The sequence below is a fragment of the Poromitra crassiceps genome (genome assembly GCF_964638095.1).
Source record: "Poromitra crassiceps genome assembly, chromosome: 3".
Classification (NCBI taxonomy): Eukaryota; Metazoa; Chordata; class Actinopteri; order Beryciformes; family Melamphaidae; genus Poromitra; species Poromitra crassiceps.
This window is the reverse complement of record NC_139625.1, coordinates 32,609,497-32,753,675: the sequence shown is the minus strand read 5'-3', so window position 1 is coordinate 32,753,675 and position 144,179 is coordinate 32,609,497. Positions and strand designations below refer to the sequence as shown.

At 43.4% G+C, this 144,179-nt stretch overlaps 4 protein-coding genes across 4 annotated transcripts; 2 read left to right on the top strand and 2 right to left on the bottom strand.

The window, feature by feature from the left end:
* The first annotated feature begins 36,443 nt into the window (after window positions 1-36,443).
* On the top strand, window positions 36,444-47,756 carry ky (kyphoscoliosis peptidase). The gene is made up of 8 exons (XM_083633734.1): window positions 36,444-36,494; window positions 38,466-39,111; window positions 41,766-41,880; window positions 42,377-42,494; window positions 43,175-43,366; window positions 44,015-44,205; window positions 45,313-45,739; window positions 46,084-47,756. The coding sequence occupies exons 2-8, from the start codon at window positions 38,515-38,517 to the stop codon at window positions 46,982-46,984; spliced, it is 2,541 nt and encodes an 846-aa protein (XP_083489860.1). The 5' UTR covers window positions 36,444-36,494; window positions 38,466-38,514; the 3' UTR covers window positions 46,985-47,756.
* Window positions 47,757-56,954: 9,198 nt separating this feature from the next.
* dnaaf9 (dynein axonemal assembly factor 9) lies at window positions 56,955-100,031 on the bottom strand. Its single transcript, XM_083633783.1, has 37 exons — window positions 99,892-100,031; window positions 98,423-98,502; window positions 94,354-94,479; window positions 94,115-94,239; window positions 91,329-91,425; window positions 89,340-89,446; window positions 88,455-88,532; window positions 88,010-88,111; window positions 87,272-87,327; window positions 87,013-87,148; window positions 86,621-86,702; window positions 84,845-84,881; window positions 84,664-84,748; window positions 84,466-84,542; window positions 84,188-84,232; window positions 83,888-83,933; window positions 83,680-83,798; window positions 83,353-83,416; window positions 82,736-82,783; window positions 82,526-82,619; window positions 82,131-82,234; window positions 80,083-80,226; window positions 79,615-79,700; window positions 78,144-78,245; window positions 76,504-76,621; window positions 76,211-76,299; window positions 75,864-75,998; window positions 69,350-69,475; window positions 65,118-65,155; window positions 63,328-63,463; window positions 62,393-62,479; window positions 61,298-61,404; window positions 60,390-60,464; window positions 58,546-58,721; window positions 57,911-57,976; window positions 57,601-57,694; window positions 56,955-57,088 (listed from the first exon to the last, which is right to left on the bottom strand). Exons 1-37 carry the CDS (start codon window positions 99,945-99,947, stop codon window positions 56,979-56,981), a joined length of 3,453 nt encoding a protein of 1,150 aa, XP_083489909.1. The 5' UTR covers window positions 99,948-100,031; the 3' UTR covers window positions 56,955-56,978.
* A 3,596-nt stretch (window positions 100,032-103,627) lies between these two features.
* Window positions 103,628-115,441, top strand: LOC310773659 (GTPase IMAP family member 8-like). Its single transcript, XM_083633584.1, has 5 exons — window positions 103,628-103,659; window positions 109,542-110,173; window positions 110,871-111,090; window positions 112,144-112,445; window positions 113,766-115,441. Exons 1-5 carry the CDS (start codon window positions 103,650-103,652, stop codon window positions 114,162-114,164), a joined length of 1,563 nt encoding a protein of 520 aa, XP_083489710.1. The 5' UTR covers window positions 103,628-103,649; the 3' UTR covers window positions 114,165-115,441.
* Window positions 115,442-117,234: 1,793 nt separating this feature from the next.
* Window positions 117,235-122,692, bottom strand: cfd (complement factor D (adipsin)). The gene is made up of 5 exons (XM_083634110.1): window positions 122,640-122,692; window positions 121,966-122,122; window positions 120,160-120,298; window positions 119,481-119,771; window positions 117,235-117,638 (listed from the first exon to the last, which is right to left on the bottom strand). The coding sequence occupies exons 2-5, from the start codon at window positions 122,109-122,111 to the stop codon at window positions 117,489-117,491; spliced, it is 726 nt and encodes a 241-aa protein (XP_083490236.1). The 5' UTR covers window positions 122,112-122,122; window positions 122,640-122,692; the 3' UTR covers window positions 117,235-117,488.
* Window positions 122,693-144,179: the final 21,487 nt, after the last annotated feature.

Below are 144,179 nucleotides of genomic sequence, written 5' to 3'. Positions count from 1 at the left end.
GTGCACTGCGCATGCCAACAGAGCAGGTGAGGCCATGCAGCAGCCGAGCTGCAGGCGAGACCGCGCAGCGGGCGAGCCTAGGGTTTCGGGGGCCGATACCCTAGTATATTTTTAAATGCTCTCCCTGGCAGAGACACTGTAACGGAAGCAGATCACACTCCCTGACAAAGGTACATGGCCAAAGAGTTGTTTTGTAATGTTAAAGGGAACTGTGGCACATCAACAAAGGCATCTTTCATCTAAAAGAGGGCCTTAGACTTTTTCGTTGTTTTGGATTCTACTGATAACCCCACCAGTAAAGAGCACCTTTCTATCATTGATTTTTGACCTCTGTGTATCCCAGAAGCACTCTGCATTCTTCTTCTTTTTCTACTGGAGGTAGACCTGTGTTTTGTTTTTTATCTAGAGGCTGGTGCCAGCAGTCCTGCTCTCTGACCCTGCATTGTCCTTGAGTTGGCTAGCCCGCTGCAGCGATGCCCACCGCACCGCTGCAGCGATGCCCACCGCACCGCTGCAGCCCACCTCAGGAAGCCTCCTCACCAGGTCCATTCTATAAACCATCTGCCCTAACAGCTTCCTGTCACCTTCTTTTTAGCTGCATCTAACTAGCTAGTTAGTTTAAGTTACACTGTCAGTTGGTCGCAGGCCAGGGCTTCAGATTTTTGCCAGCCTAACATGACTAGTAAGGGCACGTTCACACCATACGCCGAAGCAATGCTCAACCTAAGCTCAGCCTACGCTGAACCCACAAGTTTCATTTCGGCATCTTTGTTAACAGGCGAAGCCATTCACACCAGCCACGCGCATGCCTTGCTCAACCCACGCTCAAGCGATCGTTCAGGATTCAGTCCTATTTTCCAAGCGTGAAGCGTGAAGTTGCCAGGCATGAAGTCAATGGAAGTTGTGGGCGGGGTCAAGGTTGAGGAAAAGAGAGTGTTTCTTGTGTGACCGGTTAAGCGTGAGCACAGCTTCAGTGTGTTTTAAGCGCGGCTTTAGCATATGGTGTGAACGTGGGCTAAGACTTCAGGGTTGCAGACAAATATAACATTTACCAGAAACATTTTAAATTGTCTAGAATTCCTTTCAATGTACAATAATTAACAATACAAACCATTTTATGCAGTTGAGTCAACGGAAAAGGCCGTTTGGCTGTCAGAGATCTGGTGCAAGAGTCTTTCTGCCTTCATGCGCTTCTTGCTTCTGTACTTCTGAGATTCACAGGCGTAAATTCATCTTGTGTATTCAAGTACTTCTTAATCAGAAATAACAAAAACAGAACCTAAAACAAAACTGTATTAATTGTGACTATTTTAGAAACCAAGTGGTACAGAGTTAGTTTGTGCAACGCCAGTAAAATAAAGAAGTCATATAGGCATCAGTTTTGTCACTTATATTTTATCTTATCGTTTATTGGCTAAAAGTTGTATATGTGCAACCTGCAAGTTTGGGAATGTCACATTCTTGGCATCTTGGATATGATTTAAATGTACTTCATTGGGTCGTTAAAGCGTAATATAGCTGTAAGTTATTACAATATTTCTTTTTTTTTATATATTTTATTTAACAAATTTACCACGAGAGGGAGGGGGTTGTGGCCACATTTACCACTGGTACAGGGTTGTGGCACGAGGCGAAGCCGAGTGCTATAAACCCTGTACCAGTGGTAAATGTGGCCACAAACCCCGACCTCGAGTGGTAAATTTGTTTTCTACAACAGCTACCAAATAATATAAAAAATACACAATTGTAACATCCAATTCATTATTTACAATCATTACTGGTTTCAGAATACATTTATCCTTCCGCCACAGAATATAGTTCCATACACAAGATCAATGATTGCACTAAACATTTAGTTGCCTTTGAGCCAAAAAACAACTAACCTATTCCTTAACGGGATTCACAGTTATTGATACATTGCCCGTAAAAGTACAGTTATTTAAACAGTTATCTAAAGCAGCCCGTTTTGGTGGTGGTGTGTTGATATCTGGTGACGGCAGAGGGCGTTTGTTTGTTTGACAGTCCCAGGTTCGGGGTCCGGGCGCTAGTCCGACCTCCCGCTAGTCCGACCTCACTCGTGACAACTCAAGCTCAGCCAGTTCTCTCTCCCCAATTTCAACATGTCGTTCTTTGTTCACTTCACCTTCATCTTCATCTAACCACTGCTCAAAACTCAATCCACCCAGTAAATCAAACGTTACTACGAAATCGGACATTTCCTTGTGTTAGAGATCGGCCATTTCCTTGTTAGAGATTTGCAGACTGACAGGCTAACAGTGGGCGGAGTCAGCACAGGGAGCGGAGTCAGCATCAGGGAGCGGAGTGATACTGCGGTTGGAGCCGAACTGTAGATTGTTGGCCTATTTACTACTGTTGCTAGCCAATCAGAATCCAGTATTCACTCATGCTGTTGTAGAATTTCAGTTTTTCACAACATATGAACAAGACAAACAGGCTCAGACACAGAACGGAGAAAACAAAAACAAACAAACAACAAAAAAATAAAAATAAATACACATTTTCAACATTCAGTACTACCAGTCGTGTAAGGTGCTTATATTTTTACGAGAGGTACATTATTGTGCTCATCCGTCTCCCGCAACCTCAACAAGGTAGGCTAGAAACGGGCCCCAAATGGCAAAGAATTTCTTTAGTGAGTCGGTCCTCAGGAACCTAATCCTCTCCATCCGTATAACAGAGGTCATTTCCGTCAGCCACAATTGAAAAGAAGGCGAAGTAGAAGACTTCCATTCTTTCAACATTAGTCTTTTGGCAACAATTGTCCCTTGCGTCAGAGATTGCTGCACAGTTGTGGGGAAGTCCAGAGAGAGTTCCGAGCAGCCGGAGATGGCAAGTTCTGCTTCGGGCTGAAGGGTTATTTTATAAGCCTTCGAGTACCAGTCAAATATCTTAGCCCAGAATCCGGACAGTGAAGCGCAGAACCAAAAAGCATGTGACAATGTGCCCTCCGACCCCTGACACCTATCACATAGCGGTGAGACAGAGGGATATATCTTATGTAGCCTATGCTTGGAGTAATGGAGACGGTGAGTGACTTTAAACTGGATCAGCTGATGTCTGCTATTAACTGAGCAGAGTTGTACAACCGACAGGCTCCTTTCCCATATAATGTCAGATAATTCAGTACCAAGTTCTTCCTGCCATGCCTCTCTGATCCTCTCAGTAGAGGCCATGGTACAGTCATCAAATAGACACACAAATCTAGAGATGAGGTGCCTGGAGTGAGGAGGGCTCAGCAAAACATCAAAAAGAGCATGTTCATTTGGGAGCGCTTCAAAGGCCTGAATGCTGGATCGAACATTGTTTCTGATTTGTTTGAGTTGCCCGTGCCGGGCAACTCAAACTTCCTTTTCAGTAAATCAAAGGATGCAAAATGATCATCTATATATAGGTCTTTGATGGAAGCCAGACCCCTCTCACTCCAGGCATGGTAGTTTCTATCTGACCAAGGAGGCAAAAAAGAGTGATTCAAACAAATTGGAGTGTGGATCGAAACATCTGGTAGACTCAAAACTTTCCTAACTTGGTTTAGAATTCTGAGGGAGTTTCTCACAACAAAACCCAAATCCTTAAGAGTCCCCGGCCTCTCTAGCTTAGAAAATAAGATGGCTGGCAGAGAAGAGTTGACAATATATATCAGAATGTTGATAACAGATGTGACCGCTGCAACAACACTCCTGCAGACTTGTCTCATATGTTTTATTTCTGTCCCAAACTAAGTAATTTTTGGACCTCAGTTTTTAGAACCATGTCAGATATTTTAGGAAAGGATTTGCAACCCTGTACTTTCATCTCACTATTTGGAGCTCCAGAAGACCACACTACTCTAACCGTTAAACAAGCTGATATTGTGGCCTATGCATCATTATTAGCTCGTCGCAGAATACTGTTAGACTGGAAGTCCCCTAAGCCACCATCATCCACTATTTGGCTTAGAGACCTTGTCTTTTTTCTTAAGCTGGAAAAAATTAAATTCACTCTCAGGGGCTCCGTAGACCGTTTCTATAAGAAATGGCAAGGCATGATAGACTACTTTATTGGCCTTCAAACACTCCCCCCGGAATGAGAAAATTATTTGTATTACTTGTATAACTGTATTCTTTTTCTTTTTCTTTTTTTTTATCCTTTGCTATGGTGTGTGTGCATACATTTTGCTGTTGTGAATTATTGATGTGCTTTACTTTGCTGTTCGGAATCAGAATTGAATATACACTCGCTGAACCAGTATGGTTTTTCAAGGTAGGGGTGGGAGGGAATGGGGGGGGAGGAGGGAAGGGGCATCTGCTGTCAAAAAAAAAAGAAAATCTGAAGGAGATAATTAATGTTGATTGTTCATGTTTGCCATGTCTGTCCTTCAATAAAAATCATTGAAAAAAAAAAAAGGAGAAGAGTTGACAATAGAGCTGGCCTCCATTTTCAGCCACAGGGGGGCCCCGAGAGCTAAATTGTCAGGGGTCCCTTGCCGCCAAAACATTAGAGCTCTAACATTGGCAGCCCAGTAGTAGTGCCTAAACACTGGTAAGGCCAACCCGCCTTCAGACTTGGGTTTCTGCAAGTGAATTTTCAAAATTCTATGATTTTTATAATTCCAGATATAGGACAGAATGATTGAGTCCAGTTCTTTGAAAAAAGCTGATGTAAGGAAGATGGGGAGGTTTTGACACAGATAGAGGATCCTGGGAAGTGAAACCATCTTAACTGAGTTTGTACGGCCAATCATAGACAAGGGCAAGATTTTCCAGTTTTCTATACATTGTTTAAGTCTTAAAACAAAATCACCAAAATTCAACTTACCGTAATTTCCGCACTATAAGGCGCACCTGAGTATAAGCCGCAGCAGCAAAATTGCCTGTTTGTTACATATATAAGCCGCACCGGACTATAAGCCGCGGGTGTTTTGATGTTTAATTACCATATGTAAGGGTTCGTGCACAGAGGGGATTGTCGGGAAAGAGATGGCTGTTTGGGGAAGCTCCCATTTATTAACATTTCAACAAAACAAGCATATCCCGCTGGGGATCTTTTCTTTTGGCATTGTGAGACGCTTAAAAATCACCATCGGCGGGAGCTTTACTCCAGATGCTGTGCAGCCAAGAACACAAGTGAAATTCGTTCTCTCGTGACCTGTGGTTCTCAACGTGATGGACGATTCACCTTTCTTGTTAACAGTCCTAGTGAGAGGCAGGTCGAACGTCAAAGGCACTTCATCCATATTTATGATCTGCTCCGGTCCGATGGAATATTCCTTGATCTTTCTTTGTGTGAATTCGCCGAAGTTTGTAATTTTCTCCTGGTAGTCGGGAGGGAGTTGCTGACACACAGTCGTCCGCGCCCTGACGGACAGTCCCTTTCGTCTCATAAATCTGAAACACCAGGATGGTCCACCTCTAAAATGTTCAATTTTCATTTCGGTGGCGACTGTTTTGGCCTTCAGTCGGATCTGAACGGTGGACACACCTCGGCCGTCTGCTCTCTGTGTCAACACCCTGATGCCAAGGTTACGTGCTGCTGCTCGATTTCCTTCTTTCCTTCTTCTTCTCGCCGCCATCGTCGTAACACAGCCAGTTCTCCATCTTTTGAAGCATGATGTTAGATTACAACGAGCTAGTTGTGTGGCTTAGCCTTCCAAAATGTTGCCGTTAGTTTTTTAGAATGTAATACATAGAATTGGGAATGTTACATTCAATTTCATTCAGACTGTCTTTCAGGCTCAATCGCTGCCATTTTCCCCCCGGAGCGAGGGAGGAGGGAGGGTGTTTTACTGTAGTGGCTGAGAGAGCGTAGTGGCACAGTGCTCCAATCAGGTCGCGAGGCACATTTTTTGCAACATCATCCAATCAGGGTCTCGCTCTCGTAATGTCTGTCTTGCTCTCGTTCTGCCTCATACCAACATCCATAGATTTTGGAGGTCCCCGAGCGGCCGTTAGCTGATAAAATCCATAGATAAGCCGCACCGTTATATAAGCCGCAGGGCCAAAAAACGGGGAAAAAGCCGCGGCTTATAGTCCGAAATTTACGGTAAATATTAATTTAGGATTTCAAGACATCAGAGAGAGACATAAAGTCACTCTTTGTCCAGTTAACTCATTGAGTGCCAGCCACTTTTGGAAAACGGATGCTCCCAGTGCCAGCCCTTTCAGAGCGTTTTCAGTGATTTCTCGAGGCCCACAGAATATTGTGTGATATTACTATGTAAATACCGAACACGCACAAAGAACGATGAGACTCTATTGTATCATCAGCAAAAAAAAGTTTATTGATATCATTTTCCGTTCTTTAGTTATCAGCCGGAGAAGATAGGTTGATTTCACCAAAAACAGACGTTTCAGACTAGAAGCTGAGATAATGAGCCTTTTGTGAAATGAAGCATTTCAAGCAAATCACTGACTCTGGAGCTAATATTTTCTGACCTGAAACATCTGAACAGTAATTTCCTTCAATAAAACAGCACCCCCATCCCCCTCAACTGCAAACTCCTCCTCCTGGGAGTGTCTCTGGTGGCTCTGCTCGCTCTGCTGCGTGTGTCAGGCGACGAATCTCTGCATGGAACTGGGATAAACTCATCCCCACTAACACACAGCTTGCATGCCAGAGCTGGGAGAAACTCACCCCCACACCAACACACAGCCTGCATGCCGGCGGAGCTAGGAGAAACTCATCCCCACACTAACACACAGCCTAACACGCACCCAGCGTCTATTTTCGGAGCGCTCCGTTTTTGTGCGCCGGCCCCCAGCGCGACACCGAAAAGCCAAACCGGACTGCTGAGAATGGTTTGGCCCTTCGGCGTCGGGTGCTGCTTTTCTGGCGGCTAATCGTGTGGAGAAACTATGCAGCAGAGACAGAGGGGCTCAGTTGTGGGAGCGGATTGACTGCTGTTCGCAGCTAACGTTAGCTCCAGCCAGAGCAATCTATACGGCTCTGGCTCCAGCATCGGTTTCCGTTTCATCACGGGGCTTCTTCTGCTGTTTTTCCTCACCTTTCTCTAATCTGGAGAGCACTGTCGCCACCTAATGGGTCCGTAAAATAGCTTCTACACATTCGACATCCCCCATACTTTCACAGGAGATGCATCAGGCTTTGATCCACGTCCCCCCGTCAAAAAACGCAATTGACGACAATCGTCGTCGTTGGCACTCTACGTTACTATTTGAATTGATGACGATTGTCGTCATTGGCACTCAATGAGTCAATTGTGTACCCGGACAGCTTACCGTAGGAGGTGATTAGCTCTAGGAGAGGGGGGATCGATTTCTCCGAGTCATTTAGGTATAATATTACATCGTCAGCATACAAACTAATGCGCGTCTCGATAGTTATTACAATATTTCTGACAACATTTTAAGGCAGTATCAGCTGCACGTTGTGCAAGACAAGTGGGGAAGAAAGCTTGGGGATAATGAAGTAAATATTGGGGTTTTAGACACACAGTGCCATCATTTGGCTTCAGAACACTTGGATTATCCTACGCAAGGCAAGCTGTTTGCAGTCTTTACACAGAGCATTTACAGCAGCATAAAGCTGGAAACAAAAAGAAATGACAGAAAATAAAAATAAAGACTAAAGTCTACTAGACTAAAGCCAGACAAATGCAGGTGCAAATTCTATGGTAACCATTATGCACCATGTAAACATGACCCATCAGCTGTCCACCAGTTACTTTGGAATCGAGGAGAAAGCAGAAGAAAAGCCCCACATCACCCAGTAAGCCTTTTTGTTCTGTGTAAAGTAAACCGGGGAAATGCTGCCGTGTACAAATGCCATAGTAAACATGGTAACCATCTCTGCCCACAAGTTTTATAGGCCATGCAATTGCAATATAATTTAATTTGGCTATTGATTGATTGATTGATTGATTGATTGAATGATTGAATGAATGATTGATTGATCGATCATATTTTCCTCACTCCTTTCCGCACTTTTTTGTTTGTTTGTTGTTCAGGTAAAGTTTTTGTTAGGATTTACCAACACAAATTCTCACTCCCAACTCATAAAATACTGATGTTTGGTGTCACTCTTTAACACACGGGGTACCCCTTTTTCTTAATTTTTCTACACCACCGGACACGCCACCTCTTTTTTTTTAAAGAAAATTCAGTGCCACCTTCCTCATAATTTTTCAACACCACGAGACCGTAGCCAACAACCTGTTACGTGTTAGGGTTATGGTTAAGCAGAGAGTTCCCCAAACTTTTGAGTAGCCAGTCAGATTGAAAAAGTAGCCGGCTCATGTTCGCGGCGTTTGTTCCAGTGGTCCTTTTCCCAATTAATAAACAAACCTCAAATATGTATCCATGAGTGTGACAATTGAAATAATACAAATAAACATTCTTATAAAGGCCCAATGCTCAATTTAATTATAAATAAAACAATATCCATATTGCAAAACACAAACATGCAATGTATATTTTTAAGAACAAAGAAAATACTAATAACTATGTTTCCCAGAGGATTTGGAGAGATTGTGGTGGGTAGACCTTGCTTGGACCCTCTTGGGGGGTTCGGGGGGCCATGCTCCCTGTAAGATTTTTTTTTACATTTTAAACTAAAATGCATGAATCTGGTTCTCTTTGAGAACCAATTTAAGAGGCTAGATCAGGGGTGGGCAATTCATTTTCATGGGGGGCCACATGAGAAGCCCAGATTGTTGCTGGGGGCCAAACAAATATTGTCATGCCGTAATCCAGGAACTTCGATGATAGAGAGGACCACAAAAAAATGTCCTCGCTACCAGAGGGCCAGATTTAGCTGAGGGTTGGGGGCCGAACGGCGCAGGCGCAAAAACTTTTTGGGCATTTGAAGTCAGGTTTAGAGGAATAACTCATTTTAAATTAACAGTTGTGATGTCATTATTCAGTCTTAAACACCAATATTTGATCCTTTTCTCACTCACTCCTATGTCACCACTTGCTCTCCCTGCAGGGATGGAAATTACCTTTTTTGACCACCTGCCAATATGGCTGCTAGAAGTTACCAGCCAATTAGAATTTCCACTAGCCAAAATGTTTTTCTAGAAATAAACCAGAATATGAGTGGGTTAATTTAAGCATAAGTATCAGTAAGTGGCCCGGGATTCTCAAAGCTTGTGTTGAGGGTCACACAAGAACAAAAATGCACTCTTGAAGCTAAATAAATCCAAAACCAGCAAGTTAATTATTTACAGTTTTACTTCATTGTATAACAGTCATTTCTTACACATGAGATTACTTTTAGCCTTTTAGTCATAAAGATTATTGAAAGACATCCCATATTCCAGACTGAAATGTTATAACAGAAGTGGAGTATTGGCCAGAATGACATGAACATTTGGACACTTATTCAGCGGGTATCTTGTATGTTGCGTTCAGGTGCACTGTCATTTTTTTTTTTTTTTTTTTACAGTGTATAAAGTAACCGGTAGGCCAGAGGCCAGGCAGTAGGCGGAGAAATAGCCGGCTGCCGGGGCTTGGGGAACTCCCTGGTTAAGCAACTAAAACAAATTGGTTAAGGTTAGAGAAATGAATTGGGTTAGGCTTAAATAGCAAAAATGTTAAATGTGACTTACGGTTGATGGGACGCGAACCAGTGTCCAAGGCAAAGGCTTATGCCCATCCACGACTGCCACCCCTACCACAAGGCCCTTACTGGCCACTGTTTTTTTCCATTGCCACAATCCTGAGGGCATCAATTTGAGACGTTGTGGGAGTTCTACAGAAGTCTATTGGACTACCCTGCATGTCGAAAAATGATGGAAAAGGGGTACCCAGTGCATGAAAAAGTCACGACGAGGGGTGCTGAGTGAACGGCAGTATTTGATTACTTGGGAGTGAGAGCGGGTTGGATTTACAGCATAACAGAACCAGTGGGAAGTGTGTGGGGCCAGGCCCAGAAGGAGGCCAATTAATGAATGTCAGTGTGCCCTAGTGGTTTGACAGAGTATTCAATCCCCACAACACAAACCAGTATCCATCAACAGACATGTGCCCCGTCAGAGTGCCAGACAGAGAAACCCTCCCTCTGGATAATAGCAGCGGATAATTGCCTGAAATTTTAAAATGACAAATACAGTGCAACAAACCGGATGGGGAGTGTTTCACCCTTAATAATAATAAAGGGGAGGTTGACTGAGAACACAACTACCTGCTTTACACTGTTACTCATTCACATGCAAGAGGTGCCCCGTATAACTATGGTCTTCTAAATAGGGATGGACGATATGGATTTTTCCTCCAACCGATACCAATATGATACGATAACCGATAATTTCACATTTTTGTATTTTAAAAAGAAAGGAAATTCATAATAACCTGTAGTTTATGCACAGCTGAGGGTGAGAAAGGTTAAGATGTAGTTAGGCCCGTTAGGACTCTTTCCGGCTAGGCTATGCTAGCTATGCTACCCTACAAGAGTCCCGTGACCTTACATAGACTTGCCTGCGACTCTCGCTCCCAAGCTGTCTAAATCAGTGATACGCACATATTTACAAGTGTCACAGAAACATTTCAAAGCCACATACTTGAGAAGAAGCATTCATAGCTTCTCGACGGCGGGGTTAGAAAGCTCGACGCTCCTCAAAAATGCCTCTTTTCATCCGAAGTCTGTGCTGGTGATATTATTTTTTACCGAGCATTCGACTAGAGAGGCGCTGTTGAGCGCTGTGATGGCTGGGAGCTCTAACCCGGAAAAAATAATATCACCAGCACAGAATCAAATAAAGATTACTTACTTAAGTCGAGCTGAACCCAAGAATGACTTTTATTTTATTTTAGTTCAAATACCTGGGTATGCAGTGCACCTATTTAATAATGTATGCAAAAAAAATCACAACAATCTAATTTCTTTAGTTTTTCACACTTTTTCACATAAAAAGTTCGTTTTTCAAGATTTCATTGATAACAGTAATTTACAGTTTGCTGACGTCACCTAATACTATCAAATTTCTACCCCAATTCAACCAATCATTTCAAGACATGCAGCTGTCAATCAAATCTTCATTTCAGGATCATTTTCTCTTCCAAATGAAGGGGAAAATGGCGCCTAGTGCCTGTCAGTTTCTAGCCCATAAACGAACTACTACTAACTTGAGCAATTATGCAAACAAAATCAAACGGTAATGCCTAAGAATGCAAAGAAATGTAACTGGCTCGTTAAAACACGCATTCCAGGAATATTATTTACATTTATAACGATAATGGCGCGCGCCTCCGAGCCTGACAGCCTCCCTGGCTGTCAGGGGTCGTCTCTCGGAGATTCCAGGCGGGCGAGCAGCACCTATGGATCGGATTGTCCGCTCGCTCCGCACGAAGCAGCTGGCTCCCTGGTACTCCGCGGATCCCACTCGCGTAGCATGACAACAGGCTGAATCCCACTCGATTTGGGGGTGGAACACGCCAGGATTGGCCAATGCCAAAGCCAGTCCTCAGAATTGTCAAATCAAATCATCGACACGTATATGGTCCGCCTCTCAATTCGTTTTCAGTGTCCGACGCTCACGCTGGTGCATTCCGTTCCAGTTCACTTCGACTTTAAAGTGCCTTGCTCAAGAGCACCATCCCCTATTCACTATCCCTGCCTATATTTACAAGTCGTTTCTCATAATGGCCAAAAATGTGAGAAAGATCAGATTGTTGGTCCTCAAGAGGAAACTAGGTCAGCAGCAAAGAATAGAGGAGTAGGATGGAGAATAAAGAGTAGAAATATAAAACTATAGGGAAGATAGTGTATCTTTGATGTGAATGCAAGGTTTCTCCAGTATGGCTAAAGTTGAATTTTCTTATGGACATATTTACAATAGCCTACACAGCCTACAGCCTACAGATTTACAGATGTGAGGAATAATAGCTGAGTCCTGTGCAAAAAAACATACTTTTTAAAAGAAGAGATGTACAGACAACTACTGCATTGCTTTACAAACCATAGCTAAAAGAATTCAGCACTGAGGAAATGTATGAGGCAAAAACGTCAACATTTCTGTGTGAAGAATCTTGGGCAGCATCACATGCATATTCAAAGCACAAAGTGTGTGTGCTCCAGTATGAGAGAGACACATACACACTGCCATCTGCTGGAAACTACAGAAGCTCAGAACAGCTACGCTGGGAAATTACAGGAAGAAAGCATCTATATAACTCTCCTCTTTCTGTTATATGCTATCAATTTTTTTCCAATATTTTATTTGTCAATGCTTTTCAGAACACAAGAACAAAATTGAACAGTCTCAGACAGGAAAAAGAGAAAAGAAAAAAATTATATACATATACCCTACATTACAACGTGTTACCAGCCGCGTGAGGTGGTTATGTGCTTGCCAGAGATGTTTTACATAGGATCTCATGCAAGGGGTCCACGAGAAACCAGCCGGGCGAGTCACCTGTCGCCCATAGCCTTATGCTATCAATTTTAAAGTGACAGGTCATAATTACCAAGCCAAAAGTGTGATCGTCAACAGCAATATTTACTTGTGTTTCTGTATTGTCAAAAGTGAACTATTGCAGGCTACAGCTTCAGAAAACTTGGACAGATCTCAGTGAGGTTTGTTTGATCTTTGATTGGTGAGCTTCAGAATGTGCCAAGAGTAGAAGCCACATCATAGGGAATCTGGCAGCTGTGCCCACTGACACTGACCTCCAGTTTCCCCTGCATGTTTCCCCCCTCAGCACACTATTCTCACACACACACACACACACACACACACACACACACACACACACACACACACACACACACACACACACACACACACACACACACACACACACACACACACACACACACACACACACACAGCTTCACAGGAAATGTTTGTTGTCTTTACATTTCGACATGCCCTTATGGGGAAGCGATGCTGACACAGAAACTTTTAACTTTCAATGAGCAACAGGTCAGCGACATGGATCATCCTGGCTCCTCCCTGCCATTACTGTAAATCACTCCAGACCGAAAAGACAACTGGAAAACACTTCCTGGTGTTTGTTTTAACCTACTCAGAATACCAAATGGGTGGGGTTTATTGCATCAGGTAAATTCGGTAATGTCAGGTTTTCAGTCACAGTGAAACTAGTGCACTAAAAAGTGGTAAAGCCCATCCTTATAGTACTTCCCAGAAGATTAAAGCCAATACTAAGAATCAGTGACAAATACTACAGTATTTGAGTTAGGTCTGCATCAAACCAAATACTCAAATGTTGCACGAGTGGGTCCATAACAAAGACATGACATGAATAAATATGGTCATAATTACAATAAAACTGCATGTGGCAGCAACCTAATCTGATGTATTATTAAAGAGGTCATTTCCAAAACACGATGCATCTCTTAATTACCTGAAGATCAACTTACAATATCTCTCAAATATGAAATATAGAGTATCCAGCCTGAACAAATGTTTCATTTTGTCAGCCAAGGACTACAGTCATCACATTTGGGCTAACTTTGTGCTATCAATATGTCTGAAAGAGTGGGTCTCACTATTTTTTCCTCATATTGGAAAAGCCCCTCATACAGCAGCAGCTCTGTCACGCTGCCACAAGCTTTAAAATCATGTTCACCCCACGCTACAATGAAATGCAAGGCAGTAAGGCACCTTGCTTTATTGTGCTCCAAGCAGGAAGACAGCAAAGACACGCTTAGTGGACAAACAGAGGGTGGGACTTCCTCTCCTCTCGCCTGGCTCCTGCCTTGCATTGTCTGTTTTTACATGCTGGCCAAGTTCAGCTATCCAAGGAGAATAACAACATGCGGCTGTCATGAATCCACACACACATGCACGCACGCACACGCACGTGCGCACACACACACACACACGCACACACGCACGCGCACGCGCACAGACACACACACACACACACACGCACGCACACAGACACACACACACACACACACACACACACACACACACACACAAATGGCCCAACTTTATTCAGTAAAACGCCACTGAATGACCAAATTGATATAACTTTTAACCATTTCGAGCAACACTGTTTCCATACGGACCACCAGCGTTGGCTAGTTGTTTATAACGTGACTATGTTTATAACGTGACTATAACGTACTCCGGTTTCCGGTTTATAATTCAGGTCTGAATACAGCCAAAGAGTATAGTGGGACAAGAGGAGACGCTCTTCTGCCTCTTTCCTTGTATTTAAAGTCGAGCTGATATGGAATTCCCATGGTATATGATTCCTTATGGTGATGTATTCCGACTGAAACGGGTTAGGGAGAGAGGTGGGACAGCGGAGTTTGATTTGACCATTGTAAAGTGGGTGTGTCTGGGATTAGGGACTGGAGTTGACGTTGGCCAATCTTGGCGCTTGAATCCTGCTTAGGACGTGTTCTGCCCCCAACGGCGTGTGGGATCCATAATAACGCAGAGTTGACTGAAGAGCGATCTGTGCCTCGGGAGCAGCGCGAGACAGCAGTCCGCACTCCGCACCACAAAATAATGTTTTTTTTTTTACCGGACAAATCTGAAAGCTACCAATCATGTTTCAATAACAGTCCATGTACAAACAAAATATTATGTAAATACAGCCTCGTGGAGTGCAGACTCGCTGGCTGGCTCACTGCACGAGCTCCAGAGCAGAGGACCGGGCAGCTGGCTACCTCCGGGCGGATACTCGTTTCCAAGCCAAGGCAGAGTGCTGGAGTGCATGTCCTTTGCATTCTACATTAAATTAAGACATTACCGTTCGTTTTATTTTGGATATTACATACTTATTGGCCAAGTATATTAACATTTATGGGCTAGAAAAGTCTGCCCATGTAGGCATTGCAGCCATGTTGCCTGTTCAAAATGTTCTCCTAGCCATGAAGATTGATTGACAGCTGTCATGTCATGATATTGGTTGAAATGCGGTAGAAATGTAGGTAGTACTACCTGATGTCAGCACACTGTAGATATTGTTATGATGAATGAACTCAGCATGGTTGACTTTTGATGTGGAAAAGATGTGAAAAACCAAAGAAATTAGATTTGTGTGTTTCTTTTTGGCATACATTGTTAAATAGGAGCACTGTATAACCAGGGATGTGATCTAAAATAGGGGGGGGGGGACATTTCATTCAAATGTCTTCTACTACTACCAAAGAACTTACATTGATAAGAACCGAAGGCTAATAGGTTGTTTCATTGCAACATCAGTACACAGAAAATCCATCATTTTGGCCTGAAGAAGACTACCTCTGATTGGCTGTCATGGTTCTTCTTTGCCGTTGTCCCACTGGCGCAAGGAGGCTTTTTTTTCCCAGGCCAAAATGGTGGCAGTGCTTAAATAAAAAAGCACCAGAACTTTGTGTTTTGCCCTCAATACTCTTTGCTACTAAGTTACAACAGTTTTTTCTGCATGTGGGGATTCTGCTGTCTCTACTCTGTACCATGTGTGTCAGTATGTGCTGTGCTAAGCTGACAATTACAGGCAATGTACACCAAATGCGTTAGGGCTGCGTTGCAGATCCGGCAAAACTGCCGGATTGACTCTCGCCCATGTTATTTGATGGGCGGTACGGAAAAATGACGCACCTGTTCTATTTTTGTGGGATCCCGCATATGTCTGACAGATTACATGAGTGTGGGTCTGTTCGTTCGCAGCCGTACCAGAGCTGTACCGCATCTGTTCCGGAGGCGGTGTACATTAGCCCTAAGTCTCTGCACTAGGATTGCACGGTATACCGGTATTAGTATCGTACCGCGATTCCCTGCCGTTAAAAAGGATACTATACCACGTTAATTTAGTACCGATACTTAAAAAAATGTCATGGGTTGCGTCAGTGTGCGACCGTGGTGTTTGTTAGCGGAGGAGAGAGACACAGCGGCATTAAAGTTGAGAGCCTGTGTCCCAGTTCACTTGAAGGCAATGGTTGCCTTGAACTGGTGAAAAAAAGCTCTCTCTGACTCTGTCTGCTTCATGTGTGGGCATACCGACTTTCCCCCCTTCCCTCTCTGCTCGCTCTATGGCCACTCCTTCAGTCCTCACTGCAGCACCCCGAGACACAGGACAGACACAGCGAAAATGGCAGCGGCTTCTTCTAGTCTTGCAAGCTGCCCAACGCTTGTAGAAAAAGCAGATGCACGAAGCGAAATATGGAAATATTTTGCTTACGTTGCCGACAGCGAAGGCAAGCCCGTGGACACATCGAAACCAGTGTGTAAAAGGTGCTTCAACGCGACCCAAGCGAAAGGCTCAAACACATCGAACCTGGCTAAACATCTTGCCGACAGGCACCCCGACCTGTTCAAAGAGTTTAAAGACCGACAGGTTAGCGAACGTGAACGATAAACATACATGCCCGTCAGAAACCAGAGGAGACTGCAAGGTCAATCGTAGACAGACCACGTTTGGCCAGAATGTCCTGTCAATAAAAGGCAGCCAAATATGGAACAGTCTCCCCGTCTCCATAAGGGACAGCCCCACCCTTGCCACTTTCAAAGGCAGTCTCAAAAAATGGCTGAAAACAAACCAGTCATGTACTCACAGGTAGTATGTTTTTCTTCTTTTTCTCTTTGTGTATTATGTAATTTTATTTTTATAAGAGTAATTGCTGCCATGTATTTTAGAGTGTATTGCTGCTACTTATGTTTTACGTATTTTTTTTAGAGTGTACTGCTGCTACCACCTATGTTTTATGTATGTTTTATTATGTTTTACATTTTATGTTTATTGTGTTTTATGTTTTTTGGGGACAACGGATGGAAATTAGCCTTGTGCTAAATCCGGCAATTTTTACACTTTTACTATGTTCCAGGTTTTAGTATCTGTTCTATGGTTTCTGTGTTCATTAATTTTGCACTGTCCCGTCCAAATAAACAAATAAATAAATAAGTCAAACGAGTATTGTGTGACAAGCGAACTTGTTTCACTGAAAAAGTTTGCTTGTCACAATAGCCTACTCGTTTACAGTGAAACACGAGGCAATTAAGGCAATGTGCTCGAGCACAGATCTCTGCCAAGGAGCAAGTCATGACATGTAATGTTTAGGGGAGGGGACATCAGATGACTGCATACCATGTCAAATATTTAATAACACTATGGCCCTCAATGCCAGTGTTATTAAAGCTTTTACATGGTAAGCAGTCATCTGATGTCACCTATCCTAATATTTACAATAATCCCAATTATTAATGATATACGAATTAATTGTAAAAAACACCTAGCCTACATGTATGGGGGGGGGGGGGATACACCACATAATAAGCCTACATTTCAATAGCCTACATTTGTGTGTGAAAATAATATATATTACTAGATTAACCATAAATCTGGCACTTCATGTTAATGAAGCTTAAACCCAGGATTATTAACCCACATAGGCTACACTACAGCACAGGCACACTGATTGATTGATTGATTGATTGATTGATTGATTGACTTTATTTGGTGAATGTCAATAATGATACAGGGAATACAGACAATCACCGAGGATAAAAACACAATAAAGCCACTGGCTTATTTCCATTGCGGTCCTCTAACAAACAACACGAAGGACAAAAAACAACATACGAATGGGTATCACCTTCTATACTCAAATTAAGATTTTTTACATTATTACTAGATTGGATAGGAATAATGGCACACTTGAATATTATACAATACATAAACATTTGTTGTTAAATGTAAGGAATTAACATACACAGAGAAACAAGAAAAACGAGGGGGGGGGGGGAGTGGGTTTGCGGGGATGGGGGTTTGCAGTGGGAAGTGGAGGGAGTAGCTCGTCCACAGCAACACTAGAGGCTATGCTATCATTCATAGCAGATCCACTACAGTTGATGTGCACTAAAGTAGACTGAACACAAATGACTCAATACACCTTGGCCTAGTTCTGCACTTTACTTGAGTAAATTAGATATAAAAATGACAATGATATCAAACTGAAAATGTTTTGTCCCCTCTATTCCACTACTTTTCCTGATGTTTTAGTTTTTTGCCGTGGTATCGTTTCAGTATCGGTATCGAGATACTTAGGCAGCTATCGGTATCAAACTCATAATTTTGGTATCGTGACATGACATCCCTACTCTGCACCAATGTATACTATTGTCACCACGACAATGAATGAATGAATGAATGAATGAATGAATAAATGAATGAATGAATAAATGAATGAATGAACGAACAAACAAACAAATAGCTCAATCATTCATGCAATGAGCAAATGAATGAATGAATCAGTATGCCCTGTGTGCAGACTGCAGAGTGGGATGTAGGCTACAGTCTAATGTCAACGCTCCACAGTGTGTTTCTCTTTCTCTTGGCACTTGACATGAGACACTGGTGTCGTTCTGTGTGTAAATGCTTTTAATGTTATCTGCACCAATCTGGCCCAGACAAGCTCCTGGGCTGTGTATTTATTGTACTTGTCTAGATTGTGCTGGGGGCGGGGCCTAAGTGACTGTTCATAGTAGCCATGTGTCTGGGCTGATTGATTAATGGCTTCACCGCTAGCTATTTGATTCCACTGCAGTCCCCCCAGACAGCACTTAATGAATGACACTTAACAAACAATTAACACTGCCAACCTAATTCCCACATGGCCATGAAAAGACACCACTGACAGCATTGTTTAAGAGAGACAGAGAAGGCAGAGAGGGTCACCTCCTCTATATCAGGTTACGACACTAGTACGACAAACAAAACACTATATAAAACTGCTACCTAAATGATGATCATATGAGGACTGCGATGTCCTAAGACTGTCCCTGGTATTCAAACAACAAGCCTAAGAAGAGGGCATTTAGCGCTGGAAATCGGGAGGAGGTGAGGACTATTCAGATGGACCTGAAAGTGAAGATCAGGGAGGCTAAGGAGAGGTACAGGAGGAAGCTGGAGCAGAAACTCTAGCAAAACAACATGAGGGAGGTCTGGAGTGTTATGAAGATCATCACTGTTTTCAAGATGACTGGTGGCAGAGGAGCTGAGGGCTGCGTGGACATAATGCATACAACATCTTCTAAATTGTCACTTTTTCGTAAAGGCTCAAGGCAGCTGATAACTTAATACCCAATTGTGAGTAGAGAAGGGAATACAGGTTTTTCCTGGCTCAGAATGAGGCAGAGGTGGTATCCCGACCGATATGGGATTTTTGAGACGATACCGATTTTAGTGGGGAACAATTCACCTCTTACCGATAGGCGGCCGATACACTATAGTAATTTTTTAAGCTGTTTTCTATGTGGTTTTGTACGTGGATATATAACTATGCAAGGGTACTCAGAAGGCTGCCTTTGTTTTTTGGCATGTTTTTAGCGGGGGGTTCCTATCTGGCGGAAACCCCAGTGGAGCACAGGGAGGACATGCAAACTCCACACAGAAAGGCCCTTTTTGATGACCCCACCTGGGCCGTAGGCACTAGGGGAAACACAAAATACTTGATTTTTTTTAAAGCTTTAGATATGACAATGGTAACATTATAGTGGTTACAAAATATTAGCTATCAGCAGCTAGTCTAATGTGAGTGAGAGAGAGAGGCGCCGGGAGAGGGCGACCCGCTGAGAGCTCCGTTAACTTCATAGACAAATAGGCTTTTCTTTTAGTGTAATCGCGTTTTGTTTTTAATTTCGTTGCTTCGATTCGCTTTGTAAATACCTATTGTATATAACAGTGTTTTTTTATATAGTGTATATAGTAGCGTCTTTGCACTTTTTGCAAGAAAGAACACAGAGGACTAAACTGCGGGACCATTGTTTTCGCTTCAGCCCCGCTCCCTACAATGGAGGAGAACAAAGACGCGGACATCAGCGACAGGCACAAATACAACAGAGACGCGCTAATCCAGATCAGGAATGCACGGAATTACCCCAACCAAAACTGGCAAGCTCCCGACCTCACTGAATTTCCTGAACTTATAAAACATCAACGGAAAAGAGGAAGAAGAGGAGGAATACTCGCCCGCCTAAGAAGACGCGCTAACAAGCCACCATTACCCAGCGTCCTCCTAGCCAATGTACAATCTCTAGAGAATAAAATGTGCGAGCTGAGAGCGCGAGCACAATTCCAAAAAGACATAGCGCGATGTAACGTTCTGTGTCTGACTGAAACCTGGCTCACACCTGAGACAACGGACCATGCCATCACCATACATACCAGGTTTCAGCGTCCACAGAGAAGACAGAGACGCAGAACGATCCGGTAAGAAAAAAGGCGGAGGCGTTTGTCTAATGATAAATGAAAACTGGTGTGTAAACATCACTAACATTGGGAAATACTGCTCAGCAGACCTGGAGTATGTAATGTTGCAATGCGTGCCGCATTACAGCCCGAGGGAGTTTACATCAGTCACCGTCATTGGTGTGTACATACCTCCCCAGGCAAATGTCACTATCGCACTGAAGGAGTTGCAACGTGCGATTAGCGCACAAGAGACAAAACAACCAGAAATGGCGCTGGTAGTGACTGGGGACTTTAACAGGGCAAACCTGAGAGGGAGAATGCCCACGCTTCACCAGCACATCCACTTCCACACCCAAGGCAAAAACACACTGGATCAATGTTACACAAATATCCGCCATGGTTACAAGGCCATACCCCGCCCCCCCTTCGGCAAATTGGACCACGCCTCCATCCTACTCATACCCAGGTACCAACAAAAACTCAAAAAACAGCCCCCAGCATTCCGAACCGCCCACTGCTGGTCAGACCAATCAGACGACACCCTGAGGGATTGCTTTGACCAAGTAGTATGGGAGGAGTTCAAGGCTGCAGGAGACCTGGGCGAATATGCAGAGACGGTGTCATGCTTCATAAGGAAGTGCACCGAGGATATAGTCCCAACAAAGAGAATCAAAATAATGCCAAATCAGAAGCCCTGGGTCAACAGTGATGTCCGGGCTGCCCTTCACGCCCGGACCACCGCCTTCAGTTCTGGTACACCAGAACAATACAAGCAGGCACAATATGCCCTCCGAACCGCAATAAAAAAAGCACGGAGAGATTATGGAAAGCAGCTGGAGTCAAAATTGGACACTAACAACCCCAGACACCTGTGGAGTGGACTCCATGCTGCCACAGACTTCAAAGGGGTGAAACGACAGAACCCCAGCACGTCACCCACCCTGCCGGACGAACTCAACGCATTCTACGCTAGGTTCGACCCCTCTGCCAGAGCGCCCACCCCACCAACCCACCCCCCCCACCAACCCACCACCCCTCCCCCTCACCCCACAACCCCTCATCCTCTCCCCTCCCTCTCTCCCTCTCTCCCCCCCACCCCTCCTCCCCTCACCCCCCACTGCCCCACAACCTACCCTCCACTCCTATCTAACCCAGGGCCCTCAGTGTCCCCCCACTGACCATCAGCATAGGAGCGCCACAGGGGTGCGTCTCCAGCCCCTTCTGGTATGACCTCTACACCCACGACTGCGTGGCGACTCAAACTTCGAACACCATCGTGAAGTTTGCAGACGACACAGCGGTCGTGGGGCGGATCTCCAGGAGCGACGAGACAGCCTACAGAAAGGAGGTGGAGGCCCTGGAACAATGGTGCCAGGACAACCACCTCTCTCTGAACGTCTCCAAGACAAAGGAGGTCATTGTAGACTACAGAAGGGGGGGGGGGGCGCACACCCCCCAATCACCATCAACGGCACAGTGGTGGAAAGGGTGGACAGCTTCAAGTACCTGGGAGTCAATATCCACCAGGACCTGACATGGGCCAACGACACCGCCACTGTTGTCAAAAAGGCCCAACAGCGACTACACGGACTCAGGCGCCTGAAGAAATTCGGGCTAAGGCCAAAGATCCTCAGGGACTTCTACAGAGGCACCATTGAAAGCCTGCTGACTGGCTGCTTCACCACCTGGTACGGGAACTGCATCACCATGGACCGCAGGGCGCTAAGAAGGGTGAGGCGCGCGGCCCAGCACGTAACAGGATGTGAGCTGCCAGAACTGCAAGATCTGTACAACCAGCGGTGCCTCAGGAGGTCCCTGAAGATCATCAAAGACACAAACCACCCCCACAACAGTCTGTTCTCCCTGCTACCCTCAGGGAGGAGATACAGGGTCCCAAGAGCACACACAAATCGCTTGAGGGACAGTTTCTTCTCACAGGCCATGAGACTCCTTAACATATACAAATAGTGTAGTAGCCGTACTGTACCGCACTGTAGATGCTACCATTATGTATGACTAATGTTCAATAGTATGTTTAATTAGGTATACGCTATTTGCACCTAACAGAATGTTATTATGTTTAATTATGTTTAAAGTATGTTCATGCCATTTGCACTATGGGCAGTGAATACGCCACTGTCTGTGGCGTCTTACTGCTCTATTGCTCGTTGCCTCTTGTTTTTTATTTATATATCTTTTATTTTTTGCACTATGTTGTAACGGAGCCTACAGCACAAGAATTTCACACATGATACTTGTACTACGGAGTGACAATAAAAATCTTGAATCTCTTGAATCTTGAATCTTGAATCTAGAATATCAGTATTAGCAATAGCATCAGCCCTGAAAACCCCCCATGGGTCAAATCCTGCTATGTAGCCTAATGTGTACAGTAGATTCTGGTACTAACATTGCCAGGGTTAAGGATCATTTTACATGTAGAGCATGGCACATAACACTGTCAGAGTTAGGAGTTTCAATCCCACTGAGGCAATTCATATATACTTAACATGTACCGCTACAATGCACTTGCAAGTCTGTGAGTTGCTCAGGATAAAACTGTGTCTGGCAAATCAAAAAATTGCTTTTAATCCTGGTTAAGACAGAGGGTTACACAATACACACTGCAATGTGGAAACAACCTCCAAAAAGTGCATGTTTGGGGAATTTCAAGGTCAAGAGAATACGGAAATTTTAACAAGACGCTGAACATTGCAAGGATTCAGGACAATAAAGCTTAGGCTCCCTTTAACGAAGGCCAATTAAAGTGACAAGATAAGGCAAAAGAAGGTTAGCGGGGCTAATACTGTGTCTGGCTGTGAACTGTTCCCATTACAAGCACCTTGATTTCATTATATGATGGAGGAATTGAGTAGCAAAATGTGAGCGCAAAAAAAACCTTCTCTAAACTATTCTTCTCTCTTTAGTTTTACTTTTCTTATTTCTTTCCCAATTCTTCTCTTTTACATGCTCATTGATGGTTAGCAGAATATTTTGAAGGCACTGTAGTTGTGAGCATTGCACTTGTTTATAATGTGGGTGATCTGGGAATGGAAGCTTATCCCATTGTTTCACACATTGTGTCATCTAAATAAGTAAAATACTCCTCCAAACAAAAGCCAGCTGACCTATTCAAGTAACCACCTTTCACTGTTTGCTGGATTCCAAGCTGCTTGTTTGTGGCAGATTTGTTTAGCTGACACTGTTTACTTTGCTTGTGTGTTCAGGATTGCTCCATCCATGTTTGATTAATTCTGCCTTGTCTCCTAACTCATAATAGTTCAATGCAATGTTTTAGGAGACATTAGATAGCAGGCCAGAGGATGCCAGAATAGGCCTTTTCCATTCTGAAATAAAACTGGGGAGAATAGCGTGATCCAACGCACTACATCCTGCCTATGAAACTCCTCGCTGTCAGGTGAAAAGAAGTGGCTGGCGACTGCACATGTATTGGAGGAAGCATGTGCTATTCTACAACTCTCCCCAGAATGGCAGAGGGGGTGGAGCAACAACTGGGACAGCAGGGGAATTGGCCAAGTACCATAGAGAGCCGCAGGAATGAGTCCGGAAAACATCGATGCTAACACTTCCAGGTTCTTCACTGTTTCTGCCTATGGGATTTTTGAATGGGTTTTTGGCGCGATGCTTCAAATGAGGTCTGTGGTTAACACAAGCTTATTCAGAGGCGAACCAGTGTTCAGCAGGATAATCTTCACACACGAGGACCACTTTTATGAGTTTTGAAGCTTTTACGTGCCGTTGAAAGGGCGGCTAGCTAGCAAACGGCTAAATGAGACTACACTGTTGAGTTGACAGGGATATTATACGTCAATAACGTCATCACTTCAAAGGGGACGAACACGGAAATTCTCTTTCCCTCACCTGGGGAAAAAAAAGACTGAGCTTGAACATCAAGGTGTGACTAATTTTGCTCTACTAGCTACTTAAACATTTCCATGGGCTGTTTCTCAGGGATGAAGTCTTGTTAATTTGCCCTCCTCTCATGCAGCTTAGGTACCCAATTTTATTAGGGAGTCTACCTCGTGTCTCCCCGCTAGGGATGGGCATTTCTAGCAAAAACACTATTCGAAATTCGCTGGCCAAATTCGAATTTAATTCGAAATTCGAAAATAAAAATAAAAATGTAAAAAAAATTAAAAATGTTTTTTTTTTTTTTTTGTGTGAGTGAAATGTTGCATTGTCTCCCCTGATTCTAAGTCTACGGCTTTATTAATTAATATAAAAAGCTTCTGCTGTGGATTTTTAGCTCAAACAAGCATTGCACCACTGAAGTAAAGAACATGTTACATGACATTGACATTTTCGAAAATAAAAAACAGTTTTGACAATCATGAGTGGTTCATTAAATATTTAGTAGGCTCAGGTCTGAGTGCCAAAGGGGTGCCAAAGTCACCCCCTCTCCCTCTTCATGGGATTTCATCCGCCATTCATTTTTCCATAAACCTTGCTTAAAATGCTTATAAAAATTGTTTTACTTGCTCAAACCAAGCGATTTGACTATACTTAGAATCAGGGGAGACAATGCAACATTTCACTCAAATTTTTTTTTTTTTTTTTTTTTTTTTTCGAATTTCGAATTTCGAATTTCAATAATAAAAGTCGACCTTGATAATAACAACGATTATTCGAAAATTCGAAATTCGATGCCCATCCCTACTCCCCGCGCCCCCATCTCTCCCTCTCTCTCTCACGCACACGCGCACAGTCGCGCACATACACACACACACACACACACACACACACACACACACACACACGCACACACCAGAGCTGCCAAGTGTCACCCTTTGAGAGTGAGAGTCACGCAATTTAACCTCTTCACACGCGCACACACCACACTTGCTATTTCACACGCTCATAAAGGTTTTTCCCTCTCACTTCTATTATAATATTTCCATAACTTACTGCTTGCTGTAGTTAGAGTCCGTCACAGGGTGAGCCCGTCCTATTCTGCCTCTGATCGGCTGACCCAGATATTCTTACCCTAAGTTTAACCAATCATCAGTCCCTCCCCTGCCTAAATCTAACCAACCCAACGAAAGGCACCCACGAGTACCAACCAATCAGAGGCAGAGTAGGGCGGGTCATGGCGTTACTATCCCAGGAAGAACAACAACAACAGTTTGGCGAACAGTTTGAAAAGAGAACTCAGTTTTCTGTGTCAGCTGAATAATGCCGTGACACTCTTGCAACGGAAGCGGGAGGTCAAACGGTAGGTAACCACCTCATTTTTGATCATCCAAAATACGTTATTTTTATAGAATAAAATGCGTTATAGTCACTCAGTCGGAGCAGGAGGAACGTTAGACAGGCTGCTGGCAGGTTGCTGTGGTGGGTTTAACAAAAACAAAAAAACGTGACTATAATAGCAGTGTTAGTTAAAATCATCATGTATTTGCATGTGTGAGCTAATTGATACTTACTATGAGCTAAGGGGATTTACAGTAACATGTAGCTATCCTTTGAGACTGTGGGTCATTCATTCCTTAACTGCACACTTCGATTTTTGTCTGTTTGAAACAAATTGAATGATGTCAGGGAAGAAGAAGCAGAGAGATCTGCTGTCATTCTGGGCAGTGAAGGGTCAACCACCCCCCCCCCCCCCACCCCCCCGCCAAACTTGCCAGGTCAGAGGAAACAGTGGAGGCTGTGGATCTGACTTTTCTTCTTACAATAGTTTTTATTTCTACTTGTGCTGGTCAATTATGAACACTATATAAAATAGCAGGAAACTGGTTTTTAAAGGGGGACTAACCCCCCAGATATGTATCAGAACAGTGATTTGAAAATACCTATGGAAAAAACCAAGAAATGACATATGCTCTTGTCTATACTAAACTCTTTGGCTGTGTTCAAGTCAAGATTTTTTTTCGGAAATCGACGCCATTACAGTTTGCCTACCGCCTCAAAAATAATTTTTTTGAGAGGGGCAATATCTTTATAAATATCAACAACTAGCCAACGCTGGTGGCATGTATGGAAAGAGTGTTGCTCAAAATTGTTGATAGTTATATCAATTTGGTAATTCAGTGGCGAACTAGAAATTTAATTATTTTTCTGCATGTATCTCTATGGCAGGTGTCAAACTACGTTACGAGAGCAAAGTGACATGGGCTCGTTACAGCAGCACACCGCACAATAGGAGAAACCCCCCGCTCTGGGGTAACACAATGCGAGATTTCTCCACGTCATTCCCTCGTACAACTAGCGATAAACCGCGCAATGAAATCTGTTTTTAATTTGCGTTTTGGGGCTTTTCGTGATTCTTGTTAAAAGTTGTGCAAAAGTTTTCCTCTCAGCGCAGTTGCAGGCTGCGCCTCCTCCCTCCTCCCAGACCCTGGCTGCCGAAACAGCCTCGCTCCTGCATGCATGGGGCGCTCTGTAACCTCACGGAGCAACAAACAAACACAGACAGAAATAGCTGGTGTGCGATTTTTCTTTGTGCAATTGAGGGAATCCCGCATCTTTTTGCGAAGGTGCGACTGGACAGGACGCTTTTCACAGACGGGCACAGTAGCTGAGTACGGTAGTCTGCTATAGTCGGATCTCTCCTCCTCCTCCTCCGCCCATTCACAGTCTGTCTGCTGTACGCGCCCCCGCGGGTGCATGAGAGTGCAGACTCTCCCGTTTGACTGGCCGAGAGAAAGTGCTTCCAAGTCGGACTGATAATATAAACAACATAATTAGAGCTTATCCAGGTAAGATATTTATAATGTAATGACACATTCAGCGATAAACTGTCTACAATGAAGACATATGTCAAATATGACAACGCGGTGTTCAGTATTTTAAGAGCACAGGAGCTACTTGCTTGATCAAACGGTCAAACCCAATCCGCGCAGCAAAACACACACACACACAGACACACTGAGAGAGCCCAGCTGCTGCTGCGCGCGCCGCCGGAGCTTGGGGCTCGTCCATGAGGTTACAGTACGACTCTCTCCCGCCCGCTCCCGCCTGCCTGGGCTGGAGACAGTGCTTCGCACTCGGACTGATAATATAAACATCATCATTCGAGCTTATCCAGGTAAGATATTAATAAAGTAATGACACATTCAGCGGGAAACTAACTATAATTAAGACATGTGCCAACTTTGACGACGTTTGGTTCAGTATTTTAAGAGCAAACTTCAATAGGAATAGGCTTGGAGTTCTGAGGAGCCGAAAGGGTACAGGGGGGGTAGGGGAGTAATTATCTTGAAATCCCATAGTCTTTGGGGACAACCTGACGTCAGGTTGTACCAAATCTCCCATTCATTTGAGAGAAAAAAAAAAGCAGTGTTCGACCTTTAGAGGGCGCTTATGCCAGATATGCTGCTGAAAAATGATACAAATGGTCAAATGGCAACAGTTTGGTGTCAAATGTGGAAATTTTGACCAGAATTCTTCACACATCACCCCCAAAGTCATATATATTGGTTAAAAGCTGAAAAAAAGTGTTTTGGGGGTTAGTTACACTTTAACACATTGAATGCCAGCCATGTTTTCATTCCTGTAGGTAAGTTGTGCCAGGGGTGTTTTTGACGATTCTGGCTCATTTTAGCAACAGCCGAGGATTCTTTTCTGTTAAGAATTCATGAACACCAATCATCTAAAAATAACTAATAGAATGTGTGCTTTCTCTGTCTAAAAGAGTTAGTTTGCAGAGTTAGTAGTTATGTAGATATTAGCCGTTGAGTACAGCATGGTTTCAGCGTCTGGAAATTTATTCAGAGATAAATGGCTTTTTGTGAAACAGTCACTTTAACCATTCATTTTTGGCATCAGTAAGACCGTCAGACATTCTAAACAATAGTTTTGAACAGTAATTTCCTCCATAACAACAGGAAACACCCCTCTCATTCAAACTCCTCCCTCCGTGTGTCTTCTCCTCCTTCCTCCTGGCTGTACAGCGGGCGTGTCAGAAGCGCTTTTGCTGCTGCCTGCCTGTGTGCCTGCCTGCCTGCTTGCCTGCGTGCGGACGCTCCTTGTGCGAGTCAAGATGGGCCGGGGAATGCGTGGGCGATGGGCAGATGTTGATTATGGCCTTTCTGAGGTGTTTCAAAGTGTGTTTCACCTATGATCTATTTTGCAAATCGCTCTCCGCTCTCTGTGTGCTGCTGCCGGTGCGCGGCCGCTCTCAGGCAAGACAAGTGGATTACTGTAAAATCGCCACGGCATTTCCTTGAACGGCTTGGTCCCGCGGCAGTTTTTTCTTTGATTTCGGTCGTCTGGGGGAGCACTGTCAACACTTAGTGGGTCGGTAAAATAGATTATACACATTATCTTGCTCCAATAGTGATCTCGAAGATGTAAAAGTTGTTGATTGATGTCCCAGCGTCAAAAAAAAAAAAATGTTTATGTAAGACGAGTAAACTCGGCTCTGGCACTTAAGTTGCAAAAATAATTGGGTGGAGAGGAGCTGCCTGAATAAAGACAGAATAAGACTGAATAATGACATCCAACAGTCTAATCCTAATGTAGCTTGGACTCTGTATTATATTATTTTTAGCAATTGATCATATTTCTTGCATAATATTCAGAGTAAAGACAGAGAGACAGCACGAGGAGGCCGACAGTGCAGGGAGAGCAGCTGGCATGGCATGGGGGTGAAGACTGAATAATTACATCACAACAGTAATCCTAATGTTAATTTAAATTGAGATATCCCTCTAAATCTACCCTAAAAAAGGATTTTTTTTTCAAGTACACAACTTCGACAAGGTCTCACTCTAACTTTGGCTGAAACTTGGCAGCCCTACACACACACACACACATAGTGTGTGTTAAACTACAAGTGCACTTGTAGTTTAACTTTATGACTATATGCCCATGAGTTCAAACTTAAAACAATGAATTGTAGCATATCAACTACCAACTGCCCAAAATGGAATGCTGAGTAACGTTATGGAAACATGATAGCATTATCTAACAGAAGTAGCTGGTAGTAACTACAACAGTCCCTAATAATCGTTACATTTGAATTGAGAAAGACCATAAAATATCCACTCTCATAAGCCAACGGTAATAAGTTAAACGGGGCATTGGAAAACGTTACTTGGCTTACCTTCGGCAAATGGATTGGTCAGCCGTGTCAAGTCTCCATCCTCCATACTGTCCGCATCGGTCTCCGGAAAATGTCGAAATGCCACTGCTGCTGAAGGCGTTTTCTCCTTTCTCCTACAAAAACACGTCTTAACTCGTCGCGCTGTTTGGTACGGTGACTACATTAACTTTGAGTAATGTTATAGCCGTTAAGTAACGAAGTAAGTCATCGGCCATCTCCAGGTGTTGGTGACAGACAGCACGCGCCCGCAGAGTGCCTGCCTGGAACCAGGGCCCCGCCCACCACTTGATGTCAAAACCAGATGGTCCACTCCTCCAAACCAGTCACACACCTGCCACCAGCTACCTGTTGCTGTGAGATCTCTTGCTGGTGGGGTTTTCTATTCCAGTGGTTCTCAAAGTAGGGTCCCAGGGGTCGTTGAGGGAGTTTCAGGGGGTCCCCCAGCAAAAAGGGCAATAATTTTTGTCATGGGGTTCATACTTTTTCTGTAGCCTAATAAAGTGTGACGCCCACACTCTCCTCCTGTCTTTAGGAGCCTGGTGATGGGGTGGTTAGGCTGATTGGGTGCAGACCTTCAGTCCATTCAGCGCTCCTCACTGATGCACCTTTTATGTTCATTTTAATCTCGTTTGTGTTGTCTAGTTATTTTCACTTAGTTTTAGTTAATAAATTATGATTGTTTTAACTTTTACTTTGGCCTATGACTCCCTTCATAGGCTACAACCTGACTCAAGGAAGTAGCCTAAAAAATAAGGAGATTCATACACCAAAGTAAACGTTAAAACAATAATAATGTATTAACTAAAATGAAGGCAAAATAACTAGACAACACAAACTATACAAAAGAAGAGAACAAATTGTGCATTGGTGAGGAGGGAGAGAGACTGAATGGGATGAAGGTCTTACATAGCATCCAACTTTTAGCAGGTCAATTTGAGAGATCTTTTATGAAGGATTTCAAGTTCAATTTCAAGTTCAAGTCTGAAGTTCAAGTCTCACCAGTGGAACTTTGGAATCTATTTGGTTGCAGCCAGGACTCATAAATAGCCTACATGACAAACATCACACCAACAACAACAAAAACTTAAAATACATCACATCAAACTCTAACACAATGGGTCACAGCTCAACATGTAGGCTACAGGGGATCATTTCAAAGAGATACTGTACAAATGTGCAAAATATCCCACAGAAATGAAAGAGATGGTTATTAACCAAAACAAGCCTCAACAAAATTCAAGCTACCACAGGAATTTCTATGGCAAGGTAAGGTAGCCTACCATAGAGACACTGCATGAAATAGGCCACGCCCATCACGGGGCAAAGCTCTCCATTCACTTCCACACACCAGCATCATATTCCTTGAATTAAACATAGCTAAAAGCTGTTGTGTGGTGTGGGCTGTGCAGACAACAAATGTAAAAAATCACCAATTAAAGTTTTTTTGTACTCCAGAGGAAAACAAGGAAGCCATTGAGAATTTGCGAGAAGAAAAATGTGGATGTTGCTGTAAATGATGTAAGTTGGAGTGTTCATCTTCCATATATATGATCTTTGTGTGCAACACACAACCATGCACGCGACATAGGAGAATGCCAGGATTGGGGGGGAGTTTGTGTTTTCCCCCGTTTTGGGCGTGGTTTCTGAATGATGACGTGCTCCACAGTGTTTCTATGGGTTCTGAGGTGTAGTAGCCTACAGGAACACGAACACTTTTTTTGTATACTGTTAGCATTGGCAATTCTAATTCTATTCTTAGAGCCCAGCTGTGCAGATTATTCAGTTTTAAGACACATTCTAATTCTATTCTTAGAGCCCAACTGTCCAGATTATTCAGTTTTAAGAACAGGATGGAGAATTGCCGTGAGCCAGCTGTGTGGCTGGTAAGTTTGCATCTCTGATGCAGGTGTTCCCAAAGGATTTCATGTCAGAAACCTTCAGGTAGGCATGCTTTACACTCAGTGGTTTACACCACACACCCCTATCTGATAACAGTTTTGTCCTGTAAGCTTTTTGATGTCCTGTCCAGTCCTGTAGTTTGAGAAAGTGAAAGCTCTCATCATAATAGTCACTCATATATCAGTTCTTCATTTGTGCTAATTATATACTGAATGAAGTAACAGTTCAACTGATCTAGCCCTAATTTTGCTGGGGGGGAGGGGGGTCCGTGAACTGAAGTTTGAAAACTGCTGCTCTCACTGCAGGTAACCAACCTTAATTTGATGGTGAAATAGTATAAGCCAGATGTTTTCAAGTCGGTGGTGGGCGTCCCCAGGGGGGCTCCAAACAGTTTCAGGGGATGCTCAGTGAATGGAAGTGGGGGAAAAAAGTTTTTCATTAGTTATCAAAAGGATATCACAGATATGTGTGTGACTTTTAAAGAAATAGTTCAGAGATACAGTAGCCCATATGAGGAATTTTACTGTATTCCCCAATTTCCCAGAATCAGAACAAAGAAATGCCTTGAGACAGACCTTCTATGTCTGAAGTATGTATGAAGTATGCAGTCTGTCAAACAGCAATAATATCAGGCTATCTTGGCTCAATTGTTGAGCCTATGGGATCAAATAACACAATCGTGATCTCATATTGAGTGAAACTGAGCAGGTAAAGTAGTGGGGGTGGGGTGGGGGGCTTTACCAACCTTTGTCTGAGGGGATGCCCACAGCCTCAGACTTTGAAAACCCCTGGTACACGGTTTGTGAAATTTGGGATGAACCACCCATGTTGGCAATAAAAGTTGTTCCTGTCCTGCCAGTAGCATGAGACTTTTGCAGCATGTTAGACATGTAAATAATATGAACCCAAACGGTCTGAGATCAATATTTTCACATTGTAAAAAAAAACATTAACATTAGCAGCCAAAAGTCAGGAGGCAAGGCAAGTTTATTAGCACATGACAGCAACAAGACAAATCAAAGCGCTTCACAAAAAACATAAGACAAAGTGAAAAAGATCAAATTCATATGTAAAAGAACAAGCAAAATGCATTACATTGAAATAATCAAATCAAGTAAAATAGAGATTACCCCCTATAGAGGGTATGCACACCCACTGGAACACACCCCCTCAATCAGGAATGAGTGTCAAATTGAGTGTCAAATTCCTCCCTGAGCAGCAGGTGTCAGTTATCTAGGCTGATTACTGCATTCAAGCTCAGTCTTGCTGTGACTCAGTGGGCGTGACCCCACAGTGACTTCTGCCTCTGTGACATCACATGCATACCCTCTATTCACCTTATTCTTTGCCCACACATGGACGCTTCCGCATTACGTCATTGTGTAATAGTATTTCCGTTTTGACTTGCCAAAAACTCCGCAGGCAAGATGGCTGCGCACACTCCGCATCTAAACTGGCAGAATTACTCCCCCATAAAGTAACATATCTTGGCCAATACGTATGTAACATACAAAATAAAACAACCCGTAATATCTTAATTTTATGTAGAATGTAACCGTTTAGTTAAACTTGCATTCCAGGAATATTGTGCTCTAAAGATGACGTTAGTGGAGTCGAGGCTGTTGCGTCCTGAAACGCACATAGTTTGCGCGAGGCGTAACGTATGTGCGATTCGAAATAACGCATCCGAGATAGAAAACGTTATGAATAGCCACGTTATAAACAACAACCTAACGCTGGTGATCCGTATGGAAACAGTGTTACTCGAAATGGTTAAAAGTTATATCAATTTGGTCATTCAGTGGCATTTTACTGCCATATAACATAACTAACTAGCAGCTGATATTAGCCACAGTAGGCAACTAGCGCTGAACCGGAAGAACAAATACGTTTGTGTTGAACGCGGAAGAGAGAAAAAGTGGGCGTGGTGAATAAGGTGAATAGGGAAGTACAGAAATATTACTATTTTTTCAGCCTCCAGTGATTTTCTTTTCAACTTTGTCTTTATTGCTCTGCCATATTTGATATTTCACAACTGCTCTCCAGGTGTTTCACCTCTGTTTGAGTTATAGAGAGGATCCCCCCTGCTCCAGTGCTCTCTCTAACAAGCTGGAGGGATTCCTTGGCAGGCATGGGTACCAGATGGTATTACACCGTGCTTTCAGAGGATGCACCAGCGCCAGAGGTCCCACCCCCTGACACCAGCGCCAGAGGTGGCTGTCCCACCCCCGTGCCCACCCGTCCACATCAACACAGGCATATGGTGTGGTTGCGTTATCCTGTGGTATGATAGGGCCATCATATATCGAAGCACTATATAAAGCAAATAAATCTTTTAATATTAGAAATGTTCTTTCTCATATTTCCATACATTGTATTCCAGACCCAGTTTCCTTCCTATTTATGTAGTTCATATAGGAATGAGGAGCAGGGGGTAGAACAGAGTCATTTGTATAGCTTCATCCTGTTGGGCCCCGCTGCATGGAATGGCCTGCAGAAAGACCTGAAACTCAGAACCGGTTCAGCCCAATAAGAGTTTGCAGTTGTTATGCCTGTAGTGTAGGCAATGACTCTATTGAGAGTGCTGATTACATATTACTGTTTCAGGACTGTTTTAGTCTTCCTGTCTCTGTCTCCCCTCTCGTCCCGGTAATCCTCTCAGTTGTTTCTGATTACCTGTTGTTTTTAGCTGTGACCAGCAGCTCTATAAGTCATTCTGTCACTCGCTCGCTCCACAAAAGGTTCACCACCCTTTTAGCGGGCACAGTTTTCACCCTATGGAGGCTGAAATTTGGCATGGAGGTCAAGTGTGTGTGTGTGTGTGTGTGTGGTGTGAAGGCGTGTGTCTGCTGTGTGTGTGTGTGCGTGTGTGTTCATGCCAATTGGCTAAGGGGGGGCAGTGGGCGAGGGGGGAGCAAATTTCGAAATGCAGGGTGGCAGAGGCAGAGGGCTGAAATTTGGCATAGAGGTCAAGTGTGTGTGTGTGTGTGTGTGTGTGTGTGTGTGTGTGTGTGTGTGCGATTGTACGTGCACGTGCAACCCCTAGTGGCCAGATGATTTTTTATTTTATGTTGATGAGGGCCGAAACAGCCTGGCGCCAGGGTTGAACATGGTTGTGCACTCTAGGGAAGAGCAGAGCAAGGAAGTAACCATTCTACACTAAAACGGATATTAGTGTGAGGGATATATATACCACTCTCATGGCTAGGGTGTCGAGTCATAGTCTATTTTTTTTATTTGTCTTTATTGAATGTTCCAAAACTGCATGTTTAACTAAGAATAGGCTAATGATTATTTCCACTCACCACTTATTTAATGTGGTTACTTTACTTCGTGGTCAAAAGTTTGGAAGGAACAATGCATGCTGGGAGATATGCAAATGTGTTTGTCCAATGGGTCCAATAACATTGCTCTCTGTCAGAACTTGCTTGGATGTCCTGATGTTGGTTTAGTAGCAAAAGTAAACACAAGTTAATAGCAGCATTCACTATAGACTCTTTAGTGAATACTTTCCACAAAATCATGAACAATGAAGAAAACCAGAAGGAATAGGCTACAGTTCCACTTTTACCAAATAAACCAAAATTGATGTTCTGCGACAAGTTATATCATATCTACTAGCCTCTTCATTTTGCTCTCAGAGTGTACCAGATTAATGCATTTTACTTTAAAATATACAAAATTTCTTTGTCTAGGGTGAGCACAGCCCCCCCTACATACCCCTCAGTCGGAGTCCTATTACCTTCTTGGTGGTGCAACCCCTGTTTGGAAAGCCTAGAATCGCCTATGTGTGTGTGTGTGTGTTTGTGTTCATGCCAATTGGCTAAAAGGGGGGACAAATTTCAAAATGCAGGATGGCAGAGGCATAAATTTGGCATGGAGGTCAAGTGTGTGTGTGTGTGTGTGTGTGTGTGTGTGTGTGTGTGTGTGTGTGTGTGTGTGTGTGTGTGTGTGTGTGTGTGTGTGTGTGTGTGTTCATGCTAATTGGCTAAAGGGGGTGGGTGGCGGGCAACTTTGAAATGCAGGATGGCAGAGGCAGCCCACCCTACTATGCCTATTCTGCTTTTTGGGAATTCACATTATGTGGTCGCAGCTATTGCGAATTGTTATGAAATGATTCATTTTGTTTTTAGCATTGAAAGTGTTGACCAAATATCGCAAGAAGAAAATCATACACAACATTCAAGCAACATGTAAATGGGTTTCTCACAGCTCCTTGAAATCATTCAAAATGTTTTCAAATCATTTCAAAATCATTCAAATTTGTGACTTTGAGAAAAAAAATCAAGGCCTTGAAAGTTTTTGAAAATAGACATCAATAGACATGGGTCATTGAAAGTGCTTGAATTTATATAATGAGTATATTGTAGAAGAATAGAAATTGAAGTTATATTTTAACGACAACACAAGAACACAGCACAGTTGAAAAGTGTTGACACATTCAAGCCTCTCTCTCTTTAATTGTTGTCTGTGAGCTTCTGTAAAGCTTGCTAGTTCTCATTATAATAATTCTCAGTTGTAACACTAATTGACCTTGATCCATGTCTCAAACTATGCCGGGTTGGGTCTTTGATTTTGAAGGAATTGGGCCTGGAAAGTCCTGAATTTTGATGTTTAAGAAGGTGTGGGAACCCTGTGTAATAACATCCACAAATTAACAATGTCTACAGTTAGCATTAAGACAAGACAGAACACAACTGCAATGGAGTGAATTGTGTATCTGTGTGTTTGTGTCTGAAAGAGAGAGGGGTTATGTGCTTGTGTGTATGCGCATGTGTGCGTTTGATGTTGAAGTGGCGTTATCATATGCCATGCACTCCATAAACCCTTGTCCCTTTCTATGACCAGCCAACTATTCATTGAATCTGTCCCCTTCATCACACCCAACACGTGCTGCACACCACCCACCTCCTCCACCCCCCCATTACAAATGCACACATTCACAATACATGTTTCCATGCAGTCACGCACAAAACGCGCACACACACTCTAGTACACACAGATATACCACTGTAATTTGCTGATTCACATTCACAAATGCACACACAGAGATACACAAAAGCACATCGTTTGATACATCTGTAACCATGCAGGCTTGCGCGCACGCACACGCACACACACACACACACACACACACACACACACACACACACACACACACACACACACACACACACACACACACACACACACACACACACACACACACACACACGTCACACTCCTCAGTTGGGGCTTACTCTATTGGCTGGTCTTAACTGCTTTGTAGTATTTTTAGGCCTGTTATTCTGGGGCCTGGCCTGGCAAGCCACTGGGAGAGTATATAAGCCTCCCCTGCAACTGGGGACCACTGAGAAGGCACAGTGGAAACATCTCCGCTCAACACTAGCAAACACCCAACAGGCATTTTCAATCGTCACTGGGTGAGTAGAAGCCTCGGCGGCATTTACAGTAGATAAAAAGCCACCGAAGCTCACTTTTCATTTACCCACTTTTTCATTTGTGTGGAAAGAATTTAGCCACATTTTAAAGCTGATTTAAATCTATAATGCACGTATATAATGAGTAGTGTTCAAGATTGATATTTCCAGGTAAAAATAAGGTATTTTCATGGAAATAAAATACATTCTTATTCTGAAAAAAAAAATATATATATACAGTATAATAATTATATATATATATATATATATTTCATTATTTTCTTTATGTTGATCAGTGACCGTAGTTTATCATTTGATCACCTGTTTATTCACCTCAACACTGCCCTTCAATGATGTACTCTTAAGTAATAGTGTGACACCTAACTGATATTCTCTGTTGGCTCACCTCCATGGAGGTCAGAGGTCAGGGTAAGGTGTCAGTAGGGATTCAGTGTCTTGCTCAAGGACACTTCAGCAGAGGCTTGAAACGGTGTTGCTTGGTTGACGGACGGCGTCTCTAAACCCGCTGCCCCTTCAAATTGATGAGTCATTTGTCAACACATTTGTGAGTTTAGTTCAGGACACCTCTCAACACAACGCATGTTAACAGTAAATAGTAGAGTTGTGTTCCTACATATCCACATGCTAGAAAATCAAACCTTTTAAATTTCAACAAAACATTTTGTAATGTCTTAACATGTTACTTACAGTACAGCATATTTTTTGACACAAGTAACTACAAGGCTGCAAAACAACAACAACCAAAAAACGAGTATGTAATAGATCTGTAAAGAAGTGCAGTATAAGCACTGTAGCATTGTCAAAAGGTATATGCTCGTAGTCGTACTAATTTGAGGAAAACTTTGACTTTGTAGCTGCGACAGTGACTAATGACTCTACTCTTTGCATTCATTTATGTTCATGAATAGACATGATATACAGTAATTGCCAATTCATCACTGTCACAGAATGTACATTATAGACTCAGGTTTCAGTGTCTATCCGTGACGCTCAACTAGAGACTGAGAACTTTCTCCCAGCTTTCGTTGTTAAAACTGTCTGGAAACAATTAGAGAGTTAAAAAAAATGCATCGCAGAACCAACCAGTCTTTGGGGCGGCCCTTCATGCAGAAATAATGTCCTTCTAAACAGAATGAAATAATGTAGCGTTGCTCAGGACAGCCATTTTCTTCGTTTTAAAAAGCTCTCTCCATGTTACAAAGTGATGCTCTGTATCTCCAGTTTGTTTCATTACGAAGGATAATGGGGAAGAGATTGTCATTTCTGGTAACGTGACAAAGGGGTGTAGGATTGTTAGCGCCCGTTCTATCCACCTTTCAAACTACTCCTGTACAAACTCATGTGTAGAGTGGGAAGGTCACTTAATATTGAGTAAGACTGTCCCGTGACTGAACAGTCACAAGTTCAATCCCCACGACAGCCTTGTGTCCTATATGAAAGCGTTGAGCAAGACACTGCTCACACAGTGGTTCCATGTCATTGGTCCGACACCTCCATAGTCTGAAAAAAGTCCCATTGGCCAACCCCCGGGCCCGGCGGCTTTGGCCCAGCTGGACGTGGAGCTTCCGTCCCTAACCTTGACCCATATCCAGACCCTAACCCCAATCAGTGCCTAACCCCAACAACCAGGGGGCCACTGACCTTTGCCTAACCCCAACCCCACTACTCTGCTCATTGAAAAATGATGAGAAAACGGTACCCTTTCGGCCTAATGAGGTGTCGGACTAATGGGCAATCACCCACACGGTCTCAGTTTCTCAGGATAAGAGCATCGGCTAAAAATAGCTCCAAGAAAATGCTTTGCTGTCATCTGAATAATATCGGACACCATGCTTCAGCTGAATAATATCCTCCGTCTCTCTGGTTAGGACACCATGCTTCATCTGAATAATATCCCCCGTCTCTCTGGTTAGGACACCATGCTTCATCTGAATAATATCTCCCGTCTCTCAGGTTAGGACACCATGCTTCTCTCTGGTTAGGACACAATGCTTCCAGCATAATGTCAGCTGAGGTTGCAATCCAGAAGTTCTCCTTCCCCTTCTCCTGCACCACGCGCCTTTCCCAGCAGGACGAGCTGCCCCAGAAGGGATGCATTCAGGTGAAGGCACTGGAGCTTCACTGCCTTCAGGAGAAACCCCCCATCTTAAACAACCAGAGTCCCGTTACCGTTATAGGAGCCCAAGTCCAGAATGAGTCCCAGGCCCGGGACAATCCAAAGCCTCCTCTTGGGGGAGACATAGCTGTACCCGCGACCCAGGACAAGCCGATGCCCACTGAGGTCCAGAGCGCCGTGCTCTCCAGGTGCTGTGTGTTGGAGAAGCTGACGGTGGAGAGCGAGGACCAGCGCCCTGCGGCTAAGAGGCAGCTGTCCTCCGAGAGCGCGGCCAGGACTGCGGCCGTGGTGAAGAAGAGCACGGTGAGGAAGGAGGCGGAGGAGGAGAGGCACCCCAAAGCCAAACCGCAGCCGGGACAGAGGGCCGCGCCGGGGCCGGGACAGAGGGCCGTCCTGGGGCCCAGGAGGCGGAGGAAGGACCTGTTCTCCAGCTCCGAGGTTTTCAACAAAGTCGACGCTCACGCCATCCGGGCTGGGACAGAGGTGGGGACACTCACATTCCAGTGAAACATAAGATCACGACCGTTTTAACTTGACAACATAAACATTCTAAATTGCCCCTAGCTTACTTCCTGTTGCAGTGTTTGCTAATACAAGCTGACAGGAAATAAGCTACGTTTCAAATTAAGCAATATGCCCCAATAGGCCATGATGGTTTACAGTGATTTTCTAATGGCTAAGAGGTGTTTACGACACGCCGCGTTGCGGGTGCATGAACGTGCGGGAGCACAGCATGCAGTCAATAATGGCATTCAACCAGCAGGGGGGCACTCAGAGTTGAGCGGTTGAATGCCATTATTGACTGCACGCTGTGCTCCCGCAGCTGTACCGCACATGCACCTCAGAGGCAAAGCAAAGAAATTTAGCATGCTCCACCAATTTACACACTCCTACGTATATTCTATTATGTATTTCTATATATTTTACTGTCAAGGATCACTGATTTCTGTATCTGGTCTATTTTTTATTGTTGACTGAATGCTCCTCTCTGATTGGTAAAAAGCCAGGCGGGTTTTGAAACACTGGCCACTAGTGAATGGCCAATGTGCTATAGGACGAATCAGCGTGACATCACGACACCTGGATATGCCACCCAGAACCGCAGCAGTTAACTAGTATGAGTTATGCCAAACAAACGTTAATATCTCAAAAACTATACATCACATTGCTTATATTGTGACATTCTGAGTGAGAGCAGAAGTAGCTCAAGGGTCTGATGTATAATATATGTATGTTGTGTTAAAGTTGTGCGAACTGTCGCAGTTTTTAAAATGAAGTGAATTTAGTAAAAAGCACAGCCTGCTAGCGCGAGACAATCAAGGCTGGCTCCATAGGGTCCCATTATCCTCCTGAGACCCAGCAATGCATTTTTGTGCACTGTAGTGCACATCATTTTTGCTTAATTCCTCTAATACTATACATGTGACTCTATTAAGTACTGATGTCCCTTACAGAGGACAACCATAGCTTTCCAATGATATACAGTATCATGCGTGGGGGTGTGGCCATGCCAACTAGCCTTTACCTGTCTTTTGAAAATGGCTGCCATCACAACAAGCACATTTTATGGAAGAAGGAAAGGTAAGCATGATATTCATATTTAAAATGTTTTTCAATGTTATATTTTGATTTCTTTTTAGTAAGTAAACATCTAAGGAGCATTTTCAGTGAGTTTTCAGAGCTGAACTTATTTATTTTCAGGGGGAAAAACACTAATTGATTAATGTACACTGTAGTGCACGTCAGGAGTTACTGTATGTTTGTTTCACATTTATTTAGTAGTGAGTGTGAGAGGATTCTCAACAGAATACATTTAATACATTTTAGAGATTGTGTCCCGATGATGTCATCAGTGATGTCATCATTCCCCAGATGATGATGTCATCAGTGATGTTGTCAGTCTTTTCATAATTACAATTCCAAAAGAATCCAGTGGAGCTTTTCATAGCTATGTTATTTTGTTCATGTTTTATGCTCGACATAAGTCCGGTTGTGCACTACAGTGCACATGTTGTAACATTTTAATAAAGTTAAGTAAAAAAAATCTTTAAATCTTTAAATGGGTTCTTAACACCCCAACACTTAATTTATCCAAAGAAATTAAAAATTTCACTTTTTTACCCCTGGGTCTCAGGACCAACCAAATATAAGCTGTCATTTGTTTACCAACACTGACTGAGCTCTCGTATAGCCTGCTTAATTGACTGACAGCTGTTGTCAATGTGATGTCATTAGCTTTCTGCCTATATATACAGTATACACACCCTTTAGTCTGTCATGCGAGTCGTTTGCCTGATGAAGACCTTGTTGGGTTGATTTTTTTAAATAGTCAATGAATATGGTGAGCTGTATTCCAGTGTGCAGATATCTACTCTCTGCTATCTTCACATGTACTGTTATCTGGCACCTGGCCTCAAAACAGATACAACTACTCTACTGAACCACACTCCTATTCAGTGGTTCTCAAAGTGGGTTCCACCAAAAAGGTGAATAGTTTTCACTATAATTCCATTCCATAAGTAACACAATGACAGAATGTATGACTAGTTTGGTCCTGGGTTTCATACCCAGGACCCAGGAAAAAGTGAAAATCCACTATCCTATATCGCACATGCAAGATGGCAAACCTCCCTACTGTTCCATAAGTTTTCAATGGTGATAAACTAATTCTAAGGGCCGATTCTTAGGTGGTGCGGGGACATTGCTACTGGATAAAATAGAGCCAAAACCAAATAAAAGTATGGCGACAGGAGAAGCCACAACAGAGGAGGGTCGGTGTGTTCCTGAACCCTGCAAGGAAAGCATTGAGGAATGATAACATCTACTGCACTGAACCCATAACAAGCATCCAGGCAGCACTCACGACCTTCAGCCGCTTTGTTCAATACACCGGAGGATAGTGAGATGCTCGCAAACAGGATGCTGCTGTAAGAAGGAAAAAACAACAGTTTACATAATGATGTTGTACAGCAGTGCTTCTCAACCTTTTTCATAACAAGGACCCCTAAATTAGTCCACATGAGAGCCACAGACCCCCATTTGATGAGATTTTGACTTCAAATCTGGGAATATTTCTATGATTTTGTCCAGAATTCCATCACCACAGTATCTATATTGTGTGCGTGTGTGTGTTCCAGCTGAAGGAAAAGTGTGTGTTTGAGGTGAAGACCATAGCACAGAGCATCACACACGGAGCCAGAAATGAGCTGGAGAGACTTCGTGCCATCTGGGTCTGGCTGTGCGACAACATCGGTTGGTATTTTGCATTTTTACTGAACTAGAGCTTATGACATAATGTACATCCTACATCTGCAAACGTTTCGGGTTCATATCAAGCATTTTGTTTAAAAATGAGATATCCAGTTGATTATTTGGAAACACCAAATCCGACTCCACTAAAATGATTGACAGAACAAAATGAATACTAAATAAGGTTAGTTGCTTCGTGTCCTTGCTTCACAAAACTGTACACACCCCTCACCTATCAGCCTGTCATTTGTTAGTGTTATTGTTCATTTAATATACTTAGATTTTACAAGCATATAGTTCAGGTTTGGTAAGGTATATTTCTGACCCCAAATTTGCTTGTTGGAATCATTTTATTTATGTAAGAATTAAAGGCATATTAGCATAATATAGATTTCAACTTTGGTCATCTATATGTAAGAGTAGGCGTCACATTTAACCTAATTTTGAGCTCAGAGAGGTTTCCATCTTGATGGTGTGTGTGTGTGTGTGGTGTCTCCAGAGTACGATGTGAGTGGGTACCTGGGCCAGTCGGAGAAGCTATCCTCCCCAGAGGAGGTCATCGCAGCAGGGCGGGGCGTGTGCTGCGGCTACTCCAGCCTCTGTCTGGAGATGTGCAGGTAAACAACAGAGGGTCGGGGCCAATTCAGCCAAATACCTCAAATACAATTCACAAGTATTTGAGAGTGTAATTAAGGCTCTGTAACTGTAATTGGAATTCTCAATTGAAGATTGAAATTGAAAATTGCTGACTTCTAGAGGTGTTGGAAGCAGCAGTATATGATACTACACACATTGCTAATTTTGATCACTTTAACTGGTGGTAATGTGACAAACACAACACCAACAGTTGTATTTTGCACTTGCAGTTACAAGCAAATCACTATCGTTTACTTGAAAGTAATCCAGGTATGTCCCGTTGAGATTTGCAACTTTTTTTTCAAGAGAGACATCCATTGAAAGAATAAATATTTATCATACAAAACACAAGGACAAACAATATGTATTTCCTTTGAGAATGTTCATAATCAAATAATTGAACGCTATTTGTACACTCACAAACAGACAGAGATATTGCTCCATTCATCTATTTATTCTATGTTGTTTTCACTCACTGCTTTTGTGCCACATCCTGTATCCTTGATCTCAAGTTCAAGTTTGACAGTTGTATTATAAATGCTTACACTGGATTACAATTGAATTGAAGATTTACAAAAGGCCAACTTGAACCTGAGATTGAGGAGACAGGATGCAAAACAAAAGGCATTGAGTGTGTGCTGCATTGGCTCTGTTTTGGCAGAGAGGTTGGCATTGAGTGCCAGGAAGTGCCGGGCCACAGTAAGGGCATCGGCCACCGCCAGGGCCAGAGCCTGAGAGACGTCAAGTCGGACCACATGTGGAACGCCGTGCTGCTGGGAGGACAGTGGTTCCTGATGGATGCCTGCTGGGGAGCGGGCCGAGTGGACATGGACCAGAAAAGCTTTGTCAAAAGGTACTAAAGAGACAGAGACAACAGATCTCCACATGAGAGGTTCTGCTCTCGTGCTGCAACTAACGATTATTTTCATTGTCAATTATTTTCTTGATGAATCAATTAATTGTCTGGTCTATAAAATGTCAGAAAATGACAATCAGTGTTTCCCAAAGCCCAAGATGACATCCTCCAATGTCTTATTTTGTCCACAACCCAAATAGTTTACTGTCATAGAGGAGTAAAGAAACCAGAAAGTGTTCACATTTAAGATGCTGGAATCAGAGAATTCTGACTTAAAAATAACTCAAACCAATTATCAAAATAGTTGGCGATTAATGGTTATTGGCATCACACTATTAATAATGCAATGCATTTTTTTAAGGTAGAAAGGAAATAATTGCTTTTATCTCCTGATCAAAAATGCATTGCATTATGAATAGTGTGATGCCAATTAAACAAGGGTCATGATGTCATGACCCTTGTTTAATCACATCATAGTCCCCAAATTATTCCTGTAAAATCATTCCACCAAAGCACTGCAGCATACCTGTAGGAATTCTGACAAAATTCCCAGTTTTCTGTTTGGACCATCTGCTTGAATGCAACTGAAAACAGCAGTGATTGGAGTCTCTGACCAGCCGGTTGTCTCCATCTGTTGCCTCCAAGGTTCGATGATTTCTATTTCCTGACGGACCCTGAGGACTTCATCCACTCACACTTCCCTGACGAGGAGAGGTGGCAGCTCCTGGACTCCCCTGTCCCCCTGGAGGAGTTTGAGAGGCGCGTCTTCAAAACCTCCGCCTTCTTCGCCATGGGCCTCAGACTTATTCAACCTCATCACTTTTACATAGTCACAGGTGGGGGCGCTTGATTGATCGATTTTATTTAGTTGAGGGATTTTAGTACACTTCAATGATGACGTTACACAGGCGGGGGTATGAAGTTTAGTCTCGTCTTCACAGTGTGGTGTCACCTAAATACGTTCAATCTTCAAAGTCAAGGTTTTAATCAAATGGATTAAACAGCTACACAGTGGCTGCGTCATTGGAGAAATTGTGTTAAAATTGAGTCTCAAATTAGGTTTCTCTTGATTTGATTTGATCTCACACCACGGCCTTATTTTCAGATTGCCTGGGTGCATTGACCAGACAACATTAGCATATTTAATCAGCACAATGTTTACGGGCGTGTTCTGGGACTTCTGCATTCAGTTTAAGGTCATAAATAAAACAGCCTCTGAATCTACGTTGCATCATTCCCCTTCTTTCTCCAATCATTCCTTGCACTTTTTTTCCACTCTCCTTTTACTCTTTTTCAAATAAAAGAGAAATGGCATAAAACACGCACGCACGACACACACACACACACACACACACACACACACACACACACACACACACACACACACACACACACACACACACACACACACACACACACACACACACACACACACACACACACACACACACACACACACACACACACACACACACACACACACACACACACACACACACACACACACACACAAATAAATCCCGGGACAGTTCACCTCAAAATCAAAGATACATATTTTTCCTCTTACCTGTATTTATCCATCTAGATTGTTTTGGTGTGAGTTTTGGACATATCGGCCGTAGAGATCTCTGCCTTCTCTCACATACAATGGAACTGGTAGTTCGGTCCTTGTGACTATTATCTTTCAACCGGAAAAAAATAGTTCCAACATGAAACTGCTTTTTTTGGGTGCTTTGAAGTTAACGCCACAACCCTAGTGCCATCCAGTTGCATTGTATTGAAGAGAAGGCAGACATCTCTATGACCAATATCTCCTAAACATGGCACCTCACACCAAAACAATTTAGATGGATAAATAGCACTACAGGTAAGAGGAAAAATATGTATTTTGGATTCTGGGGTGAACTGTCCCTTAAGAAAACCACCTTTGATTTATTCTCCAGATGACGGAGAGGCGAATGTGTCCATGGGCTTCTCCAGGCCAGTCACTTTCGCCTATGAGATCAGCCAGCATCGGGACCTCCTGCACTGCGGAGCGTCGGAGCAGAGAGAGTCCATCAACTCCTCGTCGGGCCTCCTCACCGTCTCCCATCGCAGCATGAAGCTGCAGCTGCTGCCCCCTGCCAGCGGCACGTACGACCTCAAGGTGTTCGCCCGACCTGAACTGGCCACTGCGCCTCTGAGCTGGGTGTGCTCCTTCACCGTTGAGTGTCCCACGCCCAGGGCCACAGAGGAGATCCCCGAAAACCCCTTCCTGTCCTGGGGACTGCAGCCCACAGCAGGGTCCCTGGGGGTGGCAGGCAGCAGCCAGGGAAGCGAGGTGGCCGAGCTGGAGACGGGTGTCTTTGAGTTGACGTTGAAGACATCCAGGTAGGGATGATACGATTACCGGTTTAATGATAAACCATGATAACATTCCTAGTATTACCGTTTCAAATTTTAATTATCATTAAAACGGTGTTACCGTGATTACCGTGTTAAGTTAGCAACAGTCTCCCAGAAGCAGGGGCGCAGCCTTGATGAAAATATTTCAGTACTTAGTTTTGGGGGGTCTGAGTTTCCAATATAAACTTGGTGAAATTATGAGGATTTCAGTGAGTGTATGTTTTTGAAAAACTTCGGCACATTTTAACAATACTGTGATAAAACCATGATAATTTTGGTCAATGTAATTGTGATATGAAATTTTCATACCGTTTTATCTCTACATCCAGGCCTCTGATGGTGCTGTGTGAGCTGGTGCACCCGGGGCTGGAAGCTGCCGTGGCCAAGCGCTGCCTGGCAACTCAGATCCAGCAGAACCTCCTGACCTGCCACGTGCTCTGCCCCCTGCGCGGCTTCTACCGTCTGGCCGTGTTCGTACGAGACTACGAGAAGACGGACGTCAAGTTCCAGAACGCCGCCAACTTCCTGCTGCACTGCAAAGGGAAGGTGGTGGGTCTGGACGAGCTGTTCCCTCCTAACCTGGGCTCATCGTGCGGGCCGGGAATCCGTACATCGGACGCGGGGCTGTCCAAGTTCAGCCACACGGCGGCGCTGGTGAGCATGCAGCAGGGCAAGTGTAACATCACCTTCCACAACCAGCGGGACTTGGAGCTTCACACGGTGCTCAGCAGAGAAGGCAGCCAAACGGCGGCGACTCGCCCGCTTGCTCGCCACCTCTTCTGCACGTACACAGACAGCAAGGTGACGGTGAGCGCCAGCCTGCCCGATGCTGGGGTGTACCGGCTGGGCCTGTACGCCCGGATCGCCCCTGGAGGAGATTTCAGCCCCATGTGTGACTTTGTTCTGAGGAACAGCTGCGATCAGATGGGGCCCCCGTTCCCCTGCGCCTACTCCGCCTGGGGGAAAGGCTGCGTGCTGTTCGAGCCCCGCGTGGGCCTGCTGGAGCCCCTCTGCTGGGTGCGCTTCAGGGTGAGGGTCCCCGGGGCCCAGAGGGTGAGCGTGGTAGGCGAGACACGGACTGACCTCAAGCTGAATAAGAGCAGAGTGTGGGAGGGGGAGGTGTTCACCGGGAGTCTCCAGCAGCTCAAAGTGGCCGCTGCCTCAGGGGAGTCCGGCGACATGGCTGTTATGATGACCTTTGACATCAAGCAGTTGGAGAGAGAAGCGTGAAATGTGATGGTTGGCTCTTCTTAGACCAGATGGAGGTTGGCTCTTCTTAGACCAGATGGATAGCACTCTGAAGATACTGTAATTGATTGATAAGTGAGTCTGCCAAGCTTTTTATATGGACTAATGCAAATCGGACTGTGGTTGAAATATATTTGCAAAAAAGCATTAGTGTGAGCTTTAAACCTTCATGAAGCACAAGGAGGGTGGGGCTAACCACACCAGCACAATGCAGATAATGTCAGGTAAGTTGGCAATAGAGTGCCAAGTCACGCTCTCTTCCGGTTTCATTATGGGGCCTAATGGATTTCATTCCCCATTCATTTTTCCATACAGTAGATGTTTCGTAAAATCCTTATAGAGTTTTGCTTGGTCAAACCAGGCGATTCACCCAAGTGGAGTGGAGTATCATATAATTTATGATCTCTCCTGATTCTGAATATAGCTGAATCACTTGGTTTGACCATAATGATTTTTCAAAACGTACATGGAAAAATGGGGATCTCTTAGGTCCCATGCTGGACCCGGAAGAGCGGGAGAGACTTTGGCACTCTTATGGAGAAAGGTGTATTAAATTGACTACCATTCTCTACTGTGATTAACCCTTCAGATGTAGCAACTTATGTAGCAAGCCCCGCCCATCTGGTGCTACAAGCAGGTTGAGAATAGCTCCAGGAGTTTCATTTGTAAAAATGTCAAACATACTGTACACTATGTCAACTTTTCAAGATAGACACTGGTGCTCAGCCGTCTTGGAGTGCTATTATGATATACATTCAGGAGTGGATTTGTGCATAATTATTTGATGTTATGAAGCGCTGGCTGTATGATGCAATGATGATTGTTGAAAGGCGTGCAATAAAAGAATATACTGTGAAAACCTCATCTAAATCTGAATGTTTTTTTTATAGTCAAGATTAGATCAGAGAGCGCGATTAATGATGTCTAATCATATATTGCAATTTTAGTTTCCACAATTAATTATCATGGCATATTGGCGGGACTGAAACATTTAGAGTATCCATTATAGTTTTAAATAGTCAAGATGTCAGTGTGAGATGCCAAAAAATGGAGTAGGTGATTAATAACCATAATCACAATATCCAGCAAAATAACTGGGATTATCATTTTAGCCATAACTGTAAGGCAAGAAAAGATATAGGCCTATCTTTAAAATCTAGTTCAGTACATCTGAACAAACTGAAAACCCTACAACACTGTAAATCACAGAAAACAATGTGAATTCAAGCCAGTAAGCTCCCTATAGTTGGAAGCGTCCACATCCAGGGGGACGAGTTAAGCCAGGGTGAAAGTTGACAACACCTCCCCCCTCCAAGAAACAACAATGCAGTTGTAAGGAAAAGGTGACAGAGAACTCCCCCACAATACCACCGGTTAAAACGCGCTGCTGTACCCCTGAACCGTGTACGCCATTGTTGCAGTGACCTGGGCCCACTCCGCAGGCTTTGGCAGACGCCAGTGAGAGTGATGAGTGTTTACATGTGGCTGTCATAATAGCCTACAAATAGCCTCGGCTTGCTGCCTCAGTAAAGACACAATAGAGAGGGGTGGGGAGGATAGAAGCTGGTTAAATGGTCAAAGCGATACGGTACGAGGAGTGTGTTTTAAGTGTGCTAAAGTGTGCGTCTTGGGGGGAGGGGCGGGGATCTTGCCTTGAGTCGCTGGGGTGGGAGAAGCTGGCGGCACGCTGGTGGCAAGAGAGAAGCCAGGAAACGCTGATGTCAGAGGTTAGCCATGTGGAGGATTGTATCTGCCTGGCAACAATACAAGGACACGCACACAGGCTCTCTCGCGCTTTGTTTTCAACACACACACACACACGGAGCATGAGGAAAGGGATGTCTACAGCGGGGCTATGTAGGGCAGGAGTGGATTCCACACATTCTCTCAGCTCTATTTCAGCTGCCTTTTCGCTGCATTAATAAGTGTACAACTGCTCAAACTGCCACGACACACACACACACACACACATTTGCCCACATCCACAGACCTTTTCTGTTTAGTCTGTCTCTTCCAGTCCCCATAACAGAGAGCTCTCCACCTCGGCTGGTGCTGATACAGGCTTTGGACGCACTGAATCCGTGTCGTCTCACCAAGTCACAAATCCACTACTATGCTGAGCACACAATCTGAATTGCTGCTGACAACTGAGAGCGAAGGTTATTACATAATCAATGTTCAGCAACAGAATACTGCTTTTAACTGAGATTTGCATCAAGCGTGAAATTATGCAGCTTTAAAAGACGATATGAAAGATTTGATATGACTAGTTCATTTGCATTCGCTAGAGAAAGATTAACATTTCACCTTTTCAGATGATGTCACTAGGTTGACAGTACAGTAGAGTACAGGCTCGTTAAATGTTGTAGTATTTTGAATTCTATCAGGCTCACAGTGCTGTTGTGTTTCTGACTTGGAATGTGGTTAATTATGATTCATCAAAACATTCAAAATCCTTACTACTGTACTGTACAGTCAACCTAGTGACATCATCTAGCAGCGCCCTAGTTGGCGAAAAGGAGAAATGTTCATCTTTCTAGCAAATCTCGGTAAATTTCAGACTTGAAAGCAGTATCCTGTCTTGTCTGAGGTGAAATGCAAAGGAACCATTTATATGATCAAATGTTTCATGTCCTCTGATACAGTATGTGAAGCGCTTTGAGTATCTAGGGCGCTATATAAATCCAATCAAGTATTATCATTATGAATTAAGTGCTTGAGAAATGAACAAACAACAATTAACCGTATAAATATTTAATGGATTACGTGGTGCAATAAATACAACAATGATATTATAAAAGCATCAGTCACAGGAAAAAACAAAAGTTACAGTAGGTTTGTGCAAACGCATTTCAATTTCACTCACTTTCTGTGAACGTCACCCTCAAAACAAAACGTGGAAGTTGGTTTGGCACTTTTGAAGTTCAACATTTTATCTTCTTCTCATTACCATACAATATGTAGTTATTTTTTTACTGTCATTTTAGACGGCTTGAAGATAGGGGAGAAGAAATAAGCCCTTTGCTTTTTCCCAGATCTACTGTAATTCTGCCATCATGACATCAAACACCTCCCAACTTGAATGGTATGAATAACAACATCCCTTCTTTGTACTCGGCCGTGTGGCGACAGCAAACTTTCAAAGCAGCCTTCTGCTACAACATGTGAGTTTGATAGGGCCAAAGCGTGATCTCAGGCGTGGAAATAATAAGTATACCTGAGCAAATCCCTCTCACTGTCTGTGAGGACTGTCGGGGCGGACTCACTGATTCCCTTTTAACCTCTGCAGGACAGAATAGCTCAAACATAGTAGCAACAGTCCCCCGAGGCCTGAGAAATATTTGGTCGGTTAAAATTCCATTTCCAAGCTGCCCTTCTCCATTAGAAGCATAAAAATACCATGAAAAATATCAATTTCTTCCAAAAGTGCATACATTCCAAATTGTTGGCCCTACTGAACATTGGAGCCAATTTTCAAAACTAGAAAAGAACCACACACAAAAAAAGAAAAAAAAACTCACACTGCATTATCACATTGCAGTACAAGAGCATCACAACCCCCCCTATATAAAATCAATGAACACCAAACTTTGTTTTTGTCCTATAACTTCAGCTACAAACCACTAGCTTCCACTTAGGATGCTCAGTAATAGCCAGAGAGTTGAATAGGAGTTACACTGAGACTTATGGAGGGCTCCTTGGGCCCCCAATGTGCAATAAGTAGGGGTCACCCAACTTTAGCCACAAACTGAATCCACATTTCATATCAGTCTCCAAACCCATCATAAAGACAAGGTTGCCATTTCCAACTAGGGCTGAGCACCAAAACAAATATTCAGATTTGCTTTCATATTGATATTGATCTTAAGGGATTCAAAACTAAAAACTAACTAAAAATGCATCAAAAATTCATTAATTAAATTTGATTAAATTAAATTTGGGCTGCTAAACAGAAAACAATGTAGGCTTATATATATCATGATCATGTAATGAAATGTGGTTACATTTAAAGCCCCATTATGTAGTCTTTCTATTTGGGAAACTGCACCCCCACAGTTACAGATGCTAACCTTAATAAATGCTACTCTTCCCTGATGGTACGTTCAGATCAGCCTTATTTTACTGTTTCTGCTTGTACTCTCAACTTTGCTCACCTTTCTGCAGGGTTTATAACTGATGGGAAAAATTTGCTCCAAATTTCCCCAAATGTTGTTGTCTCGACTTTTTGTTTTTTTGTTTTACTGAGCGAAGTGGCTAATCGCGCCGCTAATCAAGCTAGCAAGTGAAACACGTTTCACTTCCTATATGTACTTCACAATAAAAGCCTCCTGTTAGTTTGTAAGGGGAAAATTTTAATTTGAAGGAGCTGTGCAGGAAATTGAGTTAAAAGTTCCCGGCAACTCCGGGACGCAGCCATCAAAAATACATAGTGCATGAACAAGCCTTCGGAGGGCGGTGTGGGACTGACAGTGACGCCATTCTCCCTATTTGAAGTCATTGTACCATCAACATGATTAAAAAGCTGTTTTAAGATTTAAGGCTATTAAGGTAATAGAAAAAAGTGACATAATGGGGCTTCAACAAAGGAAGGTACTGCTGTAGAATATCAAGTGAATGGCACCCAACCCTAATGCCCAACACATTTTTGGTTCGTTTGTTTGAATACCTGAATGGTCCTGAGCCCTCCTGCGGCCTCCTATGTGACCCAGCCTACTTCACCCTCTGGCTTAGTAAAACACATTGCTTTAGGCCCCGTTTATACGGGGGAGAGAGAGAGGACGTCTCTGCTTAAAACGGCAAACCTTTCTTGCGTTTTGGTCTTTTGATCCGCGTTCATACGACAACGTTGTAGTATGCATGCCAGGTAGGTGGCGGTGTAACTTTGCAACTCAACACTCAAACAAAACATTGCTGATCACAGTAGGCCTAATGGTGATACACTTTTGCAGATTGTTGGGAGTACTTGGTTGCATTAAAGAATAAAAACCCAGTAAAGTTTTCTTTGCAGCACTTGGCAGAGGAAATCGATGTATCTGGCCGCGAGTTTGAGGGCTCTGTAGCTTGCTGTAAGGTTAATGTATGGTAATTAATTAATATGCGTGAATGTTAATAGCAGGCACTTATCGCCCATTATGTATTTTTAGCACCTCCTTTGGCTCGTTATCAGACTCTGATGTCATCATCATCATAGTTTGTTGAATGCCAATGCAATTCACCTGTGCCATTAAGGTTCCATTATTGATAGATGAATGCCCTTTGCTTTCATTCAGGTAAATCCTCATTGTCTTTCATTGTCTTCCATGCGCGAAGTGGGGCTGTGCCGTCGAGTTTTCACAAGAATTGCATATTGCCAGTTTACACGGCGACGCAAAGAGTTGTGTTTGAAAAAGATTCCAGTCTGGAAGCCGTTTTCTGGCGGTTTGCGGTTTCAGGCCCCTATAATGCTGTTGTGATGGAAACGGAAGGCCAAAACGCAACAAAAGTTTGCCGTTTTACCCAGAAATCATTCTTATGTAAACAGGGCCTTTAGAGAACAATTCCATGGATTCCTTTCACCAACACTGTTTCAGGACGGATCCTCGCCTGACAAGCCGGCCTCCCCCTGTGACAGGGAGAGGGGTGGAGCTGAGTCTGAACGCAGCTTGAATCTCTGCTTTTCTTAGCTGTAGCCAAGGCACTGCTGGATCAGACAAACCTGACGTTTCACAACCCGTCAGATTCTCCATTTGAGTTATTTTTTTTATTTAACTGCATCTGCTTTTTGTAGCTTGTGCGAGGAGACATTTTGCATGTAGTATGTTCAATTCACAGTCTTACAAAAATACTATGCGTCGCATCGAGGTAATTCAAATTCTTACCAGATATGTAAAATAAATGTGATTATTTTCTTTGTTGTACCAGTTTGGTGAAAGGCAATTTTCTCAGAATATATATCGTATAATCTTCACATGACATCGCAACACATGCAAAATAGTGTAGATGTACTACTGTAGTAGTAATAGTAGTGTGTGTGCAACTAGTGTTAGTGGAAATTTGCTTTGAATATCACAAACATGTTACATAACCCTCTCGACTCTTTAAGGATGGCTTCATTTTGATCACAAGGCCAATTAGTGGATCAGTTTCAAAGCTGTTTGACATGCGTAACAGGTCCCAGTTATGACATGCGTAACAGATCCCACAGTTATGACATGCGTAACAGGTCCCGCAGTTATGCTACCTTCAGTCTCCTAAACTGTACTGTATATCAGCCTCACAACTATTTCACTGTCAGGCAAGATCACTCTCTGTGGTATTACGTCACTACAGAATGACAGCAACTGTGGCTCAAAACAGGAGGCCTCGAGACATCATCTCTGAAACACGATATCAAAGATCCAGCCTATAAAATAGTTATTGTCGACAAAGGATTTAAGTTATATTACCCTACCCCACTAATAAGCACCATAATCTGTTTGCATTTTGTGCTATCTGTCATTTTGTAAGTGTAGATATCACTTATATATTAGATATATTACTTACTGAGCGGGATCCAATTTTGGACCAAAACCCTTGTTATTAAGTGGACTTTAGCGTGTTATGTGAGCTACAGGGACTCAAAGCTGGAGTCCAGCAGAGCACAGAACACAAGCTGTGAGAGACTGAGAATGTAGCAGCTTATTCGTTTCCTCAGCCTTAAAGAGTTGTCTAAGGGAACTCTAAGTACAGTATATCATAAAAATATGATAATAGCTGTGGAGAGTTGTGAGAAGCTCCGCCCTCTCTTGCTGGGTATCTGGAAGATGGCGGGTAACACATGTTAGGGGCATACCTCAGTGCTATGTTAGTTGCTATTCTACACATGGTGTTGTATTCTTCTAAAAGACAGTGGCACATCCAGGATAGGATGCTATGGCTTGGTCAGGTCAATGGAGGCTCTACTGAGAGGACGGATGGGGCCAGCAGTGTCAGTGTGGGCGTTTAGAAAAGCTTTGGGATGATTTCAAACGGTCTAGATACACACAGGCCATCTGAGGACTTGTGTGGGAAGCAAACTTGCTAGCAAGGCGACCACTTTTTTTTTTTGCCTGCTGCAAAACTGCAAAATTATTGATTCTTACAATTTTACAGGCTGCTGACAGGCAAATGATGTAAAATGTGACACCCTATAACATCGTGAATGGCAAGTCAAAACACATTGGCTTCACCACTGATCTAAAAATATGTGGTTTGAATAGGAATCGATCTAACAACAGGGGGTGAGTGTGCTCCCCACTAGCAAGTATTTTGTCCCTCTGCTTAGCCCTGCCACTCAGTCTGAATGGATAGACTGCACTTCTCCATCTGTGAGGAATTACATTATGGATTTCCATTCTTCTCTTCAGGAAGGGTTGGACAAAAAAATCTAAATATCGATAAATCGATCGTGATCTTCTTGTGATACATTATCGATACACCTGCGCCATATCATGATACTATCGTGACATTTATCCTGAAATGTGTATACATTTATGTGTTTTTTTGTTTTGCAAACTTAATTTGCACAGATTGAAGGGATTTTAGTGAGGCATTATTTTGTATCCTTCCTTTCAACATTTTAACTTTTGTTGTACATTGTTTCATGACAATTCTGTGAATAATAATTAAAAAAAAATCTCTTCAGTTACACAGATAACGTGATGTATGTATCGTACATGAAATATCGTGCAATGTATCGATTATCGCAGAATCGCTGTATCGTGATACCATCGTTATCGAGGGCCAAGTATCGTGATATTATAGTATTGCATCGTGAGTTACTCTGTGATTCCCGCCCCTACTCTTCAGACACAAACGTCCTTCCTCTTAGCTGACCTGATGAAACTCTCAGTACTTATAACTACAGGCCATCAGTATACGAAGGTCAATATAATATACGGTATTATGTAGTAGCAGCAGCATTATGCACAATTCCCATGTGCATGGAAATGTTTCTTTGTCAGCATCAAATCACTGAAGGCAAAGTCAGCGCTATCTGACCCAATGATTCTAGTCTGTTACACTGCTGACCCCATGTGGAATGAAAGCCATCAAGACTCCTGGATAGCAGCAGGGTTCCTACACTTTTTCCATTTCAAAAGTCAATACTTTCACCATAGTTTTTTACTCTGAAAACTTTGGCTGTTCAGTGGAGCCCACTGATAATGGCTGAGCAATATGCCGTATCAATCTAGAGCTGAAGAGTATTCTTCACAGCAACATATTTCACAATTTGTGAAATGATAGCCACGGCCTGGAATTTATCAAATCAATTTTCGATTAATTTCCAGAATTTCTAGACATGTGTACTGTGTAGGAACCCTGTGGATAAGAGGAAGACATGCATAGAGCATCAGACCCCGGGCTTACTGTGTTTTGAACAGAATCTACTGTTGCACAGGATCACAGAGCACACAGGACATGCCTAATTGTCTGCAACATCACAACACTAATACAAAGTCTTACCATACCCTTTCCTCTAAGGCCTGGACCCACCTGGTACCGATGCCAAACGTACCCAAAAAGGACACTAAACCACATTTGGCTTTCCCTTTTGTCATTTCCCCAATCCTAACCAAAAACCAGTGGGCCACAAAATGTGTGAAGTGTTTGGGAATGTACACATTTAAATGGAGCAGTATGAACATTGTGTTGACCAACATGGTGACATGAGTGATCCACACCTGACTGCACTGAGGCTGAAGCTCATTTTGAGCTAGCAGCAGTAAACAGATGCTTGTGGGAAGCGCTGGTGGTGGCTCCTGCTATTGCTATGAGATGAGTGAAATCCCACTTGATGTGCTAAAAGTGAAAATATTTTTAACATCAGGTTTTGCGCTCTGAGCACTAAGCTCTAGCTCAAACTAAGATCGCAATGCTGTACTAGGGAGCACACGACAGCACGTTGTTTGCACAGAAAATAAGAGTCAACAGAATCCAGCGCTGTAGATAAAGATTCCTGGTGGACATGCAGACTTAGCCACTCTCAAGCTTGTTTGATTGTGTTGAGATTGCCTCACCTGCTTCACTACAGTGATTTTCCTTTTGAATGCAGACTTTCCTCAAGCAAAGTCTGCTTTATTGCACTGTCATTAGATTCACTTTAGGAGTCTTAAAATAAAGCCCTGGCATGGCCTACAGCTATGTGATGGATGGCATCATTCATCAGGTGGCGGCAGCCAACAGCCTGTCCAATGTTTACAGCTCTGTGGCCAAGCGCTGGCTCTGCCGCAGCATGGCATGCAGACAAGCTAACAGGTGGGCTATGGATTGGGTGACAACAGAGCAGAAGCGATTCTTGAGAAACACCACCAGGGAGCCCAACAGAATCACACGGCTCTGCACGCCCGTCCACAAATAGAGCTATTAATTGGCCAACTGTGATAAACAGAAAGGCACAAGCTGGGGGAGTGTGCAGTGGGAAATTCCCTTTGAGTGTGCAACTCTTACAGCTCGTGGGCTTGGTAGCTGAATGACACTGGTTTCAAGTCTTGTGTTGCATTATGTTTCAGATTGGGTGCAATAGCGGTCAGGTGAGGGACCCTCATCTCTTGACAAACACGTCACTTGTCTTACTCTGTAATGTGTGCATACCGCTACCAATCACATCAGCTTGCTACTTTGGGCTGACAGATTTGATAGTTAGCGCGCTAGATTGCTAGCTGTAGTGTCGGTGCTGCTGCAGTGGTTGGCAAGACATGCAGCAATGTCATTACGTAATTAGCTTTTGATGGGTGATGTCATGGTTCAAAAGGTCATCTGCACTCAACTTTTCCATGCTGCTCAACGAGAAAACAAGGTGACTGTGTTCTCAGAAAATGCATGGACTTCCAGCAACTGTTTTGCAGTTGCCTGAGGTGTGAACACACATGAACCATTCTGGTTGAGTATACAGTAACCCCCCCCCCCCCCATACAGTAGAGACAGTTCCTTTAGAGTTAAGACAGACAGATGGGTGGAGAGGACATACAGATGGAGACTACTGTTGATCAAACAGGTCGGGCTGTGTCTGCAGCTCCAGCTGATGGTTGAACAGCTCGATCTCTTTGTTGGCCTCTGCGATGTACTCTTTGATAAACTCATTCATGTCTATAATGATAGTAATGTAAGGCAACAACACAGAGAGTCACCACACACTACCGTGAAATAGAAAGGCAGGCATTCCTCCATAATCATTCACACTTACTTAAAATTACTTTCTCATGGTCACAAATTGACCAAATTGACTTACAAATTGACTTACTTAAAATTACTTTCTCATGGTCACAAATTGGGGTTTAGTCAATTCAATTCTTGACTTTTCCATGACTATTCAATGACAGAGTGACATTTTCATTACCTATATTTACTTGCATCTATGATCAAATGTTTCTTAGCAGAGTTAAATATACATGGTTATATTATGGCTTACAAATTTAGGAGATTGCGATTTGATGTATTACTCCTTTAAAAGTAACTGATAAAGCAGCAGCCAAGCTTGACAGAAACACTTGAGGGGGGAAACTAAAGAAAACTTTGTGCATTATGTGTCATTCCCCAGATCTTTTTCCAGGGCTAGAAGATAGATGAGGCCTCAGCCCAGGTTTCCCTGAAAAGGATACTGGGATGGAAGCTCATTCTCTCTCCGAAGATGTCAACATATTGATGACCGTTGTAGAAGTATCCTTGTGGGAGCGGGTCCAGGTGCCTGGTCACCTAAACGAAACACAACATATTTATTGCGGTCGTAAGCATCAGCCAAACAAGAGAACAAGGGAAAATGCCAAGGGAGGCTTATATTAAACATTAAAAAGGAACTTTTTGCTCTTGCTCTAGCATCTATTGAACTTCTGTAAAAACAAAATTTGATTCCACTAATGATGATACAAAATAAGCTGCAGTTATATAGTATGCAGAAAAGACAACACTCACATGTATGCTCTTGATTTCCTGTGGTGAAAGGGTATTCCTGGTCTTCTCAGCCTTCCTTGCCTCCCTCTGTAACCAGCAAACACAAACACTGCCTTTACAGTGCAATCTATTAACAAGTACCTGGCTGCTCATCATGCCGGATCTATACTGTACTGTATGAGCTTTTTGTATAGTGTTCCTAATGCATAATGTGCTAGTGCATCACTAGTCTCAACGCCAGACCCATGAGCGCTCTTACGCTGATACACTACGCTACTGCATGCTGCAGATCTCTCTCTGGGTCTGGGACGCTTCGCCCCCCAGCCGGCTGGTTATGGAAGGGAACGGTTCACTTGGCCAGTGATTGGCCAGTGGTGGATTCAGTCTTCCCCAATCAGTAACGACTTTGCGATCAGACGACACGGGAGGCGCAGTCCATCTTTCAAACCGCTCTCTCATCAGTGCTACGACCTGTCACTCATTTAATATCAACCCGCCTTAAAAAAACCAGCAGTGGCTGTGAAGTGGCACAGACTCATTAACGTATGTAGTATGCGGAGCGCAGCGATTCAACGTAATATTTGAGTCTGGGGACAGACTAGTGCATCACTGGCAAATAAATGTCGAGGAAACAGTGGGATTGGAGAAGTGTGTACCTGCTTGGCACACAGCCTGAGCCAGTCCTTCAGTCCATCCTGAGTGAGTCCCACACCATGGAAGATCATGAAGCAGGAAGTGTTGTTCTCCTGGGGGTCCTTGGTGCCCTGGACTGGGGCAATGCTTAGGTTCCCGCTCACGGCGTTGTAGCTCACCTCCATCATTGGTCCGGAGTCTGGAGATTCCATGAAAGTAGGATCTCATCACTGTGTCTCACATACAGTTCTAGTGTAACACTTTGCTGTAGCAGCCTCATACCGTATGGACAACAGCATGCTGTAGGTGGGGTGTTAATGGTTTCACATCCACACAATCCCTTTGGTCCAAAAATGGCTCACAGAACTCACGTGTGCAGTACAAAACAATATAAGACATGTCAAATGTGTCCCAACTCAATGTAAGAGATGTATAGAATGTACAACAGCTAAATAAGAGAATTAAAAACAACTCAATAGAAGGTGATGTAAACGATAAACTATCCTAAAGACAGTGACTGAGATAGACACTAAAGGAAAGCAAAGAACTAGTTTCAGTCATCATACAGTCTCCACTCTCCACACTCACTCACTCCATACTACTGTATCTTCTCAACTCTCCTCAAAGATCTGCACGCTCTCTGCACATCTTCACTCTCTCTCCTCATGCAACAACTCTCCACAAAGATCTGCACGCTCTCTGCACATCTTCACTCTCTCTCCTCATGCAACAACTCTCCACAAAGATCTGCACGCTCTCTGCACATCTTCACTCTCTCTCCTCATGCAACAACTCTCCACAAAGATCTGCACGCTCTCTGCACATCTTCACTCTCTCTCCTCATGCAACAACTCTACACAAAGATCTGCACGCTCTCTGCACATCTTCACTCTCTCTCCTCATGCAACAACTCTCCACAAAGATCTGCACGCTCTCTGCACATCTTCACTCTCTCTCCTCATGCAACAACTCTCCACAAAGATCTGCACGCTCTCTGCACATCTTCACTCTCTCTCCTCATGCAACAACTCTCCACAAAGATCTGCACGCTCTCTGCACATCTTCACTCTCTCTCCTCATGCAACAACTCTCCACAAAGATCTGCACGCTCTCTGCACATCTTCACTCTCTCTCCTCATGCAACAACTCTACACAAAGATCTGCACGCTCTCTGCACATCTTCACTCTCTCTCCTCATGCAACAACTCTACACAAAGATCTGCACACTCTCTGCACATCTTCACTCTCTCTCTCCTCATGCAACAACTCTACACAAAGATCTGCACGCTCTCTGCACATCTTCACTCTCTCTCTCCTCATGCAACAACTCTACACAAAGATCTGCACGCTCTCTGCACATCTTCACTCTCTCTCCTCATGCAACAACTCTACACAAAGATCTGCACGCTCTCTGCACATCTTCACTCTCTCTCCTCATGCAACAACTCTACACAAAGATCTGCACGCTCTCTGCACATCTTCACTCTCTCTCCTCATGCAACAACTCTACACAGGAATCTCAAATAAACATGGAGTGAGAAAACTATGTGGAGCAAACCAAACCAGTGGACTATGAGCTAAAGTCTAAACACCACCACGACACCAGAGAAACACTCGAGCAATATTCCTACCGTCAGCTGCTTCTTGCTTGCCTTGAGGGCAACCTTTGCTCTAATAATTCCCCAAAAACTGGGAAAATGCAAATGCAGGTCAAATATTTACCAAGGAAAGAAATCACATTTGTTTAGTATGGTTTAAAAACAGACAAACTGTTTTCATTCTAAAACTCCACTTTGAAAATGAGGAAAAATCAGCAATACCTGTTTTCTTATACAAGCAAAATAAAACAGAGAAACTTTATTCCTACCAGAAAACCGGACTCTTCCCCAAACATTGTAGACATTTCCTCGGAAGGGGTTTGGCCTCAAGGATGACTTGAATGCTATGGTAGAAAATAAAGGATTTTGAAATTTAGTATTAATGATCAACCAAAGTCTCTTGCACACCTGAGAAGTCTTGTGGCAGATGCGTAGGTGGAGTAGAATCACTTAGAAAAAGAATGGACACCTGCTTCACTTGCTCAAAAATGGAACACGTTTTGGTACAAGACCATATACTTTTACATTACATTACATTACGTCATTTGGCAGACGCTTTTATCCAAAGCGACTTACAATAACACATTTTTGTCAGCAATAGAGCAATCAACTATGGAGTACAGTCTATGACAACTACAACTTCTGAAGGAACAGTGGTACAAGTTTAGGTTAGTATTATTATTATTTTTTTTTTAAGAAAGAGAGAGAGAGAGAGAGAGATATACTTGAAAAAGGTCTTGTACCGAAACGTTGTATTAACATTTTCCATTTTTGAGCAAGTGAAGACAGTGTGCGGGTGTCCATTCTTTTTCTAAGAAATTTAGTATAAAGAATTGTGAAAATAATTATAAGATTTTACAATACAATTTGCCAATTTACATAACACACACACGCACACACACACACACAACACACACACAGACAGACAGACAGACACACACACACACACACACACACATTTGTGGCAAGGCGTCACAAGTGTAGTTACTACCATAGAGGCATAATGTAGTAGCATGATGCATCCTTTGGGAATACAGATCATTAGTTTGAGAGCACAGTCCTCTCCATATTTGGAGGCAAAGGCAGCTTATGTAATCATGGTGGCACCGTGCCAGCTCATATCTGGAGCTTGTGTCACGTGTCGGGGGTGTCGGGGGGCCCTTTCTTTCCGTCTCACCTTTACAGCGACTGACAAACAGAGGGCTCTGGAGGGGCCGGCTGAACGCCACGCACTGCTGGCTGAGGACAAGATACCCAGAGCCGGAGAAGAAGCGGCCCTTACACCTGAAACACATCGCGCATGCACATTACACACATGGTCAGAAACTTACACCACATCCACCCACATGATAAACTAGCATTTTGGGGTTCTATATACAGTACTAAAGGTTGACTTGGCTGGTCAAATTTTGAAAGTGGCTGACAAACCGAATCGCCAGTGATAAAAAAAAAAAAAAAAGTTCTGGTTAGAGAGCTACCAATGCGTCTGGTTGAAGGCAGCATCTCACACTCACACAGGTACATTACGCGTATGCTTAGGGCTTGAAAATTAGTAAATCAAAATAGCGGGCTCAGGGCAGATACCCAGTGTGCATTATCTGAGGTGAGGATTAAGCAGAGGTTCATATTAGGCTGACCACTGAGGCATGGTGTCGAAATCGACAGAGGATCCAGAGGGAAGGAGACCCCCTCTGTGTACATGGCAACTGCACGGCCAACAGCTTGTTACTGGGCTACTAGGAGGCAGCTGCTGAACACAAGATGTCCTGTGGGGCTTTATAGCAATCAGCAGCCGATACCCCCACCACTGCAGCCAGCACCCCCCCCCCGCCCACACACACATTCAGCCAGCCCCTCCACCATTGCAGCCAGACCCCCCCCCCCCCACACACACTGCAGCCACCCCCTCCACCACTGCAGCCAGACCCCCCCCACCACTGCAACCAAGGCTCTCCCACCACTGCAGCCAGCCCCCCCCCCCCACCACTGCAGCCAGGCCCCCCCCACAACTGCAGCCAGCCCCCCGCCCCCACCACTGCAGCCAGGCCCCCCCCCACCCCCCACCCCCCACCACTGCAGCCAGCCCCCCCACCACTGCAGCCAGGCTGAAATTAAAGCATAGCCTGGAGGGAGGCGAGGTAGGACTGACGTATGCCCGGACATAAATCAACAGCGATCTGTCGTTCAGTGGCCAAAAGGTGCAGTGTCAGAGTGAACTCTGTCAGGGGGGACACACGAGGACACGGGGTCACAGCCCATAGGAAGGTCTCACCAGCCGGGGTAGAGGAGGTAGCGTGCCCTCAGCATCTGTGGCTCATTGAAGCTGCTCTCAGACAAGATCAGCTTCACATCTTCATTCCTAACAAAATAATGAATAAACAAACAAACAAACAAAGGGGGGGGGGGGGGGGGGGGGGTTGGGACCGGATGGTTAAAACGAAGCTTTGCAATGGCCTTATTCCAGTACATTAACCTGTGCATTAGCCTATGGGAATATTGCACATGAAAATATTGTGCAAGTACTTAATGAAAACCTCCCTCACAATAATATAATGTACGGTACTTTCAATTAACATTCAAGTTTTGGAGACTTTGTTGTATATCATATTGTTGTTTCATTTTAAGAACAGAACGTATTAGGGAGAGTTTATTTACACATTACTGTGTAACAACCAATTCCATATGTTAATTAATACCCCAGCTCATACTCAAGTCTTATCCAAGAGATTTTGATATAGAGGCCATTTACACCTGGCATTAACATGTGTTTTCTGTCATCAGATTGCAATCAGATTGTGTGTGTGTTTTTTGTGTGTGGCTTTGTTATGCTTTATTGGATCAGTCCATTTATTTTTAACCAAGCGGTTGCAGATCACGTTTATATGAATTGCCTATAACCAGATTGTGTTTTATCCCTTGAAAGTACAGGTGCAAACACCCCCAAAACGCACTGAAGAAGGATTGCAATCTGATCGGCCAAACCACCTCCGGAGGTGGTCAGGGATGCATTGCGTACACATTGAACACAAGTGTAAATGCAATGTGTCCTCTCAATCTGGATACAGCAACTTTATGCGGATTGAGAGGACAACCATTTCTGAAAAAACGCATGTTAACGCCAGGTGTAAATGGCCTCATAGACTCAAAAACAGCTAAAAGCTGTTAAATGACCGTTTGGGCATTGATTACGATGCTGTGAGTGGCTACCTGGTGACAGCTCCTCTCTCGGCCAGTAGGAACGCTGCGGTGGGGTTGGCAGAGCGTACCAGCTGCTGAACATGCTGCATGAGAGGGTGCTTCTGCTCCGCTGTCAGCTCGGTAAACACCACTGTACTCACCACACCTGACATTGGGCCGGACGAGGAGGCACAGAAGGACAATATGAGACTGGCTGCCTGCCTTTCACCAAAATACAGAAACATTTCCATGTAGCCATCGCAGGGGTCCCACATGATACTGTGTGATGTCATCAATGATGTCATCAGTGATGGTGTCATCAGTTATGCCACTTGATGCATCATCAGTCACCGCCGGCCACCACTTAGAGAAGCAGTGCCATAACGAAATCCTGTGCTATAACAAACATCCTGTGCTATAACATCCTGTGCTATAACAGACATCCTGTGCTATAACAAACATCCTGTGCTATAACATCCTGTGCCATAACGAAATCCTGTGCTATAACAGACATCCTGTGCTATAACATCTTGTGCTATAACAGACATCCTGTGCTATAACATCCTGTGCTATAACATCCTGTGCTATAACAGACATCCTGTGCTATAACAGACATCCTGTGCTATAACATCCTGTGCTATAACATACATCCTGTGCTATAACAGACATCCTGTGCTATAACAGACATCCCGTGCTATAACAGACATCCCGTGCTATAACAGACATCCCGTGCTATAACAGACATCCCGTGCTATAACAGACATCCTGTGCTATAACAGACATCCTGTGCTATAACAGACATCCTGTGCTATAACAGACATCCTGTGCTATAACAGACATCCTGTGCTATAACAGACATCCTGTGCTATAACAGACATCCCGTGCTATAACAGACATCCTGTGCTATAACAGACATCCTGTGCTATAACATCCTGTGCTATAACAGACATCCTGTGCTATAACATCCTGTGCTATAACAGACATCCTGTGCTATAACAGACATCCTGTGCTATAACATCCTGTGCTATAACAGACATCCTGTGCTATAACAGACATCCTGTGCTATAACAGACATCCTGTGCTATAACAGACATCCCGTGCTATAAGAGACATCCTGTGCTATAACATCCTGTGCTATAACAGACAGACGGACGGACACACAACGTCAGTTATAGAAGCTGAGATTTTTGCCTTTCAAAACTCACTTTCCAGCCTGTACTCTGTTTTGGAAACAAGCGCTCCCCAACGGATATTTTCAAAGGGGCAGATTTGACGGTGCTACGAGCATGCAACAAATGTCGTTTTCAACAAAGCAGTCATCATAATATATGTGCATCATAATATATTAGCTCTTCACTAGATGTTTCGGATGGATGTCTGCTCTAATTAGCTAGCTAGCTTACTCGTCTCCACTGTGAAAATGGGACTATTATTTCTGCCAATTACAGATACACTGTGAGCTGTGCCGGAGACCTGTCAATGTTGTTGCAATTCCTTTGTCGCTGATTGAGGTCGATAAAAATTATTAAATTACTTGTAGTCCTTTAAAATTGTTCGGGAATACGTTTGTTACAAAACCCAGCAGAGCAATGTATGGATGTGTCGAAAGGCTTCATAGAGCTCTGACCCTTGTATAAAAATAAATATAAAATAGAAGTGTTTCCTCTGTATTCCTTCAGCATTGGTGCTCTGCCACAGCAAGAAAATGACCACCGCTGATAGAGAAAATGTGAAATTAAAATATCAAGCATCATGGCTACATAAAACCACAGGAGAGGACAGCAGGGAAACCGCGGGGTCGTACAATAAACAGGACTTACCTTGGCTACACTGCTCCACCAGCTTGGGAAAGGCAAACCTAGAGGAAAATAGAAAGCACAGATAGAGAGAACATTGATTTAAGTTCAAGTTGATGCCAGTGATGTCATCACTGCTTAGAGTTTTCGGATATGTGTGAGATCATGTGCAAAATAAATCAGCATTGTTTTTCGGTGAAGTTATCGCAAAGTTTGTTTAATTTTACAGACACTTTGCCAGGTGGCCAATCATCATGTTGAGGTTTTCCTCTACTCCAAAAACACATCTGGCTGGTCAACTTGTGCAAGTGGCTGGTAAACTCTGGAGCCTGCAGCCAGTGACTGGTAAACTCTGGAGCCTGCAGCCAGTGACTGGTAAACTCTGGAGCCTGCAGCCAGTGACTGGTAAACCCTGGAGCCTGCAGCCAGTGGCTCAAAAAGAGACTTTCCTGCCCTCAAAATAAGCCTTGTGTACATGAGTGTCACAGATTCCGCACCCTTGACCCTTCTTTCAATAAATTTAGTTTAACAGCCCTCTTAATTTCATCTTCCATAACATCAACACCAACAATAACTCTGTTTGTACATCAGTCTGTCCTGCTTTTAAACCAACATCGATAATTCAGAGGATATGTTTGTTGCTTTTTGCTCTTTCTGCTCTAGTGTCCTGTCCTGTCCATCGTTCTGTCTTGCTATGTACTGCTATGTTTTGTCTGTAACCAGTTCTGTCCTGTCTGTATTGTGAACGGTGATGCCATGGAGGCAAAACAAATTTCAGTGTAAGCTGACAATAAAGTTGTATCGTATCGTATCGTATCGTTTATGACTCAAGGGCGCTTGCCAAAGTTGTGTAGCGATAAAAAGGCTAATTCCATGTTATGGTTCTTGGGTAGCAATTTGATTATCCATCCTGAGGCGACATAACTCATAGGATGACATTGTGACTGGCAACTGACCAATGTAAAAGCTTCCTGTAATTTAATTTAATCTTAATGTAATTTATCCCGAGTTTTCTAATCGATCAGTGCTATCCAACAGCCCCCCCCCCCCCCCCCCCCCACGTGCGTTTTGGCCGGGGGGGGGATCAGCAGTCATCTTTTCTGTCCCGAGGTAATGAACTGTCTACATCCATCACAAGGAATGGATCATGACTGACTGATGAGCTGCAGTGAGGAGGGGGATCTGGGGGATTAGAGGGGGGGTGACAGGCAGCTCAGCTCTGAGCTGGGCTAAACACAGCCAATTAGCGCCACGGTGGGGGTCTCTCCACGGTGGGGGGGACTACGGACCTCTCCACGATCAATGGCAACAGGCAGTGACAGAAGGCTTGTCAAAGTTGCCTCAAATGGAAAAAGTCGGCATTAACCACATTGCTAATGGAGGATCTTGTTGCACACTTTTCCACAGCTGGGCCAAGTAGGACATGTCAGAGTCGGGCTGGGCGCTCGTCACAAATGCTCATAAGCAGCACAGGGTCAAAAATACTCTTAAGATGTATTTTTACCACTTAGCTCAACAGACAATCATCCATCTGGCCAGCAACATGCAAAAACAATACAAGAATCAGAGACATTTGTTTTGCAGGACGATTGATGGACATAATGGTCGCCATAATGGTCAAGCAACTATCCTGCATTCATGCTGTGCTAGTACTGTAGGCACGTTTTCAATGTTATTGAGCAAAATCAATTTACTATATTGTACCGGTAATTTGAAATTCATGTCTCTTAACCCACTAGCTACCCGACTATGTTTTGTAACGTGAGCTGCGCTGTGCATAGCTAGTTTGGTAAGCACGTCGTAAAAACAAGGCGTTCTAGTGGCTACATCTGTATAACTAGCACTGACTAGCCCTGTTCGGCTGTGCAGTGGAAACCAGGCTATTAACCAGAGTGGTATGTCATATTGTGTGGAGCAGCTCAGTCAATCTACGGCAGTGAGAAGCTCGGTAAGCTGCATCTAAAGCCTGTGACAAAAGGATAGTGGGATTGAATGTGGACTGATCCTCTCTGGAAAAGGGAACCAGCCTTGAGTTTTAATAGCTAAAAGTGTCATATAACCTCAGTCTGGAAACCTCCAGCTCTTCCTCACCCTCAATTTGTATTTGCTATGAGAGCTTCAAGGATGTGCTATTTCACTCGGTCTGTTCCAACACCATGTAAGGCTGGGTAAAAAAAAAATCGATATATCGATATCAAATCAATATTAATTTGAAGGAACTGATATCGATTCATAAATCCCAATATCAATCTTTTAATATAAAGCCTTTTCCCGTGGATGCTTGAAGTTTTAACCCCGTTAGACTTGCGTGGTTTGGTTATTAGCGCAACGAGATCTCGTAAATATCTGTGATCATTAATATTTTTAATAAGGGTTAGGGTTAGAGAGTTCCTTGTACAATTTACAGCATTAGTTCTTTGAGAATCTCTTTCATAACCAAGCAAATTGTATTGCAACTGAAATATCGGTGTCGAATCTCATACGAATCGGATTCGAAATCGAATTGGAAATCGGAAGAATCGGGACCTTGTGTATCGGAATTGTATTGAATCGAGAAATCAGTGGCGATACCCAGCCCTAGTCAGCTGGGGCACTTTTTCTACAATCAGACCGCATTAGTATATTTGCTGCAAAAGGTTTTTTGTTAAATAGCAACTCAGAAAAGTAAGTAGCTCTATTTGTATTTGTATGTCTGTTGAAGCCTGTTTTGCTGTTTATTCTTAACAGCAGCAGCGATGTACACTCATTCTCAGTCTCTATCAGATCTACGTCTGATCTACGGTGTTAAAACCATTCAAAGTGACTGGGGGCACAGTGGCGTAGTGATAGCGTTCTTGCCTCGCACTCTTGCCTCACAGCAAGAGGGTCCTGGGTTTGATTCTCGCCTGGGATGCTGTTGGCACTAGGGGTATGTCTCCCTACAGTATGCCTTTGGTGCCTAGTGCCCAGGTGGGTTATCTCATCGAAAGGGCCTTTCTGTGTGGAGTTTGCATATTTCTCCCAGTGCTCCCCTGGGGTTTCCTCCATGGACCCCCACTAAAAACACGCAGAAGACTGTCGTCTGACCAGCAGCGGTTGATAGAAGATGGTCCCAGGGCCTTCCACTGGAGCTGCCCACTGTTCCTGGCCTGACCGTGGAGGACAAGCCAGGATGGGTCAAACACGGAGGATAAATTGCACGGCCCTTCTAATGATGTGTGTGTGTGTATATAATGTGTATGTGCATGCATTGGTGCATTGTGGCAAATAAAGGCGGGGTTGACCGTCCTGTACCTTTAACATAAATAAAATAATAATATAAATAATAATATAATAATAATACAATAAAATAATAATATAATACGACATAATATGTAGGCCTAGTACAGTATGATCTATGATCTATGATGTATTGTGGACCCTATCCTACAGTCCCTGCTCTCAGCGGGGATGGTGTGTGGGAAGCACTGTGACCTCTAGACAAGCAAGTAATGAAAACCAGCATCAGTCATACCAATTTATTGGCAAATGCTTTGGGATTCAACACATTGTGTGTGTGCTACACAAAACATGTGTCAGCTTCATTTTCATCGCTATTCATTGCAACGTTAGCATTTTTTGTTTTTACTTTCATCCCAAATATGTCCCCAAAATAATTTATATACTGTACTAACTTATCGATGTGCCCAAGACAAATATCCCCTCGAGGGACAATAAAGTTGATATGATCTTACCTGATCTATCCACCTTATTTATAGCGGCCATGATGCCTATGCGTTTTTCTTCCGCTGTGATCCTCCCAGCCTTGTTGCTGACAGCTTGACACCCGTCTGGGCGAACGGAGCAAATCACTAATCAGGTCCAGCTCGGCAAAAATCTCGTCGATAAATATCCCTTTAAGAGCGCAGTGCATTCATGGGTAATCGCCTGCTGTGGCTAATATTAGCCGCTAGTTAGTTACCGTATGTTACATGGCAGTAAAACGCCACTGAATGACCAAATTGATTGAACTTTTAACCATTTTGAGTAACACTGTTTCCATACGGACCCCCAGCGTTGGTTAGTTGTTTTTAACGTGACTATATTTATAACTTTTATAACGTACTCCAGTTTCCAGTTTATAATTCGGGTCTGCAGCCAAAGAGTATAACAAAGGAAATGGCAAGCTGCAACAATAAGTCACGTTAAACCAGAACTTGTACCCACAATTATTTGTACAGTGGGGTATTCAAAAATAAGGTGGATATGTGAATCTACTGTTAAGAGAGAGATTTCACCTGTGCTCCATGCAGGAGGCCAGGGGGTTGACACAGGCAGTGACAGCTCCAATGGTGAAACAGGACTGGACAACCGGGTCAGGGTGGAACAGCACTGCCTGGACCACATCCAGGACATCTGTGTATCTGCAAGAAGAGAAGGACATCAACATGTACAAATATGAACTTGAGAGTTCACGCACTAAAGCAGTTCAGAAGATGAGGATGGGTGCTCACAGGCCAGGAACACAGCAGCGCCACTCTGAAGAAGACACTGTGCTGTCCAAACGTGATTTGTTGATCTGCACCAAATAAAGACTTTTAAAGATGACCTGTGTGCTCCTGTGATCTACAAATATGAGTTTACATTGAATGGTATATAACTGCAATATCTGAAAAGATATCTGTCTAAGTCTTTGTTTACAATCCTGTGTAGCTTATTTTATTAGGGGTTCAAGCCCTGAAGGGGCTGAAACCCTATTGTTTTTGTGCTGGTTTATTATTCTTCTTCTTGTTCATCTGCCCCGACGCAAATTCCCGTGAGTTGGTAAATGGTAGAGACCTGAAATTTGGCCCAATGACAGATATTATGTGCTAGTTTCTGCTCAAGAAACAGTTTTCGAATCGGCCTGAAGGTGGCGCTATCATCAAAGGTTTTACCTTAAAGGCCATTAACTTCCACGCCGTTTGTCTGATTTTCAAACTTTTTCTTGGACATGTTCAGGTGAACCTGCTCTACAAATTTGCCTCAAGGACCCTCAAGGTCCGTCTGGAAAATGTTTGAGATATTTGGAAAAGTTTGGAAAACACATTTTTGACATCTCCTCCTAGACCGTTTGACAGATTTCCACCAAAATCGCCAGGAAGCATCTATGGAGCAAGCTCTACAATCGTGATTTTTGGATTTTTGAAATCTACTTTAGTTTCGGAGATATTGATCGTTAAAGTTGTGAGAGGGCGTGGCCTCTCAGGTAAATTGTCATAACTTCATGGCCGATTAACGAATCTTTCACGAAACTTGTTGGAAATCTTCGGAGCCCATCCCAGACCATGTTTGTCAAATTTCGTGCAATTCGACCAAAAGGGGGCGCCATAAACATGCGTGGCTTAACACAAAAAAGGCTGTAACTCCACACCTGTTTGTCCAATGATCGCGAAACTTGTCAGATATATCAAGGAGGATGTCCTAGTCAAAATCAGAAGTTTTGTCATCTGCGCAAGGCTTGAACTCCTGCCATCGCCGCTTGCGGCTATATTTATACATATTTTTTTATACATATACTGTACATACATTTTTCATATATACATATTTAAAACAGACACTTTTACACCACACCACACTTATTATTGTATATAGTAGTCAATGTCAATGTTGTTTAAATGTACCTGTGTCCATGTTTGTTTTTAGCTTGTGCATACCTTTTGTGTGTGTGTGAGTACATTGAGAGCAATGCAAACCTGAGTAAAATTCCTTGTATGTGTACATAATAATTGGCCAATAAAGCTGATTCTGATCTCAACATCAGCACACACTGGTAAACAAACAGTGTAATTATTTTGTCATTATTTCTCTAAGCTTTATTTACCCAGTTGGCTGACCACACATACTCCTTTTCAGCAATGCCCTGCTCCACTTTCACATTTACAAATAATGTGATGGTGATAACCGTTATTTAATTTTTTTTCAATTCAGCAGCAGCATATACTGTATGCTTCTAGGAAAAATGGAACTGTAGAGCCCTGTTCATATTGCCAGGAGAAATCCATCAGTGCTCGAAGTAATCAAATCCATTGGAAATAGTAATTCAAAAAGCCGTTGACACTTTTTTATTTCCTCTTGCCTAGACTTTTGATTTAAGCAGCAATAAAGAGAGTTGCATTACTCTCCTTATTCCTGCCTAAATGAAAAGTCACACATCCAGCCTGTACAGAATGCAACAGCTAGCATTTTAAAATCCAGCCTGTACAGAATGTAACAGCTATCATTTTAACATCCAGCCTGTACAGAATGCAGCAGCTATCATTTTAACATCCGGCCTGTACAGAATGCAACAGCTATCATTTTAACATCCAGCCTGTACAGAATGCAACAGCTATCATTTTAACATCTAGCCTGTACAGAATGCAACAGCTAGCATTTTAACATCCAGCCTGGAGCCTACAGAATGCAACAGCTATCATTTTAACATCCAGCCTGTACAGAATGCAACAGCTATCATTTTAACATCCAGCCTGTACAGAATGCAACAGCTAGCATTTTAACATCCAGCCTGTACAGAATGCAACAGCTAGCATTTTAACATCCAGCCTGTACAGAATGCAACAGCTAGCATTTTAACATCCAGCCTGTACAGAATGCAACAGCTAGCATTTTAACATCCAGCCTGTACAGAATGCAACAGCTGGCATTTTAACATCCAGCCTGTACAGAATGCAACAGCTAGCATTTTAACATCCAGCCTGTATAGAATGCAACAGCTATCGTTTTAACATCGAGCCTGTACAGAATGAAACATCTGGCATTTTAACATCGAGCCTGTACAGAATGCAACAGCTATCATTTTAACATCCAGCCTGTACAGAATGCAACAGCTATCATTTTAACATCCAGCCTGTACAGAATGCAACAGCTAGCATTTTAACATCCAGCCTGTACAGAATGCAACAGCTAGCATTTTAACATCTAGCCTGTACAGAATGCAACAGATAGCATTTTAACATCCAGCCTGTACAGAATGCAGCAGCTAGCATTTTAACATCCAGCCTGTAGCCTACAGAATGCAACAGCTAGCATTTTAACATCCAGCCTGTACAGAATGCAACAGCTATCATTTTAACATCTAGCCTGTACAGAATGCAACAGCCAGCATTTTAACACATTGAGTGCCACAGCGCTTCAGTAAAATTGTCTGGAGCCTGTGCCAGATTCACTTCCATTCAGTTGAAAACAGCTATAGCATTTTTTCTATTAGGGCTATATGAACAGGGTTGGACTCTAATGAAACATTGGACACTCCTACTTCTTTCAAAGAAGAAATTTTGTTTCTAGACAGTTCCATTATGAAATGACAGCCTCTGAAAAAAGCGCACTTTCAAGGGTTTTCTGCTGTCTTTTTTTACTTTTCAAGATAAAGTCACTTTTATGAATACTCTAATTTCAAGCGCATTCACTGACTCTGGCTGGTGTTTTCTGATGTAGTGACATGGTGTGGTTCTGTGCAGCCTGCGTGACACACCCCCCCCCCCCCCCCTCTCCACCCCGGAGCTGCGGGCTCCTCCCCACACGCACAGAGTCTGTCTTCGCAGCCTCAGTTTTTGCCCCGGGCGGATTTCAGTGCAACAAGGAAATGGCAGGCGGGACTGAGGGAGAAGGTTTAGCCGTTCGGCTTCGGGTGCTGCCTTTCTGGCGGGTGGTCGTGTGGAGGGGCTGTGTGCAGGCGGATAGACAGCGGCGGAGGAGCTCAGTTGTGGGCTCGGATCGTAGGCAACTGTCGGCTGCGGACAGAGCAATCTGTGTGGCTCTGGCTGCAGCATGCGTCGGTGTCTCTCTGATCACGGCTTTCTCCGTTTTCTCCTGCACAAAGTAAAGGATCTGAGGTGGGTGGCGCAGCTCCCGTATAGAGTTTTAAGGTGGCGCCGTGTGATCCCTTGAAGGGATTCATGCTCACTGGCTGGGTACGACCTTAAACAGCAGAATTATGGAATAATATGAATTATGATTTTAGGACGTCCACAGACGTCCTTGGCACTCCTCGTTACTTTTTTTTAGGACGTCCAGAGACGTCCTTGGCAGTTGGCACTCAATGTGTTAACATCCAGCCTGTAGCCTACAGAATGCAACAGCTATCATTTTAACATCCAGCCTGTACAGAATGCAACAGCTAGCATTTTAACATCCAGCCTGTACAGAATGCAACAGCTAGCATTTTAACATCCAGCCTGTACAGAATGCAACAGCTGGCATTTTAACATCCAGCCTGTACAGAATGCAACAGCTAGCATTTTAACATCCAGCCTGTATAGAATGCAACAGCTATCATTTTAACATCCAGCCTGTACAGAATGCAACAGCTAGCATTTTAACATCCAGCCTGTACAGAATGCAACAGCTAGCATTTTAACATCCAGCCTGTACAGAATGCAACAGCTAGCATTTTAACATCCAGCCTGTACAGAATGCAACAGTTATCATTTTAACATCCAGCCTGTACAGAATGCAACAGCTAGCATTTTAACATCCAGCCTGTACAGAATGCAACAGCTAGCATTTTAACATCCAGCCTGTACAGAATGAAACATCTGGCATTTTAACATCCAGCCTGTACAGAATGCAACAGCTAGCATTTTAACATCCAGCCTGTACAGAATGCAACAGCTATCATTTTAACATCCAGCCTGTACAGAATGCAACAGCTAGCATTTTAACATCTAGCCTGTACAGAATGCAACAGCTAGCATTTTAACATCTAGCCTGTACAGAATGCAACAGCTAGCATTTTAACATCTAGCCTGTACAGAATGCAACAGCTGGCATTTTAACATCTAGCCTGTACAGAATGCAACAGATAGCATTTTAACATCCAGCCTGTACAGAATGCAACAGCTAGCATTTTAACATCCAGCCTGTACAGAATGCAACAGCTAGCATTTTAACATCTAGCCTGTACAGAATGCAACAGATAGCATTTTAACATCCAGCCTGTACAGAATGCAGCAGCTAGCATTTTAACACCCAGCCTGTAGCCTACAGAATGCAACAGATAGCATTTTAACATCCAGCCTGTACAGAATGCAGCAGCTAGCATTTTAACATCTAGCCTGTACAGAATGCAACAGATAGCATTTTAACATCCAGCCTGTACAGAATGCAACAGCTAGCATTTTAACATCCAGCCTGTACAGAATGCAACAGCTAGCATTTTAAAATCTAGCCTGAGGAAAACTGTAACCACCGCCAGCAAACTGCTGGGTTTTAATCTGACCTTAGAATATAGTTACAGAACCAGGTCTCTCAAGAAAGCAGAGAAAATCATCTCTGACCCCAAGCACCCTCTGTGTATAGCCTTCTCAAAAAACAGGTCTAAACATTACTAAACAAACCTGAGCGGTAAGTACTTCAAACCCTAATATTTTAGTCACTTAGTTTAACTCTGTCTAGCGGGTCTAGCCAGTGCACTACTCTTATTTATTTTCCTAGGTATCGAGCGCGTTACGCACGCTTGATTCCTAGGCTCGCCCGTCCTGCAGCTCGCATACGCAGCTCGGCTGCTGCACGGCCACGCCCGCAGCTCGGCTGCTGCATGGCGTGGCCTGCCCTATTGGCGCGCAAGCAATGTATCCCTCTCTCTCTCCTTCAGTCTCTCTCCCTCCCTCTCCTGCTCTCCCTCAGTCTCTCTCCCTCTCCCTCAGTCTCTCTCGTGAGCCTCAGACTGATGACATCACTGATGGCATCACCAGTGATGGCATCATCAGTGATGTCATCAGTGACATCATCACTATAGCCTCAGCCTTAGCCCTCGTTCACACAGGACGCCGAACGTACGCCACGCTGAAGCTTTGAGCAGGCACAAGCTGAGTGTACGCCTTACCGTTCACACAAGACGCCTTGTATTTTCCTCTCAGCGCCTACTCTCGCGTCTTGAAGCCGCCCACAACTCCCATTGACTTCATGCCTGTGGCGGCACGGCTTCACGCTTGGAAAATCGGCGTCAAACCTGAGTGATCGCTTCGGCGTGGTGTGAGCGTGGCTTCGGCAAGGCGTCAGCGTGGCACGCGCACAGGTGGTGTGAACGGCTTCGCCTGTTAACAAGGACGCCTAAATGAAACTTGTGGGTTCAGCGTAGGTACAGCTTCGGTTGAGCGTTGCTTCGGGTGTACTGTGTGAACGGGGGCTTAGGGCAATCAGCCTTAGCCCAATTAATCTGCCATAATTTAAAAAGTCTGGCTCTGTGAGGTCACCCGCATGGGTGCTCTTTACACTTCCTGAAAGTTTCAGCCCGATTGCACGTAAAACGGCATAGCTGTGACCGGACAAAATTCTTGAAAGAAACAGACACAAACTTATAACAAACAAACAAAAAAAATTATATATATCTATATATATAGATATATATACCGTATGTAGATAGATAGATAGAATATATAGATAGATAGATAGCTATATTGTTGTAACCAGCAGCTGCTATAGTGCACCGTGTTTTTGATTTGTATAATCAGTTCTGTGATCTGTTGATGTTATGCTTGTTCTCTATGTGCTGTGCCTGTTTTTATGTAACGCCGCCAATAATGATTTATCTACCGAAAATTAATTTCCCCACGGGGACAATAAAGTATCTACTACTACTACTACTAAAAGATAACCGTTAGTTGCAGCCCTATATACAAATAAATGTAATATTATGACTGTTACGCCTACTTTGATAAAATTAGATGATTTTTTTCTCTCTCTGGATAGTGTTTTGGAATGACACCCAGCCCAGGAGATGACAGTTTCTCTGTCATCTCCTGTATCGAGCTGCTCAGCGATCGTTCTTACCCAGGAGAGAGCACCAGCAGGCGGGGTATGACCCCCGGGCCTCTCTGGCTTTCCAGGAAGCTGGTGAGGTAGTGCTGGAGGTGGGAGGCTGAGAAGCTGTCACAGCTGTCAGGACCAGGCTGGTACACCACCCACCTGGGGGTGCAATATAATGCAATTATTATTACTATTATTATAAAAGTAGTAAAACATGAGAGAAACAAAACAAATTGTATAAAACCCAGTCTATAATGTGTTTATGAAAGGATATTGTTTTTTCTAGCCTATGTTCCTAAAGAAATGCACTCTCAAGCCTAAAAACCCAGACGACAAGTGTCTGAAAACATGTTGGAGGAAATCTCTCTCACCTTACACCTTCTTTATTCAACTCGACCAGGAAGTTACAGAGACTGTTCTTATGGCTTCCTGGCAGCCCAGTGATGATGGTAATGACAACCTATTCAGAGATTCAAAACAAAACAAAAACAAATCAGCCTCCCACAGTATTAACTCCACTTTGAGTTAGCATGGGAAGACGTTTTGAGGAGGGTTTTCGATAAATCCAAGGGTTCTTTGAAGCACCCAGAAAAACACAAAACTCTTCATCTTGTCTACTTTTTTGAATAAGGAAGTTCCTGTGCACCCCAGCCAGTGTGCTCACCTTGTCTCCCTTGTTTGTGATTGGATTCCTCAGCTCTGCAGAGCTGAAGAGCGCCCCCAGGTGGTCATTCAGAATGGGCTCCTGACTCACACTACTCAGGGCAAAGTGCTGAAGGAACCTGGCCAAGGACATAACACACAGCTCAGAAAATAGAAACCGAATCAGGTTTCAAAGGTTTCAAAAAGGAATCTTGTTGCTGAAATCATATTTGTAAGGCACTGAACTAAAACGAGAGCTACGTCGTAATGCTAAGATCTAAATTTTAAGATTTATTGAATCCGAGGGGCTTGTACAGTACAGTACTTCTGAGATTTGCTGTATTAATTTAAGTACATGCTGTGGTTTAAAAATGGCTCTTCCTTTGTATGTGAACAATGGTAGTGCAATTAACTGAGCTTTATTTTGTGTGTAAATGCTTAAAACAGTTTGTCTAATTATAGTGGGTGACAGATGCGTAGGCGAAAGAGAAAGAAGTTGCCAAAACGTGCTGTTACCGCACAGATACTGTCTTTCTTGCGATTGCTTTAATTCTAAGAAAGAAAAAGTGTGTGGACATTTCTTTGGACTGTTTATTTTGGGTGTGGAAAAAGGCTAAATAATAAATATACATAAATACTTTTTCTCGCAGTGGGATTTTGTTTTTCCAACAGTGGGCAGCCGCCACTGCTGAATGAAATCGTCTTTGGGGAAGGGAAGGGATGCTGATGATTTCATACTTAAAGTCCCTGGAAACCAAAATCTACAAAAACGTTCTATGTTATTTAGGGTCTTATGTTAGTAATTGTGTGCCTCAGAAATTATTATTCATTACTTTCAACCCAAAGCCTTAAAATCGACACTTTTCTACAAGATTCTACAAGGTACTTCCTCATTGAAGAGAGCAGTGCGTGAGGTGCTAAAATGCAGGAGCTTATGACGTCATAAGCTCTATATAACCTTTGTACACGCACGCAATCCGCCCTTCTCCTTTTGTCCGTTCTTTGCCCCCACAGCGCTCGCTCAGTGTCTGTCTGTCTCCCTCCCACTCTGTGTTCTGTTTGCTGTGTGTCGAGCGCTATGCTGCCTGCTCGCTCTCTCTCTCTCTCTCTCTCTCTCTCTCTCGGGACTAGTGAGAGAGAGAGAGAGCAGGCAGTGTGTGCGAGGTTACTCACACACACACACACACACACAGTAGCGCTGTGCACTCGCAGCAGCAGAACAGAGATCTCTTCCTCTCAGTACGCTATGCGCGGAGCAACGCGCGAACACACACACACACACACACTTACCCCATGTCCCTTTCCTTCTCTCTCTCTCCTTCTCTCCCTCTCTCTCCGAGAGAGAGGTCTCCTCCGAGAGAGAGATAAATTTCCCTGCTGCAGACGGGACACGCCCACACAGTCCGCGGGAGAAAATACACTCTAAAAACTAATTGATTCTCATGACTTTTGCCATGACTGTCAAACCTAAATTATATACTTTGCGACGTTCATCATCGTTCAAATTTGGCTGGTGGCTTATTAACATAGGGTCCTGTGATGTGATGAACTCAAAATGCTAAATAATAAAGAAATATTTCTGGTTTCCAGGGACTTTAATGTCAGGTTTTATTACTGGTTTGAAAAGACTATTGAAACGTTTACTGTGCTGTGTGTACTAACATGTCCTGCTCCGGTAGCTGGGAGTACGAAGTCTTCAGGCTGCCTCTGCGTTTGGCTACTGGTGGCTCTTGACTGTCATGCAGCTTCTGCAGTCTGGTGTGCCTGGGTGAACAGAGTCATATATTTCATTCTTTTGACTACATGGACAAAGTTAAGCGCAGTTACCTCCCTTATGTAATACTAATAATAACTAGAAGTGCACTTGGAGAGCATAGACCTCTGCCAAGGCCCAAATACCCCCAGCAACTCCCCCTACCCACCCCCAGAACTGTGACTCTCTACGAGCTTCCTATTCCTAGCTACGGCCCCTTTCCTGACCATGCCCCATCCCACCACCCAGATACCCCCAGCCACTCCCCCTACCCACCCCTGAAACTCCGACTCTCCTTATCGCTGTCCCCGCCCTTTTCAGACCACGCCCCATCCCACCACCCAGATACACCTAGCCACTGCCCTTACCCACCACTCGAATCACGAATCACTACGATCTTCCTATCCCTAGCTATGGCCCCTTTTGCCTAGCCCCGCCCTCTCCCATCGACCCGATCCGGATCGGATCCGCTCCTGGATTCTTCCTTGGCCCATGCTACACCCTTCCACTAAGTTTCATGAAAATCGATCTAGTAGTTTTGCCGTAATCCTGCTAACAGACAGACAAACGGCACCGAAAACATAACCTCTTTGGAGGAGGTAATCTTCTATTTATTGTACTATAATTGGAGAGCTGTCTGTCGCCCCCAAAATTTGCCAAAACACTTTTCAGAGGTCTGGAATGAATCTGGTGTGGGAAGAAATCCGCCCGCGGGACACTACAGCTATATTCTTTGTTTAGGCCTTCACACTCAACAAAGCCATTGTGACATCATCAGCACACACAATGATGTCATCAGTGATGTCACTCGAGCAATCATAGTCTATGTCATCAGTGCAAATTGCTCTCCAGTCTCCAGTCGTATTTCTAGTAATAATAATAATAATAACTTTATTTGTATGGCACTTTTCTCAAAACAATGTTTACAAAATGTTTTACATAAGAACCCCAAACACAGTGATGTAAAACTACCACAATAAATGATCGAGCTGAAAAATAAAATAACGTCTTAAATGCAAAATGGATTCAGCATCAATACACAGAAGAATCACTGTGAATCTATGGTGAGAATGCTAATAAGCCAAATATATCAGACAGACTGCAGACTCTCCCAAAATCATATGACATGGTGTGGCAGGGGCATGGTTAAAATGTTAGTAAATGATCACAATGATGTCCACATTTAAATTGCAATGAAATATTCCTACATACATTTTGCGTTGTGACATTTTGAACTAATCTTGATATCACAAAGTGTGTGATATATCAATTCAAACAAATCAAACTGTTTCCTATCTTTTCAAATGCTTTGAAATGTACAATGAAATCTAGAATCTAGAATATTTAGATACAGTCGTGAAGGAGATTAATTTTCCTTACATGTTCCTCTGGTCCCAGGTCAGGTGTTCTTGGTCCAACAGTTGCAGAGTGAGTCCAGAGTCAGAACTTTGCCAAACAGGCAAAACCTGTAACCAAGAATGAGAATGTTCATATAACTAGAGCTGTAATCTTAAAACAGCAGAACTCAAAAACCATGTTTGTCAGTAACACATACCAAATTAAAAGATCTAAGTCATCCTGGAATGAGCACAGAACCATCACCACCTGTAACTCTTCTCCAACTCATTGGTCCCCCAAAACCCCCCCTCCCCCCCAGATCATGTGTAAACCAAATCTAAATATCTATTTTGTTAGCCCGTCATGAATTAGTCAAGTCGACCAAGTTTTGATTGTCTGTGCTGTCATCATTCTATAAAATGCTAAGTAACTGGCAAGAGACACGCAGCCTGACTACTGAGCTGTACTCTGATAGCTCATGTGTATCTCCAATCTCAGACCCGGTCTTACCTTGGAATAAAATGCCCTGTGGCTCTTAGATTTGGGCTGAAGGGCGAAGACCAGACACTGGTCAGCGCTGTGGAGAGGGAATGGGAGGTGGGACAGCACATTGCTCTCATACTCCACAAACAGAGAGGCCACAGCACTGGAGTCCTGGCAAAAAGAGTATACAAGGTCAATCACATACAAGTAGCTACAGTAAATAGCACACATCTAGGAGAGAGTTGGTCCTTTTACTGCTGCCATTGTTTGGACGCAAGCCTATCCACCACTGATTTGGAGATGTATTTTTCAGCCACAACTGATTGGTTGCTGTCTGTTGTCAATCATCGAACTCTTTGACCAATCGCAGTAGCAACGCAGGACAACTTTGACGATTCTGTGCCAAAGAATTTAAATTAATAAGAACTTTGAAGGCTAATAGGTTGTTCCACTCAGAGGTGACACTGTAACTATAAGCCGGGAGCGATGTTGTCAAAAAAGCATAAGCTTTGTCTCGTGTCTTCAATACTCTTTGTCTGCTACATCCAGGTACCTACACCGGCAACCGTTAACGTTAACTTTAGCTGCAAGCCGCAAGCAGCTCAACAACCGGTTAACGGATTTCAAAGCTGATGGGTTACTACAAAGAGCGTGACTCCAACTGGTTAACAAGCGAAACGTTTGGTCACTCATACTTACGTTTTGAGCCTGGTGTCGTGCACATGTGTACAGCGCCGCGTCGTGACGTACGTCATTCATAACAACATCACATTTCTCAACAGCTGGCCGGCTTGCCTATCTCCTTCGGTACGTAGGCTACTCTCATCTGCAGAATGAAATGTTCAACAGCTTGCTGCCTCATCTGCTGCTCATATTGGGCACATTCTTGTTAAATAATTATTTGGTGGTGTTGCTCCATGGTTTGTGTTTTGCGGATTCACTTGTGTTGTTCAGTGAGCCCTCAGCCAGGCAAGAAGCCTGCTGGAGAGGAGAGATTTCCCTTCTCTATTTGACTGTTTCGACCACGTGACATTGTTCAGAAAGTTTGGTGCGCTTGGCAAATTGCATGTGTGAAAGCGAACCAAACCAAATGAAAATCGCAACAATGTTGCAACTCCCCCCCCCCCCCCGAATTGCACCGAGTCCACCAGCTTATATGTGAAAGCGACCTAATAAGAAGAAACAACAGCTAAGGCACTTCATGAGGTCACATAAGTTGTAAATAGCAGCACAGTCTGAATTGCTTTGGTATTCTTTGAGTGTTTGATGGAGTCCATATATTCAGTGAGATCATTTTTAAACACGGGGAAGAATGGTTTAGAACCACTGAATTTACACTTGTGGATGTGGTTTTTATCAAGTAAAAACAAAAGATTAATTATAAAACATTTCCCCTCATTCTCAATCGTGAAATCAAATACACCAAAGAAAACATCCTTAAAACGGAAAGAAAAATCTGAGATGAGATACAGTTGGATGAACTTCAAAATCTCTGACCAAAATTTCTCTGTATGAGAACACTTCCAAAACAGATGTGAGACATTTTCATCAGAATCTTTACAAAATGAGCACTCGGACTCAATGTCCCGCTTAAGAAAGGATTTTGCTGGGTAGAACCTGTGTATTAATCAAATATCTGAGTGCCAAGGCACATTCTCTACTATACCATTCCAAAAGGAGATTATGTAAGGGAGTGTGACAATGTCCTTTTGGAATAAAGCCTGAATTGTGTTGTTATTAACCCGATGCTCTGTTGAAAAGCACAAACCACCGATAGCAGTATTAGATAACTTGACAGTGGGAGTAAGTGGCCATGGGAAGTTTACAGGTGTGTTGTTGCAGCGCTCTGTAATGCATCATCGGTAACGTTAGATTAGGTCCCGCCGCCTACATCGACCAGCTAATCAGGCATCCTGGACAGTATCTGTCCTGAATAAACACCAGTGGATGGGCTTGCGTCCAGAACCATATGGAGTGTGACAACTGCGATTCATATGGGGTTGGATACCAGGCTAATTGACTATGTTTGCATATAGTAATGTGACCAATTTTGGTCATAGGTTTAAACTGCATACCGTATCATAGAGCTTGATAGTCCTGATGTGATCCTTGGACAGGGTGATGCTTCCATATTGAGGATGTACAAACAGGAGTCCCTCAGAGAAGAAGCTGATTTTCCCTGAGATGAACGTTTGAAAAGGAACCCAAATTATAGACAACCACAACACTTTTTTTAAATACAAAACACTTGCCCCTGGCTTGATCTTGCTCCTCACTTTTCTTCCTCACTCTTATTTCTTGACCTAGCACTTCATTATAATAAGCGATAATTCCAAAGACAAATTAATAATGTTGTTTTTTATTGATGGGGCAATGTGAATTTTACCCCCATCACTGGTTGCTGATTACTGGTTGCATGCAAGTGTGAGATCTACGAACTGGAGCTTTTCCTACTGTTGTCCTGCATTACCTTCTTCTGGTGTGGAGAGCTGGCTGTTGGAGAAGACATATGCAGCATCTGCTAAAGTCAGAGCAGTTCCCAAACAAGTGGCTTCCTCTTTCTGCTAAAGACACACAGACCACAAGGGCACATGTACATGGCATGTATAGCACCAGCATACTATACACATAAATATACATACTGTATACTGCAATGAATATCTGAAGCGTTTGAACTTACTTTCATAAGGTGTTGGGCTTTCTCAGATTGCTTGACATCGGACTCCATCTAAAACAAACATGACCGTAAGAACTTTGGCAACAGCAAATAAATCATATTGGCAAATAGCAAATACAATATGTTTTGCTTTGACAGCTACGCTATGGTGTAAAAATCCAAATAAAATTACTTTAGGACCTCAACTAATGCAAAGGGGGCCTCAAGTGGCTTGGTGGCCCAGAGTGAATGTTTGTAATTGCTGAAAGCAAGCATGCATTCTCAGCAATATCCTTTCCTGGATAAATAACACACACACACACACACACACACACATACACACACTAATGATGAAGCAATGATGATGATGATATGTAACAGAACACAACACAGCTCAAGAATTTCACCGTGTGTACTTGTACATCGAGGGACAATAAACATCTTGTACACATACACACACACACACACACACACACACACACACACACACACACGTATAACCACACAACTGCAAAAGAAAAATCCAGACTAAGTCACCACTATAGTACACTGACTACAGAACACTGGTTCTTTTATCGCATAAACATGAGCCCATATAAGAATGTGTGACTATCTTTCTCCCATTTCAGCCTCATCCATACCAGCCAGCAGGCGTAGCGAGGAACAGTAGTGGTCAGGATGGTGTAGCAGCTGTCTGAGGACACACTGCCATCTGCAGGACAAAAACAAACTTGTTTGGCATGGAGAATAATCAACAAAGCCAAAGATTGACAAATATGCAAGATGAATCAGAAATATGATCCTCTGGAAAGTCAGCTATTTTTAGACTGCTCTTCTGTTTTTTCAAAATGTCTTTTGTTTATTTGTGTGTGTTTACGATGACCTGTGGCTTTGTCTTGCCGCTTATGTAAATCAGATTTATTTTCTGGACTAAAATCAAAGATATATTTGAATTTAATCTAATCTACATATTGCCTTTCTGTTGAATGTTGATGCTGGACTCCAAGAAGGACTCAGAGAAAACCACGGAGCCAAGGTCCCCCCTTCCCCACTGGAGGTCTGGGATGTCATGAACAGTCATGGAGGCCTGGGAGGGACAAAAGGGAAACTCAAATTGCTAAAAACAAAAACAAAATACTTACTTCCTAGGTCAAAGAATTATTTTCTTTCACTTACAGTTTTCACTACATAACGACTTTCTTCATTATTCAGAGGAATGATCCTGAAAAGAAAAAACAACACAACACATATTGTTGCAATAAAACCACCTATTTACAGAAAGGAAAGAAACAATATTTTTGCCATTATGCATTTTTGAAACACAAAGGGAATTTAACAGGTTTCAGGGGCCTGAGGGTCTTAAATCTCATACTATAAATCCCACCTAACTTTCAATTCAACTACGAGGGAGAGAGAAAAAAATAGTGCAAAGCTGGTTATTAGGACTAATATAAGCAAGGACAAGTAGGCACCCACCTCCCTTCCTTATTCACTGCTTGAATGCTGAATTCCCTTTTGGATCTGAGGAGGGAAAACAGAACAAAAAAAGAAGAGAAAAAGAGATTAGGCTTGGACAAAAGTCTCCTTGGTCAAGTCATTTGATTACATAAATCCAACCAAAACAAACAAATGGACATTGACAGAGGAAATTAGTCCCAGGTAAGGAAGACAGAAGCTGTTGGATATGAGCTGCTTTGTAGAAAACTGACTTTTATTATTCATGACAGTTTTTTTTTAAATCAATCAATCATTACCTGAGAGAACTGCGGTACTGACTCAAATTCATGGAGTCCAAAGCCACTAGAAAAGTTTGTTCTGCTACATCCTTGGCCTAAAGAACAAATTCAATTAGAAAAATGCAAATATGTAAGATTAAAATATGTGCACTACGTTACTGTGTTTTTGAAGATTAAAATAATGTGCACTACTGTTACTGTTTTTTTTGTTTTTACCTTGGTAGGACTGAAGGTACAGGAGTAGCATTTGATTCCTGAAAGGACAGCTTGGACAGCAGCTGAATAAATCTGTGACAAAAGCCTGAAACAAAGAAATCACCTCTAACATTCAGAGCATTTAACACTACAGCTCATTGAGGAATATATAATTTATGAGACTCGTGATCAAATGACTTACAGGAGCTCTGTTTTCTTTTGCTGCACGTTTTGATTTCCTACAAGTGAAACAAAAAGTGTGAACAAAATGGACTATATACGGTATACACTAAAGATACAGAGCGTTGAGACAAATTCAATTAAGTAAACTAGCGCAGTGCCCGTTCCACAGTTCGAAGTCGATTGGACGGATGGTTCTGGAGATACGTGAAAAGCTGTGTTCTGATACTGAGTAACGCACCTACCAAGTTTGAAGTCGATCGGAGGAACGGTTCTCGAGATAAACCGCTTTTTGTGTTACCAGTAGGTGGCACTATGCTGAATTGCACGAAATTTAGCACTGCACTCTGTCGGGTTCCCAGCAGCACACCCGCCAAGTTTGAAGTCAAGTCAAGTTTATTTGTATAGCCCTAATTCACAAGCATGTCTCAGAGGGCTTCACAGAGAATATGTCTAGCTAAATCTATCTGACACAACAATAACAGTAATAATAATAACATGGTTGAACAATCTTATCATGTTAGTGAGAGACAGAGAGAGGGGGAGAAGGGGGGAGAGAAAGTAGGGAGGAGAGAGCAGGGAAAGGGAGGAGGTGGAGAGGCAGAGAGGTAGGAAGAGAGTAGGGTAAGGAAGGACGGAGGAGGGGAGAGAGCAGAACAGACAGAACCGGCAGGGTATACTCGGGCTGGGCGATACGGTCACGAATAGTCACAGGGGTCAGTTTCGAAACATACTAATGTATATCACAATATTGTTCGTATAAGCAAAGTAAAATTTTGCAATCAAGTTATCATGTATTATAATTACCAGGCGATATGCCACTGAATAGACAATAAAGGATTAGTCTGACATTTATCGCCCAGCCCTAGGGCATACAGCAGCTACTCAATCTGCCTGGCCATCCCGCTGCAGCAAGGCCGAGGTAGCAGCGGCACACTAGAACCGGCAGCGGAGCAGCCAGGCCAAGCGAGCAACAGCTCAGACAATATGACTACTATTAACCGGAACTAACTAGCACACAAGGAATCAAACTAATCTACAGCCTAGTCTTCCCTGTCCTGACCCACTCTAATCTTAGCCTGAACACTAAACGATCAAGAGGTCCAGCTCAGAGGTTTCCAATGTGGGAGGTGGGCCTCCCCAGAAGTCGATCGGACAAACGGTTCTCGAGATAAAAAGCTTTTTGTTCGTGGCGCCAGTAGGTGCCGCTATGCCAAATTGCACGAAATTCGGCACTGGACTCTGTTGGGTTCCCAGCAGCGCACTCCCCAAGTTTGAAGTCGATTGGACCAACGGTTCTCAAGATAAACCGCTTTTTGTATTGCCTGTAGGTGGCACTATGACTATGCGTGCATCTGATTTGCACGAAATTCGGCACGGCACTAACCCCCCCCCCCACCCCCCCACCCCCACCGCACTCCCCGAGTTTGAAGTCGATCCAAGAAACGGTTCTCGAGGTACGCGAAGGACAAACATACAGACAAACACTCCTGCCTTTATTAGATAGACAAGAATTATGTGAAGAAAAAAACACTACAGCAAGGTACAGTAGATACTTGCTCTTAAATTCTGAACTCAACAATGTATTAACACTTGTTTTGTTAGCCTGTCATGATGCGAACAATGTCACATTTTAGATACTGTGTCTACAAAATGTAAGATAAACAACGTTTCATGCTGACAGCCATAATGAGAGAGCTATGAATCCCGCTTGCACCCAGATGGTCTGTACATAGTATACAATCTAATAGCTGGACAGGAAAATGAAAGTCAACAAAGCCATACAGTAAAGGCTCACCAAAGTATGGGGTGTGGGTGGTCCCGAAGAAATAGGTTCGAGAGCAGGCTAGAGGTCCCTTGGGAGCCACACACTGCAGAATCTAAAGGACACAAATGGTTAGCTCTTGTAGAACCAGACACAATCACAGCTGGCTATACAATACTAGCTACAATCCCACTTCATCATGATCATGTTAGATCATACACAATGATTGTTACGATTGTAACAGGTGGAAAGAAAAAAATAGGCTTCCAGCCTCAGATGGAGGAAGATACAGTGTGAGCTATTTTTTCGATTTGATTCTTTTTTATAGGCTTTTTTAAGGATGTTCCTTGCACTGTGTCTGAAGAAAGCATTGGCATGCATGCATTGTCATTCGCAATCATTTAACTTCTGCTCTCCGGTCTTACCATGTGCCTGGCTGTAGAACCTTGAGGCCCTGTGCTGCGGATCTGGTGACTCTCTGAAGGAAAGTTGAAGGAGTAGCTTTCCAGATCCTCCATGGAGGAATGGCTTCCAAACAGCACAAAGGGCTGTCGACTTTTACTGACACAAAGAAATGCATGGGATTTTTTTTCCATTCCATAATATGTAGTAAGTCCATGACCACTTTTACTAAGCAATCAAATTCTAGTTTCAGTATTTAACATTTCTGGACATAAAAAATACCTTTTGTCTGTGATGTTGCTTGAGAGCAGGCCATGGGAGTAATAACTACGGAATGCCTGTGGATTGATGAGAACACAGTTTATGTATGCATGCATTGTCAAATGCTCTTTGCTTGGCGTACGAAATGGGTGGAGATTGCCACATACAATAAGTGCTAGAAGGTTTAGACAAATAATCAAAGTCAATTTAATCTCTTCTTTTTTAAAGATATTTCCCCCTTTATTGGATAGGACGGTAGGCAGGCAGGATAGGTAGGGAGAGAGAGAAAGTTAGAGAGAGAGAGAGAGAGAGAGAGAGAGAGAGAAAGGGGGGGTAATTTAAAGTCCCTGGAAACCCAACATACCCAACACTTAACTGAGACCTTAGTTGTCACTATCTGAAATGCTCTGAGGTGGTGAACCTCGCCCATCTGTTACATCAGGCATGTTAATGGTAGAAATATTTATTTGAGTCACATTGATTGAAAGTACTGATTTCTCAAGCTTTTAACTTGAAACCCATCATTAAAACAACAACAACAACAACAGGTATATGTCTAATTCTAATTTATTTTGTAAGCTATACAAGATGGGTGTGTCATGCATGGGGAAAGATACATGGGGACAGGTGGGAGGGAGATAGAAGAAGGAACAATGTATCTAGTATTGTCAATGTCACTATTGTTACTCTCTCTTCTGTCTGTGGGACAAGGGAAAAAAAGAATAAAAACTTGATAAAAACAACAACAACAATGCATACCTCTCCTGTCTGTGCTTCAGAAACCTCCGAGATGGACAGATGGCTCTCTAGGTCCATGCTGGAGTAAAAGCAACTCCACTGCTTCTCAAAGTTAACCAAGTCCTAAAAACAACAACACCCTGCTCTTAGACAGTATTATTTATGATAGATATCTTCAAACGTATCATAGTTAAAATCAGGACAGGACACAAGTCCACTGGCCACAGTTGCTGGTAAATCCCAATATTAATAACCAGTCTCGTTTTTGCCAGCCCAACATAGTACACTAGACAAACTAACCAGGATTTGCCTGGTGAGAGCTGTGTTACTTGTATTTTAATCCATAAAATAAATTCAATCCATTGTGCAATTTATAGAGGTATGGCGGAGCATCGTTCTGAAAATGGATTAGTTGGGAGTCCTATGAAAGTTATAATGCCTACTGAATAAAAAGGTTCAGTGTTACCTCTGCCAGCAGATTATCCAGAGACACCGGGTCTAGTCTGGTGTAGATCTGCCACAGCTTCTCACTCATGTCCATGAGCTGGAAGGCAGTCAGGGGATACAAGCAAGCATTTAACATTGCATGTGAATTACAAGGTATTGTTCATAAGAAGAGATAGCTCCCAATAAGTTAGCTCACCCTTTAGGAACTGACAACAACATTTATCTTTTTCATTCATGCTTGAAGGAAGGTACCTTCAGATTCAGATTCATTTATTTAAAGAATGGGACTTTACACATTAATGAACAGTACAGCCGTACAGTAAATATGCCAGGTTGTAGCCCAAGGGCTAGTTTCCACCTGTAGTCCCATGGCAGGTTGATGTAGTCATGAAAGTGAAAGAAAAATTAATAATACAACAAAGATTAAAAGTACAGAAAGTTAGTAAAACCAAAAATGATTAAAACACATAGTTAAGTACCAGAAAAAAATTAATAGTATAAAAGGTTAGTGAAACCTAAAATAAATAAAATAAATAAAACACACAGAGCATGCTGCAAAACATGGCAAAATCGTTAATTGTGATCACATTGTTGGTTTGATCTGAGCCATATTTTCAACTGGCCTTTGAAGGTGGCGAGACTCGGGCATTCTCTGATCGAGGGAGGTAGATTATTCCAGAGAGTGCTTCCCATGAAGGATAGGGTCTTCTGACTAAAGGAAGTTTTTCTAAAGGGGACCTCACAGACCTTGTTCGTAATGGCCCGGGTGACACGGGTCGAATTGGCGGTCGCACGATATTTGATAAAGTCAGCAAGAGGAGGCGGCGCCAGTCCATGTAGAACTTTGTATATTAGACAGGCAGAGGTGAAATTTCTAAAGTTCTCAAAACTTTATATTTCATACCTTGTATTTCATGGTAAAGAAGCTTCCACCTCCAATTCCTTCCAGGGCAAATGCTTGAATTATGGGCCACTTTTCCACCATAAACATGTCAAACTTCTGCACGTGTCCTGAAATAATAGGATATAGTATTATTACCTGTGTCGTTTGAGCACTGTAATTACAGGTAATCCTGTACCTTGTGAACTGTAAGGTACTAAACTGTAATCCTGTACCTTGTGAACTGTAAAGTACTAAACTGTAATCCTGTACATTGTGAACTGTAAAGTACTAAACTGTGATCCTGTACCTTGTGAACTGTAAAGTACTAAACTGTAATCCTGTACATTGTGAACTGTAAAGTACTAAACTGTGATCCTGTACCTTGTGAACTGTAAAGTATTCAACTGTAATCCTGTACCTTGTGAACTGTAAGGTACTAAACTGTAATCCTGTACATTGTGAACTGTAAAGTACTAAACTGTAATCCTGTACATTGTGAACTGTAAAGTACTAAACTGTGATCCTGTACCTTGTGAACTGTAAATTACTAAACTGTAATCATGTACATTGTGAACTGTAAAGTACTAAACTGTGATCCTATACCTTGTGAACTGTAAAGTACTCAACTGTAACCCTGTACCTTGTGAACTGTAAGGTACTAAACTGTAATCCTGTACCTTGTGAACTGTAAAGTACTAAACTGTAATCCTGTACATTGTGAACTGTAAAGTACTAAACTGTGATCCTGTACCTTGTGAACTGTAAATTACTAAACTGTAATCCTGTACATTGTGAATTGTAAAGTAGCTAAACTGTGATCCTGTACCTTGTGAACTGTAAAGTACTAAACTGTAATCCTGTACCTTGTGAAATGTAAGGTACTAAACTGTAATCCTGTACCTTGTGAACTGTAAGGTACTAAACTGTAATCCTGTACATTGTGAACTGTAAAGTACTCAACTGTAATCCTGTACCTTGTGAACTGTAAGGTACTAAACTGTAATCCTGTACATTGTGAACTGTAAAGTAGTAAACTGTAATCATGTACCTTGTGAACTGTAAGGTACTAAACTGTAATCCTGTATATTGTGAACTGTAAAGTACTTAACTGTAATCCTGTACCTTGTGAACTGTAAGGTACTAAACTGTAATCCTGTACATTGTGAACTGTAAAGTACTAAACTGTAATCCTGTACCTTGTGAACTGTAAGGTACTAAACTGTAATCCTGTACATTGTGAACTGTAAAGTACTAAACTGTAATCCTATACCTTGTGAACTGTAAGGTACTAAACTGTGATCCTGTACATTGTGAACTGTAAGGTACTAAACTGTAATCCTGTACCTTGTGAACTGTTAAGTACTAAACTGTAATCCTGTACATTGTGAACTGTAAGGTACTAAACTGTAATCCTATACCTTGTGAACTGTTAAGTACTAAACTGTAATCCTGTACATTGTGAACTGTAAGGTACTAAACTGTAATCCTATACCTTGTGAACTGTAAGGTACTAAACTGTAATCCTATACCTTGTGAACTGTAAGGTACTAAACTGTAATCCTATACCTTGTGAACTGTTAAGTACTAAACTGTAATCCTGTACATTGTGAACTGTAAGGTACTAAACTGTAATCCTATACCTTGTGAACTGTAAGGTACTAAACTGTAATCCTATACCTTGTGAACTGTTAAGTACTAAACTGTAATCCTGTACATTGTGAACTGTAAGGTACTAAACTGTAATCCTATACCTTGTGAACTGTTAAGTACTAAACTGTAATCCTGTACATTGTGAACTGTAAGGTACTAAACTGTAATCCTATACCTTGTGAACTGTAAGGTACTAAACTGTAATCCTGTACATTGTGAACTGTAAGGTACTAAACTGTAATCCTATACCTTGTGAACTGTTAAGTACTAAACTGTAATCCTGTACATTGTGAACTGTAAGGTACTAAACTGTAATCCTATACCTTGTGAACTGTAAGGTACTAAACTGTAATCCTATACCTTGTGAACTGTAAGGTACTCCAATACGACGGCAGTCCTGCACCATTGTGACAAAACTGGAGATTTTGAACTCCTCTGCAGCCTCCTCATCTTCATACTGTGAGTAGAAGGGGGGGACAGATTTCAGGATCAAGAATGAGAAATCTTTGATTGAACCAATGTATTATTTTATTTATTTATTTACTATGCATACAGTTCTGATGCCTATACACCGTAGATCAGTGATTCTCAACCTTTTTCATATCAATGACCCTTAATTTATTCCACATTTGAGATTTTGTCTCTCTGACCCAAATCTGGGAATACTGTTATTATTAGATATGATTTTGTCCAGAATCCCATGACTGTCTGTATTGAAGGTAGAGAGAGAACAGACTGTCTGTATTGTAGGCAGAGAGAGAACAGACTGTCTGTATTGAAGGTAGAGAGAGAACAGACTGTCTGTATTGTAGGCAGAGAGAGAACAGACTGTCTGTATAGTAGGCAGAGAGAGAACAGACTGTCTGTATTGAAGGTAGAGAGAGAACAGACTGTCTGTATTGAAGGTAGAGAGAGAACAGACTGTCTGTATTGAAGGTAGAGAGAGAACAGACTGTCTGTATTGAAGGTAGAGAGAGAACAGACTGTCTGTATTGAAGGTAGAGAGAGAACAGACTGTCTGTATTGTAGGCAGAGAGAGAACAGACTGTCTGTATTGTAGGCAGAGAGAGAACAGACTGTCTGTATAGTAGGTAGAGAGAGAACTGTTAAACTATGACCAAATAGTGATTCTTCAGAAATTGTCGACGAGGAATTTGGAACATGCCAAAAGAATATCTGTGTGCAACAGAGTGTGGTGGATTTAGTTGAGAATTATACATAGATTGCAAATCTCACCACCCAGTCTTCGTCACAAAATTAATGCTAGCCTGTCTTAAGTGCAAGACTAAGATGGGAGATTATTCTCACTGTATATGTTCTAAAAACAAACAGTGCAGCAGCAGTTAGTGCAGCAGCTGAATGTGATCTTTGGAGTGGAGTTGGACCCGGATCCTGTCTGCCTTATTCTTAGCCTTCCTGATAGGAAGCTTCTGTTATCTTGGATTAAGGAAAAGCCGCCAACAAAGAAAAATTGGCACCAAATAACCATGCAGTGCATGCCTATGGAATTTATTACGTGTATGTTTCTCTCAACAACACACAACAGATACCTTCTACAAGGTCTGGGACCCATACCTACAGTAAATTGACCCCAACCTAGCAGAGACACTAATTGTGGGGTTCCATAACAGAAGTGACACTGCCACTTGATTATTGCCGTGTACATCTATTGTTTTTCCCTTCTTCTTTTTGTTTATTCGTCCATCTTTTCTTACTGTCCAGATCAATGTCGTGCCCATCTGGTCACATGTCTGAGCTGCCGTGTTCTTGTTTTTGTTGTCACTTGTTTGTTAAAATCAGATTTTTTTATTCTTCTACATTCTCTAATTGATTTAACTTCTTGTAAATTAAATAACGGTGAAGGTTAATTCAATCATCAATTTGGCATGGACCCCCTGGAAGCCCATCAGGGACCGCTGGTGGTCCCCAGACCCCACATTGAGAACCTCTGCTGTAGGTAACGTCCAGATAAAGATCAGGGGCCCTATTTTCCCAAAAGCGCTAATTTAGCATTTGCGCTCGTTTAACGCCATGCGCAATGCAAATTGGGGGCGGGGACAAGCGCATGCCTGTTATAATTGTACTGGGCCACATGACAAAGCAGGCGTTTCGGCGCTAAAATGTGGGGATAGATGGCATTATCCTATTGTCAGCAGCGCGCAATTACTTTGCGCTAAGAGCTTTGAAAAGGACCTCTTACGCGCTAAATACCTCGCTGCACTGGGAGCGCACCGTAATCTCCGTGCAGCGCAGCGCAGTGCAAAGTAAAATTCCTTTTGGATATTTCATTACGCACAGCCTTGCCATGCCAGGACATCAAATTATGCTGCTAAAATTGAGTATTAGATAATTCAGTGAAGCAATCAACTATAACTCACTGAGAAACTTTTATCACATCGCAAAGAGGGAAATGAATTGAGAAAACTTGTTGGACAATGGACATAGGCTATTTACCTACAAAACCCGGAGGGTCGTTGGCACCACAGACGATCTGTCAATAAGCTCCCTCTGTCCTCGCACAAGTGAGTACACTCTATTACGCATGGAGAGAATTACAGCATATTGCGTGCCCCACGCAAACAGCCATTGCGAGACGGAATCTGAATGGTTTTGATTGACGTAATGCCCAGCCTTGCCTGGCCACGCCTGTGAATAATTCTGGTACTTAAGACCGCCCAAATCCCGTTTGCGCAGGCATTTTGGGGCGCAGATGATTTTGGCACGGCTCTAATTTGTGCCTGCGACACGTGCCATGAACGTTTCCGCATCCCCGCCGAGAATTGCATCCCCAACATATTTCGGGGCTGTTTTAACTTAGAAATCAGGGAGGTCACATCTACCAGACAATTATATCACTTTTAAACAGTTACATTTCTGTATAAATCATTACAATATATTCCCGTGAGGTGGGGATGCATTTTGCTGCAGCCTGGCGGGGGTGCAAAACTCGGCATAACACCTGGACAGTGGACTGCAATCTTCCCTGCTTTAAGGCACGCGCAAACAGGTGCGCAAGCGCTAATAGGGGATATCGCCTGTACGAAGATAGGGCCCTAGTACTCCGACCTATTCTTAGCTCATGCATTAAACAATGCATCAAATTCATAAAGATCAGGAGAAAGGAAGGAGCAAGAGGGAGTGTTAACCTCTGCCTTGGTCAAGCAGTAGAGATGCAGGTTCCTCCAATGGGAGACATAGGGCAACAGGTAGCTGTAGTTCACTGGATTGCAATACAGGTGGACACACTCTGCCTTGATCAGCAGGATGACATCTGGAAAGAAGAGACAGGTAATGTGTCTTATATTGTTCTTTATAGTATATGAAAACCAAAGCAAACAAACAATTATGTTATAAAACTGCAGCCAATGCCAGTCTAGAAACGCACCATCCAACATCTCTTCAGGAAACTCCTCCAGAAAGTGTTCCAGATTCTGCTGGTTTCTTCCATATAGCCCGTAGAACAGGTAGGTGGCCAGCTCAGTGCAGCCATAGTTATATCTGCTGTCAATACCTGAAACAGAACAAAAATATGTGAATATTAATCTGTTAGGGCAATGGTTCTCAACGTGGGATTCGGGGACCACCAGGAGTCCATGAGAGGGTTATAGGGGGTCCCCAATAAATTGATGAATTCACCATTATTTCAAAGTTAACTCATTGAGTGCCAGCCACTTTTGGAAAACGGATGCTCCCAGTGCCAGCCCTTTCAGAGCGTTTTCAGTGATAACTCAAGACCCACAGAATATTGTGTGATATTACTATGTAAACACCGAACACGCCCAAAGAACGATGAGACTCTCTTGTATCATCAGCAAAAAAAAGTTTATTGATATCATTTTCCGTTCTTTAGTTATCAGCCGGAGAAGATAGGTTGATTTCACCAAAAACAGACGTTTTAAACTAGAAGCTGAGATAATGAGCCTTTTGTGAAATGAAGCATTTCAAGCACATCACTGACTCTGAAGCTAATATTTTCTGATGTAGTGACTAGGGATGCACCGATCGATCGGCACGTGACCGGAAATGGCCGATTTTCACGTGATCGGCCTCGATCGGTGATCTGTTCCGGTCACTCTAAATAGCCGATTCTGTGAGCCGATTTTCACATGACGTGCGCGCACCCCAAAGCACCGAGACAGGCACCCAGCCACCACACCACACACGCCAGCATACCTTCCTCGTTGTGGATTTTTTTCACCGTCAGTGAAGTAGACAAAGCTCGCAGTTTGTCACACATGCAAGTCGAAAATAAGCCGTGGAGACAGAGATGCGGCCGAGTCCCGCTCGGCTGGAGTCCAGACAGAGCGGCTCGCTTCACCTCACTGGCCCCTCTCTCTCTGCTCTCTCTCCCCGGGAAGCGGTGCTCCAGCAACCCGCCACCGCGCACAGCCGGCTTGGCGAGGTGAACGCGAGCATTGTGTCCACCATTCCCCGACCTGCTTTTCCATTCCACATCAGCGCTGCTGCCTCAGCCTGTCAAGTCATGTTGTAACGTGACGTGGATACAGGAGAGACTATTTGTTTCGTATTGCAAATAGAACGACATGAGAACGACGGACATAATAATAAAAATGCATCGGACTCACAAGTGTGCAACGTTTTCTGTGCGTGACGATATTTTTTCGGATGGCAGATAAAAATACGCATACCAAACTTCGGACTGTGTGTAAACTCCGCCTGATATTCAGACTGAAGATCGTTACTGTAACTCATAAACTCATTTCCCCTCTACTCAAGAGGACTGGTCTGGAGCCAGTCTATAAACTCCTTGTCCATGGATCATTTTGATGTTCTGTTGCACCTGTTTTCTTTTGGAAAAGTAAATGCATGATAGCTGTGGGATATAGGCTATTGGATTTAATTTAATTTTTGTATTCATTGTATTTGCACAAAAAAGCTCTGTCCAGTAGCCTAACCTGGAACACTTTTATTTTGAGTGTTTGAGTGAGAAGGTCCTACTTCATGCAAATGATAAGAATTGTTTATTTGTTTATTTGGATCCCCATTAGATGTAAGAATTGTTCTATGAATCTTAATTTTTAAACAAAGTTACAAAAACGTTTGTGTAAGCTGTCAATTGTTGTTTTTAGAAAAAAAAATCGGAATGGGCAAAAATCGGTATCGGCAAGTCAGACTATTCAAAAATCGGAAATCGGAATCGGCCAAGAAAATGGCAATCGGTGCATCCCTAGTAGTGACACCTCAAAAATAATTTCCTTCAATAAAAGAGCGAAAACAAAGGAATTTTGATGGCAAATTAATATTTTTTAGCTGCAACCAGCAGCGCTGGCCTTCTTGCTGGTCTTGATTTACTGCTGGTGGGCATCAGATATTCTAGCTTGTGTTTGCCAATCTGTCCATCGAGCCTGCCGTCTGGGTCGGTGTTGAATGGTGCCCTGCGTGCCCCACCCACCTCAACTGCACACTCCTCCTCCGTGGGAGTGTCTCTGGTGGCTTTCTGCTCTGAATTTTCCACTGCACGTTTCAAAGTGCGCTGCACCCAGCCTATTTTCACAGCACTCTGCCATTTTTGTCGCCGGCTCCCAGCGCTTCCAGCTGAGAATAATTTATCTTTTCAGAAAGACGCTCGTGTCGGGTGCTCCTTTTCTGGCAACTAATCATGTGGAGGGGTTATCGCAACAGACAGAAAGGCTCAATTGTGGGAGCAGATTGCCTGCTGTTCACAGGCACAGCTAACGTTACAGCATGCATCGGTTTCCGTGTGCCCACTGCCCACGGCTTCTTCTCTGTTTTTTTCCTCGCCTTTCTCTAAACTGGAGAGCACTGTCGCCACCTAATGGGTCCGTAAAATAGCTTATACACCTTCAAAATCCCCCATACTTTTACAGGAGATGCATCAGGCTTTGATCCACGTCCCACCGTCAAAAAACGCAATTGACGTCTTTAGACGTCATTGGCACTCTACGTTACTATTTGAATTGACGTCTTTAGACGTCATTGGCACTCAATGAGTTAACACAATTAGAGGATGTAGAAGAGTGACTGTTTTGATCATAGTTTATCTCCAATGTTACCACAATACAGATAGTCAGGCAATTCTGGACAAAATCTATCTAACAATAAAAACTGGATCCGATTTGGTTTTGAGACAGAATCTTATTAAATGGGGGTACATGGCCCTAATGTGGACTAAAGGGGTCCTCGATATGAAAAAGGTTGACAATCACTAGCTGTGTTAGGGCATCTGAATTGGCTTGCAGAATAGTACAGTTATAAACAGGGTTACAAGCTCATGGATAGTCAGACAGGTGACAGATACCAGGGCAGACACAAAGCCACTCAGGAATCAGAAATCCTCCACTTTAAATGTCCTATTTTGGGATGAAAAAGGTGGCTGTCTGTCACCTAACACTACGTTCACACAGGGCACCTACGCCTTGCCTTGCTTCAACCCACGCCTACACCGGGGCACGGTGGCGCAGTCGGTAGCGCTGTTGCCTCACAGCTAGAAGGTCCTGAGTTCGATTCTCGCCTGGGCGCTGGAGTTGTGTCCCCCCCATATCTTCAGTGCCTACTGCCCAGGTGGGTTATCTCGTCGAAAGGGCCTTTCTGTGTGGAGTTTGCATGTTCTCCCCGTGCAAAATCTGATAGCCTATATTTAATGTTCTATTGATGCTGGATATGTATAACCAGGTCTGACTATAGTCGGACTTTTTAGAGAGGTAATCTTGCAAGAATATGTGCTGACTGCGGTCAACTGAGCCGTCGTTTGCGAAACCATAGTCAAGCCAGCCGCCACTTGGTTTTTGATGCGCGTCTATTCGTGAGGAATTGTGACACTCGACTTTTTAGCTCGTTCTGAACACTGGTGAAGCAGCAGTACCGTTACAGCACGAATAGACGCGCATCAAAAACCAAGTGGCGGCTGGCTTGACTGTGGTTTCTCAAACGACGGCTCAGTTGACCCCAGTATGTGCTGGCACAACAACATTGTCCATCTTGCTTCTTCGGTCGCTATTCTCTCTCCTGAAGATTTGTTTGCCGACGGGGAGAAAGCCCCACGTGATAGCCACCCGTCAATCTCTCTCTCTCTCTCTGCTCAACACTGTTGTAGTAACTCTGTTGTAGTTGACTTTGCCATTTCCAACGGATATTGTCGCGTTTTTCCTTCATGGCTTGACAGAAGAAGCCTGCCTTCACGCGCCTGTCGGCTTGAAAATAGAAATCACACCTAAACGATAAAATTGGCGCGGCACAGGCAAGGCGTGGGTACACGCAAGGTTCACACTCAGGCGCCCGGTGTACACAGCCTCAATGACTAAAAAGGATGCCTATTCAAAAGCGTGGGTAAAGGCAAGGCGTAGGCAAGGCTTGGGTGCCCTGTGTGAACGTAGCCTAAAGGTGCTTGCATCCCTGCATGAAGGCCAGTTGGACAAGTAGGATAGAAGTAGTTGTTATAGGATCAAACACACGATGCAAAGTTTGCAACTTACCAAGAGAACAGAGGATGCCATCAGGAGTGGCAGTGCCACCATCACAGAGGAGAGACTGGACATGGCGCAGACGACAGCAGCTGAAAAAGACATGAATTTAGATTATTAATCTTGATTTCAGAATAAAATTACTATTTTGAATTGAACACTATTTATACATAGCTCCAGGTCTTGACAAATCTAATTGGCTGTCATAACCTTACCCCGCTAGCCGGGCGCTTCTGGCTCATACGAGCGTATTAGCGCCCGGCGAACGTCACGTATTTTCCCATTTTACACTGTGCCATTTTCACGTCTAGGTCTAAATGCCGGCTGCTACCTGAGTCTTCACGTGAAGTCAAGAGGCTATCCGATGTAAAACATCCTCTTCTTTTAATGACACCTAGTTGTTGCATCCAAATTGTTGCATAAAATCCACTTTTCTGTCTCTCAAAAACCGAAAAGCATTTATCTGGAGCACTGCTTTTTCTTCTTCTCTGATCTGAAGCAACCCGGAACAGCGACTTCCGGGTTGCTCGAGGTGCTCCAGATAAATGCTTTTCGGTTTTTGAAAGACAGAAAAGTGGATTTTATGCAACAATTTGGATGCAACAACTAGGTGTCATTAAAAGAAGAGGATGTTTTACATCGGACAGCGTCTTCACTTCACGTGAAGACTCAGGTAGGAGCCGGCATTTAGACCTAGACGTGAAAATGTCACAGTGTAAAATGGGAAAATACGTGACGTTCGCCGGGCGCTAATGCGCTCGTATGAGCCAGAAGCGCCCGGCTAGCGGGGTAAGTCATAACCAAACAGTGCAGTGCAAAACAGCATTGTTATTTCTAGGATTGTGTGTTTTTGGCACAGTTTTAATACTTTTTTCAAGCCCATGGTACACCAAACATTCTCCAACAACTACCAATATTCTTGTTGGTAGTTGTTGGAGAATGTTTGATTGGTGTGCCATGGGCTAAACAGATAAACTGAACCAGGGGCGTAGTGGAGGGTAAACGCAAGTAAACTCAATTTACCAACCTCTTTGAAATGAGGCAGATGTTTACTCACCTACTCAGATCAACTGTATCAAAATGAAGGGAAACAAGGTGGATAATTTGGGTATACTCACCTTGGATAGTTTACCCACCTCTGTATTTTACCACTAGCGTTACATGTCGAATCTGACCAGACATCTCTGCATCGACAGTCATGGCACACCAAACAAACATCGGTGTTTGTTGTACAATGTTTGATTAGCGTTAGTGTGCCATGGGCTTTAGAAATGTAACGTTAGCTACTGTATAAGGTAGTTGTTTGTATCAGCTAGCGTTAGCTTTTAGTTAACGCTGACGATTTTAGCTAGCTAGCTGGCGTTTGAACGTCGTCGAATTATAACGGACAGCTGTTTACGCTATAAACGTTAGCTAGGTTAGCTTGCCAGCTTCATTGTAGCTTCCTAACACAACACAACACAAATCGATATTAACGTTACCTGACAGCTGGGTTCATCCCCGGGTATTTCCCGTTAACTCTCCGTATACCCGCCATTGTGATTATTGTCACAGTGCAAACAATTCACTCTCAAACCAAACAACGTTATTTTCAGGCCGAAGACATCTTCCCCATCACCCTGGAGAATGTCTACACAAGATAGCATAGCATAGCAACCGGCTAAACCATTCCAAAGTTAGGGGTGTCAAAATACTGTAAGAATATTTGGGAGGGAATCCTGATAATATATACCATTATTTATTGTAATTTTAAACATGTTTGTTATAATACAGTAACACACTTAATATTGGACCATTACACCTTTCATATAATAGGAAATGCGTTGAATTCCATAAGACCAGCTCCCCATCTTGCATTGTAGTATTGTCTTGTTTTGAGTCGTTGTGACAGCGCCCGGGCAGCAGCACGGCCAGGGCAGGGGGCAGGGGGATGGTGAAATCCCTCAGTAATGTCAGTCTGTCTGTGTGGAACCAAGGAGTAGCCTACCCAGCCAGTGTACATGTCATTCAATGGTCTTAAATCATGCATAATGGTCTTAAATCCATGGCTTAGTATTCCTATTTTCATTTAATGGCTTCATCATAAGTGATAGATTATTAGAGCAGTGGAGTTGGGGACTGTCCCCAGGACCCCCAGCAAAAAAGAGGAATATCCTACTTTATTTTCACTAAACCTTAATTCCATCCAAAGGAAACCAAAAATAATTCAAAATACTGTAAAAGAAAGAAAAAGTGTTTGCCAGCCAAGCATAGTTATGTTCAGGTCATGTCACAAATACAATATGGAAACATGTATCAAAACAGATCACAAGAGATGTAGCCTATAAAAAAATTTTAAATGTTGGAAATTAATTTAGCATTTTACATATGAAGGGACTTGAATAATGAAAAATACATAATTGTTTACCATCAGTTCACAAGGCTGCCATCTTGAAAACTTATGGATCACAGAAAATTCTGACATATAGCAGTTTGATAAAATCATATTTTCATCACAGTTTCATCACAGTTACAGATCTTCTTAGACGTTAATTGCCAATCTATACATTTGGCTAAAATGAACACTAAAGGGGGCACGGTGGCTCAGTGGTAGAGCTGTCGCCTCACAGTCAGAAGGTCCTGAGTTCGATTCTCGCCTGGGACACTGTGGTTGTGTGTTCCCCCCCATATCTTCAGTGCCCACTGCCCAGGTGGGGTATCTCGTCATAAGGGCCTTTCTCTCTGTGTGGAGTTTGCATGTTCTCCCCGTGCTCCCCCAGGGGGTTCCTCCGTATATAACCCCCCCACTAAAAACATGCAGAAGATCAGATCGTCATCGTCATCCGACCAGTGACGACAACATCCGAAGTTGGTCCCCGGGCGCTGTACGAGAAAGCGACCACTGCTCCTGGCCTGCCCCCCGCCGGGGTCACACAGTCTCTGTGCATCAATGCACAACTCCTCAGAGAGGGAGGAGTTGTAGAGTTGTATTGATGCATCGAGGGTGTCAGGTAGTAAGTAAGTACATTTTATTTGTATAGCACTTCTCACAGAGAAAACTCACAAAGTGCTTCACAGGATTAGAATACAAAACAACCAATCAATCAATAAATACAGGTAACAGTAAAATACAAAAAGAAAACACTGGACTACCGGTACAGACAATTAAAGAGGCTAGACAAAAGCCTGTCTAAACAGAAGCGTTTTTAGCTGCTGTTTAAAAATGCCCACAGAGGACGCAGCTCTCAGGTCGTGAGGGAGAGCGTTCCACAACCTAGGAGCTACAGACTCAAAGGCTCGGTCACCTTTCGTTTTGAGCCTGGTGCGGGGAACAACTAATAGGCTCTGGTCAGCAGACCTCAGTAGGAACGTGAGAGTGGAGCAGATCACGCAGATATGCAGGTGCTTGACCATGCAGGGCTCTATATGTGAGCAGAAGAACTTTAAACTGGATCCTGAGAGTAACTGGCAGCCAGTGTAAGGAGGCCAAGACTGGAGTAATGTGACAGTATCTACTCGACCTGGTCAATAACCTAGCCGCAGCATTTTGGATCAGTTGGAGGCGGTCCAGAGAAGATTTAGCGAGGCCCATAAAAAGAGAGTTACAATAATCAAGCCTAGACGAAAAAGCATGAATGATCATTTCCAGCTCAGAGAGAGATACAACAGACCTGAGCTTTGCAATGTTTCTAAGATGGAAAAAACATGTACGGGACAGGGACTTGATGTGCTTGTCAAAAAGCATGGCCTCATCAAAGATAACACCAAGATTTATCATGTTAGAGCATACATTTGGATTTAGGGACCCAATACAGTTAGCAACCTTAGCAGCGATGCTATCGCAGCAACAATCAGTACTTCTGTTTTATCAGCATTTAGCTGAAGAAAGTTACTGGCCATCCAGTCCTTAATCGCAGACAAACAATCATGCAATACATTAAAACCATCAATACATGCAGGATTAAAGGAAAAATACAGTTGAATGTCATCCGCGTAACAATGGTAAGAGATCCCTTTAAATTGACTAATAAAGGTAGCACAGTTATACTGTAGATGTGTCAAGGGAAGTATGCAAAAGTATGGCAGATTTGATAGGTTGTGCCTTGCTTTCAGCAAGCACAATAATAAAAGTAAACTATTCTACATTTCCCTACTGGTTTAGGAGACATTTTGGATTTCACTCTTAAGTTTTGTTTGGTTTCCTGTGATTTCCCACTAGCTACTGCACCCGACAGCAGAATCTCATTTGGGCAAACTCAATCAGTAGAGATGGGAGGCTCTTCTCTGCTGCAGCCCCATTTTGGGATTTGATAATATCCCGTGTTGATAATATTCGTTTATTTCCCCATTAAAATCTTGGCAGGTGGCAGCGTTGAGCTAGCTGTGCTCCTGCTGCTGCTCAAAGCTTTCTCGCTCTGACCCCTACACACAGTATGTACATGCACCCCCCCCACACACGCACACACACACACACACACACACACACACACACACACACACACACACACACACACACACACACACAAGCCCTGTAAATCAACACCTGTTCTATAAACTTTCAAACAATATAAAGTTATAAAAAAGTGTTATAAGACTTCAAAATAAATGCTAGCATCTATTCAATTGTTTTGTATTTCATAATGCAAGAAAACGCATCCCAAACTTTGTCAGTTTTCTTTGAAACTGTTTCCATTGTTGGCCACCCATATTTTCACTGCAAATGTGCATCTCTACATTTTGTTACTTTAGTCCAATTTTAAATTGCATCATGTCAAAAAATCATCTACATATTTATGCTCCATCTCTGTGTGGGTTGGTGTAGGCTACAACGATATGTCTGATTCAGCAATTACACATAGGCCTACAAGTGTCTATGGTCTATGGTAGGTAGAGCCCCTTTGCTCTGTTTATTCAATCTGTGTGTGTGTGTGTGTGTGTGTGGGGGGGGGGGGGGGGGGGGGGGGGTGTGTGTGCATGTGTGTGTATGTGTGTGAGAGAGAGATGCTTGGTTTGAAGAATTTTGTCTTTTGTCTCAGCACTCAACTGTGATAAGGCATGAGGAAGAAGCAGCAGGCCTACTGATTCCAAGTTGCATTGCGGAATGCATTTCCTTAACAACAAATGTGGGCGGGTCACATGTTCAGTGTTCTGAGCAGGAAGCATCTCGCATTTTACCCTCATCATAGTACTTGTTCCAGAGCCAGAGAATCCAGTTTCACATGAACTGACGACGTTCAACCTCAGAAGACCTGCAAAAGATATGTCCCACAGTGAGTACCTCTGTTTCGTATAAAATAAATATTTGATGAATTAGATGTACAATAAATCTATGTATCTGTGTTATCATCATCATCATCATCATCATCATCACTTTATTAACAGACACAAGGTCCAGTATAAAAACAGACAATACATAAAATCTTAACATACACATACCCCAATACATTACATTAAAAAGTTGTGCCCAAATGCTAGACTGGTACTTAATAGCACTGAGACCAGGTTGAGACAGCAGCGACAGATAAACTTGTACGTCAGATTTCTCAGCAGGGCATGCACCACAAAACATTTCACTAGCATGGCAACACCTTGGCTTTCTGAGCAGAATCCTCACACAGTCATTGTAAGCAACCTGAAGCTTTTGAATGCTAGCCTGCTTACACTTGACCCACAGGGGGGCAGTATAAAGGGGAGTACAATAGGCTCTAAACAGGCTAAACTTGACCTCATCAGAGCAAAAAATAAAACTTTTTCCTCGGCAGATTAGCTTGTGCATACAAGACACGCCGCTGCTACATGTCATCGTCATCACTCATTTGATCAGTAAAAATGTAGTCTTGCTGGCCAGCCTCCTCTCCCTTCCGTCCGAGGAGTCTGGCACCGCGGAAACAGGCAACTGGGATAAACCCTCCCCTGCTCTACAGCTGCTCCCCATTGGAGCCACTGTTTCGGTGGCAGCCGGATCCTGTCATTGTCATTGGCTCCAACCATGTCAATCAGAGGGGCTTCCGCTCCCTCCTCCTCTGTAAATCGTGCCCTGCCGCCTCAGTGAAAACAACAACGCTAACTAGCTAGCAAGCTAAAGGCAGAAACCTACACGCTAGCTCGATGCTACACACTGAAAACGGTAAGTTGTATTGTTGGAAACTATTTTCCAAGGGCACTGCCGCCAAGTGCCGCCCATCGCAATCCCACTATGGAGACCTGCGGGCTGCGGCGCCAGACTCCTCGGACGGAAAGGGAGAGGAGGCTGGCCAGCGAGATTAGTAAAAATGTGACCCAAGTACTTGGTTCTACAGCACACTTCCAGAACCTGTCCTGACAAATGAAAAGAAGGGAAGGAGAGATCCTTATCATCTCTTGTTCTGCAAACCATAATGACACTCTTTTTAGCATTATATTTCACATCAAAATCTACTAAAAATCTAAACAAATATTCAGCAGCTGTTGAAAACCTGCTTGGAGACAGGATGGTCAGATCGTCAGCGTACATAAAATGATTTATCCAGGTGTTACCCAGCACACATCCAGTTCTACAGCTACTGAGCTGTACAGAGAGGTCATTCATGTAAAAATTAAAGAGGACAGGGGAAAGAAGCCCCCCGTTACCCCATCTGATCTGCATGGTCTGGTTGGCATAGCAGAATGCTAAGATTCTAATAATGCTCCTAGGCACACCGCTCTCTCTCATCTTTAAAAACAGCTTCTGATGGTTAACTCTATCTACATACCAATCACTTCTTTCAGTGCATATATGCAAAAGTCTGTGCCATGCTTTGCTTTAAACCCAAACTGGTTGTCAGTGGTGTCTAAAAAGGAACTTAAACGATCTAATAAAATTAGCTCTAAAACCTTGGAGAGTACACTAGCCAGTGCAATTGGCCGGTAGTTGTCCAAGCTCCCCACCTCGCCCGCCTTGTCCTTGATGACCGGCACTAAGGTGATGGGCAACATGGAGTCTGGCAGCAGCCCATGTGACATGATGCCTGTAAAACAGATGGAGAGCAGGACAGCAGGACAGCAACCTGTTATATTTAGCAAATGAACGTTATGCATTGTAATAAGTGGGGGAATCAGCTGTATTCTATTTCTCAATGTATTGCAAAATACCATGGGGGGGAGCTCATTCCACCATTTGGGGGCAAGGCAGGAAAAAAGTCTGGATTTTGAGCGACCCTTGAGCCTGCAAAGCAAGGGGGGGCGAGACGGCCTACGCTAGTGGAGGGGCGGAGGGAGCGGTGAGAGGTTTGGAACTTGACCATGGGTTGAAGGTATTGGGGGGATGTTGAGTGGACAGCTCTGTAGGCAAGGACCAGGGTCTTGAATTTGATACGTGACAGGATGGGGAGAATTTAGTTTGGTTAAAAACGAGGCGGGCTGCAGAATTCTGAATGAGTTGAAGGGGTTGAATGGCAGAGGAGGGGAGACCGGCTAAAAGAATGTTACAATAGTCAAGACGAGATAAAACCAGAGCCTGAACTAAAACTTGGGTTGCTTCTCTGGTTAAAAATGGGCGGATTTTACGGATGTTGTAGAGGGAGAATCTGCAGGAACGTGCCGTCGCTGTAATGTGAGCGGAAAAGGAGAGTTGGTTATCGAGAGTTACACCGAGATTTTTGGCTGTTTTGGAGGGAAGAACGGTGGTATTGTTAATGGATAGGGAAAGATCAGACAGGAGGGAGTCTTTGCAGGGGAAGAAGAGAAGTTTGGTTTTGTCTGGGTTGAGTTTGAGATGATGAGAAGACATCCAGTTGCTGATGTCATTAAGGCAGACAGAGATACGGGAAGAGATATGGGTGTCAGAGGGGGGGAAAGAGAGCTGTGTGTCGTCTGTGTAGGAGTGATAGGAGAACCCGTGGGAGGAAATGACGTGGTGCAGGAGAATGCTACGCACACCAAGTCCTTGTAGTGGTGCTGGTCCACGGGAGAACAAACTGAGGTTTTTTAGTCTCATGAGAGACAGAGATGTAGCCGCACACACTATAGTCAAAGTGCCAATATTTTATTGAGGACACAGAGAATAGGAAACCAACGTTTCGGCAGCAAGGTGCCTTCTTCAGGGTATACAGAACACATTACAAGTCACACCTATATGGTGCCTGAGAATCATGCAGTCAATCACATGAGGCTAGAAGAGCATGGGTTCTAATGAGACCTGTCCCTGTGCTGCGGGGCAATCAGGATCAGGTGCCATCTCACATTCCTAGACAATTAGGGAGGGGTTATACTTCATTAAATAGCCTTTATGCAATTGTGAGAGGATCTGGAATACTAATTCCTTGTCCAAAGGACAAATAATATAAGCTACTACATTTATAGGCTAGCAAATACATATATAATGAAACCACAACAGTAAAGAACATGAATCGAATATAATACCAAGTACAAAAAATTCATTACAATCAAGAAAAAGAAAAAGAAATAGAAATGTGCATAAGTTGCATGTCCTGAGTTTTACCCTAAGTCCACCTAGTGTTTAGAATTGAGTTTGAAGTGGGTAGGTAGGCCACCTATAAATGAGAAGGGGGAAGAAAGGGTCATGAGGTTAAAAAAGTCCATTTACAAAAATAGTATTGAAAAAAAAAAATATATATATATATACACAGCTTATGTTTTTACAAAATATATATATACACAGCTTATGTTTTTACAAAACTTGTGTTTTTACAAAAAAGGTTTCAGGTCAAAGTCTACATTGAGGCCCAAAGGAGTTAATGTTTTTAGGGACTGAATCCAGAAAGCCTCACGTTTTAATAATAGATTATCTAAATCTCCCCCCCTTCTGGGGATAGAGACTTTTTCTATACCAACATAGTGCAAAGATGACACAGGGTGGTTGGCTTCAACAAAATGAGCGGCAACAGGGTATATAATATTCTTACACCTAATGGTGCTGCGGTGCTCTGCTATGCGTGTCTTCAGTTCACGAGTGGTCTTGCCTACATATGCCTTGCCACACGGGCATGTGAGTAGGTAGATAACTGCCTTTGTTGTGCAGGTGATCATACCTTTAATTGGGATCTTTTTACCAGAATGAGGATGTCTAAATTTGTGACATTTACGGGTGCTATTGCATTGAGCACAAGAGCCGCATTTATAGTTGCCATTAGGAATGGGTGCCAATATACGTTGAGTAGGGGTTAAAACAGGAGGTAAATCAGACTTGACCAAATGATTTCTAAGATTCTGACCACGGGAAAAGACAATCAAAGGCGGTTTGGAAAAGGTGTTGTTTAAAAGTGTGTCAGAACTCAGAATGTGCCAATGTTTATGTATAATATGCTTGAACTGTTGGAAATGACGTGGCCAAGAGATCTCATGTAGAGAAGACAGACCTAAGACCTAAGACAGAACCCTGGGGGACACCTGTGGTGAGAGTGCAGGGGTCAGATAGAGTTCCTCTCCAGAGGACCTGAAAAGAGCGGTTAGATAGGTAGGAGGAAAACCATGAAAGTGCAGAGCCGGTGACACCAAGGTCGGATGGGGTGGAAAGTAGAATTTGGTGGTTGATGGTGTCAAAAGCGGCGGACAGATCGAGAAGTATGAGAACGGAGGAGAGTGATGAAGCTTTGGCGGAGTGAAGGGCAGAGGTGACAGAAAGAAGAGCTGTTTCAGTGGAATGTGCAGGTTTGAATCCAGATTGCAGGGGGTCAGAGAGATTGTGAAGGGAGAGATAAGAAGATAACTGGCCGGATACTGTGCGTTCGAGTGATTTGGAGATGAAAGAGAGGAGGGAGATGGGGCGGTAGTTGTTGATGGCAGAGGGGTCGAGGGAAGGTTTCTTGAGAAGTGGTTTGATTATGGCTGTTTTTAGGGCAGAAGGGAAAATACCAGAGGAGAGGGAGGAGTTGATGAGGGAAGTGAGAAAGGCAGATATGTCAGGGGAGATGGACTGTAGATGAGATGAGGGGTCGAGGGGGCAGGAGGTGGCACGGGCTGATAGAATGATTTTGAGGAGATCGTCTGAGGAGAGGGGAGAGAAGGAAGACATAGAGGCAGGAGGTTGTGAGGAAGGGGAGGGGGTGCTCTATGTTCATTGGAAGGGCTGGTAAATAACAGATTGCAATGTAATGGGAATGTAGTAGTTTCATTACAAAATGGTAACAGTTGCTGTTAAAAACACAGCAATCAAAATGATGTTACTGTGTTTGTGTATTCCAGTTGATTACAGCGCTCATCTCACTACTGCAATTGCCGGCATGTATGCATGCGTGCATGTCGGTGTGTATGTCCGGAGTCGCAAGGCACACCGTTGCTCCGATGGCCTCCAAACTTTGCCGAAACATTTTCAGGGGTCTGGCATGAATCTGGCACGGAAAAGAAAATGGAAAAAAGCGGCCATAGGGGGGCACGACAGCAATGTTTTACATTTTAAATGGCCATAACTTGCACACCATTGCTCCAATCGCCTCTAAACCTGGAGAGTGCGCTTAGGGGGACCTGAGGGAGTGCAGTGCCGAATTTCGTGAAAATCGGTTATAGCGCCACCTACTGGCAACACAAAAAGCGGTTTATGTTGAGAACTGTTCATCCGATCGACTTCAAGCTTGGGGGAGTGGTAGGACCCAAGACGTGCTGAATTTCAGCATGAGTTTGGTCACCCCCCCCCAAAAAGTGCGCCCATGGCGCATCGTCTCTACCCTAGCATTGAGATTCAAGATTCAAGATAGCTTTATTGTCTCTCACAAGTAACACAATTCTTCCTTTGACAAGGCTCAAAAGTGCACATTCAAAGACGTTAAAAACACACATATATTCACAATAAAAGTAGGCTACAACTAGCCTAGGTAAACCCAGCCCCCACGTGACCTGCTCTCTCAGTTCCCAGTCACCTAGTGACTGAGAGCAGGTCTGAGAGCAGGTCACGTGGGGGATGGGTTTACCCAGGCTAGGCTACAACTGTCAAGATCAGTGATTAAATACAGGTCAAAGTCTTAGTCAACGTCAAAGTTAAGTTTAGGGTGATGATTGCCCACAGGCCAGTGGGACTTTATAGCATCAACCTGATGGTAGCTGATGGTAGCTGGAAGGATTGGTGGAGGCGGGGGTGAGAGGGGTCCTGCTTGATCAGCGATGGTGCACATTTCTAGCTACAAGTAATTTGGGATGCATTTTGAAAGTATCCTTCAATCATCACTGTGTTTGTTTGCAGACGGCATGGCTGACATGAAGCAGAAGATGGTGGTCGTATCCATGGAGGAGGAATGGTCCACTTTCAGATCTCTGCTGGAGGATAGTTTTGGGGATAAAAGTCACCAGCTTTCATTTAGATCTCTGGGACTGGGACCAAATCAAGTCTGTGATGTGACCATGGACAATGGTAGATTGGTGAGCTTGCACTATGCTGTTTTGAAACAAGACATGACAGAGGAGGGCACCAACCAGGCAGTGGAGAGTTGCTTCAAGTCTTGTGCCCATGGAATCCGTACGTTTCTGCTGCTGATCCAAGGTGGACGTTACACAAAGAAGGAGAGGAGGTTGATAGAGTTGCTGCAGGCCCAGTTTGGGGTGGAGGCTATGAGATATCTCATGGTTCTCTCTCTGGAAGGAGGCACGGTCGTCGACGTGTTAGATGACTCCCTCCTGGAGTTGGTCAATGTGTGTGATGGGAGGTATTGCCGCATCACCAGGTCATCGGCAACAAGTGACGAACTGGGAACGCTGCTGGAGATGCTTGACTACATGCTGGCGGAACATGGTGCGGGCGGTTATACCGAGAGCATGCTCAGTGAAGCCCAGAGGAGGACCACAGAGGATACAGCCATGAAGATGCTGAGGCAGAAGGTATAACCTACATACTGAGGGCAGTATTATATTCTTTCAGACGTGGCAAAGCTGCACTTGGTGTAGTCATTGGTGGAAGGCAAGACTGTGATTTTGTATGTGGATTGTCTATGCATTGTTATTGTTATCTAGGGTGGCATAGAAATGATATAAACTAGAAATATTACGCGCTTCGCATGCTCATTTTCTGGCATGCTTCACATGCTACACGTGCTCGCCTGCTCAACTGGCAGTTGGGGAATTGAGGAACAATTGTGCGGCGCGAAACCCCCCCAACAGGTAATTGCACAATATTCGAACAATTTGAGATGAATACTGAAATGTGTGTGTATGTACACACACACACACACACACACACACACACACACACACACACACACACACACACACACACACACACACACACACACATTATATATATATATATATATATATATATATATATATATATATATATATATATATATATATATATATATATATATATATATTTTATATATATATAAACATTCACAATTCATAAAACATTTGGGGCTATAGCCCCCAATCCCGAGGCCATTTTGTCACCAATAGTGCAACCAACTGTGCATCACAGTCTTCTTCCGCTAAGATTCCCAAAAGGAACAAGTAGCATTCGTTTCACTTGTTGCTTTACATTTTGTTGTTTCATTGTGAAAATAATTCAAATCAAATCAAGGTCCAAGAGGCTGAGGAGAAGGAGCAGACCTTCAACCAGCTGGTTCAACAACAGGAGGAGAGGAGAGCCAGAGAGGCTGAGGAGCTGAGGTCTAAGCATGCTGAGGAGAGAAGGAAGGAGGCGGCTGAGAAAAAACAGTACCAAGCAAAGAGAGAGAGTCTGGACGAGGCTGTGATGAGCCACAGAGCCATGTTACAGCTCCAGACCAAGACCGCTACTGGTAAGACTTTAAAAAAAATAAGTATCCCACTTACCAACACGAGGGTCGCAGGTTCGATCCCCGTGTTACCTCTGGCTTGGTTGGACGTCCATACAGGCACAATTGGGCGTGTCTGTGGGTGGGAAGCAGGATTAAGGTGTCCTGGTCACTGCACCAGTGCCTCCTCTGGTCGGTTTGGTCACCTGTTCATAGGGAGGGGAACTTGGGAAATAGTGTGATCCACCCACATGGTACAGTAGGCTACATCGTGTTGGTGAAACTCCTCGCTGTCAGGTGAAAAGAAGTGGCTGGTGACACATGTATCGGAAGAGGCATGTGCTATAGTTTACAAGTACAACTGGGGAGAAAACGGGGGGGGGGGGGGGGTAATCTGAAAAAAGTATCACACTTGATTAGTTATTGTGTTTTTCTGTCAAAGTAGTGAAGGTCTTTTTCAGCTGTTTCATGAGTTCCAACTTTCAAGTCATAAAAGACAATGCAAACCTATGGCATCACATTCCTGTAATAGTTACCGCAAACATCCAAATGTCTACAAAACAAAATTGTAGATGTTTAATACTTAGAGGAAGATGTTCATGCAATTTGCTTTCAAATATTTAATGTGACTATTCTGAGAGCTAGTATGATGCAGTGAATTCTCCCACCAGGGGGCGATACAGTTATACAGTGGTTTGGGCATTCATCACCTGTAGTCTACATCTAATATTCAGCCTGCATACTGTAGAAGAGATGGTCATACAATCTACTGTATGCTTCTTAAAAATTACTGTCAACAAGTGCAAGGTATTAACTCCTGTACCCAACTGTAGTAGAATATTGTAGAAAGAGTGCTTTCAGCAAACCTTCCTACAGATAAATAGGATAAAAAGTAGAATGGCAAATAAAAAAATATTTTGCATACATTATGGTAATAGATAGGTATTGTGTTTACTAGTTCGTGGGCATGTTCATTTTCTATACCTCTCATTAAAATGTGTCATATTCTAATCTTTTTAAAGATGTATTCTAACATCCATTTTCTTTTTCTTTTTTGGCTCGGCCTGGCCATAAAAGATGATGATGTGAGGAAAACCTCTGTTATCCTGCTGGGTCTGTCCGGCAGTGGGAAGTCTTCTGCTGGAAATCTAATTCTAGAAAGGGCCGGTAATCAGTACTCGGTTAATGAGCTTTGCCGTGACGGCTCTCCGCCAACGTTGGCATGTGAGAGAAAGGAGGTCCTGGCAGGAGGGAGTCGACTGATTCTGGTGGACACCCCCGAACTGTGGGACGAGGACGGGACGGAGGACCTGGAGCTGGTCAAGGACTGCCTGGCTCTGTCCCTCCCAGGACCCCACGTCTTCCTGCTGGTGCTTCAGGTGGGTAAGGGTGGGAATAACGGAGTAACTCACGATACGATACTGTCACCATTTCTGCCCCTTATTGGCCTAAGAGACCTCCCTAGATGATGTTTGTGCCTGCAGCATCGGATGTGTCTGAATTGCATACTGGTATGCTAACGTGCACAATAATGGCGCCCCCTGTAGTCCTAATAATGGCATAGCTATATTTGGAAGTAACTCCTGTGTGCTTTGAGGGAGAAGAGAACAAGCATACTGTAGCACGAGTTTTGTCTCAGCCTACCTGCCTTATTCTTAATAGACTTATACCACAAATTTGTTGAAAAAGGGTGATCAGGTTCCAAAGCTATATCAAACTCCTTGTAAAGTATATCTCCATCATTCTCCTCTACTGTTGACTGTAATGCAGCATCTACAGATCCTCTATCTGGCCACTTAGCTGGAACTTGATCACTACCCAACGATGGTATCACGATACAGCGATTCTGCGATAATCGATACATTGCAAGAAATTTCATCTACGATACATCATGTTTAAAATACATACTACAGCATGCGCTGGGCCATCAGTGATGTTAACTGGGGTCATAAGGTGTTTCGGGTCTGTCGAACATCATACATCCTCGCCCAGTAGACCCAGCCGAGGCCGATTAAGACCCCGACCCGCGTCCCAGAAGCAGCCGCTCACGGATCAGCCTTCCTACTCTGTCTGCAACGTTGCCCGTGGAAGGGTTGATCACGCCCAATCCGCTGCAATAGAGTTAGTGCTACACTGCAGTATAAGGCCCTTCGGTGCATGGAGGGTCTAGGCCCTGTGTGGGTGACTCCAGGCCGGGCTACTCCTACGTCTCACCAGACCCTCCCGGGGAAAAGGCAATCCTACCATGGGCAGAGAGGATGCCTCAAGAAGGCCTGTGCGCTGCACGTCACTTGCCTGCGACGAGCACCTCGCTCTAGCCTGAAGGCTCATGACTGAAGAGGAAAAAATACCCCTAAAAAGGCATAAAGTAGGAAGTATGTATTTCACAGAATTTACAACAAAATGCAGACTGCGTAGTGCCTCTTTAAGACTGACTGCGACTTGTTCATGACTCCACGTGTGAAGTTAAAATGTTTAAATTAATTACAATGTTTAAAGGAAGGATACAAAATAATGCCTCATTAAAATCTTTTCAATCTGTGCAATTAAGTAGACAGAAAACTAAAAACAAACAGATAAATGAATAAAAAAAATACACATCAGGATAAATGTCACAATATGGTATCACAATATGGCACCAGTATCAATAATGTATCGCAAGAGGAAGTATCACGATATATGGATATTTTGTCGCACAGGTTGGCCGCTTCACCCAGGGTGAGAGTGAGATGCTGGGGCACCTGCAGAAGATCTTCGGGCGGGCGTTTGCGGAGCACACCGTTGTTCTGTTCACTCGCTGTGACGACAGCCTGCACAGGGCTCAGAGGATCGATGACCATGTAGCCAGCGCCCACGCCAGTCTCCAGGACCTCATCCGGAAGTGTGGGAGCCGTTATTATGTGCTGAACATCAGGAAGTCACACAACGCTCTGAGCTACCCACAGGTGAAGGACCTGCTCTCCGGTATCAACAAATTGGTTGCTTCACACGGGGGAGGCGGCTACACAACGAGGAGATTCTCTACGGAGGAGCTGACAGAGAGGAAGAAAGTGATAGAGGAAAGAAACAGCGTGGCTGTAGATCCATTCATTCAGTAATGTTATAGGTAAAAGTAAATAGTTTGTTAAATGGTTTCCAAAGGTTACTGTGACACAGTACTGAGTGTGAGTGTGTGTGTGTGTGTGTGTGTGTGTGTGTGTGTGTGTGTGTGTGTGTGTGTGTGTGTGTGTGTGTGTGAGAGAGAGAGAGAGTGAGCAGACATTGTGTTTGTCCACAGCTATGCCATTTTACGTGCGATCGCACTGAATCTATCAGGGAGTGTAAAGAGCACATAATGGATCTTTGAATTAGGTTATTAGGGCCGACTAATTGTGCAAAAAAAAAATGAACACAGGTTCAGCACCATGGAGTGCTCCATTAGCTACTGATGGAGCTCACCTGAGCAGAGTTGGAGTCAGCCAGGGAAGTGCACTGTGAAAACCCTCTGGGGAGAGAGAGGAGAGGTTGCATGCCAACTCTGTGAGTGAGGCCTGACTAAATGGCCAGTGATTGTGTGCTCCCACAGGTATCAGAATCAGAACTATAATAAGAATGCAAAGTGTCTCTCTGTGTGTGAGAGTGAGTGAGAGAGCTAACGATGGCTGTGCAGCCCAATACACTGTTTGGATATTTCACTAGTAACAATGGAAAACACAGCACAAGTAATTTTTCCTTCATAATGTCTATTGAATCAGTTTATTGTTTATTGTGGATCCCCATTAGTCTACACCAAGGTGAGACTACTCTTCCTGGGGTCCAAACACATAACATAAAAACATAATACAATAACATTGTCAACAAGTTGATAATTATAACAAAGACACATTGGAGAAAATCAGTAGGGTTGGTGTGGGATTTTTAAACATGCAAATGGAACAAATAGAACTTAGAAGGACTTTACCCAGACCAAAAACCAATGACATGACGAAAACGGTCATACTGTATACAGGTCTATAGCATTTTGGAATTTGGTACCATGCAACATTTGTTCCATCAAAGCGAGGGTTGGTTTTAAACAGAAGCTCAGATCCCATCTGCACTCACACACACCATCATACATACATTGATGTTTGTCGCATCACTTTGACTTGACTTTCTATCTTTCTAAATAGTTGTACTGATCACATAATATTTGGGCTATAGGCCAGCTAGAAGACTAGCTGACCATGCTACTGTCTGTCTTGATTTTGTATAGATTTCTATTCAGTCTTCTGTGATTTTCCTTTGTGCTCTTTTACTATTGCGCATTTTTACTATTGCTTGTCATTACTATTGTTATTTTACTATTGCATTTGACTATTGTTTGCATTTGACTATGGCTTGTCATGTACTGTATGTGTAATGTGCTTGGACCCCAGGAAGACTAGCAGTCATCTTGGCGGCAGCTCATGGGGATCCTTTTAATAAACAAAAATAAAATAAATGCAGTTTCTTCATAATCATGGAAAGTTGGTGGGAGGAAGAGAAAAGCACAGCTGCAGAGTTCATTTACTTTGGAACTTCCCCAGTTGGTAAAAGCACATTGGTCTGACAAGTTTATGAGATGTGTTTGTTGATACTGTGATTGCTTAATAATAGTTACGTACATCCTAAAACATCATTCTTCAAATGCACTCGCTTGCCAGAAATATGGAGTGAAGAAATTACACGATTGCATAAAAACACGATTATTTCAACTGCTGAATTAGTTATGTTCAGGCTGTTCAGGCTACTTGATTGTCTTTAATCAAGATTAAAGACAATCAATGTGTTTACAAATGTAAATTATTCACTATCATTGTAATCATTAGGCCTACAGTCTTTCTTGCGATTACTTTTAATTTTAAAGACATTTTATGTTGGTGTTTTTTTATCTTATTGTTGTGATGCATCTGAAGCTTATTGTGCAGCGGGATTGAAAGATACTACACTACCACCACGGAGACCCGGGTTCAATTCCTGGCAGCGATACTGGCTTGGTCAGACGTTCCTACAGACACAATTGGGGTATGAATACTGGTCAATGCACTACTGCCTCCTCTGTCAGTGGTCAGTCTGTTCGGGGAAGGGGGGGACTGGGGGGAATAGCGTGATCCTCCCATGTGCTACGTCTGCCAGTGAAAGTCCTCGCTGTCAGGTGAAAGAAGCAGCTGGTGACTGCACATGTATCTGAGGAAGCATGTGCGTGTCTACAGCAGTTCAATGTGAAACCATGCCCTCTTTGAACTCTTAACTGCTCCTTCTAACTCCTCCTTTTAACGAGGACTCTATCCAATTAAATCAGCTTTAATTTATCTTTTATACTGTTTGAGATATCAGTTTATGTGTTATGCTTTTCTCAGCCTTTATAATGGGTCCAGCCTTGAGTGTGTCCCACTCTAGCAGGCTGTACTTTTTACTAAATCCACACAAAACTGTGACAGTTCACACAACTTTAACACTATACATACATATATTATACATCAGATCCTTGAGCTACTTCTGTTCTCACTCCAAGTCAAAATAAAAGTGATGTGATGTATAGTTTTTGAGATATTAGCGTTTGTTTTACACAACTCATACTAGTTAACTGATGCAGTGCCACCCCTTCCGGGTGCTTTTTTGTTGTCGTGCTGTCACGCTTGTCATGGAGGATCAGGTTCAGGGAAAGATGACTATCACCATGGGCTTCTTGTTAGGATGCGGATAATGGATGAACGTCCAGGAAACTTCTTTCACCAGATTAACAATATTTATTTGCAGCAAAGTGTTTGAGCATGGGAAGAAAAGCACTATGGAGAACACTAGGAGAAAACACACATGGGCTGCTTAGCTCAGTGCTCCTGCCGCCCCTGGCGCCCCATGCAAAGATGTGTGAATGAGTGACTTCAAATAAGGAGTGAGGAGGGGAACTCAGGTGAACTTAATTGGGACAATCAGTGAGGGAGCCAACAGGTGAACAAAATAACTCATCAGTGCGGAGTAAAGCTAAGGAAAGAAGTGAGGTAAAGGAAGTGAACTAGGCGAGGAGAGGAAGTGGAAAAACTAAGGATAATGATCTTTAGAACAACACTGATTCATCCTATTAGGGAGAAAATTGGAGAAGAGCAAAAAAGAAAAAGATACTACACAAATAAAGACATATCTCAGTGTGATAAACTGTATTTTATTGATTTTTTTAATAAATTGCATTGATAATATCATGTGAAATACAATATACTGCTTAATCTGTTAATAGCTTGGCTTGTAGTATTGGCACCATTTTGCTGCAGCTTCTCTCTAGACAAGTATTGTCCAACCTTCAAAAGAGCAATGAACATAGAATCGGTGACTTTGCAGCAGCCCTGTGGCAGCATTGTGCTGGAAACATGGCAGAAATGTGTACATGTCGTTATTGAACAGCGATGGTCTGACAGCAGTCTGAGTTACAGGGCCAGGGTGTTGTCAATCCACTGGGTGTAGTGGGAGATAATGGTGTATATTCCAGGCTTCTTCACTTGGCCACATTTCTTTCCTCCATTTGAAGTGATTCCCACGGCCACCCCATTGAAAAGCAGAGGACCTCCAGAGTCACCCTGAAACACAACAAGAACACATTGAAAAGCAGAGGACCTCCAGAGTCACCCTGAAACACAACAAGAACACATTGAAAAGCAGAGGACCTCCAGAGTCACCCTGAAACACAACAAGAACACATTGAAAAGCAGAGGACCTCCAGAGTCACCCTGAAACACAACAAGAACACAAAGAGACCTTTAAGGTACAAACTGAGTTTCATTATTAAAGCTGCACCAGACAACATCATTGGTGGCCCACATGGCAGCAAAAGGTAAAAAAAAAAAAAGGAGGAAAAAAAAGTATTACATTATTATTATTATATTTTTTTGGAGGCATTTTGCAGGAAAGCAGGGAGGGAGAGAGGGGAGGACATGCAGCAAATGACTGCAGGTCGGACTCGAACCCGGGTCAGCTGCACAGAGGACCAAGCCCCAATGGCACGCGCTCCACCAAGTGAGCCACTGGGATGCCCCCAACATAGCAAACTCTTGATGAAATGAAACAGGAGAGACGAGACGAGAGGAAAATATCTAATGTTAGTGAGTCACAGCCTTCTCTGGACGGAGTGCTTGCTGCTGTTTAGGAGAGGTTGTAGTTTAGGAGAGGTTGTAGTTTAGTTGTCGTTTAGGAGAGGTTGTAGTTTAGTTGTAGTTTAGGAGAGGTTGTAGTTTGCTCTTCAGGTTTGAGTTCTCACTGCCTGTGGGTAGAGCCGTGGCCATACCGGTGTCGGTGCAATTTCTGATCGGGTCCAATTTCAGGTCGGGCAGGCATTTGATTGGCTGTACGTCGGGCACGTGGTGGGATTAACGTGGGCAAAATGGCCGACAGCTTTAGATTAGCTAACAAGCTAACACTAAGATACTGATGTTATCAGACATGATAGACATTAAAAATATGAATCAGGGTTAGGGTTAGGGGTTAGGGTTAGACCCATGGGTTAGACCCCGTTGTGGACCCCGAGCCAAGCACTTGCGGTAGGGTGAGCTGAATCTGTAAGGCGAGTAGATCCTGTATCTACGGACACCACGATGTTATTTGGGATCTCTTCTTGTTGCAGCCTCAATTTCTGGTTTAGGCTGATGAAACCGGTGTATTGTTACATCTTGTCCCGTGTAGATGGACTGTATTTAGTGTGCTTTTTCTAGTTTATCGACTACTCAAAGCACTTTACACCTGTACCAAATGTTATTCCTTTGTGCTGGAATGGTTCAGTTAGTTTGTATTCTGACCCATTTAGAATAGTAGCCTATGTGGTTGTGCAGCCTACCTAAAAGCAAAATACATGTAAAAGGCGGGAAAAAATAATAAGAAAAAAAAGGCAACATAATGAGTGCCAGACAGTTTAGGCAATTGCAGAAAAGTGAGAGTCCATTTAGTTTACTTTTTTCGATACAACTGAGATTATGATAATTTAGTAAACCCTGTCTTTCTGGTACTCCAAGCAGATTGAAACAAGTGCTCATTCTCTGACTCACTCACTTTAATTCACTAAGTCTAAAGCTATAGAGGAGTTTCCGCCCCAAAACGGTGATGTTATTATGACTTTTATGACTTCAGACTGATTTAGAAGAGATGGGACGTTAATAGAATATGCAGGGGGATTTTCTGCAGACTTCTAGTTCAGAACTGTTGGCAAAGCCTGGCTAAAAGCTCATTTTGACAAGAAACCTAAAAATTATGTGATCAGAAAATCAGCATCCAATGAATTGTTAATAGAGCTGCCTGTCCATCGATTACATTATAGATTATTTTGCTCTCTAGTTTTTCATGTGCACAGATATTGATTCAACTGTCCCAGAGTGAATCCTTGTATTGAGTGGAATTGCCCTTTAGGATAATACAGTCAACAGTCAACTTACTTCACATGTGTCTTCTGTCTTATATGGTTCATTGCAAGGTTTGGGGCATAGCTTGTAGGCACACATCATGTTGCTGGTGAACTTTCTGCCATAGTAGTCGCTGCGTGCACAGCGACCTCGGTGGACCACTTCAATGAACAGCTCTTTGAGCTTGTCTGTTCTGCCCGCCAGGTTGTTGATGGACCCCCAGCCGGCCGCGTCCACCTCAGTGGCTGTGCCAGGGTTGGTGCCGTTTGCTCGCAGGTATTCCACCACTTTCACAGCTTCAGAGTCCACAACGGGATGATCCAACTAGAAGTCACAGAGAAAACACATGTCGGCTCTCAAAGGTGCACCTACACTGAATGTAAAACATATATAAGGAAGTATTGTGTACCCACTCTCTGTCTCTCTGCTATCTCAAAGTGTAGAAATATTTAGCCTGTTTCCCAAATAAATGTTTTACTTGATAGGGTTGTTGATCAAGACCAATGAGTTTGCCAAGTGCTGATATTTCTGGCTTTTGGAACTTTCTGGCCTCTACTAAAAACTCCCTGCCTGCTGACATTCTGACACTCCAACACTATGAAACCTCTTCTGAAGTATTGCAATCATGTTACAGAAAAAAAACAGTTAATTAAATTGACCATGCATTGAAAAACCCTGTATCAATAGCAAATGACACAAAATAGTAAATTACCTTAATCAAAGCAATGTCGTTATCATAATTTGTGTTGAAATCTGGATGATTGTGAACTTGCAAAATGTCAAAGCTTTGCTTCGTCTCTTCAATCTCACTCAGGGAGTGGACACCCAGGACTACTCTCCTCCCATTTGGCCTGTGGAAACAGCACATCATATTATTGAGGAACTGCCTGCCCTGCAAATCAAAAACTGTCCTACCAGAAAGATGTTCAACAAGCAGAAAGACTTAAGCCCACAGTGCAGTGGTGTGGCCATTCAGCTTTATGGCACCACGCCCACTCCCACCACCCACATCCCGCTAGCCACTCCCCATATCCACCCGTCGACTCTCTACCACCTTCCTATCCCTAGCTACGGCCCTTTTTCAATAGCCCCCGCCCCGTCCTTGCCCCCCCTCCCACCACCCACATCCTCTAGCCACTCCCCCTACCCACTCCTCGAATCCCTACTCTCTACCACCTTCCTATCCCTAGCTACGACCCCTATCCACCTTATTTTTGAATGCCCCGCTGTAAAATAATCATGGTTACAAGGTCCGGTTTAACGTGACTTGATTGTTGCAGCTTGCCATTTCCTAAAACGTTATTCTACTTGATTTGAAAACTCTGCAGGCAAGATGGCCGCCTATACTCCCTTGTACCCTGGCTGAATTCCTAGCCCATAAACTAAGTATGTAACATACCAAATAAAACAAACAGTAATGTCTCTATTTGATGTAGAATGCAGAGGACATGTAACTGTTTCGTTAAACTCGCGTTCCAGGAATATTGTATTTACTGCGCTGCTCTAAAATAACGTTACTGGCACGCGCCTCAGAGAGCCTGTTCGTCCTGGAAGCCACTCGCTTTGCGCCAGAACACAATCGATTTGGAGGTGGAACACACCAGGATTGGCGAACGCCAACGCCAGTGCCCAGAACTGTCAAATCAAATCATTGACAGAGACGCCTGGCCGCCTCCGAGTATTTTCAGTGTATCAGAGATAGATAGCTAAAGAATGTGATAAATATAGCCATGTTATAAACAACAAACTAACACTGGTGATCCGTATGGAAACAGTGTTACTCGAAATGGTTAAAAGTTATATCAATTTGGTCATTCAGTGGTGTTTTACTGCCATGTAACATAGCTAGCTAGCCGCTAACATTAGCCACAGTAAGGGATTACACATGATGCATTGCGCTCTTAAAGGAATATTTATCGATATATTATTTATTAACGAGATTTTTGCCAAACTGGACCTGATTAGTGATTTGCTCCGTTCGCCCAGACGGGTGTCAAGCTGTCAGCAACAAGGCTGGGAGGATTACACCGGAAGAAGCACCCATAGGCATCATGGCAGCTAGAAATAAGGTGGATAGGCCCTTTTCACAGCAACCTTTTTAATGTGGCAAAGGAGGAAGTCAAGCAGGTGTAACCAATAAGATGAATGAGGGCCCTGACACTTGAACACCTAAATGGAATGGAACAATCATTAATGACATTGGTTACACCTGTTTTACTTCCTGCTTTACCATATCACAACGGTTGCTGTGAAATGGGTCTGCTCCCTTCACTAAACATCCATGGCTGGCCTGGTGGTCCAGTGCCTTGGGAAAAAGTAGGTTACAGCAATACAAAATGAGAAGAGTCCAGTAATAGGTCATTTTACCAAGTGTGATCTTAGATTGGGTTTTTATTGGGTTTGGGTTAAGTTTGTCTTCCACTGACGAACACAACTCAAGTCTTGTGCTGTTCTCTGTTTCATGTATTCTTCCTGTTTTCCAAAACAAATCGTGGTGCTGAGAACATGACCTACTCACCCTGATGGTAGACAATGTGCTGCAGTCATGACCCACTGATCTGCTATGAGAAAGCCTCCACACTCGTGTTTCAAGGTCTCTCCCTCCGTAACCTGGATGGAAGCCATGTAGGGCCGGGAGTGGGCCGCCGCCTCTCTGCCCCCCATTATAGCCTCAGCTGAAATGATCAAATCACAGTTTGAGAAGTTTAGTTACGATAGATTAGTTAAGATAGAGTGGATGAGTTTTAAAGATAAGAGTTAATAAGAATAAGTGTTGAAAAAGAAAAGAAAATATTGATGTAAATCAAAATGTAGTCATCATCAGTCCATGCAGAAAGTTATTAATCATTTTTTTTCCACAATAGACATTTGAGCTTTTCTCAAAATAACATAGTAACAAAATACAATCAGTAACATTTGAGAGAAATAAAATGAACTTTATTGCCTACATGTTAAAACCTACATGTAACAAAATATAGGTACAATCAGCTGAAAGTAAAAAAAGTAAACAAGGTCAAAATAGAATGTTGCATACAGACTATAGATCAGCATTATTAGAATAGCAGTCTACCTGCAACAATATACATCTGCAAAGAGAGAGGGGGAGAGTAAAAAATGATAATAACTTGCTACAAAGTCATCATTGACAGATAATCAGAGAGTTATTAGAAAGCATGGTCAGAGTAAACTCACTCTGTGAGATGAAAACAACAACCCAAACGGCAGCAGCCAGGAGCAGCTCTCTATCCGGGGCCATCATGGTGTGAGTCTGCCTTGACCAGCAGCAGCTGCTGTTTTAAAGGCTGCAGCTCAGCTCAGAGGGGAGGAAGCATCCATCAAGCAGATGGTGGGAGGCTGACAAGCCCTGTTCCCCGTTTCCCAGCTGCAAAAACAGGAAAGCAAACAACATCTACAAGACCTACTTTCACTTTTATAGATCACTTTCCTAGCTTCTACTTTCTTAGCATTTCTTGACATAATAACAAGCCTTTTGCTGTACCATGGGTGCATCCTTTTTATGGTGTGACTTTATAGTACACTATATGACTGGGAATCAAACCCCTTAGCCTGTTGCTAGTTGTACTCAAGCAGCCTGACAACCTCAACCACCAGGCCCCTGCAAGACAGGGCCAGGAGAGTGGGAGGGACGGTCATCCCAGCGTCCACTATCTTTTCCTGTTCTGCCCTACATGTGGGTGAAGTTTGATTCAAGGCAGGGTAAACACACGTGTAACCAATAACATTAATGAGGGCCCCAGCACTGGAACACCTAAATGAAATGGACATTGGAAACCATCATTCATGTTATTCGTTACACCTGTGTTTACCCTGCCAAAATGGCTCCTGTGGAAAGGGTATATGCTCAACAACAGGCGCTTTACAGAATTCAAAATATAAGGAAGAAATATTAGGTGCTGTTTGCACCAGAAATAATTCTCTATCTTTCACAGTTGCTTGCTCCCAAAGGAGTATAATTAGAGTATAATTTAGTAGAAATATAGAAATGATTACTGTGTCATTATTGTGCTCCTTAAAGGGATACACCACTTTTTTGGAAGTTTAGCTCATTTGCCACATCCCCCCCACATAACCAAGATACACCATGCCTTACCGGCACTGTCCCCTCAGTGTACAGTGAGCTACAGTCGTGAAGTTAGTAATTATCGCCATAGAATGGAGGCTAATGGTACAGATTACATTACATTAACCCTAGTTACATATGAACTATTTGTAATTACACATGAACACCAAATGTAATTACACAGTAATTACCAATAGTTCTAAATTACGTTCATATGTAGTTACATTGTAACAGACCTGTAAAATGGAGTGAGTCTGTTCAACTGTAGTTCATATGTAGTTACATTGTAACAGACCTGTAAAATGGAGTGAGTCTGTTCAACTGTAGTTCATATGTAGTTACATTGTAACAGACCTGTGAAATGGAGTGAATCTGTTCAACTGTAGTTCATATGTAGTTACATTGTAACATACCTGTAAAGTGGAGTGAGACCGTTCAACTGTAGTTCATATGTAGTTACATGGTACCGGACCTGTAAAGTGGAGTGAGACTGTTCAACTGTAGTTCATATGTAGTTACATGGTACCGGACCTGTAAAGTGGAGTGAGTCTGTTCAACTGTAGTTCATATGTAGTTACATTGTAACAGACCTGTGAAATGGAGTGAATCTGTTCAACTGTAGTTCATATGTAGTTACATGGTACCGGACCTGTAAAGTGGAGTGAGTCTGTTCAACTGTAGTTCATATGTAGTTACATGGTACCAGACCTGTAAAGTGGAGTGAGTCTTTTCAACTGTAGGTCATATGTAGTTACATGGTAATGGACCTGTAAAGAAGCTCCTGGCTGGGACAGAGATTGCTAAAACCCAGTGGTGGAATCGAACCACTGAACTTCTGATTGCAAAGCAGGCGGCTTTAACCACTCAGCCACGAGGGCTTTCCAAATTTCATGGTGGAGTTTAAGATAACTGTATGTCAGTCAGATGTAGTTGCTGTCACTTCATAGCTTTGTTATTATACACAGAGACTTGGGGGAAAATATTGATACTTTATTTAGTTGTAGGTATGATTTTGTCCAGAATTCCCATACAAAAATTCTAATAAAAGTATTGTAGGTATAGAGGTAACAGTGAAACTATAATCAAAATAGCCATTCTTCTACATTCTAATTGTTAGCTTATTGTAAATGAGTCATTTCCCCATCAATTTCCCAATTTCTCAATTTGTTGGGGACCCAGTTGAAGCCCCTCAAAGACCCCTTTGGTCACCAGACCCCCGGATCATCTCTCCCCAAAGTCTATACCCCCCCCCCCCCCCCCCAGTCTATAAATCCCCTAATCCGCATAAGGGGGGAACTCCCCCCTATTTGCTAAATAAATTGTATGCACTGTGCTCTAGAAACATTTAGTTATATTTAAAGATTTTAAATAAAAATACATTCTAATAATTTTCTGAATTTTGGTGAAAATAGTCCCATGAGCCATTTACAGCTCATGGGGGGGGGGGGGGGGGGCGTTAGTCACACTGCAGAAATGCATTCACATTAATCAATATTGCCTGTCTTTCAAGCTACAACTAACAAAGTATCAACATTTTCCCCCAAGTCTATGCTTATAATAACAAAGCTAGGAAGTGACAACTACATCTGACTGACCTACAGTTATCCTCTCAAACTCCATTAAGAAAGCTGGAAAGCCCTCGTGGCTGAGTGGTTAAAGCCGCCTGCTTTGCAATCTGAAGTTCAGTGGTTCGAATCCACCACTGGCTTTTAGCAATCTCTGTCCCAGGCCAGAGCTTCTTTACAGGTCCGGTGCCATGTAACTACATATGAACTACAGTTAAATAGACTCACTCCACTTTACAGGTCCGGGACCATGTAACTACATATGAACTACATTTGAATAGACTCACTCCACTTTACAGGTCTGTTACCATGTAACTACATGAACTACAGTTGAACAGACTCACTCCATTTTACAGGTCCGTTACAATGTAACTACATATGAACTACAGTTGAACAGACTCACTCCATTTTACAGGTCTGTTACAATGTAACTACATATGAACTATAGTTGAACAGACTCACTCCATTTTACAGGTCTGTTACAATGTAACTACATATGAACTACAGTTGAACAGACTCACTCCACTTTACAGGTCTGTTACAATGTAACTACATATGAACTACAGTTGAACAGACTCACTCCATTTTACAGGTCTGTTACAATGTAACTACATATGAACATCATTTATAACTACTGGTAATTACTGTGTAATTACATTTGGTGTTCATGTGTAATTACAAATAGTTCATATGTAACTAGGGTACCTGTAAAATAAAGGGTTACCCACATTGTTTGTCAGCAATAGAGCAATCAACTATGGAGCACAGTCTATGACAACTACAGCTTCTGAAGGAACAGTGGTACAAGTTTAGGTTAGTGGTACAAGGTTGGTTAGTTTTTTTTTTTTTTTTAAGAAAGAGAGAAGTTAAAAATCTGCCAAAACACACATCTCACGGCGCCAAAATACATGTTGTGCTTCGGGTACTCACCACACGATGAAATGTTAATCCAAAATGCACATAATCTGTCTTTTTGGAAGGAAAAGAGGTAGCCGGCACTACTTTCCAAACATGGCCGACGACCTCTTTTCCTTCCAAAAAGACAGATTATGTGCATTTTGGATCAATATTTCATTATGTGTTTTATGCATTTTGGATTAACATTTCATCGTGTGGTGAGTACCCGAAGCACAACATGTATTTTGGCGCCGTGAAATGTGTGTTTTGGCAGATTTTTAACAGCTGTACCATTAGCCTCCATTCTATGGCGATAATTACTAACTTCACAACTGTAGCTCAGTGTAAACTGAGCGGACAGTGCCGGTAAGGCATGGTGTATCTTGGTTATGTGGGGGGGATGGCAAATTAGCTAAACTTCCAAAAAAGTGGTGTATCCCTTTAATGATCTTTCATGTTGCTAATCATGCTGTTTAATCAACATCTTGATGTGCCACATCTGTCACGTGAACTTAACCTAATTAATTGAGGTAATATCTGCATATGAGTCCTTCCAAATCTCAAAAGCTGCAATTATCTCCTATGCCAATTGGGGCCGCCAAAGAGTAAAGTTGCCTTGTGCTGCTTTAAATTTAAACAATTCTGTGTGGAAGAGGTTATCATTCAATGCAGCCACTCCTTACTATTAAGTGTCATAACATTTGGTGTATTGCTATCATTTGTGCCAGGAAGTCTATTTTGTAATAATATATAAAAATAGTAAAATGTATGATCAACATTTAAAACCAACAGTTGTTTCAAGTGAAGCAAGTGGAGAGAGTGTGAGGGTGTCCCTTCTTACATTTTTTCCCCTTTCAAACATATTTCTGAGTATTCTTGCTTGCCAGACTATCTCTGTTTCACACTGTACCAGCACAGGAGAGAGTCTGGCTGCTCTTACTCTCACTCTGATATAGTGGAAAATAATGCTCTGTTATCTTTACAACCATCCACCGAAAGTACCAATAAGCAGGCCAAATCTTCGTCAACTTCTATGCAAGGAGTCGATTGGTTGCTGCCACCTTCTTGCCTCTGGATATGGTGATGTTCTGTACATGAATGCATCTGCAAATTGTCTCCATCTGCTGGATGCTGTTTATCATGGTGCACTGAGATTTACAACTTTCTGCAAACACCTTACACATCACTGTTCTCTGTATTCCTTAGTCAACTGGTCATCTCTCTCCATAGTGTACAAGTTGTATACTTGCTCAATGATACTCGGTGACGACAAGCTTTCTCAGTTTCCGTTTCTTTATTAGCATCTCTTAGCTTCAGTGTTAGCAGTGTGCTTCTAACAGCATTCAGCACAGGAACTTAACTGGTCACCACCATACTGCGCATGCGTTATCTCTGCATGACCTAATCACTACGCAATGCACGTAACCTTACGCCTAAAGTAGTCCCTACATGACATCTCCCCTCTTTTGAGTCACAGACATGCACATGCAGTAGAATAACATTTCGGTGCTTTTTAGAAAAACATGTATAACTGACGAGACATTCTATAATGCTGTTGGTCTTCTGTAAACAGATACACAGAAAATGCTTCACTAGGAAAGTGCACAACTTCGTAAAGTGCCATAAACCTGAACTTCGATAAACAACATTAACATTTCTTTTTTTCTTTTCCATACATTTTCATTATCACATTTATGTTTTATATTCATTCCTCCCCTGTTTCCCCCTTTTTTTTTTCCATAACTCTTTTATTTTCCCTCCCCAAACTATCCTGAAGTGAAGGGGTCCGACTCCCCAATCACCTCCATAGCTGCCGGAGTTTATTGTGCTCCATTTGGGCAAGCTATGTGTTAAGCAGCAACATAGTCTTTATACTTCTCAGGCTGACGGATGACTCTTCCCCTGGAAGTCACCCGAGCTTGAGCAGGGAGATGTCCCACGGCCTCCGGTGGAACAGTCTCTCTGGCAGGTGAATTTGGAAGGGGCGAGGCCGGAGGTGAAGGCTGGGGTGGTGATGGCTGTTCGCTCACCTGTGCGCCCTCTGTCTCACCCGGCTCCTGAACAGGAAGGAAGGTTGGTCGCAGGTGGCGTCTGTTCCGCCGCAGTGTTCCGTGGTCTGTCTGGATCATGTAGGACCTCGGAGCTGAGTGTGGCTGTTGAACCGTCCCTGCTGTCGTCCAACCTGACTCGCCGTCAAGCTTCACTGCCACGCTCTCCCCTGGATTGAGGAGTGGAAGTGATCTGACGCCGTGGCGTCTGTTGTAGGCCCGCCTGTAGCCCGCTTTTGCTCTGGCATCAGCTTCGCGTACCTTTGTGAAGTCCGGCCATCTTGGAGACAGGACTTTGTCGACTGTGGGCACTGTCGTTTTGATCTGGCGGCCCAACATTAGCTGTGCAGGACTGGCACCCGTGGCTTGTAGTGGTGTGGCTCTGTAGCTCATGAGAGCCAGGAACGGGTCATCCTGCCGGAGGATCTTCTTTGCAGTTTGTACCGCTCTCTCAGCCTCCCCGTTAGACTGAGGGTAGTGGGGACTGGAAGTGATGTGTTTAAAGTCATAAGCTATAGAAAAGCTTTTAAACTCCCTACTTGAGAACTGTCCTCCGTTGTCTGTGTATAGCTAATCTGGACAGCCCCACCTGGCGAAGATGTTCTTCAGTCGCGCGCAGGTGGTCTCACTTGTCATGTCGGGCAAGTGAGCTATTTCCAGATAGCGAGAGAAATAGTCAATGACGATCAGATAGTTCTGCTTTGCGTACTCACAGATATCTGCTCGGATCCTTTGCCAGGGCCTTTCTGGGAGTGGTGTTGTGATCAGAGGCTCCTTCCTCTGTGTCGGTCTGGACTGCATGCATTCAGGACACCTTGTCACCAGCTCCTGAATCTCGCTCTCTAGCCCAGGCCACCACACACTCATGCGTGCCCTCTCGCGACACTTGATGATGCCCTGGTGTCCGTCATGCAAACGGTGGAGTATGTCACCTCTCATACTGTGCAGGACGACGATGCGGTCCCCGTACAGCAGAAGTCCTTTTGAGGTTGACAGGCTGTTGCCCCACTGGTGATATGCTTTAGCTTGTGCTGGGACGTTACTCGCGTGCTTTGGCCAACCCTGAGTCACCAATCTGCTGACCACTTGTAGCTCATGGTCCGCCTTAGTCTCCTGCCTGATCCGCTCCAGTTTGGGAGGAGACACGGGCCATGCTGTGTGAGCTGCATCCTCGAACACTGCAACGTCACAAGTTAGTTCTGACACTTCACTCAGTATCAACGGTAGTGGCTGTCTGGATAGTGTGTCGGCTACTGTTAGTGTTTTGCCCGGCACATACTCTGCAGTGGGGTTGTATCGCATTAAGCGCATGAGCAAACGCTGGCACCTCAGAGGAACTGCATCAAGATCTTTGTTATTGATAAGAGGGACCAGTGGTTTATGGTCTGTGTGGACCGTGAAACTATCTAAGCCATACAGGTAGGTCGAGAATCTTTCACAAGCCCATACTACAGCTAGAGTCTCTTTCTCTATCTGCGCGTAGCGCTTCTCAGCATCAGTTAATGTCCTCAAGCAGAACGCTACTGGTTTCAGTCCCTCAGCATGCCGCTGTAGCAGCACGGCGCCTAGCCCGTAGCTGCTTGCGTCTGCGCTCACCACTGTGGGTTTGTTTACATCATAAAAGGTGAGAGTGGGTGCGGTGGAGATTAGTTGCTTTACCTTGTTGAAGGCGTCGGCTTGGGCTGCGTCCCATGTCCATGCAGCTTCATCTTTAAGCAGGTCGTTGAGGGGTTGTACTGCATCTGTCAAGTTGGGCAGGTATCTCCCCAGGTAATGAACCATGCCCATGAACATTCGCAGGCCTGGCACGTCCTCTGGTGGCTGCATCTCTGTGATGGCACCTACTTTTGAGGGATCAGGGTGGATGCCTTCTGCGTTGATGCGATGCCCCAAGTAGTTCAGTTGCTTTTGGCGCAGGTGACACTTCTTGTCATTCAGCTTCAAGCCGGCATCTTTCAGGATCTGGAGAACGCTCTGAAGCCTCCTCTCGTGCTCCTCCTCATCCCTTCCATGGACGAGGATATCGTCCATGTAGACCTCGACTCCTTCTTGGTCTCTGAACAGCACTGACATCTCGCGTTGAAATATCTCTGGCGCGCTGGAGATTCTGAAAGGGAGCCGTTTGAAGAAGTATCTCCCCATCGGTGTGATGAAAGTTGTTAATTTAGCTGTTTCGCTCTCCAGCGGGATCTGCCAAAAGCCACTCTCGGCATCGAGCAGCGAGAAAACACGGGAGTCTGCCAGCCGCGGCAGTATGCCCTCTATGACTGGTAAGACGAACCTCTCCCTTTTCACAGCTTTGTTCAGTCTCTTTAAATCTACACAGATTCTCACCTCGCCTGCTGCCTTCTTCGGGACCAGGACCATAGGAGCGCACCACTCCGTCGGCTCCCTGACCTCCTCTATGACGCCGCACCTCACCATTCTCTCCAGCTCGGCTTTGACCTTGGGAAGCAGGGGGGCGGACACCCTCCTCGCTACGTTGACGCTGTATGGCACAGCATCATCCCTCAAGCTTATCTTGATGGGCGGTATTTTTAAGAGGCCCAGGTCTGCACCAAACGTGCCCTGGATCTCCTGGACTTCATCCACTCTCTTGACTAGCCCCATCGCCACTGCAACGTTCCGGCCCAGCAGGTTGCTTCCATTTGCTGTTTGGATCACGTGAACGTTGAATCTGTACTGCTGGCCTCTGTACTTAGTTAAAGCAGTGAATAGTCCCGTACACTGGAGCTTGCCTCCAGGACTGTCAAAGTCTCTGTCGTTCTCTTTCAGCTGAGGCAGGTGTCTGAGCTTGTGATACGTTTCATCAGATATCACGCTGGTGTCGGCACCCGTGTCTATCTTGAAAGTCACAGGAGTGCCACAGATTTTCAGGTTTACAGTCCATGGTGTAGTAGAGTCATTAATTTTGGTGTACTTTGTTTTTATTTCACCTAAAAATTGTCCTCCACCAGCACCATGACTGGCCTCTTGCTCTACTGTTGTGAGCTCATTCACTCTGGCAGAACGGCACACGACAGCAAAGTGTCCAACTTTGTGACAATTCCTGCACTGTGCATTTCTAGCTGCACACTGTGCATGTTTTGGGTGGTTCTTACCGCACCTGAAGCACTTGGACGTTGCCCCTCCGTCGCGGTGTCCCGCCGTTTGGAAACTGCCACTGTTTTGTCTCCTTCCCCGTCCTCTGTACTGTTGACGGGGGGTCGCTGCGTGTCCGTGTTTATGTGCCACTTCGCTGAGGTAGCTAGCATCGGCTGAGCTAGCTTTAGCCTGCTGGCTAATTTGGCCTTTTACCTGCTCAGATTGTCTCACAAGTTCCACTGCTCTCTCCAGTGTCCGCTGTCAACTGTAGCTTTTCAGACAACTCTTTGTCCAGGATCCCGATGACTAGTTTATCTCTGATATTCTCTATCTTCACCGGACCGAACTGACAGGTCTCGGCTAGCTCGTATAGCGTGCAGATGTACTCCTCTGCTGATTCACCTTGCTTTTGTGCTCTCTTGTAGAAACGAGCCCTTTCATGGATAATGTTCACTTTTGGGACGAAATAATTATTTAGCTTGTCCAACACAACCTCATAGTCGTCTTCCTCTTCGTCACTCCCGAAAACGAACGTGTTGTGCACTTGCTCGGCCTCTTTGCCCAGTGCATACAGTAGCGTGCTAACCTGCACGTCCCCGTCTTCCAGGTTAAAGGCCTAAACATGGTCGTCCGCCTCGAATTGGAGCCGTCTCGCCGTCTGGCGGCGCCAGCGAGCCCCACATGCTCGGACGCCACTACGCCCCCCCTCCCCCCACCCTCCCTCCCCCCCGCGGAAGCTCCGTGTGAAAATGGCGGAGATTGTGTGCCAGGCAGTCTGAATGAAATTGAATGTAACGTTCCCAATTCTATGTATTAAATTCTAAAAAACGACCCTCAACATTTGGGAAGGCTAAGCCACACAACTAGTTCGTTATAATCTAACGTCATGCTTTAAAAAGGCGACTTTACAACGATGAGCCAAGGCAACGGCCAATCACAACTCTCGTGCAGCTGCCGTCACGCACGTATCGTCGCCGTTGAGTCACATTTTGGAGCAGCCCCCGTCAGCCGACGGCGCCCCCTCCCCGTAGGACAGCGCTCCACCCGCCATCCTACGGGGAGGGCGGGGCGAGGCTCTGACGGACGACCATGTTTAGGCCTTTAGCTTTGTAGCCGTACGGTATCTCTGGAACCGCTGGCGCCACTCCGGCCACTGCTCTGGTCGGGTAAAATCCAAGGCTTCGGGAGGGCTAAACTTCGCCATGATCTGCGTTCAGACCTTTACTTCTGACACCATGTACAAGTTATATACTGTACTTGCTCAATGATACTCGGTGACGACAAGCTTTCTCAGTTTCCGTTTCTTTATTAGCATCTCTTAGCTTCAGTGTTAGCAGTGTGCTTCTAACAGCATTCAGCACAGGAACTTAACTGGTCACCACCGTAATGCGCATGCGTTATCTCTGCGTGACCTAATCACTACGCAATGCACGTAACCTTACGCCTAAAGTAGTCCCTACATGACACATAGAACTTTGTACTGGTCCATTTTCATTTACAAATCCATCCTAGGTCTGCTGCCCACTTACTTATCTGTCTATCTACTTCGCAAACAGTCCAGCTATAGGCTAGCCTACGCACCCAGGACTTCATCACTTACTTCATCCCCTCAGTCCGTACTGAGCATGGTAAAAAGGCGTTCTCTTACTCTGCCCCCTCCACCTGGAACACGCTACAGCAGATCTGAAGCTGTCCAGCTTGATCCCTAAACTGGAGAGTGCCTCCTTGGTTTGCTCTTGCTCACTAGGTTGAATCTCTCCACCTCTGGCACTTTTATGTTTTATGTTCATGTCTTTTGTTACTGTATTCTATTGATTGTTTTTGACTGATGATTGTATTTTTGTAAACTGTTGTATGCTGCTGTCTGAACAGGTCGCACTTGTGAATGAGACCTCAGTCTCAATGTGATTTTACCTGTTTAAAGGCTAAATTTAAAATTTAAAATAAAATGGCAGTAGTAGGTTGCTAGCTACAGCACTGTTGTTTCAGCGGCGGAGGCATTAGAGAGCGGTAACATGCAGGGACCACAATGGAAATAAGTTTGACGACTTTTTTGTGTCATCCCAATGAATTATTTTGTACTGTATGCTTGTGGTGTACTGCATTTTTTGATTGATCAAATACATTCATTCATTAATTCATTCATTCAACAGAAAGGGATTTCCCTTCGGCTCCGACTGAGATAGTCGGTGCCAATGGCAGAGCTTATGCCCGCAGACTGCTTCCAGTGAGTCAGGCTATACTATAGTTTCTGAGTAAACCCTGAAGGGGCTGGAAACCCTATTGTAATTGCTATGTTTATTCTTTATTCTTATTCTTCTTCCATAAAACAGAACACGTCAGAAGCCATAAGGCCCACAGCAGCCAAACTTTGCACATAGGTTGGAAATGTCACCCACTACTCAGAAGAACAAAAATTACACCAATCTACCAAAGTTTGGTGATATAACAGCAAATTTTACATTTTGGCCCTATGTGGCCTAATGTACTACTACTACTACAACAACTATTACTACTATTACTACTACTACCACCAGTAACCAGGTTACTAGATGCCATAGAAATATTTTTTTCATTCTCATACTTGTTAAGCGGTGCAGCTGCTTCTATGCGTGACTTCGTGTGCACCTGGAGGTCAGTAGTTGACCTGGGCGAATCCATCTTGTGTAAAAAAAAAGTGTAGTCACCTGGAGGTCAATTTGTGACAGAAGTTGTCAGTCGGGCAGTTGTGTGTGTGTGTGTGTGTGTGTGTGTGTGTGTGTTGAATGCATTTGCAATTGCTCAACTGTGACGTCACACATAATACATTCCACATCCAAAAAGTGCTTTTCTTCTCTCTTAAAGCAGCTACTGCCGTATTTGGTATTAATTTTTTTCCCCATATCACCCAGCCCTACTTATAAGCTACTGCCGCCAGCTACTCTCTCACACCCAAAAAGGCCTAATATCCCAACTATTACATATCATCACGTCTCTCAGAAAAACCACAATGGAGAAAATCCAGACATGCTGGGCAGAAGAGCTGGGTTTTGAGATATCTGAAGAGACTTGGGATAGGGCTTAGAGTAAACAACACAACCACATGTGCTCGCCTGAGCTTGATACAGTTCAAAGTCTTGCACCGTATTCATCTGTGTAAGGCCAGACTCTCTAAAATGTATGTTAACATTAATGACAAATGTGACCGTTGTCATATTGCAAAGGCAGACCTAGCACACATGTTCTGGCAGTGCCCTAAAGTAGCAGGATTTTGGGCTGCAGTATTTGGAACCCTGTCTGACGCGTTTCATATCGATCTTCAACCTCAAGCTGAATTGGCCATTTTCGGGATATCAAATGACACATCTCTGACAAAGTGTAAAAAAGACGCAGTTGCTTTTGCCTCCCTAATAGCTAGGAGAAGGATTTTATTAGAGTGGAAATCTGCTGAACCACCCAAAGTCTCTGTCTGGCTTAGTGACGTGATGCTTTTCCTCAGGCTGGAAAAGATAAAGTATTCTAATAAGGGATCAACCAAAAGATTCCACTTAACCTGGGACCCTCTTATATCCCACTTCAAAATATTAAAAACTCTTCCCTTAAATTGAACACTATAGTTGTTGCTTTTCTCTTCCTTTTTGTTTTCTTTTTTTGTTTTTGTTTTATCCATCTCTTGTTGGGTGTCATGATGATCTGAGGATGTCTAAATACTTTGACAGATTGCGGCTATATAGACGAACATCCATACTGATGCTTCTGTCAGCCAATAATGTTGGTATATAGATAGCATGTATCCCGGATCTCTATAAATATAGCAACAGAGCTTGGTCTCATGATGTAAGCGGAGAATCAGAACCTTGATGTTCTTTGCAACCCTGTAATTTTTGTTGTTTTTTGTTTGTTTGTTTTTAATTGTCGCTGTCATTGTTGTTTTTGTTGCTGTTGTTGGTTATCTATCTTCCTCTCTCTCTAGTACACCTACCTCTACTATTTGATGTGTGACTGAGAGAACCTGCTAACTACACTTCAGTATTAGTTTGTTTTTGTCGTGGTGGTTTTGTTTGTCAGTTTATTTTTGGAAAGCCAAAGCTTGTGAAAATATCAAACATGATGGGTGGGAGTGGGAGGGGGTGGGGGGTCAAGGGAGGGAGAAAATGAGACAAATGTTATGATGTTACCTGTATATTATCTGACTACTCTAATAAAAACATTATAAAAAAAAAAAAAAAAAAGCAGCTACAAACAAGATTTTCGATTGTTATTAAACAGTCTAAATGTAATATTGATGCATCACATCTTACCTATAATAGTAGCTGAGACCAAAGCCGTGTGAATGGGAGATTGCTCTCTTGATGATTATAGAGTCTGTGTCTGTCTTCCAGCAGGCTGGATAGACCAGGAAGTGAAACGAAACAGTTTATGGCAGCTGCCTGCCTTCAACCGTTTCGCTCTGCCTAGCAACAGACCATAAACAAGGAAAACGCCATGCTCGCTACATCCAGGGGCTTGCTACTCTCGCGAACATCTCTCGTTATATTCTAAAAGTTTGTTTGGAAGTTATTTTGTTATTTTGTGGTTATGGCCGATGTGGTTGCCGCAAACCGTTTCATTTCACTTCCTGATCTGCCCCGGCCGCAGACAGACTAATCATTGAGACAACACTGGCCGATTCACTTGGGTTTCAAGCGAGACTACTCGGCGTTGGTCTCGTCTATAGAGGTAAGATGTGAGGCATCGATATTAAATTTAGACTTTAATAACAATCTTGCTCGTAGCTGCTTTAAGCATTTAGTTCAAGGCTCGAACCCCTGGTATTGCTGCTTGCTGCTATATTTTGTATCTGTAATCTGTGGGTCTCTGACAGCACATGCAGTGAAGAGGCGAGCAGCGATTAGATGAATCAGCAGCTTTCAAATTCCTGCAGTTTGTCTGAATCACCATGATGACTTTAGTATAGACCAGTGGTTTTCAACGGGGGTCCCCAGCAGTGTTGGGAGCAACTAGTTACTAAGTGTAACTTAACTACTTTTTGCAGTAACTAGTAATCTAACTAATTACTTTTCCAATTTAGTAACTCAGTTACACTTACTAAAATAGTAACTGGGCTAGTTACTAGTTACTTTAGGACATGAAAATAACGGACAACTTCTGAGGATTATCTGGTTTCTGATCCTGAGACCTAGTCCGGGGAGAGAGCTGCAGCTGCAGCCATGCATGCAGAGCCCCAGAGGCTAATGACCTTGATAGGCTATACACCTCCCCAATAAGTGAATGTTCAATGCCACACTGTGGCACAGCAACACTAACATAATGTGTGCATTAATAACAATTGAAGCAGACTTTAAAAAGTAACGCAAAAGTGACTTTCCCTAGTAACTAATTACTTTGAAGTAACTGGTAACTTTAAAGTAGTTAAATTACTTTTTGAGAGAAGTAACTAGTAACTGTAACTAATTACCAATTTTCAGTAACTTGCCCAACACTGGTCCCCAGCAGATCGAGGAATTGTACAACTTCACCATTATTTCATTTACAAGAACTTAACAGTATGAATGACTATTTTGATCATAGTTTGATTGCATGTTATGTCTCTTACCTACAATACAGACAGTCATGGAATTCTGGACAAAATCATGAAATATTCTCAGATTTGGGTCTGAGAGATCGTGGCCCTGTGAATCATTGGTGTATACCAGTGGTTCCCAACCTTTTCCAACTCAGGGCCCACTTTTATGTCTCAAAAATGTTCGCGGCCCACCTCCGACCCCATAAATACAAAGGCCATATAATGCGTTCTCAGAGCACTTTTTTATTGAAAATTGAACATAAAGGACTGAACTGAATACAGGAGATACATGTTGGAAGCTCCACAGTCACTAACACAGCACCTGTAACATGTTGCAACACCTTCAGTATTACAGTTTTCAAGGAGCTGTCCACACACACACACACATACACACACACGCACACACACACACACACACACACACACACACACACACACACACACACACACACACACACACACACACACACACACACACACACCAATCATTCAAGGAGCTGTCCATCAGCCCCACACAGATGTCAGAAATGACAAGCAAGGGGCTGTCTGTAACAGGCTAATTAACAAATGATTAATAAATAACGGTATCCTTCAACAATGGAAAAATGCATTCTCATAACAATTTGACATCCAATATCAGATCCAAACAAAATCCAAATATCAGAAGAAAGCCCATTAAATCGATAGGGTTACAAATAAACACAAACCCAATATAAAGATGATGTAAAGATGAAACTTCAATTCAAGCAAAAGCAATAACATCAAAGAAACAAAAATCATACTTTTTCAAGTATGATTTTTCAAAATCTTTCCAAAAAAAAATTGAAAAAAAAAAAAAAATTCGATTTTTTTTTTTTCAAAAATCATACTTTTTTGGAAATGATTTGGCGGCCCACTTGCAATACCTTCGCGGCCCACCAGGGGGCCGCGGACCACAGGTTGGGAATCACTGGTGTATACTATTCATCCATTATGCATGAGCATATTGTGGCGATGTGGCGTGCAGCCAGCAGCACCTGAACACAGACAGGTAGGTGATGTAAGGGGAATCCTCGTTCAACACCTTGTGACAGAGAGAGGAAAACCCGAGCAGAGCCAGACGTCTGGCAGACATCTCCCCTCCCAGACTTCATTAAGAAGGTGACAACAGATTGATAACAGGCTGCTCTGGGACCCTGGAACAGGAGGTGATGGAACATCATCCTCCCATCTGAAGCCACCCAGGAGCCCACTGGGTCAAAAACACTTTATTATCAAGTACAATTGACTCTGAGAGATTGTAGTCATCAAGGTACAGAGATTTGACAACTTACAGTACAGAGCATAACAGGACTTCATAAACTGTGCTTACTGCCACACACTGTTGGGGAGTAGTAGTATGTAGTTCAATTACTAGTTTAAAACACATCCTCAGGCTGCCTACGTGAGGATTGGGCTGCCCTAGTCTCTAAATCAAACACACCTACACTTTACTCAGTGTCAGTTCAGTTGTGCCTCTGTGTAGCAATATGAGATTCTAGACTCAGATTGTGATACTTTCCCATGATGTAGTTTTTTTTAAGTAGTTGAGATGTAGTTAAAATACTTTTCATTGGAAGTAGCTAGCCGTAAACTACAGTTTTAAAGTAGTTTCCCCAATACTGCTGTAAAGAAGAATGTAATAATCGTATTGTAGCCTATTGTGAACTGAATTTAAATTAAGCATCATCTGTAAAACAAGTAAATGTAGTCACCAAACATATTTTTTGATCATATGAATCAACAATGGACATAACCGCTGAGAAAGGTGTTTTTACAGATGGTAGTTTTAGTTCTGCAACATGTCTCAGAGACAGCTAGAGCTGCTCTGGATCCTGAAATAATCTCACACCTTGTAGGCTAAATTGTTTTGTTGCTGGCTGAAAACAGGTTTCAAAACAACTTTTGTAGTGAGAGGTCCCTCCAGACTGTTGAAGAGGAAATTGTCTATGATGAATGGCTGCTGGTAATTACTGTATGTTGGACCCACTGATGCCATTCTGCCTATACAGCCTGTACCTGCAGTGTCCAGTGGGCTGTATGGATTATGAATACGCCTTTGTGTTGCTCTGGAAAAACAACCAGCATTCTCAAAAACATGCACTGTGTGTGTGTGTGTGTGTGTGTGTGTGTGTGTGTGTGTGTGTGTGTGTGTGTGTCTGTGTGGGTGTGTGTGTGTGTGTGTGTGTGTGTGTGTGTGTGTGTGTGTGAGAGAGAGAGAGAGAGAGAGAGAGAGAGAACAATGAACATGTTTACAGCTTAATCAGCAATGAAGCAAGGAAAGGTTCACACGTTCACAAAACACATTATTTCTTACAGAGTGACGGCTTTTTATTTTATTTACAGTTTTCCCAATTAAGAGTTTGTTTGCAAACACTAATTTTTTTCCAGCTAATGCCAATCAAATTGGTAATGCATAGACGAAAGTATGTTATGTGACAACATAACATAATTGTTATGTTACAACAGTCAGTTTATGAGTTTTTGCAAATTAATTCTTCAAATATGTATATATTTTTAGCCTTTTGCACCTCATGCTTTTCCCCTCATGTTTTGATTTGAGCCCCACTAAACTGTAGGCCTATGTGCATTACTCTACAGCGAGGCATGCAACAAACTTCCAAATAATGCAACGCCTCAGGAACCTAGAATAATTCACATTTTGAATGGACCATTATTGTCTTTATGACCAGATAAGGGGCCTCATGGCAGAAATCAGACAAATTAATGTCTTTGTTTCAAGACATTTTGAACATGCCCTGCGGGCCCCACACTGGACACCCAGGTCTAAAGATGAGGCCCCGGAACCCTCCTCTCCATTCACACTCTAATTGAGCCCCAGCACCAATTTTGACTCTCTCAGTGACCCTCGTGATTTTCAAACTTCCTACATGCTACTAACTCACCATTCATGTGCTGGCAGTGCTGCTCCAATACAGCAACAGAGATTTGGAGAACATCCAGTAACCGAAATCTCGCAGGTTCAATCCCCAGAACAACCAAGGACACTGAAACCCCGCCTCCTCAGTGTAAGAAGTTTTGAATAAGGGCATTATTTAGCCTACCTGGTTTATGTGATATAAATATTAGTAGTCTGAGTTCTCTGACTTTTAAGTTAAGATGTCTGGCTTGTGAGGCTGATTGGAGAAATTGACAGCATCACATCAAAATGTACAAGGGCAAAAGTCAAAACCAATTTAACAGCTTTTCTGGTATGTATTATATTGTTTGTGTCACATAATGATAATAAATATGAAGCAAAATATTGTACAGTACAATCCCTTTGCTTGCATGCTGTTGTCCTTGTACCAAACATCAGTATGTTACTATATAAGTTGTGTGGTATGTTTTTGTGGTTTAGCTCACATCTGTATCTGAATTTTGAAGTTGCTGAGTCTACACCCCCCCTCCCCCCCCAACCCCAAGTTGTTTACCTGAAATGTACAGAGACAAACATCAACACAAATCGGAGACAGCTTAATCTACAGTCTGATGTTGCTTCTTGACCTGCACTGCCCTCTGCAGGTATCAACAGCCAAATGATACTGGGGAAAATATAATAAGGCACTTAGCTTAAAAACACAAGCTGACTTGCTGCCTTGTAACAAGTTAACTGTAATAATGCTGAGTGGTTGTTTTAATGTAGTAAAAATAGTTGAATTAATTGATTTATGAAGTGCATTGCAGTGTTATAGTCTTTAAATGCCAGTTGTTCTAAAATGTCTTGGGTGAGGGGATTTGACTGGATGCAAATTTGCATCATGTTTATCATTGTGTTACATTTTCTATATACCTGTATTAAAATGTTCTATACCTATATTTAAAATTTCTATATACCTATATACAAATGCATGGTAAGGTGTCTTTCTACTCATCTACTTATCTGCTCATCATTTTAAGACACAACTCCGTCTGGGGGAAAAAGACACTAAAGACAGAGTAGGCCTAATTGCATTTGGGAGGAGAACATAATGAAAACATCATGTTATTGTAATGCTACAGTACTGAGTATTATTAACGAGCTGAAAATCGAGATAAATCTCGAGATAAATCTCTATATATCTCTATAACATATAAATGCTCTATTGTGAAGTATCACACTTTTGATTGTCACTTAAGCATTTCTCTTGTTGCCATGGTGAGGAGCAGTGTTAATCAAGAAATGTATTAACTTATTACTAATTTAAAAAGTAATACAATTACTTTACTTATTACTTGGTATCAATTACGTTGCTCATTATATATTACTTTTGCTAACCCCCCGCCCACTTCTGAAAAACAACCTGTTTAGCCAATAGCCAGCTCCTTTTACAACTGAATCTACTTTATTGGAACCTGTAGGAGGAGTCAACAATCGGCCAAATTATTTATTTGCCTACCTAGGACAAAAAACTAATGCATTCTGGCAAAAGCAGTAGTCTCACATAGCCAGCAGTAACTTGAAGTTACTTGGATTAGTAACGGTAAAATATATATATTTTTTGGGGTAATCCCTTACTAGATACTGGGGAAAGTAACAGAATTACAGTAATACGTTACTTTACTTTAATGCCCAACAGTGGTGAGGAGTTCAACTACACCTTTGCCTGAAGCAACCGAGCCCACCCAGGTACACGTGTGTCCCTGTGTGTACATTTGTGTGTGTGTGTGTGTGTGTGTGTGTGTGTGTGTGTGTGTGTGTGTGTGTGTGTGTGTGTGCCAACATCCATATCTCATCCATGTGTGTGGTCTGGCACTGAACCAGTTATCAGAGGAGATCTTAACAGAGTCATTTTCCATTTTCTGTTTGTTAAATGTTTCATTACTCTCTCCCTCTCTCTCTCTGTCCCTCCCTCGCTCATTCCAATCTCTGCCTCTCATTCTCAGACATTGAGTCAGCAAGCCTGTCAGTTTTTTTGGCAGACGATCAAACCATCAGTCAATTATCAGTCAATTCATCTGTCTGTCTGTCTCTCCAACATTCAGTCCATCCATCCATCTGTCTGTCTGTTTCTCTGTCTGTCTGTCTCTCCAACATTCAGTCCAACCGTCTGTCTGTCTGTCTGTCTGTCTGTCTGTCTCTCGCACGCACGCACGCACACACACACACACACACACACACACACACACACACACACACACACACACACACACACACACACACACACACACACACACACACACACACACACACACACACACACACACACACACACACACACACACACGCACAGTTTAAGAAACGTCTGGAAATTAATGGTGAATTCATTTCCTCATTCGTGTGAATTTGGCATGCTATGGAGCGAGCGGATCGAAACACGCACACGCGCGCGTGTGCACACACACACACACACACACACACACACACACACACACACACACACACACACACAGTATGTCAGAGAGAGGGGAGAGAGGGGTGGAGGAGAAGGGTGGGACCTGCAGCAAACCTGGGACCTGCAGAATATCAAGTAAAGAAAAACACACAAATCTGACTAATTAAATGAAGTGTTTCAACCTCAAATTGAGTATTGAGGTCCTCAGTAGTGTTGCATTAAGATCTGCTATACTGTTTTATAATGGGTTGCTATACCATGGTGAAGTAGCTTACGAGGTAGTCTCACATAGTCAGACCCTCACATGGGGGTCCCACAGGCCTCTGTCTCTCCACATCATATGTAGGGTCCCACAGGTTTCTGTCTCTCCACATCACATGTAGGGTCCCACAGGCCTCTGTCTCTCCACATCATATGTAGGGTCCCACAGGTTTCTGTCTCTCCACATCACATGTAGGGTCCCACATGCCTCTGTCTCTCCACATCACATGTAGGGTCCCACAGGCTTCTGTCTCTCCACATCACATGTAGGGTCCCACAGGTTTCTGTCTCTCCACATCACATGTAGGGTCCCACAGGTTTCTGTCTCTCCACATCACATGTAGGGTCCCACATGCCTCTGTCTCTCCACATCACATGTAGGGTCCCACAGGCTTCTGTCTCTCCACATCACATGTAGGGTCCCACAGGCTTCTGTCTCTCCACATCACATGTAGCCAGGGTCCCACAGGCCTCTGTCTCTCCACATCACATGTAGCCAGGGTCCCACAGGCCTCTGTCTCTCCATATCACATGTAGGGTCCCACAGGCATCTGTCTCTCCACATCAAATGTAGGGTCCCACAGGCCTCTGTCTCTCCACATCACATGTAGGGTCCCACAGGCCTCTGTCTCTCCATATCACATGTAGGGTCCCACAGGCATCTGTCTCTCCCAGTAGCGGAGCGTACGCCGGGGCAGAGGGTGCGGCCGCCACGGGCCCACTCGTCAGGGGGGCCCATCAAAAAAAAAAAAAAATTTTTTTTTTTTTTTTTTTGCAGGCCAGGCCACCTGGCTGGCAACCTGTGTTTTTATTTTTCTTCTTCAGAACAAGCTTGTCTGTAAAGTGGCTTCACTGTAGTCTTTCTTGGACATAATATTACTTGGCTCAGTGAGTGACAAATTGTGTTTTCGGATATAGGGGCTATCAGCTATTTTACAGTTGTGACTTAAAATGACTTTATTTAATAAAGTCAGTGGTGTGAGTCTGAGAGGAATTCAATCAATAGACAATAACATTGGTGTGTTTAAAATGAGATATTCCACTAAATATGGCTAAAACCAATTCAAACATGCAAAAAAGGCACATTTTTCTTCGCGGCCTGGCAGGCCCGGTTCTACGGGGGTGCAAAAGCATGCATTGCACCCTTATTTGTCTGCATGCTCAGTTGAAAAGTAAAAAAATGTATAAATGCTACAGCTGCACACTTACTGTTTAAACTTGAATTATAGTTGTTGTTTTTCTTTGTTCTTTGATGTGATTTTATGGCTTTTTGGCACCTATATGTAACCTTTTAAGGTTGAGATAATTGTATTATCATTATATGGTCCAAATATTTCAGTAAAGCACTTGAAACACTTGAAATATTCTTGCTTGGGTGGTATCATTCTACTTGAAATGATGGTCAAATGCATTATTTTTAGTAAAATAACATGTCAAATTTTTCGGCCGGCCGGCCTTGGCCGGCCACCCGAGTGGGCCCGGCCTTTGGCCGGGCATCTGCACCCCTTCCTATCTAGGATGCACCCCTAGTCATCTTGTTCTGGAACCGGCCCTGCGGCCTGGCCTGGCCTTCAAAAAAAAAAAAAAAAAAAAAAATTTTTTTTTTTTTTTTTTTTTTTGATGGGGCCCCCCTAAGAGCTTCGCCCCCTCTGGGCTGATAGGGTCGCTCCGCCCCTGGTCTCTCCACATCAAATGTAGGGTCCCACAGGCTTCTGTCTCTCCACATCACATGTAGGGTCCCACAGGCTTCTGTCTCTCCACATCACATGTAGGGTCCCACAGGCCTCTGTCTCTCCACATCACATGTAGGGTCCCACAGGCCTCTGTCTCTCCACATCAAATGTAGGGTCCCACAGGCTTCTGTCTCTCCACATCACATGTAGGGTCCCACAGGCCTCTGTCTCTCCACATCACATGT

Bases quoted from the DNA above. Each gene is read 5' to 3' on its own strand.
- ky (XM_083633734.1), top strand. From the start codon at position 38,515: ATGTCAGCTGAGGTTGCAATCCAGAAGTTCTCCTTCCCCTTCTCCTGC. The intron at 43,367-44,014 runs GTACTAAAGAGA...GTTGCCTCCAAG, and splicing joins CAGAAAAGCTTTGTCAAAAG to GTTCGATGATTTCTATTTCC. The intron at 44,206-45,312 runs GTGGGGGCGCTT...TTTATTCTCCAG, and splicing joins TCACTTTTACATAGTCACAG to ATGACGGAGAGGCGAATGTG.
- dnaaf9 (XM_083633783.1), bottom strand. From the start codon at position 99,947: ATGGCGGGTATACGGAGAGTTAACGGGAAATACCCGGGGATGAACCCA. The intron at 83,799-83,887 runs GTAAGTGAAAGA...TGTCCCTCCCAG, and splicing joins GTCGTTATGTAGTGAAAACT to GCCTCCATGACTGTTCATGA. The intron at 83,417-83,679 runs GTAGATTAGATT...TGCAGATGGCAG, and splicing joins ATTCAACAGAAAGGCAATAT to TGTGTCCTCAGACAGCTGCT.
- LOC310773659 (XM_083633584.1), top strand. The intron at 110,174-110,870 runs GTATAACCTACA...AATCAAATCAAG, and splicing joins TGAAGATGCTGAGGCAGAAG to GTCCAAGAGGCTGAGGAGAA. The intron at 112,446-113,765 runs GTGGGTAAGGGT...TTTGTCGCACAG, and splicing joins TCTTCCTGCTGGTGCTTCAG to GTTGGCCGCTTCACCCAGGG.
- cfd (XM_083634110.1), bottom strand. From the start codon at position 122,111: ATGGGGGGCAGAGAGGCGGCGGCCCACTCCCGGCCCTACATGGCTTCC. The intron at 120,299-121,965 runs GTGAGTAGGTCA...CTGTTTCCACAG, and splicing joins GCACATTGTCTACCATCAGG to GCCAAATGGGAGGAGAGTAG. The intron at 117,639-119,480 runs GTAAGTTGACTG...GTTGTGTTTCAG, and splicing joins AGACAGAAGACACATGTGAA to GGTGACTCTGGAGGTCCTCT.